Consider the following 144,179-nt stretch of genomic DNA (forward strand, 5'->3'; position numbering starts at 1 on the left):
GAGGGGAGGGGAGAGAGAAAAGGTTTCTGGAGGGATGGTCCCACCCATGCTGAAATTCAACAACCCACTTTGGCTGGAGACACTACATTACAGAACAAGGCCATGGCCAATATAGTCACACAGAGGCAGCGGAGCCAAGGCCATAAACACCTTTTGTTTTTAAAATGATCGTACCAAAAATCCTAGGAAAAAAGTCTCCTGCTTTTTCTTCAAACCACCCTGAATTTTATGGCGTGCGCAACACAGCCCTCCTCCTCCTCCTCCTGACTCTGGAGCCATAATGGGATATTATGTCATCTGTAGACACTGTGACCAAAGCTGAACCCACTCAATCATCTGGATGCATTTATTCTACACGATTAGGCTTGCTCTGAAATAAATCAGGAATCTGAAATCACAATGCGCTTCCATAATGACTCAGGCCATTAAAGAACCATTTATCATGCCGATTTCAAAATGTGAGGGAATGCATCCGTCCTGAGGAATGAGAACGTTATCTGCTCTGTGTTCAAACGAGACCACCACCCTGGGATTTGTGTGTGTTTTATGCGCAGAACATTTGTCAAATGCACTTCAGCCCATCTCAGATCATAGATAGGAAACTGTTGAGTGCAGTCAGGGGTTATTTGTCTTCACTGAGGATCAAGGCTGCATGTTTGACAATATATTACACTTCTTTTTTAGATTTGCTCCTTACAACTTCTGCCCTTTTTCAATCGCAAAGTAATAGTTTCACAACAAACAAAGAAAAGTTAATGAGTTGACTGTTAATTAATGCCTGCAATAGGAAATGAGTTATTAGGGGGCATTTCTTTAGTAATGACCTGCCTTTGCTAAATAAAAGGACACACAGGATTAGTAATGACAAACAGGAAGGTTCTAATAAAAGACACAGTAGCCCTCCATAGTGTTTTGCCCTCCACACTACACAGGGTGGTATTGCAATTGCATTTAAACAGGGGAGAAATTAACCAGCAATAAGGTCCTAGGGGTGGAAAGAGAGAGAAGAAAGACAACACAGAATTTTATGAAGATTTGGATGGAGACTTCAAAAGGTGAGAGAACGATGAATGGTGATTTCCAAAGTAATAGCCACTGTGGAAGCAACTTTAGAATTCTTTGTTGCCATGTTCTTAAGAAGCAAACAACACTAAAATGTGAATAAGTCAGTTCTCCAATTTTTAATTTTTTTTTTAAACCCCTCAGGAGCAAACTTGCTGTAGGAGAAAGGAATGGAGAAGTGGGGAGGGAATGAGATTCTCAACTATTTTTGCCTACTGCTATGCCCCCTCCTAGTAATTAAAAAAAGGAGGAGGAAGAAGACATGCATAAGCCCTTAATCATCCATGTTTGTCCTAACATGGATCTATAGCGAGCATTAGCTAATCACAGACTACAACTTTCAAACAGCGTCATCTTGTCACACACAAAATTGGGTTTACTTAAGAGGACATCTCAACTCCTTTGTCATGCACCTTTATGCACCATTAAAATCTTGCACTTTTCCATATTCAGTTTGGGTGTTTACCCTCTTTGTCTAAACTGACACTGTTCAGGTATTAGCTGTAAGGTCTAGCGCCCTCCTCCGCACTCCAAGAACAATTACAGTACAGAAGCTGTACCTCAGGAGCAGGAAATATCCCATTTCTGGACTCTTAACCCCTAGGAAGGCTTATTTACCAAATAAGTGCCCGTGGCACTTAAGAATTCAGTGGGGAGTGTGTAAAGAACAGCAATTCTTAGGGAAGGGCAGAGAAAGTACACCAATTGATAGTCTAAACTAGGATAGTCTAAACTAAACACAAGTTAACATGCATCCAAGTGAACAAATTCCATGCCAAGAACAAGACAATTGAGGAAGGGCTGCCGTCTTATACAGTAGTATATTTTCATACAGCACCAGCACCCCCTAGTGGATAGGAAATGGTATTAGTAAACACATGCTAAAGATTACTGGTTGACAGTTATGTAGGAGTAAGGTGACCAGACTGCTCATGCTCATTATCCAAGGATTTTGGTAACAAGCATTTCCACCATTATCAAATGCAATCCTATGTCTTGTGCTGTTTGAATGATTAGCGTTCTGCAATTCCTATCAATCCCATTGTTCAAAAATGTACTTAATACAGTGGTACCTTGGGTTAAGTACTTAATTCGTTCCAGAGGTCCGTTCTTAACCTGAAACTGTTCTTAACCTGAAGCACCACTTTAGCTAATGGGGCCTCCTGCTGCTGCTGCACCGCCGGAGCACGATTTCTGTTCCCATCCTGAAGCAAAGTTCTTAACCTGAAGCACTATTTCTGGGTTAGCGAAGTCTGTAACCTGAAGCGTATGTAACCCAAGGTACCGCTGTATATGAACTACACACACACACACACACACACACACACACACACACACGAGTTCTGTTTGTGAAATGAAAACTAATCAGCATAAGCAATGTTGACACTCGCTATTCTACAGTACAGATCCCTGTTCTTCTCTTAGCACCCTAAACATATTTAAGGCCACTTCAATAGAATGTTACACAAAGACAAGACACCTTTTTTTTAAGCAAATCTTTTTATTACTGAAATACCCACCCATTACTTGTTTAAATCTGTACATGCATTTCTTCCATTTGGAAGAGGTTTCTAAAAACAAAAGGAGAAATCCAGAAGGGGCTCAGCTTTCCTTCCGCTCGGCGCTGAATCCGAGAGAAAAACCATAGCATAAACAGCTTATCAATTGAAGCGGCTTATCAATCGAAGCACAAGAGGTGAATATAAAACCTAGCTTTACAATCAATTCCAAAAAAAAAAAGGGGGAAAGGGAAAAGGAAAAGGAAAGACCAGGCTGGAGGTGAGAAGAGCAAAAACAATCACTCCCAGGGAAATCCCTTTTGCAAGCTTTGTTTGCTTTTAAATGAGGAAGGGACTCAACATGGGGCAGGCAGATTCCTTGATGGTGCTCTTCCTGCACTTAACTCTACCCTCAAAACAAAACAAATTATTAATAGCTTTTTCTTGGATTTGTCACCACCAGTCATTATTTAAGAACTAGGAGCAAATGTTTTCTGGGGTGCATGGAGATATGAGAGGCTCTTCTCAGCTTTGGGACTTGTACTTTAGACCACCTCAAGCCTGTTAAAAAATCTCCACGCAGGGCAATCGTTCATGCCTTCTTGTAGACTCTCCCCTCCACAAGTCTTCCTGTGTTGTGCTAGGACGCGCCCTGCTGGCCTGTGCATTCAAGGAGATTAAGGACTCTCAGCATATGGGGGGGAAAAAGAGAGGAAATCCTTTGTCCAAATTTGAAAGTTTACATTAAGTGCCATCTTAGTGCTAAAATGGAAGCCTTCCATGCAACAGTCAGTGGGTGTCGTGTGGCTCAGGAGCAATCACTTAACCTGGATGAGACTACCACCTGCCCCTCTTTTTTCCACAGGCCTTACCGGAGTTTTGCTGTCCCCAAAGCAAGGGATTCCCCTCATGCATTGCCCTCCCTGCTCTCAGTCCTGGAGCAGAATCTAGCATGGCTGTTGGGTACAAAACGTATTTCCCAGTGAAACACCGAGACAGAGGCTTCCGGCTGCAATGAGTCTCTGAATTAAAGAGGGCACCCAAACAGAGATTTAGTTTAACAGGAAGGAGTCGCTACACAAGCTAAGGGTCAGAGCAAATGCTCCACCGCCACCACTGGTATGAAAAAGCCATCGATCCTAGATATTCTTTTACCACAACACATTATTACGCATCACCTCTAAAAAAAGTTGGCAACCAAAGAACGTATTCCAGTGAGCCTGCGCAGACTCACGTATGCTATAGGGTGTGGTCTCTAAAGTGCCTCCAAGCTAACCAGATTCAGAAAGGAAGAAGAGTGTGGCAGAGAAGATAAGGTTTGTTTTGTTTTGTACAAAAATCAAATCTCCCAGGTCAACACCCCTGTAACTACTAGCTGGTGACATCATAAGCCTGGGCCACTCCTCCATCAGATTGAAGTCACTGAAGATGGTGCAGTAAGTGAAAAGGGAACATGTCTTGAGGTGGGGGGGACTATAGCAGAACTATGCAAAACTATTCAAGAGACACAATTCAACAGATCTGAGGAAGTGAGTGTAAGGAAGGCCAGGGTGTCAGTTAGAGAAAGGATTGTCCTTTCTACTGCATGTATTTATTTAGGAGAGACCCCCAAACCACCAACAACAGCTAAAGCCCCCAAAAGTTCTTCCTAGTGGAAATTAATACACAAAGCAATGGTAGCAGACAGCTGCAAAAGAAAAAGGAGCATTTGACGCTTAGTCACAAGGGGTCAGAAGTGGATAAAAACAAAGAAGAGGCTGTCTAGCGTGCTGCTGGCAGTAAAGGTGCAGGGCATCACACGAGCGGAGGAAGACTTTGAATTGGCCAGCTTCGTAGAAAAACAGTCAAGAGATAGGAGGGGCTGCCCAAGCCCCCAACCCCTCAGAGAATTCATAGCCGCGGTGCAGCCTAATTGATCCATAGCAATGCTGGATGCCACAGGAGGAATGGTAAGTGATGAAGACAGTCTGGGTACGAGGAAGGAAATGCCCCGTTAGCTCCAGGACAGCTCTTGAGGCCAGCAGTCTCAGTACTTGGGCACTTTGGTGTAGTCTTCAGTGTGTATGTTCTTGCAGAGGCAGATCGAGAGAATCATCCCCAGGAGCTACAAAGAGTAAGCAAAAAATGAAGCTGGTCAAAGAGATGGTTGGTTCCAAGCACCCTAGGCCTGGAGGATCCCTGTGCTAATTCCCATTTCCCCGCCCTGTGAGGTAGGTTTGGCTGAGAGAGGCAGCTGCTGGCCAGAGGAGCTTCAGGGCTGAGTGGGGATTTCAACCCTGGTCATCCACAGACCAGTCCAATACTGCACTCACTGTACCACACCGGACATTGTTTTATCTTTTGTTTGTTGCCTCGGCCCACTTTCAGGAGGAAAGACAAGCTATACATTTAACGAATAAGATAAAAATAATCGGTAGTCCCATCCCCCCCTTCTTTATTCATTAAAAAAACTCCACTTTTATTGTTAAGCTGAGCACTGCAATAAAGTGAAACTGGGCAAGAAAGCCTCTTAGCGTTGTGGGTTCAGTTCATAAGTAGCGGATGTCAGGCTTCAGGGAATCAGTTTCCTCCCCCATGGCAGTAGATAAGCAGAACAAAGGAAAAGGAGTCTTCTTACAGGTTACAAACTTTAATAATCACAGCAAGAGAACAAAGGACACATCTACTAACAATGGCGGTGCTCCCAACTAAGGAGCCCACCCCCTTCTGTCCCTATTAATCTACGTCACTTCTATGTCTCGTAATCTGAGCTTGCACCCTCTGTGCTTTCTGTTCTGCCACTTTCTGGGCTCTTCTCAACTTTGGGGAGGGTGGTGGAGGAATGCTGTCCAGAGACTGTGAATCTGTTAACCCTCTCTCTTCCCATGTTTCCTCTCCTAGCTGTTCCCCAACCAGTATTTCCCAACTTCTGCCTTCTGAACTATGTCCCTCTGCAAACCACTGTTCCAAATCTACACTGTCCTCCCGCTCCTGGGAAGATTCAGGAGCAGGAGCAGGGGGAGCAGGAGGCTCCCACCATTCCTCCTCAGTGCAGCCCTACTCAGCACGGTCCCTGACAGCATACTCCATTAATTAGGCAAGGCTAATTTTTTTTTACATCTAATTGCAGTACTGGCTGTTTTGGCAAGACCCCTGCATGAGAGAAAACAAAGGCAGAGTAAGCAACGCAGTCTTAAAAGTGTTAACTTCCAGCAAGTGTTTTGGGTAAGAAATGGCAAAGGAGTTGTCAGCACGAGACAACAGTCTCATGCCACATTACAGTCCAGACTCTGCACACGCTTACGCTGCTCTGAGATGGTGAAGCATCTACAACTCAGAAGCCACCACAACTGCATAGCACTGTAATGATGGGGCCAGATGAGCAAAGATGGTGTGTGGAGCTCACACACCTTGTGTCCCTTGCTTCTAAGTACAAGATCCATCCGTCCAGGATGCATTCTATAAAACAGAGTGTGTGTGTGTGTGTGTGTGTGTGTGTGTGTGTGTGTGTCAGGGGGGGGATCTTACCTCAATGACAGCAACCCCTGCACAGACTCCGAGAATGATGCCAAGATTCTCCTGTAACCAATTCTGCACACCTTCCCGACAGCCCTGGGAGTAAACAAAAGGGTGAGAAAAATGACTTGCCAAGCATTCAATACCATGCAAAAGGATCTTCACTCCCCTTCCCCACTTATTAGCAAGGTGAGGTTAGGTCAATACAGAAAACAGCAATATCTTAGTATTGTGAAACAGCACAGCCTGCACCTTGTTGGCATCTTCTAGCTTGCTATCTTTCTTTATGGTCAGGAAAACTCTCATACAGGGGTAGATACACTTTCTTGGCCAAGGGCCACATTTGTTACTATACTCCATTCCACCTTAACAGATATGTGGCGTTGTTGTATGTCACATGTCTGTTTACATTCCAGCAAAGCTTGCTGGGAACTTCCGTTGTGTGTACAGCTTTTGCTTATGCTGCTTGCTTGGACACGAAGGGGAGAAGACATGTTTTTCCCTTTGTCCTGATGCTGAATAAAATGCCTGTAAATACACTTTATACAGCCTCTATCTGCCCTTCTGTTGCGAAGAGTTTACTCTGCTGGCTTGTGTGCTCAGCTTCTGAAGGTTTCTGAAGCTTGAGTCACAGTTACATGCTGATCCAAGGACCGGAGATCGCCCGGCTGCTGGCCGGTGGGCTGGAGCTAGCTGGGGGCCTGCGAATTGCCCCCATTTCCTTGGACAAATCCCAACAACATTCAACTTTGATAAATCCGCTGGGAGCCTCATGCCAGAGGTTGGACTGGCCAAACCTGGGTGTGACCACCCCGGACACCCGCATGAAAACATACAGAGGCACACACACACCCCTCCCTTCCTCAGCTGATCTGCATGGATCAGTTGGGGGAGAGGGACTACTGCACGCTCTCCACTCAAATGATCAACCTGGCAACAGGGGAGGCAGCAATTTGCAACTGCCCCTTCATCCAGGCACCTACTTAAAAAACTATTTCTTTTTTTTTTCTTTTCCTTTCTGGTGCTGCCGCCCAATTGGTCGGGTGTTGGGTGGCCAGGAAAAATTGCTTGAGGTGGCAGATCAGGCCCCTAAACTGAGGCTTAGCTATACCTGCTCTAATACAACCTCCTGCAATGGGATTCCATTAAGTTAGACACACTCACCTGCTTTCTAACAGGCCAGTCCTCAACCGTTGTGGTGTTGGAAACAGTACCCAAAGAGCAGAAGCCTGTTTCTGAGAGGGAGTTAGTCGAGTCATTGCCGCAAGAGCAAGGGTAGGATGTCTGGTTTCCGTCCTGGAGGAAAGTGTTGTTTTTCCAATTTTCTGGTGCAGCCCAGCCACAGCAAGACAGCTGCCATTGAAGAAAGAAATCACTGTATCTTAAAAGTAGGGGAGGAATTCGATTCCGTCCACACGGAAGCCAAATCTATCAAATTGAAACTCTAAAACAATCTGAGAACCAAAACACAGCCACCTTCAAAATTCACACTGCATTTTGTTATGCGGTTCTCCAACCGAACAATGTTTACAGGAATGCATATAGGGGACAGTGCACATAATAAGGAATCTATTGGTAAAAATAACATATACGTAAATGTAGTATATTAGGAGAAACTGCTTGCAAAAATGTGTGCATTGGTCCGGAATGAAAGGAGAAAAGCACACTAAAATACTGAAGAATTTTCATGAGGATTTTTTAAAAAATATTGCAAATTGCTGCAGAAATTTAATTTAATGAATTTAAGATTGTAAAAATGAGAAACAGACACAAGCTGAATAAACCCATGTTGTCTTCTGCAGCCTCTCGCACATCAGTTCATAGAACACTGCAATCCCAGAATTAATTCTGCTCTCACGCCTCTGGATCCAACCCAGAGTTCTGAATTTTCAGAGTGCTAGTAATTTCAATATAAGGCAATAGCTCAGCTCCATTCGTACATGCCGCCTCAAACCAGAATGCCAAGTGTTAAGACAGCAAGTCACCAGAAGATGGCGCTTGTCACCTACTCTCTCCTCACCACCAACAAATTAAACAAGCCCAGCTGAGAAGGGGGAGGAAGATATTAAAAGCAAACTACTATCAGACAGACAAATCTTAGTTCAGCTTTCCCCAACCCTCCAAATGTGTTGGACTGCAACTCCTCTCAGCCATGGCCAGCATGCTTGGGGAAGGCTGTCTTAGCCCACAGCCTATTGGCAGGGTGGGGAACCTTTGGCCTTTAAAGGTCAGATTAGTCTCAAGATAAAGTCCATCTGTCCCAAATATTTGATTGGAGGTCTTGATTCAGCCAGATTTATTGTGGGGCAGCAGCAGCAGCAAGAGAAAGACATTTCTGGTGCAACCAATGGTTTGCCCGAACAAGGAAACAAATCCTAGTATCCTAGGGGAAAAGAAAGCCCAGGGAGCAAATCCTATTCACAATGGCCAAGCCATGATTTGTTGCCTATGTCTATGTCTGAGCTGGGACTTAAATCTGCAGAGCCAAATGGGGTTCTGAATGTTTAGTTGCAGTAGAGGGTGTGGGGTGTGTGTGTGTGTATGTGTGTGTGTGTGCGCGCGCGCGTGTGCAAAATGGAAAACAGTTGCGCTGTTTGTTATTATGACTATGTGCATGTCATTTCAGAGCCAGTATATTACTGAGCACCTAGATTTAACAAAAGAGAGCCACAAGTTCAAAAACTTTTGCTCAGTTTTTCATATTCTTGCTCCGTTCTTTGTATAAGACACCGAAGGCTCAATCGTAGCTCAATGAGCATGGAAGCACTTACCCAGAACACACACACGAGAGTGAAGGCTGTAGGGTGAGCAGAAAAGAGGCAACCTCTATGTGAACCTAGCCGTTTGTTCCAATGCAATGCTTATATAAAGCCTTAAGAACTTTAGCCTACTGACCTGTCTGCCACAATGCTCCAAGCCAGGCTGGCACAACTTGTGACCTACCAGGTCTGCCAACTGCAGCTCACTAACAAAGTATGATAACCCAAACGCATCCTGTTTTTCTTTTTTGCTGTTTCCCACCAGCCACGCATTGCGTTCTGCCTGCCAGGGCCTGAAAGCACACAGAGAGGTACCAAACATCTGGCAGATCTTACAATGCATGGCTGGCGAGCCAATTTCAGCCTGGCAAGTCCCGAGTCGTGCAAGCCTGATGTATGCAAAGCGTTTGCCAAGAAAAAAACACACACACACACACACACACACCCCAGATGGAAGTCAGAAGGGCTTTGGCCTTCTTGTCCCCAAAGCAAGAGGTTTAGCTATTTATATAATATTTGAAAAAAGAAAAGAGTTTCAAGATTCCTGAAAGGATTTGCTTTAAAATAACACACACACACACACACACACACACACACACACACACACACACACACTTGTACCTCCACTGCATCTAGAAATATTCCTTGGAATTAAATCACATACCAGGAAAGTTCTGTCTTCAGCAACACACACACACACACACACACACACACACACACGCTTCACATGTGTGTCACTTAATATTGATCTGGGGACAACACACGTCAGTCAGCTGGAGGCGTAGGACCACCACTGAGCTGAGAGGGGGCGCAGATTGCTGCCATCGTTTGCAAACCCAAGGTGGCTCAAAGTGAGTCATTATGAGTATGCAAACCATGACAGTCTCACGTTCAATAGTCATAGCTTCATGCAATCACAGGTTTCTGGGGCTGGAAGCTCAGTGGCATGTGGTCCAAAGCAAAGCCAAAGCTTGCTTGTTCATTGTGTGAGGCAACACTTGATTTGTTGAACAAACCACGGTTAAAATCAGGGCTTTTTTTTCCAGCTAAAACTCACTGGAACTCAGTTCCGGCACCTCTCGGGTGGGTGCCATTGCCATTATAAGAGAACAGGAGAGGCATTCATGGTGAGTGCCTGCACCTCTTTTTCTAGAAAAATAGCACTGGTTAAAATAAACCATGGTTTCGTGTTCCATGCAAACACCTCTCTCTCTCTCACCCCCCCCAAGCCCATGTAAAATAACTCCTGAGTGAAGTGGCTCTTGCTTGTGCCTTTCCATAAGCTCATAGCAGTAAAGAAAGGTGAGCAAATAAGAGTGTAATGAGGCTACTGCCTCCTGTACTTTGATCAAGCTATAATAATGTTGCATCTGCCCGTTCTCAGGTGGCCACCCTTCTGCACATCCCCCAGAGGGGCCACACAGAGAATATGGTAGGGAGTGTGCCCCTATGGTAGGGAATGAACCCCAAAGAGCTCCCTCCTCCAACTTATATCTGTTTGCTGCCTTCAAACAGCACTGTTTATGAATTAATTTGTGTCCAAATCCCTAGTGGCCGGACAACAGTATCTCTGCAGAGACTGCCAATAACAGCTCCCTCACAGCACTGAATATTAGCCAGCCTTTCCCCCTTGTCTGATCAACTCTTGCATGGCCACTCACCTGCAACTGGACATAGTCCCACGCATTCTCAAGGGTCCTATTCTTGTCGTCATAGGGATTGTAATTCTGAATGAGGTTGCCAGCAATCATATCCAGTTCTTTCCTGAGCTGATGAATAAAAAAAAAAAGAGGGGGGGTTAAGTATTGATCACTCACTCTTTGTCCAACAGATTTCAAAAAGTCATTTAGCCCATGTTGAACACATGCAGGTTACCATACAGTATTAAAGGTAAAGGTAAAGGATCCCTGGACAGTTACGTCCAGTCAAAGGCAACTATGGGGTTGTGGCGCTCATCTTGCTTCAGGCTGAGAGAGCCGGCGTTTGTCCACAGACAGCTTTCTGGGTCACATGGCCAGCATGACTAAACAGCTTATGGTGCAACGGGACACTGTGACGGAAGCCAGAGTGCACAGAAATGCTGTTTACCTTCCTGCCACAGAGGTACCACAGTGGTACCTCGAAAGCACTGGTGTGCTTTCGAACTTCTAGGTTGGCAGGAGCCGGGGCAGAGCAACGGGAGCTCACCCAGTCGGAAAGATTTGAACCGCCAACCTTCCGATCGGCAAGCCCAAGAGGCTCAATGGTTTAGACCACAGCGCCACCCATGTCCCTCATACAGTATTAGGTTCAGCTAAAAGGCACAACCAATTTATAAAGCTGCAACCTTTCTAAACATGTAGTGAATACACACACACACACACACACACACACACACACACACACACACAGTCCAGAGCTTCATAAGAAGCAAGGATGTATGGTTTATGGATGGCCTGGCTAAGTCCCTAGATCATCTCCTCTTCAGACAAATCATCATTTTCTGAAGGGTGGGCACCATACTGGGTCAAGCAACTACAAACATCCTCCCCCTCCCCACTCCTGCTTCCTTTCCTGAGGGAAGGCTCTGTAGAGAGAGGCTTCCTTTCCTGAGGGAAGGCTCTGTAGAGAGAGTGGTCAGTTGGCTGCCTCAGCTTGAAAACATCTTGAACACCTTCCGCTCAACTCTCATTTTTTGCACTCCACCTCTCACCCCCTCCCCACTCCCGGGGCTCCCCACCCATGGTTCATGCCATAAGAATCATAGCTACAGGAGACCAGTTCAAGTCAGGATCCTCCCAGAGGATGTTAACTCAAAATTACTGTATTAGTGGTGGGAATGTGAGGAGATTCAGCCATTCTGAAGCTGGGTTTTTTCAACGAGAGCAGCTATTTAACAGTATTTGCCTCCATATTTGCCCTTCTTTCTTTAGAGAACAATGTCAATTTTCCTGCAACTTAAGAAAACCTAATGCTTATGTTACTATTTCTGTTTACGTTTCCGAGCACAATTCAAAGTGTTGGTGCTGACCTTTAAAGCCCTAAATGGCCTCGGTCAAGTATACCTGAAGGAGCGTCTCCACCCCCATCGTTCAGCCCGGACACTGAGATCCAGCGCCGAGGGCCTTCTGGCGGTTCCCTCATTGCGAGAAGTAAGGTTACAGGGAACCAGGCAGAGGGCCTTCTCGGTAGTGGCACCCACCCTGTGGAACGCCCTCCCAGCAGATGTCAAAGCAATAAACAACTATTTTACTTTTAAAAGTCATCTGAAGGCAGCCCTCTTTAGGGAAGTTTTTAATGTTTGAAGCTGTACTGTTTTTAATATTCAGTTGGAAGCCGCCCAGAGTAGCTGGGGAAACCCAGCCAGATGGGCGGGGTATAAATAATAAATTATTATTATAATTATTATTATTATTATTGTCAGCCAAACTGGCAATAGCCCAATACAAGAAATCATCAAAACTTCCTATGTGGGAGGCATGATTTACTAATATATGGAACATTGCTTTATCTGAACGCCTGGTCTGGAGCAAAGCCAAATGAGACAGTTTTGACGCACACTGGTACCCATATTTTTATTATATAAATAGGGAGAGTCATAGAAGTACCGCTCCCATGACTCACTCCTCATTGCGGTTGGGCTATATAAATTCATCTTTAAAATGTGGTCATATGTAACTGTATCTCTTTATTTTGTTTTTACATTGAATATGCTCTGTGTATGGTTTTGTTGTTGTTTGTATGGTTATGTGCAAGTTTGTACATATTTCTGTAAGTCAATAAAAATAGATGGATGATGATGGTAGATGAATGACAGATAGATAGATAGACAGATGGATAGATGGATATAGATGATCAATAGATGTGTATTAGTGAACCTCCAGATTTGCAAATGAAGCAAATTTCCTCTGATGGCAATGCAACTGGGTCACAGGTTTCTTCCCCCCCCCAGATCTGATTACTGTGCCTGTCTAGGCCAGTAAAGCGGGAGATCTCTCTGACTGCAGCTTACACCAGTTCATGAGCTCACTTAAGCGGGATGGCCCAGTTACTGCGCTAAACCACACTGCCAGCCTGTCCCTGTCAAGCTATTTTAAATAAAGCTCCTCTTCCGAATTCTGCAAGCACAAAGTACCCAGCACTCGACTGTACAAGCTCGAGAGTGTCACGCTGGGGACAAAGCTGGCACTTGAAGCATTTGTAATGGGCTTTCAGAACTAGGTCAAATTTCCACAGGGCAGCCAGTCAAATAGATCTCCATATGGCAGCCCTGCTCAGCCCCAATGAAGCTCGCACTCTCCTCAGACATACAACCGAGCAAGGCTGTTCTCGGTGGTGGCTGCATACAGACTGCCTCCGAGCAAAGCCGCTCTGAAGGAGGCTGCATCTGTTCATATATTCCTCTTGGCCATGCAGTCAGATGGAAGAGAATCATACAATCACTCCCAGCTGACGTCTGGCCCTCTGTTACTCAGTTTACATGGCCAAGCTCTCTGCCTCTCGCTCCAGCTCCTCCCAGGGAGGAAAGGAGGGATGAGCAGCAAAGCAACTTGACCTGGTTCCTGCCGCTAATGCAATTGGTCCTGGTTGCCTTTGTCCTAAGTCATAGATGGCACGAAGGCAAGGAGCCTGTCCCTCCCCTCTGCTGTGTTAAAAAGAGAAGACCACTTTTACATGCTACAGACTCAAAATGTGGAAAACCGAAAAGGTCCGAGTTTCAAGATTGTCAGTGGCAAGCGATGCTTTCCCACCCAAATGATGTGGGCATGATGCACTGTACCCTTTGCCTAGGTGTGGGCTCACCAGACCTTAGCCCCAGAATCAGTTTTTAGTGTCATATGCGAATGAGATTAGAAATGCATGGATTAGTCCAATGTCCATGTATGTGTACTGTGCCTTTTCCTTGTCATGCAACTACAGTCTGTAGCTCCCAATCCCCTCTCCATTCCTGGTTAAGTAGATGACATGACTTCCAAATGCATTCAGCCTTTTCCTCTCCAAATAGGAATTCAATGTCTTCCCTGCAATTCCCCCAAATAACACAGTAACACACACACACACACACACACACACACACCAAGCATATCTTTTGAACTAGTTGCTTGTGTGTGTGATACAGTATAAAACATTTATTTTTAAAAAAAGAAAATAACATTCACCTCATGTTAAAAATAGCCTGAATATTAAATCAGATTATTAGCATGTTGAGCCCACACTTAATCAGTTAAAAAAATGAATCCACAGCCACCTAACAAAACACAAGGATGTTCCACCTGAACAGTGGCTTGGTGTGTTGCATCACTGAGCTTCATGTCCACAGGTTCCCCTCTTCCCTCCATTTGCATATTTGCAATTTCCCCTGCGACAAGATGTCACAGCAAGAAATGTGCATGACATCTCAGGGTTTTGTGTGTGTCACCCTCAGCAGGATACTATTCAGAGGATAGCTTTGAAAGAGTGAAGGGCCACAAGTGTGGATCTGTGTGGGATGTGGAGCAAAAAGGGGAGGAAAGCACAAACCTAATTCCGAGAGCAGAGCGGGAACACCGGACTGGTCCAATGGCACAAAGAACACAGTCATGCTAATGGTGTATATTCTAACCCTAAAAAAGGGTACCTGCTTGTCACAGGAGGGTGATCTTGGTCAAGAATATACAGGAAGGGACAGCAACCGAGAGCAAGCCCTTCCTTCTAGTACAGAGTTTCTACAGGGTACTGCCAACAGCTGGAGGTTTTGGAAGAAGAAGTTAGCCAGCTTTTCTTTGGCCCGTTTGTGTCACTGAATCATTGGGGAGGACTCCTGAGGCACGAGCCCAGCAAGTGTCAAGTAGGTGAAGCACAAGCTCACATCCCGAGCTATGTATGGTACAGGCGTCTGGGTTACTGTCTGGCAGCCCCAGTTATGAGATCAGACAGGAACAATGAAATGTTTCACAATTTCCCCTTGATGAGAGTTTGCATACATACCATGGAAAAGCAAGAGAGGTCAAAAGTTTCCATTTAATACTACCTCACTGACTACAAGTCAGATTCCAGAAACAGAGGCTCTTCCACCCCAGTTTCTGCCTGAGCGGGCTCCCAATAATTTCCATATAGTGCACATTAAATGCAGACATGCATTTTAATATCATGCCTTGCTTGGCCCAAAGTAAATGAGAACTGAGGGGAAAGTATCTTTGAGAAGAGGCAAGGCAAAGGAAGGGCTGATCTAAGACATTTTGCTACCTGAGGCAAAGATGGCACCCTGTCCCCATTCATTGACAGAAGCCAGTTGTATGGACAGAGAGTCACACTTCAACATAGGCGGTGAGACAGCATCCTCCAATGCACCTGAGGACAGTGGGCCAACATAAGATGTGCAGACCATGTGGTACACCCAGTTCTGTCCTTCTTGCCCCTATAATCTGCCTCAGTCAGTCTAATGGGGTAGCCAACATGGCGTCCTCAGACACTGCTGTACCCCAACTCCCATCTTCCCTGGCCATGGCTCATGTTTGCTGGAGCTAATAGGAACTGAAGTCCAACATCATCTGGACTGAAAGTGAGATCATGAGAGCATCCTTGCTGGATGAGACAAAAGGCCCATGTTGTTCAACCTTCTCACATCATGCTGTGACTAACCAGATGCCTATGAGAAGCCTGGAAGAAGGACCCAAGTGCAACAGGAATTCCTGACAGGAGCAGCGTGTACTGGGTAGGCCTGGTTTACTTCCAGATAACCTGCTTATTGAGCCCATAAGACCTTGCTTCAAGCAATTATCCTCCCCAACACTTGCCAGGGCATTTTCTTGCCACTTTCCTTCCGGGAAAAAGTCTGAGGAGAGAAAGAGCGCTTGTTGCACAAGAGCTCCAAATCCACTTTCAACTGCAAAACCTGAATTTGCTGTTATTCAACTGAATCCCACCTGCAAAATTGCACTGGTAGTTTCACGGCCCCAGGACACATATGAAAGCTAAAATTTAACCAAAAGAAAGTTCTCCTTTGCACAAAATGAAACACTCAGCTATGCAACATTGTGACTCAGACCACTGGATGAGAGAGGGGGAAGACGGAGGCCTGCCGGCTTTGCCTCCTGGCAGCCAGATTCTAGCTGGAAGTAGGCCCACCTTTATCAAACAACATGAGGGGAGAGGAGACTGGTGTGCCAGACTCTTCCTGCCAAGAAGAGTTCTGTGATGTTTCCAAAGATGCCTCCCCACCATTATGAAGCAGAAGAAAAATGAGGCTTCAGGACCAACCGCTGTTGCTAGAGCAACCCTGCAGCAACTTCTCCACATAGAGGCCTCCATCTTTATAATGTGGAGGAAAATATGACAAGCCAAACCCAAAACATCTACAGCATCAAAGGGAGAAAAATATCTCAGAAAACCAGACTTTGAGGGAACAAAAAAACCCTCAGTCAAAGACTGGTAGCAGCAGAAGAGTTCTGGAGAAAAATTTGCTGGAGCTTCATGGAATAACATGCCTTAAGAAGGAAGGAGGTGGCTATTGCAATCTTTATACATTATACCTAGCCAGGGGTCTTTTTCTTTGGCATCAGGGAAAATGTCTCTTGCAGACTTTTTCTCTTAGCGCAACAGCAACCTCAGCTAAAGTGAAAGAGGTTGCAGGAGACGAGATCCTGAATATTGTTGTTGAACTAGTTTTGCAGTTTTGACTGGCTATTTTACAATGTAAAACAGCCAGTTAAAAGCACAGAACAGGTTCAACCACTGCAGGAGATCATAAAAAGGTCACAGAAGAGACATTTTAAAAAATTCCATACAAACAGAAAAGGCTTTACTCCATCCGGTTTGACACTAACTGTAGGAAGGGGCTCAAGCATGTCAATCTGGCAATTATGTAAAGCCAAATTTTACATAATTTTTACCACCCTGCTTCAGACCCACACTATACAAAGGAAATGTCCCAGTTCTCATACCAAGGATGGCAAAGAGCCCACTTTCTCTTTCACACACACACCACAACCCAGAAAAGTTCTAGTCCACATGCTGCATTCATATAATCAGTATTGGCCTATTCTGCATTGGTTCCAAAGCTAAAACAGTGCTAGTCCTTTTTGCAAACTATATACTAGAATTACATCTTTGTCTCAAAATACAGCTCAGAAATAAACACAGCTGCAGGTGTGAAGTGGCAGCCTACCCACATGCCAGAATGAAATCAATAATGCCATGTCTGGGCAACCCTACCCTTTCAGAATTTTATTACAGTTATTTATTAATTTTTTTTACCATTCCTATAATCAGAAGATCACAGGGCAGTTCACAGTATTAAAAACACAAAATAGATAAGAATTTAGTTTTTGAAGGGCACCAGTGGTAGCTCTAGGACACTAAAATAGCAATGAAACAAGGAGTGGGGTGTGCCGTGCATGACAGCTGGCAAATAAGGACTGTTCCAGGTTTATAGACACAGTTGGAACACATGCACCTAAGAGGAAGCACTCAAGCGGGGAAGTGGTTAGAGGAACTTTCTCCCAGCTGCTATTTCGTTTTTAACTAGGCTATGGACCAGAAACTTGTGGCCCTCCAGATGTTGCTGGATTAGAACTATCATAAACTCTGACCATTGGCCACGCTGTCTGGAGCGGATGGGAGTTTGCATTCAATCACCAGCACAGGATCAGAGCTCCTCTACCCCCAAATTAAATCATGACAGTTTTATTTACATTGGTTCTCACCCAGATTCTAAAAAATGTGCTACCACTTCTGAGGCAGGAGGCTACTACTGAGCACCAAGTCTGCATGGCATAATGTGTCAGCAGGGAATAAGGGCTTAGAATTTCCCAGCCTTCTAAAAAAAATCCCCCAAAGCAGACTGCACCCCAGTTTTAGGAGTTGCCCTTTGAGCAATTAATTTATTATCTAGACACTTCACTAACCAATTTCTGTTAACAGCAAAAAGCAAATTCAACACAAACCATCCTATACCCCTGAAATATGCAGTAAATGCTATGGGTTGTATCCAGTGCTGACTTGCACATTCTCCTCCAGTTCCCCAGATCTGCCCCTGGGGAAGAAGAAAGGTGAAGTCCATGGCGCTAGCAGAAGTCCACTAGTGAAGCATTTTATTCAGCCTTCTGTGTTCATTCGGCATAAACCATCTGCTTTTGTACATAGAATCATAGAATTGCAGAGAACCATCCAGTCCAACCCAATGCAGGAATATTAAGCTGTCCCATACGGGGATGAAACCTGCAATTTTGGCGTTATCAGCACCATGCTCTAACCAACTGAGCTATCCAGGCATATGTTTTGTTTAGCTCGACCTCATGATATTGTATGTGTGGGAACACAGCAATCAAGAGAAATATTTTGAAAGGAAACGTGACCTCAGGGGCATTTGCCCAAGGACTAGCTCTTAAATCTACAAGAGCTAGATTTAAGAATTTTCCCAGAGAGGGATGGCAAATCTAAGTTCTGCATCAGAAACCAGGAGCATATGGTGAAAGCACAGGGTACAAAAGCACAGTTTCCATGGAAAGCAGGTGGGAGAGGAAAGGAGTCACTTACTCTATCCCGCTGGAGGTAGATGAGCACGCCAGCAGCTATCTGGGCTATGAGGATCAGCAACAGGCAGGTGAAGTACTGAAAAAAAGAAATAGCACAACATCACTTGGTGTTTGGCATGGTCATTCCTATAGGCAGCAACCTCAGGAAAAGCTCTTCAGGGGACAGCCTATGGAACAGAGTCAGGCGTAAGAAGAATGAGTTTTTGAGATAGCCTGTTTTCTTTTTCTTTTTAGGAGTGCGTACAGTTATTTCCCATGCAACACAGCCAATAAAAACATTTTCCCCCATTTTTGCCTACTCTTCAAGTGCAATAAGCTCATAAATTGGCTCCTTCCAGGTGTTCCAACAAGAACTTGGCCCAGATATACACAGGGTAGTTGCCCAAACTGGAAGCAGTTCAAGAGTCTCCCCCAACCGGCCTGGTACTCATTGTTGCATAGCTCAAAAGCTTCGCCCAATATATGGGAGTATCACTTTTCACGATACAAAAAAGAAAGACAGTTCAGCTGCCAGGCTGAGTACTGCATACAAAGGACAACAGATGTCAAGACAACTTTGGGGGCTCACAGCATCCCAGAAGATTCAGAAAGGTCTCATGTAACACTTGGATTTCATGATACATATGAGAATCAAAAATAAATGTTAGAATTCAACAATACACTATTACAGAAACTTCATTTGTCTAAGCCCTGTTCTGGGGGCTCTCCCGTCCCCCACTTCCAGAGCCAACTGAGAAGCATGGGAGGGGGGCAGAATCACAGTAGGGGGAAAGCCCCACTGCACAGCGAAAGTCCTTGCACAGAGCTTCCACTGACAAGGCTTCTTGGGTTAATCCCACCCATAATTTTCCTCACCTACAGGGGAGAAAAGCTCCCATAATGGCAAGTGCAAACTGAAACCTGGGGTGATGCATAATATTTATACACACATATGTATACACACAAATTATTTCACATCCATGCATATCTCTCTCTCTCTCTCTCTCTCTCTCTCTCTCACACACACACACACACACACACCAATATTCAAAAACTTGGTCACACCTATTTTTTACCTATTAGCAACCCAATATCATTCCATCTTCATATGTCCTTATTTAGATTAATTATAGGTTACTGATTTATTTTTAAAAGAAACCACCACCTTATCCAACAAAATAGCAACATGATAATCAAATGAAGGAGCTAGCAATCACTATTCCTTGTCTGAAAAGGACTTTGCATGGACATCAAAGAAACATAACAGGCATCAGGTGTGTTTTCCCTGGGAAAGGGACAGGACAGGACAGCCAAAGAGACTAAAGTTGCCGCCGGCTTAACTTTGGAGGCCCTTCTCTAGATGCCTCAGTTTTCTGTGAAGCCAGGAATGTCTCGCTTAGAATTCCGAAGTACTGTACTTCTCCATCAACTGTAGTCGATATTCCTGCATGCCTTGGTCTCTAGTTCAACTGCAGCCCTCAGGCAGTACCAGCAAGTCACTTAAAGTAGCATTTATCTCTTTTCACTCACCAGACCCAAGAGACAGCGGATCTCATTGACTGCTCCAATGCAGCCCAGGAACCCCATCAACATGGTCACGGCACCGACTCCAATGAGAATGTATGCCCCAATCTTCAGCGACGACGATGAGGTCTCTGTGGAAACCAGAAGAGAAAAGGACACAAAGTGAAGGAGGATTCTTTTAACATTGGTTAGCTCCAGAAAAACAAGACTGCTCAGAGCCACATGCGCTTCAGAGAGCTAAGAACTTCAGGCCTAGATAATCAAAGGCCATGTGAAGGTTGCTTGTGATGGAGGGATCCACAAATAGGCAGTCAGAGAAGTGAAGTGGGGCGATGAAGGAGAGAAGGCTGCATAATAGGAATTGATGACTAGGCAAGGAAGAGGAGCACAAAAGAAGACTTTATCCTGTCTCTGTTCACTCTACTCCCAGAGTCTAGTTAGCTGCTCCCAAAAGATTCCTCTGAGACAACTGCTAAGTTGCAAGGTAGAATTGGCCTTTGAAGGATGCACATCTTCTAATATGCAGCCACCAAACCCCAGTTATCCCCCTCTAACCCAGTTCAGCAAACACCCTTAAAAAGGTAAGGAAAGCGAACTGTTTCCTTGCCAAACAGTAGTGCTGGTGGCGTTAATATTAGCTTACTGGGTGGGGTGTGAGAGAGTTTGCATGTTGCATCTTACTGTGGGATCACAAGACACTTCCACTGATGGTTATGCAAAACTTCTCACATGGGGCAGTGGCAACTAACTCATATGATGGACCCAACCTGGCTGCCTTTCCAAATGTACAGGGCAGGGGTTGTCAATGGTGTGCCCTTCAGATGTTTCCGGACTCCAATTCCAATCAGCCTCAGTCACCATGGTCACTGGCTAGGGATGCTGGAAGCCGTAGTCCAAAAAACATCTAGAGGGCTCCACCTTGGTGAACGCTGGTATAGATAGGCACTGAGACAAAGCCTTGGAAAAAGAGACTGTAGCAGAAAGGCACAGCCTGGGCTCAGTCCACAGCCTGCAGCACGTCTTGGATTTTGGAGGAAAGCTCCTCAAACCTTGTTGGCAAAAGGCTCACAGTTTATATTCCCTCTTGCGCCATCTTTTTCCTCGTTTCTGGGAAAAAAGCCAGATAAGCACAAGGGGGGGGGGGAGGCCTCTCTGGCAATGGATTGGAATGCCCTGCTGTGTAAAGTTCCTTCCCAGACTTTGTTAAGGTTACCAAAGCAAAAATAAAAAATAAAAAGGGGGGGAGAGAAATGAGAAAAGGGAGGGGAAAGGGCTTCATCTGGGATCTCAAGGAAGGAAGCAGAAAAAATACTGCCTACATGCAGTGAGATTACAAGCAAGAAAGGAACAGGGCTGGGGCAGGAAAGGAGCCCATATACAGAATACTTCAAGTCCTTGGCAAGCAAAACCAGTCCATAGGCTCAGTGTGGGCAAAACTCCTTTTGAGCTGCTCAGTTCATACAGCTATTAGTTTTGGTTCTAGACCACAAGGAGAAAACTAGGTCACAAGGCAAAGCCTTGACTGCTTCTGCAGTCTAAAAATGGCTGCAAGCATTTGTTTTAAAAAGGGGGGGACTTGGTTTAAAACACACTTTTCAGCATAGCCCTTTCTTGTTATTTCTCCCTTGTGAGTAATACTGTAGCACTGACCCAGATAAAGAACATGGAAAGTGGAAATAGCATACACAACTGCACAGGGAGGGTTTTTTTTTTAAGGAAATGCATTAGCTTGGCAGTTCCCCTTTACCAAATCTGTCCCTCAGACTTTTGCTGAGGTGAACCAAAGTTACCAAGCCTTGGAGAACTTTAAGGCTAATGCTTTCTGTCTGACCTGACATAGCCTTCCAAGAAAGAAAAGGATGGTTAGCAATAGAAAGCTCTTCTAAATCTAGCAGGAAGCCACCTTTGCTTTGGACTATGATCTGAAGGGGGGCTGCTGTTCAGATGGGCTTCCCTTTACAATTTAGTAAGCACAACATGGTGTTCTCTCTTGACAGATAAACACCCAAGGAACAAATGCAAAGATAAGAAAAGCAGTCTTACGCAAAACTGAAATGAAGCTATTCTTGTCAACCAAAATCCATATTCCGAAGCCCAGGATCACAGCACCCAAGATCTGGAAAACAAGTTTTGGTTACTGAAAACAGATTGTACAAAAAGTGTTTTTCTTATGCTACTTTTACACTAGAAGAGTCTCCAAAAGCACCTTATGCAATAGCACAAGTTCCCTCTAGTACAAACCTATTTTTCTGAAAGGGTCACACTGATGCTTCTAGGAGCAAAGTACAAAGATAAAATCCATCCCAGCTGGCCCTAGTATTTAAGCTAACAAGTTTTACCCACTTCCGTTTTTCTGGGTATTTCCGCCTATCCATTACTGAAATATTATCTACCTCCAACTTACAGTAGTTTCCAGCTAGATATAAGTAATTCAGGAGCCTTCAGCTATGTGAAGCTGTCAATCAAACTAAAGCAGTGGTGGGGAATCTGTGGCTCTCCAGATGTTGATGGGCTCATCATCTGTCACCACTGGTCATGCTGGCTGGGGCTGGTAGGAATTGGAGTCCAACATCTGGGTAGCCAGGTCCCCCACCATCAAACAGCAGTTCTTTTAAGTCCCCCATTTCTAAACAGCGTTAAGAGTCCTGCCAGCACACAGCAGATTCGCTCATAGCGTATATGTTAGGCATGAGTTGTCTAGAACAAAGAATGGTCTACTTAAAACAAAGCACCAAGCATCTTTGCTACAGTTAATTTAGAACAAAAAGCAAGTTATCGGTATTATATAGCCTGGTTTGTTTGTTTTTATTTTGCTTTGTGATAACAAGTCAAGCAAAGTGGAAAGACAAAAGAGCTAAACTAAGCAGTCTTCAAAACACCGCTTCAATGGTTTTTATTTATTTCATAAAATTCATAAAAGCTATCTAAAAAAGGATGGCTCGAAAGCTAGCAACCTGGACATCATTCCCACTGAAGTGGTTAACCTGCCTAAGGTTTATTGCTTCAAACTGACTGTGGGGTCTGACAAGATTGAATGTTTTTCCATACCAAAAAGTAAACTACAATCACTCCACAAAGAGAGCTAAATGTCAGGGAGAAGGCTAGGCTAAAACACAGTTGGAGAGGAGCACTCAATCATGCAGGCCTCCACATGAAGTATGAAGCAGTAGGTCGACTTGCCAGAGACAGCTGCTTTTAAAAAGGCAGAATAATTGGAAGGTAGCTTGCCATACCACTCAGGTTAAGGTGTATTATAACATCTATTTCTGCTGCTAACATGCCACAAGACCCCTGTTAGCATGCCTGTAGCGAAGAGCACAATAGGACCAGTGTGTCTTGGCATAAGCAGAAAGAATACAAGGAAACAGCTGAATAAGGGCTTGTATCAGACCTTTTTCTTTTTTTTACATCTGATCACACTTTAATAAAGAAACAGGAAGCCTGTTCTGCTGTGCATCCTCCTGTGATAAACACGCAGGCTAAAAATTTGCCTACAAACCAGAATTAAGTGAAGCCATGAGTCGTGCAACAGTCATATGGCAGCAAAACCTAAGGCACAGAGCCATCAGTTGGCAAGCGAGCTGCAAACACGTCGCAGTCCAACAGTGTTCCGTCAGTGGGAGCCAACTGGCAGCCCTCATCCTCGGATGAGAATGGGACAATAATCCCAGGGGCATAATGCAGATTTGATCTAGCAAATCACAAAGTCAACCCAGGGCAAGGAGGATAGGTCTAGAAAATCTCTGCAGACCCCTCTGCCAAGGCTGAATTCAAATGGTCAGGGCAGGGACTTGCCTTTCCCCAAGTTCTACAACAAGGAGTAGGAAACCTCAGGCCCAGGGGGCAAATGCACCCCTTCAAGACCCTCTAGTTGGCCCTCGAGACTCTTATTTATTGTCTTTATAGCCTACCTTTATAGCCCACCTCTTCAAGGCTAGACTGAGAGACAGTGACTGGCCCAAGGTCACTCAGTTGCATGGCCAAGTAAGGATTTGAAAGCTGGTCTCCCAGATCCTAGTCCCAAACTCTAGCCACTACACCACACTGGCTGGCTTGCCAGGCTATATTCCCACTCTGCTATCTCCAGACCACATCTTTTACCAGCCCTGCTTTTGCCCTGGCTGGAAGTACTTTTGCCTAGCTGGAATACATCTTGCTTGCCTGGGTAGAGGACAGAGAGGGGTGGCTGGAGAAATCAGTCAGCAGTACAGAGAAAAAATTTACGTTGGTTGCTCTGCTCAGGTTGGACTCTGGCCCTGTGCAACATTGGCATGTGGGTCCCAGAAGGTTACCCAGAAGGAAATACGGAGCGGAAAAGGTCCCCCGCCCCCCTGCTCTGCAACTAGAACGTCCAGATATTTTTATTACACAATGAAACTTTCACAGACAGGACTTCTGTGTGTTACAGGTTGCTTTCCACCTGGTCAGCAGTAAAGGAAAACAAGCGCATGCCAAACACTTTATACTTAACAATTAAGTGAGACTTCCATGGCACACATGAATATAAATAGCTCCTATAGTAAACATTGAAGAACAAAATAATCTAACAGTACACAGCATGCAGACCTATTTGCTGGCTAGAGGCCAGTAATTCAAAACCTCCTCCAGAACTTTAGAGTGTTTTGAGAATAATCTGTACACAGGATGTTTATTATACCCGCTTATGTGAAACAGACTGTATTCTGTCAGGGCCTCGCATCAGTCATGAAAGGATCATTAACACTGTCAGCAGAAATGCGGAATTTTCTCCCACTGCCTCCATGTTGTTGCTACAAAATACAGAAAGCCAGACAAACTGGAAAAGTGATGGTTCCATTCAAAGAACTGCCAATATAGTTCACCTGCCTCCAAGGGAGCTGTGGAAAAGATGAGATCTCTGTGAAGTTAGCTCACAGTGACAAGGTGGCATTGGCAAAATGGGCTCCCCTTGCTATAGTAAACACAGGGAGAAGCCTAGGGATAAAACCAACCTGCTCATACTTAACATTTAGTTCTCTTTGCCAATAAGACATTGCAGCAGCAGTCTTGCTTTCCCTCCTGTATTATCTTAGCTCTGGCAAGTGAATTATGACCACCAGGTAGCAGCTGTTTACATAGTGAATAGTTTTCTGTAGAGCAGATCTCCATGCAGTGCAAGCTCCTCCTAGGAAAAAACTTATTCCAAAGGGAGAGCTTGTGCCAGCACTGGTAAAAACAGTAAGCTTATTAGGGAACCATGTGGGCATCCTATTACAAAAGCCACCAAGTTTTATACATGTGAGAATAGCCTAACCTTGTTTGGCCTGCCATTTATGCACAGGTTGAACTTTAGTTTCCCAAAGGTTCAGATGCCATGGAACTGCAGAAAAAGCAGCTCTTTCCCCTGAGGCAAAAGGTAGTGGAAACAAAGGAGGGTTAGAGGAGTCTTGAAGAACAGATGCTTCCTGTCACCTGTGGCCTTGCCAGAGGAAGCCCAGAAAAGTCTACTGGGAGAGAATTCCAACCATCTACCCCTCTGAGCACCATTTGCTTCAGCCAGCCGTCTCCCTCGAGAGACTTTCCACTTCATTCTGTGCAAAATGTGGGAAAATACTTTGCCGCTCAGATCTGGATTTATTCAAGCCAAGCAGCTTGGATCCACCTCCTGTCAGCTCAGAGCCATCTCATCAGGGCTCCAAGAACATAACTTGGCTTTACAGGCTGCAGAGCGGGAAGAGGAGGGGGATGTGGAAAGCCTGGAATCGGAGGAAGAGTGAAAATATCCACTTTGCTGAAGTGCTGTGGCAACAGGGAGGCGAGCAGGGTTACTGCAGGGCAAAGCTTTTCCGCAGCCCATTGTAGATGCATAGATTCGCCGCCGTCACCACTCAGATTAAGTTCCCTTTAGTGCCTCTCGCCCTTTGTCTTCTTCCCTGAAAAAGTTGCTATAGAGACAGTTAACCTGCACTCTTGACAGGGCCAGATCGAGTCACCTGAAGTCTCAAATCAAGGCTAATTCACAAGTATGTTTGCTGCACACCGACACACGTCAAAAACACTGCAAAACATGGCACAAATCTATTTATCTGCATAGTTCTATTATCATGAGATGCGTGTATCGCCTGCTCTCTCCAAAGGAGCACAGTTTAATGGGGACAATTATTGCATAGTGCAATCATTCTTCCCATTCACCCTCTTCAACTACGGTACATTCAGGGAAGAAGCTGCAATTCAGGTGAGGTCTGGCCACTGCCAACCTTCATGTCCTGCCTGGATGGTATTCCACCAAGGAACGCCATGCATGGGACTCCCCCTCCCCCTCTCCCATGCACACCCCACACCCAAATCTACTTCAGAGGGTTGTGGGAACCCCCAAAAGAAACATAAAAGTCATGCGGGGTGAGGAGGGGAAGCCTTGCTTTGCAAGGGGAATGCATTCTGCTTGCACAAGGAACTGCTTTGAATGCAACCGCTTGTTTCCCCAGGAAGACACTTGGAATGAAACATGGTATACATCGTTTTCCCCACCCCGCTCCCTTTGCTAGTGGATGCCAATGAAGCACAGAAGGAAGGGGGAAATGAGAAACTCTATTTAGTACCACCAAAATAGTTTAATGGATTGCACACAGACCAGGCAGTGGCCCAGAAACCCCAGAAACTTGCGGCAACATAGCTTCAAATACCTTAGTATTCGTACTGGAATGTCTTCCATCCCAGTAATGCTAGAAGAATTCAAGTGCCCAAGCATGCAGATAAAGCCACTTCCTTTCCCCTGCTTGTATCCCATTTCAGAAAGGGCAGGAACAGTCTTTAACATCAAGGGGTCAATAATTACAAATACTCTCTGAGCCAACCGAAATAGAACTGTAAAGCTGGAAGGGACCACGAAGGTTATCCACTTCAATTCCATGCAGTGCAGGAATCTTTTTGCCCAAGGTGGGGCTTGAACCCATGACCCTGAGATTAAGAGTCTCATACTCTACCAACTGAGCCATCATTTCCGACAGTCAAAAATGGATAGAACACTGTCTCTCGTAGACCCAATATGAAGTGATGCTGCTATGGAATAACAGACAGCATATTGCACCCTGTAGTTATAGCTCTGCTATCCAATTCACCCCCACTCAGTCCCCCAACAAATTCTGAAGATGAAGCCGGACTAGTATTCAATGAGTTCTGCATCTTTAACTGTGTGTTTAAAGACTTAGCCCCACCTCACTGTAGAACTAGATCTTAAAAGAGTCTTCCTCTGCATGCTAAAACCATCCACGACCTTTGGTCCCTGGCAGCCTTAACTGGAAAGCCGATTGCTCGGAGATGGAAATGAAGCATACAGCTGGGGGGTGGGAGCTAGCAGAGAGAGCAAATTGAAAACCAGTTCCAGATGTGCCATCTGGGCAAGCCTTCCTGCTTGCAGTTTCTACATGGCACATGGTGAAAGAGTGGCAGAGGGAGGGGAACTCTGATTCACAACTGTTTGAGAAAGCAAGAACCTTAGTGATGATTTAAACACAACCTGGGCATGGGGGACATCCCAGAACGTCTAACAAGGGCATTGCAGTTTGTATCACTGACGTTGCTTTAGATGCCAGGGGAAACACGTGCATCTTTCTTGTGCACAGGTTTCATATGGATTCGGCACTCGCATCTTGAGGCACCCTTTACACATGTCAGAATGAGAGTCTCTCTGCTGCTGCTTTCTTTTTTAGGATCTGAAGTCACCCTAAAGTTCACCCTAAAGTGAAGCACCAAGCTAACACACAGCTTAATCTTCAGGTGAAACAAAGAGTGATGGGTTCTTACATTTGGCTGGGAGGGGTGGCTGCCCAAGAATACACCGTAACTGTCAAGGAAAGATATTTTGTCTGGTGTAATCTACTTCTCTTTTTAACCCTAGAGGAAAGAAAATACGGAACGAAGAGGGTCTCATGAATGAAAGAAAAAAGGTATGTTCTACAACACTCCAAGTCTAAGGGTGGAGCATGCAAGTGTGAAGAAGAAGAAGAGAAGAAAAGTTTGGATTTGATATCCCGTTTTATCACTACCCTAAGGAGTCTCAAAGCGGCTAACATTCTCCTTTCCCTTCCTCCCCCACAACAAACACTCTGTGAGGTGAGTGAGGCTGAGAGACTTCACAGAAGTGTGACTAGCCCAAGGTCACTGAGCAGCTGCATGTGGAGGAGCGGAGACGCGAACCCGGTTCACCAGATTACAAGACTACCACTCTTAACCACTACACCACACTGGCTCTCTTAATTGTGTGAAGGCTTCTCCTAATTTTGGTTCAAGAAATAAAGACTGTATCTCATCGATAGTGGTGCTCCTAAACAAAACTTCAGAAGTAAGGCCAAACAAGTTAAGCCAGGAGGAACTCCTATGCTCTAACCCAGATAAGGCAGCAGTGAACATGAGGCCTTTAAGAGAAGCTCATGTAGAAATGTATACCCTACACCCCATTGTCTTCTCGCTAGACCAGGTGCCTTTAACTATGGTTCTTTGGAGCTGATCCATTCAGAGGAAGGTGGAGGATTCTAGTTAGCATCTACATTTATACCTCCACCAGAGTAAAAGACTCAGCAGATGCTCCAGATGCAAAAGAGGACTAGAGCAGCAGTTCTCCAAAAGAAGCGGTTGGATTTTGTTGACAAGGAGTAACACTAGGTGTTAAACGTTGCAGATAAAAGCTGGAGAATAAGAACACCATCTGTACAAAGGGAAGAGTCTTTTTGAGTTCAAAACCCCAGTTCCTTTCAACACAGCATTTCCTCAAAGTTGAAACGTTTCCAAATAGAGCTCAACAAGTCACCAGTCAGTTTACAAATAGGAAGTGCCCAAGAAGAAACTTGTGACAGTTCACTGTCAGTCTGGAATTAACTCTAGATTGGGAGATTGTGTCCTTTGAATATATTGCACAACATTAAATGCATTCTCCCACTGAAGCAGAACACTTTTGGGGTTCTTTGAATGTCAAATTGTTAAAATATGCAGTATGCACAGGAGAAAAGAGAAACTATAAGGGACTTGGTATTTTGAGCACCGCAGACTTTAAAAACACAAGGATTTGGCATATTACAGCTGCCAATTAAATTGCTACAATTGGCAATCATGTCTTAACAGAACTGCCAGGTATGGATGTTTCTGCATTAATTTGCAATTTTAAAAAAGGATATGGATTATGGCTTAGAAATATTTCTCCCAAAATATGCATTTCAAAAAAACATCATTTGATACATTTTGAGTCAAAAACTGCCAGAATATTCAGGATGTGCAAACTCTGATGATTAACCAAGTTCCAATCGGCACATCAGTCTGGAAGATGTGAATCATATCAGTTTATTATCGAAATTTACAAATAATTTGAGTTCTTCAAGCCTCTTGGCTTCCAGGTAGTAAGCTTCTGAAAGCGACAAGTCTGATGAATTATCAGGGGCCAGTATCTGCTATTATTAATTCTTGAGATGTTACAAAGATCAGATGCTTCATGTATATAAAAAAGATAAATAATAAACAAGACACCAGAAAAAAAGAATGGAAGGAGGAAATGGGAGGTGTCCATATTAATTGGAATTTGTGTTGCAAAGTAAGTTTGATACACTAAAAATAGATATGGTTTAGCTCAATGAGAAGAATCAGTTATTAAGATGAGGCCCTTGTCAAAGTTGATTTCCTTGACCTTGGCTATGCATATTCTTCAAATGTTATTGAACACAATACAGACTTCTTTCCCAACCAATTCATTTACCCAAAGAATTGTATAAACCATCCAATAACCAAGATCAAAAGGTGGAGTGGCCTCAGATACAAAACTGTCATGAAGCAGTATTGAATATTGACAAAAGACAGGGAATGAAGCCGGGAGAAAGGTCAGCTGAACATTTCAACACTAACACCCTGCTGAGAGAATGGCTGTTCTGGGGGGGGGGAGGGGGGGAGAGAATAAAAGGATAAAAAATGTGAAGGAAAAAAAGAGGTAAAAATCAAGAATCATGCTGTAGTGTGGGAGCGGGGGGGGGGGGCAAACATTAGTCGCAAAGATAATCTATCATTTCATCTGTGATATATGAGGGAAAGGTTTTACAGTAGATAGAACCATTAGTGATTTGTTTAATGCATAAGACTTATCTTTGAATACTGCAAGAATTAGGTTACCAAGGACAAATCCTACTCCCATCCCCCACTAATCTACGTGGTCGGGAATTTGGTTTATAAGAGCAGAAGGGATGGAAACCAGTAAGTTTTGAAAAATATATTGATCTAGCGGCAATTGAGTAAAGATACATTTTCTAAAAACATATGTAGAGTCCTCTGTAGAAAGAGAAGAAGTTGAGAGTGCCCAATGACTCATTTTGTGGTTGTTGTTTTTTGCACTAGCAACAACAAAAAAGCTGGACTATCTATGTACCCAACATCCCTCTATTTCTTTGAACATGGTCACTAAACAGAATTTCTATAAAATTATGTACTGAAAGGATTACACACCTAGGTGGGTTAACGGAAAATGGCTTAAAATACTGTTTCAGTGGTGTAAATTGAAGCCCAGGTATTTGATGCATGCTTAGTGGTCATGTAGTGAGATTAAGGAGTTTTGAGCCTTAGTGAAAAAAGTTATTCAAGATGCAGTAAGAGGGAAAATAGTCTTTCGGAGTCTACAATACATGAGTTCCATAGAAATCACAAACTAACATTTTTTATGTTTAGCAGCTGTGAGAATACTTGCAGCAAAAAACTTGGTACTCCTCACGAGTTACTAGCAATTAAAAAATACACACACACACACACACCCTGAATATTACACAAGTGATCTGTACTCATGAAGATCATGTGCATTTCAATCCTTCATGGAGGTTTGGGATATATTTTGCTTTGGGGGGAAATGTTATAAGGACAGTTCTTGTCTTGGTAGGGGCTACAGCTAGCTACTAATACTACTATTGGGAGCAGGTGGCACTGTGGTCTAAACCACTGAACCTCTTGGGTTTGCCGATCAGAAGGTTGGCAGGTCAAATCTGCACAATGGGGTGTGCTCCTGTTGCTCTGTCCCAGCTTCTGCCAACCTAGCAGTTCGAAAGCACAACAGTGCAAGTAGATAAATAGGTACCACTGTGGCGGGAAAGTAAACAGAGTTTCCGTGTGCTCTGGCTTCCGTCATGATGTTTTGTTGCGCCAGAAGTGGTTTAGTCATCCTGGCCACATGACCCAGGAAGCTGTCTGTGGACAAACGCTGGCTCCCTCAGCCTGAAAGCGAGATGAGCGCTGCAATCCCATAGTCGCCTTTTTCTTCACATTACAGAACTAAACAACTGATATGCCCCAAGGGTGGCATTACATGTCAAGCAAACACTGCTCTGGGAACCTAGGCTGCTCCTTCTGCACTGCAAGGAGTGTTTGCATGCACACCCTATGATAACCAATGGAGAAGACTCCCTCCTCCAATTGCTTTTTTCTCATCTGGGTTCCCAAGTATATGTGCCACATCAAGTCAAGAGACGTTACTTAACTGGCTGCAGGAAAAATTAGTGGGTGGGGCAAAAGCCCACTAACAACTGCTCCCCTCCTGCTAGCCAGGAGAGATGCAGCAGCCCACATTTCCAGGCTCACGTTAACTAACAGATGTCTAACTTAATAGTTTCCATTACCAAATTTTGGGTTTTAATAGAGACTCTGTGTGTGTGTGTGTGTGTGTGTGTGTGTGTGTGTGTGTGTGTGAGAGAGAGAGAGAGAGAGAGAGAGAGAGAGAGAGAGAGAGAGAGATTTAGAATTTTCCATCCATGTTCCCTTGGTATTCTGGAACCCCAAAGTACCCCTTACCATGTTATCTTGGCCCTTCAAATACAGTCGTACTTCGGAAGTCAAACGGAATCAAACGTTTGGAAACCAAAGCACAGCTTCAGAATCCGCTGAAGAACCTGTCAGACGTTCGGCTTCCAAAAATAGTTCACAAACCGGAACACTCAGTTGCAGCGTTCGGGACCCAAAATGTTTGAGAACTAATCCGAATGTATTTGGGTACTGCTTGTCAACAAATTATAGAATTGTAGAGTTGGAAGGAACCCTGAGGATCGTCTAGCCCAGGCATGGCCAAACTTGGCCCTCCAGATGTTTTGGGACTACAACTCCCATCATTCCTAGCTAACAGGACCAGTGGTCGGGGATGATGGGAATTGTAGTCCCAAAACATCTGGAGGGCCTAGTTTGGCCATGCCTGCTCTAGTCTAGTCCAACCCTCTGCAATGCGGGAATATGCAGCTGTCCCATATGGGGATCAAACCTGCAACCTTGGTGTTATCAGCAACATGTTCTACTATGGTGGTTAAGTATACCAAGGGTGTGTAGAAGGTAGACTGTTTCTTTTTTTCCCCCAGATAAATTTTTATTGGTTTTTCATTGATTATACATATATACAATCTAATTACATAAGTTGCATATAACATAGCCGTTACAAGAGTCATATATATATATTACACAATTATTTTGGGCTCTGCCGAGCCTCGGACTTCCCTTCACTTCGTTGGTAAGTATGAGATAGTTTCTAAAGTCACGTGTTTTATCTCCTTTACATATTTGCCAAACACTGTTAGAGTTATTCTAACCCTGCCAGAGTCATCAAAGTTCTACACTTGTCTCTTATATACGTCAGATATTTGTTCCAATTTTCATGAAACTTCTGGTCATCCTGGTCTCTTAATCTTCCTGTTATTCTAGCAGGTTCAGCATAATTTATCATCTTGATCTGCCAGTCATTTATAGTAGGTATTAACTCCATTTTCCAATTTTGGGCTAGCATAGTTCTAGTGGCTGTTGTGGCATATAGAAACAGATTTTTGTCCTCTTTTTTGATTTCCTTGCCGACTATTCCTAGCAGGAAAGCTTCAGGCTTTTTGGGAAAAGTATACTTAATTTCTTTTTAAAGTTCGTTGTAAATCAGTTCCCAAAAGCCTTTTACTTTACTGCATGTCCGCCACATGTGATAGAACTCACCATCCCCCTCTCCACATTTCCAGCATTTCTTAGTCTTCAGTTTATAAATCTTAGCCAATTTCACTGGCGTGAGGTACCACCTATAAATCATTTCCCAAAGGTTCTCCCTTAGTGCCGTACACGCCGTGAATTTCATATTTACATTCCACAACTCTTGCCACTTTACAAAGTCAATATTGTGACCGATATCTATAGCCCATTTTGTCATGGCCTCCTTTACCTCTTCATCTTTTGTATACCAATCCAGTAAGAGGTCATGCAAACTGTTTCTAGTAGACTTAGCGCTGGAATTATTGCAAGCAGTCCTGGGACTCTGTAACTTTTGGTCTGCTCCTTCAAGGAACTTAAAGATACGTATGATCACTTAATTATGGCATGGTTAGTATTTGTTAGGTTATCATGAACACACATTCCTCCTTTGTAAATTTAACCTGTTTGTAAAGGATTATAGTTTATGAAGCGTAGCCCAAGTGAGACTGATCAGCCAATCTCTTGTTGAATCAACTTAAGTGTTTTTACACTCTGTTTATCACGAAACAAGCAGGAAATGAAAAATTTGCCTGTTTGCCCAGGAGATTTTTATCCAGCTTTATCTAGCTCACTGCTAGATTTTTCCCATGATTGTGTACAGCTGTATTACAATTTAAGTTAGTGTACTGGGCAAACTTTATTTTAAACACAATCTGTTGGGCTTTAATCTAAAATCAGCTGTGTATACAGTCATTTATGCAGATAAGGACAAAAAACGAGCTCCCGTTCTCTGCTAAATATAAGATTATAAAGATGTTGTAAGTTTGTCTTAGATGTCCATCTGACACCAGATATACTCTTAGCAGAAAGGAAGGAAGGATGGAATAAATATGTTTAATGAGAGAACTGTACCAGGGCTTTGCTGAACCTGAAAACAGGTTAGCACAGGCTGACTGCAAAGCTTGTTCTTTAAGTCTGTAATTCTCTGCTAGAAGTAACTGGGCCTCAGTGTCATCAGCCCAGTATAGTGGAACACTCTGGCCATAGAGATTCAGCAGGCACCTTCTGCTTCAACTAATAAATGCCTACTGAAAACACTTCTATTCTATCAGGCTTATTAAGAATACATCTTTCCATAAAAGCCATCTGATTTTAACTTTTTTTATATGGTTTCCATTGCACAGTTTTATGTGCAGTTGTTGCGAACCACTTTGATATTTTCTTTATGAATTCGTGGTATATAAAGATTGTCTTAAATAAAATAAAATAAATAAAATGGCTGCTCCTCTTGGCACTAATCTGTTGCATCCTGCAAATAAAAACACATTGACTACAGGAAAAAATCCATTCAGCAGTGCACTGATTATAACCACACATGTTGTGGCTGGATGTCAAACTGCAATTATTGCAGAGAACAGCCAAGGACTTGATTAAAAATTGGCTAGCCGGTAATTTGGCTCAGCTTGTCTCAAATAGGGAGCACACAATACCCAAAAGCACTTAATGGAATCACACTATACAATTAGTTGCATTTCCCCAGCCTCTCGCTGTTTCTTCTTTTTTAGCATTTGCTAGTACTATACAGGCAAACAGGTCAAGACAGGCTTTAATTACATCCAAGGAGGGTTAAATAATTAAACGAGTAGTTTCTCCAAGTGCCCAAGACTCCGATTTTAATAAAGCCAAGAACCTTTGCAGGAGTGTCAGGAAAGTTTAGTCATCCAACAGGCATCTTGATCATAGGTACCACTTAGCTTGTCCAATCGGGGCATTTCTATAGTCTGCAAAGTCTTTTTGGTACGAAACTGTGCACACAGTTATTTGGGTTGAGCACTGCTGCAGATAGAAGCACCCCAGCCCACTGTACAGCGGGCTCTGAGTTTGTTCAGATTTCAGCTGAAAACCAATGTCTTCTTCTACACCTTTGGTAGAAATGGAGATACTGAGCTACCACCTGGTACTGTTGTGGGAAGCAGATTAAGTGATTCAGATTCAATATGGTTTAGATGCAATAAAGGGTTGTTATCTTAGAAATAGAATTAACTTATGACAATCGAGTTTGGGAGATCTTTGGAGAGAGGTAGAACAGTCTTTATAAGAAGGGTTCTTTCTCCAATATTAGATGCCAGTTCTGCTGTTAGGATACAGTTGCTCCCGCCCGCACTCAACTTAAAAAACAGATCCCCCAGATTCTGAATCCAAATACTTACAAAGAAAAGGAGGTTGAAGAGGAAAAGGAAGTACTTTGTGACTTTCAGGCAGCCAGACCCCATCTTCTCTTTTTTATAGAACCTGGGTGGAAAACAGACAGCCATATGAGCATATATCCTTTACAGCATCGCAACTTGACTGTGGTCTGGAAATTTTAAGAAATATTTTACCAGAATCTCCCCTCCCACACCACCCCCTCAGAAAGCAAAGCATTTCAACAGAATACTTCTCTGACGAGCTGTTTCCTTAGCAGGGGAGAATACAGGGTGGGGGGGGGGTTCAGGCAGAACTCAGTTCCAGCACATCTCAAGTGTGTGCCATTGTCATTATAAGAGAACAAGTGAGGCGTTCATTGTGAGTTCCGGCACCTCTTTTTCTAGAAAAACCACACTGGGGCAATATATATGTATAGCTTTGTCTTATTCACTGTTTTTGCCAGTTCCAGTCTGTAGTTCACCAAACTAGCCCCATCCATCAAAGGAACCACTTTCCATCTGGTTGGTTGGCTACTGAAAGAACAAAATGTTGGTCAAAAGGAGCCTTTGGCCTGGAGCACCAGGGCTCTTCTGATCTTTTCAGTGAAGCACCATCTGCACCTCAGGTACAGATATTTCAGAGCCAGTTTAGAAACCTCCTTATATTGGAGACACCGGAGATTAAGGATGCTTCCACATGAGGCATTTACTGTGGAATGTTGGGAACCCCATGCTCTGTTCACTACTTTTTTCAGGACACCATCGTGAAATCACCTTCCTCCCATATTTTCGCCCTTTACTTTCTGTTTCTTTTCAGAACTCAGAAAAAGAATACAACTTCACTCACACACAAACACACAGCTGTGCAATCTTCCCAAGCGTAGATCAGTCATAGCGAAGCAACCCCACAGATTTTCAGGTGGACAGCATTTTCTGTATTGGTACTTCTAGCCATTTCCTTTATCTATGGTCTGTCATTCTCATATAGGAGTGAACTCACAGTTTAACCTTTTCCCTTCTAGGTGGCATTGCCTTTCAGTCAGTTACTTTTCTGTCGCCTAAACTGCAGCCACCAGCAAGGTCCTTAATCTTGGGACTGCAGCAGCAGGGAGCCCTTAATCCCTTTCTCCCTCAGATAATGGCCTAAATGAAGCCATCTTTTCCCTCAACATTAGGTCCTAGAGAAAGGGGCAGTGCCCATTTAGGTACAAGACCCATTTTAGGTACAAGGCTTATCTGCTTGTGGCAGATAAGCACCAACTGTGTGCCTCTATGCTAGCCACATCTGGAAGCCACCAATATTGGGTCTCATATATGGTCCTTCATGTAGCGCGCACACACACACACTACTGTTTACATGATCCCATAGAAGAAATAGCAGTGTCAAACTATATTTGACAGCAATCACAAGCTAGTCAGCCTTTTGCTCACCATTAAACATGGGTGTATGAAACATAGACGTAGCCAGGGGGGCGGGAGGCAGCTGCCCCCCCCCCCATCAAGGAAAACAATAGAAATACTTAACTAACTGGCCAATCACGTCAGTCTTGTCGTCCCCCCCCCCCAAGTCCCATGCTATGAAACAGCAGATATTTCACCTGGTGTTACATCTGTGGTGGCTAAAAGCTTCTGAATGACAATATCACCCAGGATTCTTTACTAGAGTTACCCATATTTAGCAGAGGGGAATTGGAAATTCAGCAGAAATCCAATGTAGAAGCCAGTCTAGTTTAACACCTGGAGCTAATTCTAAATATGCAAACTATGTGCAAACTTTGTGTGCACATTTTAATAAGACAAGAGATATTTAAACACCAGGTGTGCAATCCAAAAGGGAGAATTAATAGTGCCGCAAAGACAGAAAAGGCTTGGAAATGTTCCACTTTGGACAGAAGTCCAAGAAAAGAATTCTGCTTTGCCCTGTTCTGGCCTGCTGTACTTTACCATCACCAAATATAAGCAGATATGCCTGGGCATGAGTATGCAGAAGGAGAAAGCTTTTTAGAAAATGGAAAAATTGATGGCACACAAACATATTGCAGTACAGTATCTTATGTCAATACTTTCAGGTAGGAACAAGAATTGGTGGGTAGGGGGAGCCAAAGAGATATTGTGCGCTTGCCTCACCTATCCTAGTGGAGACTTTCACTTTCCTCAATGAGTTGTTGCCTCCTCCAATACAGGAAGCAAGGTGACAATTCTCATAAAAACTAGTGTCGAATAAATAGCATTTGACAACATCCTTAATGATCTTATCTCACAATGCAACAGGAAATAGGTTGGACAGACCTAAGAGCTGCCTGCAGAAGATCTGCTCAGAGCTTCCTCACAGTGGGATTGCATTCAGAACAGAGCAAGTTATTCTGTTTCCAGTCTAAAGCCTGCATTTAATCTTATTAGGATATTTAGGTCAGTACTGAGATCAGGGTGGAAGTGGAGCATCATTCTAAATGGATAGCTCTCGCTAACCAGCAGCAGTTCTCAAAAAATTATCAGCTCTGTGGGGGAGAAGAGATGCTGCTTCCTTTGGAAAACTGAAAGTTAGAAAATGGATGTTTAGTCCTGAAACTGTGAGGAGTGTGTGCCCGTTCTTCCATCATGTCCCAAGCCCCAGGACCTCACAAGCCTGCTGAGAGTCACCCTTAACTCAGTAGGATATTAAGAAGCTGACTTCAGCACTTGGGAACAAAGAAAGCTACCTTAGGCCTCAGTCAAACTATTTGTCCATCTAGCCCAATATTATCTGCTCTTTATGGGCGGCAGATATCTTTCTGCAACCACCTCCTACCGAAGCCTTTTTAACCAAGGGTGCACCAGAGCAGTCTTTCTCAACCTGTGGGTCCCCAGATGTTGTTGGACCACAACTCCCATCATTCCTAGCTAGCAAGGCCAGAGCTCAGGGATGATGGGAGTTGTAGTCCAGCAACATCTGGGGACCCACAGGTTGAGAACTGCTGCACCAGGGGATCTGACCTGGACTGTACTACTGAGCTGCAGACTCTATCAAGAGATTCTCTTTAAAAGTAGAAGGGTCATCCATCAAAAGCAACATGGAAGTCAGTTCAAGACTGCCCCAGGTGCACTTGCTGGAAGCCATTATTTGGGAAATATCTCCACTGTGGAGTAGGGGTGGAAGGCAGGACTCTTGGCTTGCTGACAAGGGTAGTCCCATATCAGATCAATACGGTGTACTTCACAACATTGAAAGCACCCTTTCATTGTTCAAGCACACGCCTAAACAGCACTACTCTCAACTGCATGCCCATGACTGTGTTAACAAAAAAACTGCATTTATTTGTATGTTACATATATGGATGCCACCAAACATAAGCTATTCCAGCAGACTGCAGCAGAGGGAGAGATGGGAAGGAAGGCCATTCCATTGGTTCTGCTGAAACAACAGATAGATTTGGCTCCTCTTCCCTCTGAACTGTTGCCAATCTACCTGGCTATTGGTGCTCAAGTTTGCCTTTCCCCCTCTTCTCTCCTCACCCCTTTTTTCCTTGTGTGATTGTTTCATTTTCATTTATTGTTAAGCCCGCTCTGGTAGCCTTCTGGCTAAAGGATGGGGCAAAAAGGCTTAAAATAAATAAATAAAAGTTACGCGTGAGAAGCAGACAAATACAAAATTCAATTTACACTGAGGAGCTGCAGATATTCAGAGAACATGCTTTTCTTCCTATGAGAAATTGCCGGAGTAGGAAATTCATGAGTGCTATCCTCAGAATTGCCATTTCAGATCAGAGCAAACGTAGTTGATCAGTTTTTCCCTTCAGCAACTTTTTTTTACCAAACACAAGGATTAGAGCTAGATCTTTGGGACCAAGCTCACAGACAGTTACAAGTGGTAAGTCCAGACATCTTCTACACTTTGAGAATGGTCCTTTCTTCAAGTGTTTACCCTCACTCTATTCCTTTTCTAAACAGAAAAGGTTTTCCTACAGCTCCCCAATGCTATGATGTAGTTATCAAGCATTATTTTCTTGCCAAGGGGATATAGTCATCAAATTAAAATATACACTATCACATTTAAGAGAGAGGAGGAAGGTATAGGAGAGATATACATGCAGAACATTATCTTAGTTTATAAAGAAAACAGGCTTCCTCTTGTTTTTTAAAAAAATCTAAGAACAAAAAGAGCCTATTCACAAGGTTTCAAACACATTATTAGAGCTGGGTGAAATCATTGAACAAAGATCAGTCACAGCATAAGAATTCCATGTCCATATAGGCAGTGATGTGCAGAAAACTTTCCACAGAAAAATGTGCAAGGTCCATTTATGGGAGAAGATTTGAGAGAGCAGCATACATCCAAAATCCTAGGGAGCTACAGGAAGCTACTTTATGCTAAGTCAGACCATTGGTGAGGATTGCCTACAGCAACTTTTGCCAACCTGATGCCCTCCAGATGCTTTGAATGGCCACTCCCACATGCTTGATGGAGGTTGGAAGGGAGGTGTGGTCCAAAACATCTGAAGGGCACCAGGTCAGAGAAGGCTGGTCTACAGTGACTGGCAGTGGCTCTCCAGGGTTAGAGGCAGAGGGCATTCCTAGTACTACCTGGAAAGATCAGGGATTGAACCCAGTACCCTTTGCATGCAAAGCAGATGCTCAGCTCTTTTGTCCACTCTCAGAGTTGAAGCAATAAGCAAAAATGTAGTAAACCAAAAGTAAGTAGTACAGTTAGATTGGGAGGGGGAGGGAAGCACTAAGAAAATTTCATCGATCATTTTAAAGATTGGGAATATAAAGTGCTACCTGAAGGAGCGTCTCCACCCCCTTCATTCAGCTCGGACACTGAGGTCCAGCTCCAAGAGCCTTCTGGCGGTTTCCTCCCTATGAGAAGTGAGGTTCCTTCAGGCAGAGGGCCTTCTTGGTAGTGGTGTCCGTCCTGTGGAACGCCCTCCCATCAGATGACAAGGAAATAAACTGCTTTCTGACTTTTAGAAGACATCTGAAGGCAACCCTGTTTAGGGAAGTTTTTCATATTGATGTTTTATCGCTTTTTATTATTGTTGTTAATATTCGTTGGGAGCTGCCCAGAGTGGTTGGGGAAACCCAGCCAGATGGGCGGGGTATAAATAAATTATTTATCATCATCATCATCATCATCATCATCATCATCATCATCATCATCATTAATGTTACAGTAATTCCAGAGCTGTTTTGGCGAGAGAAACCAGTTTTGAGAGGCATATTTATTTCATTTCAGCTAACCAGCATTGCCTTTGTATGCCCACAATTCTTCTAACTGGAACCGGCACCAAAGATATTTCACCTGGAAAGGCAGAAGAGCATCAGCTAAGGATTTTCCCTCTCCTAATCAAACTTGGCAGAAGGAGGAAGGAGCCATTGTGTCTGTGCAGCCTACTGGCAATCAATTAAAAACAATTGACAGGTTTGAAGCAGATGAATAAAGCTTTGATCTCAGATCAGTTAAGAATTTTTTTTTTCAGCCTTGTGAATTCTGATAGGTACAGATAAGTTCTTGGAGTAGTCAGCCAGCCTGCCTTGCCAGTACAGGTATTTTCTAATTGCCGGCATTTCAAAAAGCACATCTTCTTTCATCCAAGAAGTTAAATAAGAGAGGAAAGAAGCGCAACTTGGGTAAGTTCTTTTTCCTAGCAAGGCTGGTACGTAGTGCAACCAAGGGAGTGCTATTTATAAAAGCAAGATTACTTGAGGTTCCTGACTTGAACCTGTTTTAACAGACTTGTCCATTGTACATTTTAATTATGGATTTCGTAGAATTGTAGAGTTGGGAGTATTTTTCAAATGATGTGATGAAATTGTTTTGCTGTGTGTTTTAACTATGTGCAGCTATGTTTTTATAATCGGTTTTATACTTGTAAACTGCTCAGAAGGAGTTTTGGCAAGTCAGTTGCAGAGATATAAATAAATAAGGAATCTTGATAAACTAAGCAGACTTTGCCGGCCCCAGATTCCAGAATCTACCATGCAGAAGCAGAAAGGAAGATGGCAACAGACTACTTTGCCTGGAACAGTGAAAAGGTCATTTAAAGGATTCCAACTTTAGGCTTCTCTTAAAGTCTCTGGAGAGAAGGATTATTGAAAGCAGTGAACCTAACCACTGGAAATTCATACAAGCAAGCAAGATCTTAGGTCAGTGGTTTACAATCAGCGTGCCATGGCATCCTGGGGTGCCTTGAATGATGGTCAAGGGTGCCGCAGGCAACACTGGCCTCTGTCCCTCTTTCCTTCCCTCCCACCTTTTCTGCCTTCTCCCATCTCTGCCTCCCAAAGGCTTGCACAGCTGTTTGTTGCAGCAGCCCTGGCTACAAGCTCCCCAGACAAATAGTGCCACTGGGGCTGGCCAAGGGGTGCTGGTTGCCAGGAGCTGAGGTGGCCTCAGAGTAAGCAAGCAAGTGAGCGAGGGAGCCCAACCAGCCAGTCCACCAGCCTCTGATGTTGGGAATGGACGAACAAGTGGGAGGCTGGGCAGGCAGGCCAGCAGGTGCTGTGCTGGCCTTTCTTGTGCTTCTTGTGTGCAAGGCCTGCCTGAGTGCTGAAGGCTTAACAGCACCTGCTGCTGCCACTGCTGCCTCCCAAGGTAAGGTGCTGGCCTCACATTCACCTTTGGCCAGTCTCCGTTGGGCCAGCTGCGGGCATCTTCTTCCCAGGCCCCTGTGGTGCAGTGTGAGGTGGCCCCTCTCTTTGGGGCAGCTCAGAGACCAGGGGCGGCAGCAGTGACTGCCCGGGGGACTCCCAATGAGAGGGGAGAGGAGAGGAGGCTGAGGGAATCCTCCACAAGGGAGGGAGTTTGAAATAGGTACTGCAGGCAAGGGGAGACATAACTGGGCTCCTGAGCCCCACGGGGTGCCGCAGAAAGAATGTAGTTGGTCAAGGGAGCCGTGGACTCAAAAAGGTTGAAAACCTCTGTCTTAGGTCTTCCTAAACAGTGGTCTTCTTGTTAAGGGCAGCAGGAGGAAAACTTGTGACTCATTTAGTATAGTTCTGTAATGTGACCCCAAGTAGTCATTCAGCAGAGCCATGTAACATGAGCTTAAGCAGCCTTCCCTTTGGCCGAAAGATACCTGAATAAAGGCCGGTACACCACATTCTACTATCCTACTTCTTTCCCCAGCCCAAAAAACCTATACAAGGGAAAGAGCTGTAAAAAGATACTATGGGAAAGAGAAAGAAAGCTGTGAGGAAATTCACTGCTTCTCTTCTCACTGGGAAAAGGATGATGTGTGATTGTCAAAAGCCTCTTCTGACTCTCCTCCTTACAAACCACCTCTGGGGAAACCTATTAAACAAAGCCACAACAAGCTCCAATCAGTATTTCCATCCTCTGTTTGCAGCGTTAATTGACAACCCCCAACTCCTTCAACACACACAAATAGAAAAGCTCAATTTTTGAGCTTCACATACACACCCTGTTTTGCAAGAACTGCTGCACATGGTGTATCACTAGGGTTCAGTTCACTTTCATGAGCATAAACCTCACGCTAATAGAGTTATATGCCTGAAGGAGTCAGCACTTCCATGACCAAGACACATGACCTCTAGTCTACAGCTGATAAGTGGTGCTATGCTAAGAATGAAGCTTCTGCTAGTAGAATGGTTGTTATATGAGTGGCTGGCACCAATGGGTATCACCCTAAATTTATAGAAATCATCCAAAAAAACTACCCTGTCCCATATAGAATTTTACCTGTTTTCAGTTATTATTAATTTTGGTATTTATTTGATTTGATTCAAATGAGGTACAGTCATACCTCGGGATAAATACGCTTCAGCTTAAATATTTTCGGGTTGCGCTCCACGGCGACCAAGAAGTAATGGAGCGCATTACTTCCGGGTTTCGCCGCTTGCACATGCACAGACTCTCAAAATGACATCACGGGCATGCGCAGAAGCGGCGAAACGTGGCCTGTGGAGTCGCGTCTTACATTCACTTCAGGATTCGAACGGGGCTCCAGAATGGATCCCATTCGCATCCAGAGGTACCACTGTACACGTGTAGGCCCGAGTCTCAACCTTCACAGCTTGTCACCCCTGATTAGATATTCTGGCCTAGTCAGACAATACACAACGTTATTTTAGGAAGCCGGCATAACACGACTACAATAACAGAGAATGCAGCATGTGATGCCATTCTGAGGTTCAGGTCTAACAGCATTTACTGCATTCCTGCTGGCATTCCTCAGACACTTGGGTGGTTCAAGGTATATTCACCCGAACGTAGCTATAATTTCAAAAGTGCTCCTAGTGACACAGAGCTTCTTCACCTTGCAGCACTGCTGTGCCCGCACTGGGTCTGACAGTGGCAAAATGAGTCAAGAGCAACGCACAGGTTTGTACGGGCTTATTGCCAAGATCTAGTAGCAGAAATAGTATCCTTTGAGAACAGACTTCCGGCCTCCTTCCTTAGCTGAAATGGAGAACAACTTCAAACTGGATCAGAGACATGGTTATAGAACTGCCCCTGCTGGAGCCACATTAGTTTACTGCGAGCATGTAGCATTGCTGGGCGGGGGGGGGGGGCAGGATGACCAACATGATAACCATCCATTGCCCATCTCTTCCCCATGTCTCCTGCTTCTTCCATGCACCACAGGCACCCAGTCTTACCCTATGCTTGTTTTTGCACAGAACTTCCACCTGATTCAACGGAGCGTCTCCCATGTGACAATACAGACAACAGCAGCCTTTCTTCTTCTTCATCGCTAATACCTCATGCTTTGTCATGCAGCAAGAGGAAGAAAACATGGGTTGTGCCTTCCCTGCTCCACTGCTCAGAATTTGTGGCTCTCTTTGCTTTCTTGCAGGTTTGTCATTTTCTAGGCTGGAGCTACTCTCAAAGAGTGACTAATGTCTGCACGCACAGTTACAGAAGGTTAGTCAGGTAAGAAGAAGGCAAAGGGAAATCTCCAACAGCTGCTTCCTGCTTTCTACACAGTACTAGAATATGTCACAAAGGCTGATGTATGGTCCCAGCATTATGCACCTGGGGATGGAGCCATGAGAATTTACCTGCCATGTAAACAAACTGAACAGTCTCTCAAGTGCTACTCATTCACTGCCCTCTTTCTCTCAGGCCAACACAGGCACAGTTTTGTGGGTACACTTCATCACAACAGGGGGTGGCCAATATGGTGACCAACCCACAGGCTTTGAGGGCAGAGACGTTAGAAGCTGATGAATAATCCCCACTGAGAACTCTGCCTCACATCCACCATGTAAAAGCCTAAGGAAAGCCATGCTAGATCAGCTAGACTCGCCTATCTAGCCCAGGATTCTGTTCTCACAGTAGCCAACTAGACACACTGTGTCCAACTAAATACCCCAAAGCATGATTTGAGTGCAATAGCATTCTCCTGCTCATGATCCCCAGCAACAACTGTTCAATAGATATATGTGAAATGACCATAGAATGCCTTTCTCATCCCAACAGAGCAAGTTCCATATGTTTTAAGAAATGGAACAAATCTTGTTCCTGGGTTAAACGGATAAAATGAGGTGAAAACCATTGGAAGTTCCCCCATTGAGGCAGGAAGACAATACAGATTTGTTCAGTCATGTGTGCTATTATAACCAGTGTTAGAAACTCAGATATATGATCTAATCTAATTGCCAAATGGCACCTCAAACCTGGGTCATGGTTGCCAAAATGGAATGTCTAGATGCCTTTTTTTGCAATGGAGGTGGTTGTTGTTGTTTGTTTCATTTCTATACCACTTTATATTTTAAAGAACAAATCTCAAAGTGGTTACGACACATTAAAAAATCAAATAAAACAACCCAGAATTAAACAAATTCAAGCTTCAAAGAAAATATTTCAGATCCTTCTCTAGATGACATTTTACTTTCCACAATCGCCTACCTGGCATCTAGAGATCTCCACATAGTCTCAATTGGACCCATGCCAGTTGCAAAACGTGTCTGGTGCCTGACTAATTTCTAACACTGTTCAGCCAACCAAATCAACAGTCAAATCAACAGGTTAGATAAGACAGCAATCTATGTTTGGGTTTGTTTGTAAAAGCTTATAAAAACTGCAGTACCATTTTAGATGAGGCATCCCAACCGCCTTCTCTCACCTACATAGGAGGGAGTGCCTCTAAGGCAGCGGTGCCCAACCTGCACCCCTTGGCCTAATTTCATGCAGGTAGCAAGGAACAGATTGTGGAATGTGAGTGCCAGAAAGAGAGGAGGGAGAAGAAGAAGAGTTTGGATTTGATATCCCGCCTTTCACTCCCTTTAAGGAGTCTCAAAGCGGCTAACATTCTCCTTTCCCTTCCTCCCCCACAACAAACACTCTGTGAGGTGAGTGGGGCTGAGAGACTTCAGAGAAGTGTGACTAGCCCAAGGTCACCCAGCAGCTGCATGTGGAGGAGCGGAGACGCGAACCCGGTTCCCCAGATTACGAGACTACCGCTCTTAACCACTACACCACACTGGCTCTCGATGGAGAGCCCCCTCCATCTTTTGCTCAGGCTCTAGCAAACTACCCCTGAGCAAATACAGCTCTTGATAACCTTGATCTAACTTGCCAGTGGCAACGTATGCATACTTCATCTAAGAACTGCAAGTTTAAGCTGATTGTCCAAGTCATGGGTAGGCAAACTAAGGCCCGGGGGCCAGATCCAGCCCAATCAGCTTTTAAATCCAGCCCACAGACTGCAATCTGCATGTTTTTACATGAGTAGAATGTGTCCTTTTATTTAAAATGCATCTCTGGGTTATTTGTGGGGCATAGGAATTTGTTCATATTCCCCCCCCCCAAAAAAAATAGTCCAGTCCCCCCATAAGGTCTGAGGGACGGTGGACCAACCCCCTGCTGAAAAAGTTTGCTGACCCCTGGGCCAAGTGATAATGGCATCAATAAAGGCTTGCAGTCCCATCCACACTTTGCTTGGGAGCAAGTGCTATTTGCATTCATGGAAGCTTACTCCCAGGAAACAGGCATTAGAGATTGCACTGTAAGTTGATCCTACACTAGGGAGCTATTTGATTTTGAGTAAGCTAGAGATAAAAAGCAAGCAGCATGGGTGAAGATAAAGGAGATCAATGAGAAGCAGCTAATGGCGCTGCAGCATATTAAGTGACTTAGCACTGCTATTTCACCTCCAAGTGCTGCAACAGGAAGCCATTTTTTTCAAAGAACTACTGGAGAGAGAGCACCAGAGGGAGAGAGGTATGCTGCTCTGTTTCATAAGCATGCTACACCTTCCTATTACCTGCAGGGAGCTAATGAGCAGTGGCAGAATTAATGACCCTTTTGTTTACTAACAGCAGTCAGCACATTCCCTAGAGGCCATCTTCCGTGAAGACTCCAGCTAGCGATCAGGTTAAGTTTGTAACCTATACTCAACTGGGTGTGCAGGGTCAACGTTAACATTATCTAAGGGCGATGGATTTATGCAGCTGCAGCACGTTGCTGTTTTGTAATTAAAAGTGTGCCCTGACACGGTTATTTCATCACCTACCAATCCAAGAGCGCAACAAGGCCTAGCTTGCGAAGTCAGCTGCAAAGCAAAACTCTAAAGCCACAAAGATTGAGGCAGCTCTTGACAATTATGAAGCTGGAGATTTTTCTTATAAGAATGTACATATTCTCTAGGAGAGCTTTTTTACTACACTACTGGGGCAATAGGTTTTAGTTTCTAAAATCAGAATTTCCTGCCAGCACTAATGATACATGGAAGAAAAGGTAAAAGACCAGCACAGGTAGTTAATCCTGGGATTATTTCAGATTGCTGCTGCTGCAGGGTGTTTCATTTGTTATTTATCCAATAGCCTTACACAAAAACTTATTTTGTCATCTCACTGCATAACTCAGGCCCTTTTCAGGGATTATTCACCCAGTTTACCGCTCTTGGTGAAACCAATTTGGGGATAGCTTTGACCCTCCCACCATGGCAATCACCTGCAAACCTCTTGTTTCACACATATTCTTCATGCAGCCCTAGGGCTGCATAAATCCAAAGTGATTTAACTGTGTGAACTGGCTGTCAGAATGCTGTTATTACAGACTAGCTTCACTACCTAGTAAAACATGTTTGTTAAATTTAACAAGTATTGTATTTACAAATTGCCACTCACCAGAGCCTAACAGACTCTACTTTGCAACCTTTTCAGGCACTAGTAAAGTCAGACTTGAGATATGATGAATCAGTTACACAACTGCTTTGGCATACAGCAATTTTGCAAGGTGCTTTTTAAATTATTATTTTTTTGCTTCTTTTTTTCTTTGAATTAAGAACAAAAGATGTGGAAGTGTCAAAATACAGCTAGCAGTTTAAGAGGAACATTCACCAACTAGTTCAGTGTGATTGGGGATTCAAGATTGGAAACTATGTTTTAACATCTCAAAAGACTGTCACTTCCAAATAGTCATTAATGAACATGTTTTTTAGTGCAGAGGAAGCACATTTCTGAAAAGGTGCAGCCTAACAGAAGTGTCATATAGATTCAAAGATTTGTTCCTATCACATCTAATTTGGCACAGCAGTTCAGGTCCCTCAAATGTTGCCTTTGTGGGTTATTACAAGTCTGTTCTCCTGTTCCGACTGGAGGGCCAAGTGCCACACGGTCTACTCATTTCAGCAGCAATTCTTTCAGAAAGTTTCATCATGAGAAGGGCCAGCATAAATTTATACGGATCTCAATTTACATTCATAAAAGCAATACTACTGAAGTCATCTTGGTGGAATTGGTTTCAATATAGAATGCGGGGGGGGGGAGCAATGATTTCATAGTATGCTATCTGCTGTCAATCACAGAACACCAGGGCAGCTCAGTCTCCAATGGGGAAAAGGAAGTCAGTGCCACGCAGAGACAAATGGCTTCTTGTTCAACCCAGCCTGCTCCTTACGAAGTTATGTACAAGCGCGCTTGAGATATCCTGCCGAAGACTGAAATCCACCCACACTCAAAAAACCTGTTATCCCCTAGCACTGCATGCTAGCAATTCACCTGGTTACACATATGCAGAGCAAATAAAAAGACACCCCAGAGCCATTAGTCTTGAACAACAGATGCCACAACCTTCTTTCCATTGAACCAGGGATAGCCAAATAGCACAGATCCCAAAGGAACTCTATCTGGTCCCCAGTGTCCCTACCAAATTTCAAATGAGGAATCTTAAAGCGTTGCTCTGTTTCACTTGGTATCAAAGCAGTGATTCTTCATGTGTACTTTAGCTACTGTACATTAGCACCACACATAAGCAGTCATGGTTTCCACCCACCCAAGAATTCTGGGAGCTGTAGTTTGCTAATGGTACTGGGAGTTGTTAGAGGATCTTTATTCTCATTCCTGAACTACAATTCCCAGAGTTCCCTAAGAAGAGGGGTTGATTGCTAAGTCACCCTGGGAATTGGAGCTGTGGGAGGATAAGTGTCCCCTAACAACTCTGAGCACCCTTTAAACTACATTTTCAAGAATTATTTGGGGGAAAGCCATGACTGAAGTAGTATCATAGTGCTTAAAATGTATAGTCTGAATGTGTGTTCTCATACTTCCTGCTCATTCTCATCATTATGGCAAAGAAAGACAACACACAGCCAATTTTTGGGAAGGCAATATCACTCTACAACTCATCTACCCCTATGGTATATTGGGTTATAACAAGGTGGTGCCAGCTTCACTATATTAAAATAGACCATGTGAAAGAGAGGCAGGCACAGCAGAATTCTCCAGAATAGTGTAGAGTGAATATATATAATTGAGGAGAAAAGAGGCAGGCTAGAATAAAAAGTGGGGGGAGATTTTGGTATATGGTAGTTTGACTGATGACAGTCACTTTTCCTAGAGGCAGATTTGCAAGCCCAGTGGAACAGAGTCAAATAAGCCATAAGAATCTAGAAATGCAAGCCCCTGCTTTCTTCTCTACAGAAAATGTCAGACTACAACACAAGCCACAAAGTTATCTATGCTATATTCTCTAGGAGATTTGATTCACCTATAATAAATATTGCAGGCATTTTTCATTGTTAAAATGCTTTGAGATGTCTTTATGAGAAGAGATTATAAAACAATGGACAACACGGTATAAAAGCCAAATCAGAGCAGCCTTTCCTAGATTTGCTCCTGGCTTCTCCAGTTATTCCTTCTTTAAAACTAAAAAAAGGGACATCTGGCATCCTTAACTGTACACAATGTGCTTCTGCCGCCAGTTCAGTGTTCAAGGCTCCAGAGCGTCTCCACATGACACAAATTGTACTGTAAAGTTTAAAGCTGCACATTAAATGCCAGCCCTGTTGGTTGCTCAATGTGGTTATAGTATTTGCACATACTCTGGCGTCCTGTCACTGAAATAGACAAACCGCAACACAAACCTCTAGAGGTGTTACTGCAGAAGACAGGGTTTTAAGTCCAACCAAGGACAGAGGTAAAGGAGACTTTCTATCCTGCACAGCCTAGGTAATTCAGTCTAGATAATTCAGCAAGTTAACCTCATGGCTTGAGAGGACATGAGACCAGTGCAGGACTGTTAGTTTAAAGTAAAAAAAAAGGTAAAGGACCCCTGGACGGTTAAGTCCAGTCAAAGGCGACCATGGGGTTGTGGAGCTCATCTTGCTTTCAGGCCGAGGGAGCCAGTGTTCGTCCACAGACAGCTTTCTGGATCATGTGGCCAGCATGACTAAACAGCTTCTGGTGCAACGGAACACCGTGACAGAAACCAGACAGCATGGAAATGCTGTTTACCTTCGCGCCGCAGCGGTACCTATTTATCTACTTGTACTGGCATGCTTTCAACCTGCTAGGTTGGCAGAAGCTGGGACAGAGCAACAGGAGTTCACCTCATCGTGGGGATTCGATCTGCTGACCTTCTGATTGGCAAGCCCAAGAGGCTCAGTGGTTTAGATCACAGGACCACCCGTGTCCCTTGTTAGTTTAAAACATCTGCTAAAGGCTTAGATGTGGCCAGAACATTTGACTTTTGGAAATAACTAATTTGTTCTATCCATTGCTTATTGCCTCTGTCCAACTACCCTCTGCAGCTCTCCATCCTAACCTCAACCCATTTTTCCAGTTTCTTATTGCCATACATGGAATAATCCAACTTCTGGCCTAAAGTCTTCATATTTGGAAAATCTGTGTAAATTATGCCTACCATAGTTATTTTGAAGACATAAAATGTTCTCTTGGCTGAAAGCTATACAAATTCTGACTATATAGCAAGTTTCAATTCTTTCAATCAAAATGAGGACATGGCAAGTAAAATTGTTTAGGAAGTTTTCTTCAGCAGAGACTGTTTCAAGATAAAAGACTTTGCAGGTTCGTACTATGCCTGGGATTAAGGGCAGAAACTGTGCACATTTCCCAGGTAGGTAGCTGATTCTACTGGAATTAAGTAGAGCAACATGAGGACATTAGTCATTTACAGACCTGCCAAGCCTCACACTGAGGCCTGCCACTTACTATTTGCATCACTCCACCCTCCCCATTCTCCACGCTGTGATCAAACAGCCATGAGAAAGCTAATTCATCACTTTGACCAGAAGAGTCCGTGCAAAAGGAGTTCTGGCAAGGCTGCTACAAGCCACGTTAGGGGCAGGGGGAGAACACACACATGGGATACGTTCCACAGGAATTTGGCATCTGAAGCACAGGGAAAGAGAACTGGATTCGTTTCAGGGGGGAGGGGGGAGAAAACACAAGGGGAGATTCCAAAGTCTCCAGACTTTCACATTTCACATTTGGCAGTCTGTTTCAGCAACCGATAAGTCTGGAAATAGGTTAACCAGAAACAAAGGCCAGCTGGGTGGCCTCTTTCAGTTGCTGAGTTGTCTTTACATTCCAAGCTCACATCGTGGAGAAGATGTATGCGAACTTAGAACATCATGGAGAACACACAAAATCCACGGGACTCCAGGTAGTAGCTGGCCTTTATGAGAAACTTGAAGATGCAAGCCACTATTCAAGGGCTCACTCAAAACCTTTACATCCTCTGCCCCGTTACCTTGAACTGGTCCCTGGTTTAGTCAACAAGAGAGCTCTGTGAGGATCTGGATTTCTCAGCTCCTTTTGCAGTTTGTCTCAAAATAAGCAAAAATGGGTAACAGGTCAAAGCCTCTGCTGGAGAGAGCAAGAGTCTAATTGCACTGAAGTTCAAGAGTCCAGAATCTGCTTTCTTCTGCTCCACCATTCATAGTCAAGTGGCATAGAGGTGCCTTCAGTATTATCCCTTATTTGGAGCTCCAAACTATGGAATAGGAGGAGCACTTGAGTCCTACAAGGAAAGAGCTGCCATCCAGTAGATGGCAAAGGGAAAGCATGGAATGCCTGGAGACTGCCTGGAGAAATAGAGTTTCCATCCTCTAGCTCAAACCTTTTCAACCTTGGGTCCCTATATGTTGTTAGACTACAACTCCCATCATTCCTAGTGATGATGGGAGTTGTAGTTCAAGAACATCTGGAGACCAAAGGTTGAGAAAGGCTGATCTAGCTCAAGCTGCAGAAGGAAAAGGTTTGTACTGTCTTAGGAAAAGGTTTGTGCTTAGGAAAACAAAAAGAATGCATTGATGATACCAACTTGAAAGTGTCTGGAGAAATGAGCACAAGGAAACACTGAACCTGTGCTCTGTGGCAGGGCAGTGGGAAGCAGAGAAGGGTCTTCAATGCAATCTTTGACTATGTAGTCAGCAGGAATGGATAAGGTTATGTTTTTAGTTTATTTATTTAAACAATTTATATAATGCTTAATTAAGATGCATCTCACAAGTGGTTTACAAGGATATGCACTCTCTAGGAAACAAAAACATGCAGGGTTTATTCCAAGTTTATTCCAAATCATATTAACCACCCTAACTCTGTAAAAAAAACAACGGGATCTTTACACAATAACATTTAATCTCTAGGAACATAAAAGGATGGCCAACATGCATTGTAAGGCAACAGAGTCAGATCTTAAGTGATCCTCAGCTACACAACAGGAATTTCAAGCATATGTGGCTTGCCTATTACCTGCTTGACAGGTCCTGCACCACCATTCCTTAAAGACATAGTAAGAACCTAACAGCCCTGCTGAATTAAGCCAAATGCCCATGGGTCCAGCATCCTGTTCTCACTATGGCCAGCCAGATTCCTATGAGAAGCCTGCAAGCAGAATTTCGGTGCAACAGCACTATTTCCACTTGTGATTGCCAGTAACCAGCAATCAAAAGCATAGTGGCTCTGACAATAGGGGCACAACACAGTCATCTTCACTAGCAGTCACTGACATCCTTATCCTCCATTAATCTATCTGGTCTTCTTTAAAGCCATCCAAGTTGGTGGCTTCCACTACCACTTGTGTAAACAAAATCCATCATTTAACTAAGTACTCTGTGAAATACTTCATTTTGTCTGTTCTGAACCTTCCAATATTCAGCTTTATTGGACAGACCCAAGCTCTGGTATTACAATTGGGGGGGGGGGACTTTCCCCTGACCGCATCTTATGGGCCTTTTCGCTAATCCAAAAAGCACCATATGTAGTAACCTTTCCTCATAGGGAACTTGCTCCTACCCCGTGATCATTCTGGTTCCGCCATGTTGACCACTTTCCAGCTCTACAATAACCTTTTGGTGGCAGTGCAACCAGTGCTGTACACAGCATTCCTAGTGTGGCCTCACTACAGATTCGAATAGTGATCCAAAGGGGATGGGCAAGGTTAATATTGCACCTGAATTAATCACTGGGATTTCTGCATCAAAGGGATTGCCTAAATCTATGCAGTTGTGTTAACTACACAACTTTAGAAACCGCTGTCTTTAGAAACTCTTGCAATCTACACTAAGATGTCCCCTTTTTGTTGAAGCATGAAACATATGTCCACAGGAAGCATGGGGCCCAAAATTGTCAGAAGCCCCTTTCCTCAAATTTATACATCATTTGCCAGAGACTTCAGAATTTGCTGTGCATAAATTACTATCAAGAGACTGCAATCAAGCATGGAATTAAAGTACATAAGATTGTTTGACACAGAGGGTGCAATCAAATTCTGCCCCTACATTGATAGAAGGGCTTTTTAACTAGCAGAAGCATCCACTAACAGGAGACAAGGGGATGCAATTTTTGCCAATTTCCCCTCATCACAGCAGACCCTGAATCAGCTCCAGAAAGTTGGGGGTTTCGTTTAACATGACAACCTTCCACTTCCACTAGTGGGGCACCTCTGCTGGATCAATGATCTGCCTGTGAATGCAAGGGCACTAATTGGATATCACCTGGAAGGTTTCTGCAAAAAGCTTCAGGAAGATGTAGCTACTGCAAGAAAATGTAACAAGCTATGAAGGAGCATGAAAGGCTATTTATTTGGAAATGCTTTCTACAGTCCACCCTCAGGATCAGCCCAAGATGTTTTGCCATTATGGTGGCAGTATAATAAAGTCATTCTGCAAAATGGCTGGGTACCAACAAGCAAACTGAAAATTAAACTATGTTTAATTTGACTATTCTCACACCATACTCATCTCCCCCCCAAACATAGCTCTCGTAGGCCCTACATCCTTGATTTGTCCCAGTGTAGCTCTGATATTAAGCTGCCTAGCTGTGAGATTCCCCAGGAGCCTTATATAAAGGGAAAGCATATTAAGTGTAGCAAGTAATCCAATTTACCTTGTGATAAGACAGACCTATAAGCAATTTTTCAGGCAGAAAGAAGCCGAAGTCAAACTCCTGAACACCACATTCGATGTTTGCACTGCCTTGTCACCTTTTGGCTTTCACCCAAAGTTAAAAATACAACTCCCGCTGTCCCTAGTGTCGGTAGAGACAGGGCCAAAGCTGTTGCTCCACAGGGCTTGAGTGATGCATTCACCTTTGCCAATGTTTGCTCTAGGACACAAACCTTAATGGCTTACCTAGAGGGTTTGCTCCTGCCATTTAACATACCATAAGGGGACGGCTTTCTTGTAAACACTACTGAAAACACACATTAAAAGGGCAGTTAACTACCCCCTGCACATGAACAGAATGTCACTGCAGAAAACTCAACAGGCTTGCCCTTGTTAATTTTCATGAACATTTGGTTTCCTAACATGTATTAAGACTTAAAACAAAGGAAACAAGATGGGGAGGTAAAAAAAACAAAAACAAATTGAAACAAGGAGTGTAGCTGGAAAGGAGGTTAAAATGAGTTTTCACGAGTCTTCTTTGCCTTTGAGCATTTTGTGAGCACTAAGACCTGATCTCATAAAGGACCACAAATGTGAACACTGTAGGTCCAATACTGGCAGGCGCAATCTGCACTAACACTGCTAAAATCTGCTGCAGCACAGTTTGCCTTCCCTTATGCCTGATTTCTCCATAGCATCATTTTAAAAGCTAAAGGGGATGGAAAGGAGACTGAAGCAAAGCTCACATATTTGAGATTTAAAGTTCTTCTATTTCTAGAGATAATTTTTGCCTTCAATCCTCTTTCACACTAGTTTCTCTGAGTACACAAACTTTCCCCCTCCAGGAATTACCGTTTTGCCGTGTGAATAGCTGGAGCCCTTTGACTCCCCCGCCCTCCCCGTCATGCACGAATTAACAGCCACCTCAACCCCAGGCTGCATCCTGCACTATTGTTATGAAGGCAGAAGCTGCTTTTGTGATCCCCAAAGGACAGAGGCTTGCTTTCAGAAGGCTGGATCTGCCTGGACAGGGTCTCGGCATATCCTAGCTGCTGCTCCTTTGTTCTTCACCCACTCTGCCTCACACCACAATTGTTCTCAGCAACTCCAATTCTTCTCTGCTTCTCAGATTCCCAGAGTTTCCATTCAAGGCCTGTTTCTCAGGGTCTTAATGGCAACAGCAGAACTAGGAAAGAAGAAGGGTGCGGAGCTGCAAAACACCGCAGCTTGCATCTTAAGTGGGGTGGGATGTGGGGGGGGTGCACTCATTCTGCAGCCTGCCGTCGAGTTCTGCGCCAGCACCGCTTCCAGGAACAGCGCTAGAAATGACAGGCGAAAAATGCAACCCAAGATCCCGGCCAAGAGGAACATTATTATTACTACAAAAAAAGACATTTCTTTTATTCAATGCCTGAAGAAAAAGGGAAGGCTTTCTAGCAGGATTTGAATGAGACCATTAACAGAAGGGAATTCTCAAAAGCAAGACTGTTGCCATTTGCAAAGATCCTCTTGCACATTCTAGGATATGAGCCAGAAGGATGGGCCGGGTTGTTTGAAGAGTGCAATGCTACTTCCTAAAAGCTCAAGCTGTAAACTTTAGGACAAATATAATCCCTTCCCCCTTTTAATGAAAGCTGTTATTGTCATTGTCTGAAAGGGGAAGAGAGGTTACTTGCCAAGGATTAAGTTGTCCTTCTAGACATCATGGAATCCTCTTTACTTATCCCTATCTAGGACGGTGCCTCAGTACAGTAAGGAAAAGGAAAAACCCCTTGGACTGAGCCAAGTGGAAAAGGCAGCCAGGGAGCGATTTACGAAGAAACACAGCCATTTGAAAGGCATTGAGACAGATTCCACAATTCCACTTCAAATGCTTTTGAGGCTCTCCCCCACTGTTGGTGCACATGCCAAAGAGAGAGAGATGCAGCTTTGAATGCAGGTTAAATTCCTGTGCATTGGATTTTTTTAATCCACCGGATGGCCATGCCAAAAGGGGGCTTTACAACCCCCTTTCAGTCTTTCTGGATTTGCAACACCTGCGGACAACACTGAAGAGCATTTTCAGTGCTCTACTCTGTTTACTCTCCTTCGCCCTGCATGTAAGTGTACTTTGGAGCCGGAGGGGTGGAATCGAGAGAAGAAACGTGGCCAGTTTCACCAATAATGGGGAAACTAGGGGTCGCTTTTGAAAAGAGTATGTCAGTGCATCAGGACTGGTGTGGGCATAGACACAGGGAGAGAGAAGTGGCCAACCTTTGCACTAACCTGATCCACTTCACTGCAGAGCCGAGTGGGAGAGATGAAGGAAACTGTGGCAGAGTGAGCTAGGAGTGTGGATAGGATAACTAGGTTGGTTATTTATTTATTTGTTATTAAATTTCTATACCACCCTTTAACTGAGGATCACAGGGCAGCAATATAAAAACATAAAAATACATCACCTAGTTTTTGTTTGTTTAATATTCCGCCCTATACCCAGAGGTCTCAGGGTGGCTCACAGAATTAATGGTTTAAAAATATATATGCATGTGCTATTTCAGCCCAGCTTCCATTTTCAATTTTGATCATCAGCACAACAGAGTGGGCAGTGCTTTGTGTAGGAAAACATGCGTGTTAAAAATTGGCTTGAAGCGTGTTGCTAGCTGTTAATCAGGGCTGATACAACATCCAAAAAAGGAGAGCTGGCTCCTTCAACCCAACTCAGAAGCTTCTGGCAAGGCATAGACTGTAAAGCTTTAGAGTTGAATGCCAATACGTCCTACAACCTCAGTGAGAGGCTCACAACAAACTTTAGATCCAGTTGAACAGGGGTCAGGGAAGAAATTACATTTTTGCCAGAGGGCAGAAACGTCAACAAGCTCTGAAGAAGATATTCAGTGCACAAGTACAAGGGAAAGTTAAGGGCTGGGCTCATCATTTTACCCACACCCAGAGAATTGCCTGCCAGATTTATAATTACTTAGGTCGAAGGGATCATTCACGGGCTCTAGAGATAGATGTAAGACTACAGGCGTTCAGGTGCATTTATGGTTAGATGAACAAGCAAGGAAGTCTTGGAGAATATGCTTCTTCCATGGATGCACAAAAGTCCATCTATCCATAACCCTTATAAGCGTCTTGAACATCCCAACAACCCATCTAGAAAGCAAGACACTCCAGAAGTCACACTTAGAATGGGGACCTCATCACAAAGCCCCCCAGTGCCAGTCTCAGAGCATTTGTTGCCAACAAATGACAGACACTGCTAACTTTGGTTCTGGGACGTTACAGACTAGAAAGTGGTAAGTTAGGTATCTTCATATTTATTCCTTTGTTAAATTTGCATCATGTTCTTCTGTCAAATGTTCCTCACTGGACAAGTTCCATTTTTAACCCATGTATTCTTGTTCCCTGAACTTCATTAAAGCCATTTAATATCCACAGTGGTTGACTTCTCCCTGCTTAAGTTCACACACACACAGACCCCACATACAGTGGTACCTCGGATGTCGAACGGAATCTGTTCTGGAAGTCCGTTCAACTTCCAAAACATTCGGAAGCTCCTGCAGCCAATCAGAAGTCATGTCAGATGTTCAGGTTCCAAAGAACATTTGCAAACTGGAACACTCACTTCCAGATTTGTGGCGTTCGGGAGCCAAAACATTTGAGTCGCAAGGCGTTCGTCAACCAAGGTACAACTGTACTTTGTAGTTTAGAGTTCCATCCAGCATAAAGTGTGGCAGAGGAGCAACAACGTAGCAGGAATAGCAGCACCCAGGGTGCTGTGGTCAGGTGGGAAGATTAATGAGAGCAATTGTTACAGGCAACACGTCTATAGCCCAATCCTATTTACTTACTAACGGCATTTACTGCCTTTCTGCCAGGGCATTCTGGGAAGTTTACTATTTAAGCTCAAGCCAAAACAAGTAAGCACAGAAGGCAAAACAGAACACACTCCAGGTGAGTGCTGGTCTCCTCAGAAGCAGGCAGCACAAGCTACCTGGCCCAGGAACGTGTCATACTTAACTGCAGCTATGAGCAAACTGAAGTTTCTAATTGTTCAAAGACAGAGGAAAGAAATAATTTGGCCGTAGAGTGACCTGCGCACACCTTTACTATCATTGTAACTGGCCAGTAGAAACAGTATCATGGTGGGCGCTTTGTCTCGCTGTGGGTGGCTAACCTGCAGCACTCCCAGATGTAAGAGGCCAACTCCCATCCACACTGGCCCCTGGCCATGCTGTCTGGGGCTGAAGGGAGCTTTGGAACACAACCCTGATCATACTACATGCAGCTGAACCCTTTTCAGCCAGCATCTTCGGCTCAGTCAAACGAAGTGGTCTGAGTGAAGACTGGGACAAGAACATGCGATTTGAGCAGGCTTGCATTAGGAGATGTAGGTATGAAATGGGCCCTATTAAAGACAGCAAGCTACTAGCTAGCCGGATATAGCAGTTTTATAACATTCCAAGTGTTGAATTTAACACAGGCAAAGGTTACCTTGAACAGCAGTAATATAAGAGCATTGTGCAACACATTTGGTGTTAAAGCAGCATGTTGTAATACCAATGAAACTATATTCACAGCTGCATCAATTTTCACCCATGATTTTTTTTTTCCAGAGTAAGAAGGGGACTTTGGGGAGCACAAAAAAATACCACCTCTGTGTAGTTGTCCGTGTTTTGTATTTTTAAACAGCTGAAGTTAATAAATGTCCCTTTTTAGCTTTCAGCTTTGGTAATGCTATACATCCAATCAGTTCTTCAGATTTTGCTATAGGATATCACCAGTGCAAATAAATTGCCTTTACTAGGAATTTGTGGGTGGGGAAAGAACACTTTGGTATTCGAGTCAATGCTCCTAGCCCTTGCCACTGAGCAATGGGGGACACACCAAAACAAAACAGGAGATATAAACTCAATTGCAGTAGTTCATTGCAAAGGCATACTCCCATCCAATAAACACTCTGCACCCCTCTGAAACATGGAGGAGGGGAGGTTTTTTGGAGCTCAAACCAGTTTATAAAGATCTCTCAGCCAAGCAAGCCTTCCTCCCCTCAGTTCTAGTATTAATTAGCTGCTGGCTGCCACTGTTCCAACCCCAGACTCAATGCCCAGAGCACCACCACTGTTCTGCCTCACAACTGATGGCACTATAAGGATGCCTGCTTGAGACTTTGCCAGAAATCCCCACTCTCAGAAACACTCATCGCCCCATGAAAGTGGAACAAGTGTCTTGAGGAGCTGCTATATTCAGAATTTGTTTCCTTAAGTTGAGATGGCTATGAAACGGGCAACTGAACTTGCACGTTAAGAGAGACGTTTTGAAAAGGATGGAGCAAATTTAGTCTATAGCCAACATTACAAGGTTGTGAAATACAGCCGTACCTTGGTTTTGAACAGCTTAGTTCTTGGACGTTTTGGCTCCCGAATGCCGCAAACCTGGAAGTGAAGGTTCTCTGCTTTGCGAACTATTTTTTGAACCCAAATGTCCACTGGAGCTTCTGCAGTTTCCAATTGGCTGCAGGAGTTTCCTGCAGCCAATCAGAAGCTGCACTTTGGTTTCCGAACGTTTTGGAAGTCGAACGGACTTCCAAAACGGATTCTATTCGACTTCTGAAGTACGGCTGTATATAGTGCAGACAAATGAGTATTGCATTCTCCATAAAGTAATGTTTGACACTAGACAATTTCCCTGATGACAGGTCAGGGAGCAGGGAGAAAAAAATGGCAGAACTATTCAGAGGCCTGATCCAGGCTTTCCCTTTCTTCATGCAGCCCTATATGTGTGGAAGGAAAGAAACAAGAAAGGGAAGAGAGGGAGAGAGGGAGAGACAGAGGAAAAGGAAAGCTATATTATGATGGTGCCAAAACAGCACAATATAGAATACTATACACGCACCCACATGCAACACTACAATAATGCTGTATATTGAATGTATGGTATATATACATATACAATACGTATAGCATTATAGCACACGTGTGTGTGTGTACCAAAATGGCTTCCCAGAAATTATCCATTCCATTTTTAGGGAGCAAAATTGGGGAGGGAGAGGAATATCTTCCAAATAGTCTCTGGGGTGTGTGGGGGGGTGGGGTGGAATTCTCCAACAGATTTGGGGTGGCAGGGGAAAAAAGACAAATTCTCAGAAATTCTTGCAAACCATTTAGCTTAATTTAAATATTGAATAAAAATACATTGTTAATTCATACCGGTGAATGCAGGAAGCAAACGGCTAAAGCAAAGAATGGAAGGCATAGGGGACATTGCATTCTTCAGCAGTTTGAAAGAAGCCCAAAAGAAAACCCACATGCTAAATAGTGCAGGAGGAAAATCTCTCCCTCCGTTTCTGCCCCACTGCTCACTCTCAGAGAGATCCCGTCTGCTAATGATCTACACAACTTAGTCTAGGCAGAACGAGGTTTCCTGTGCTGGCCAATTCTTTTCCCAGCATTTTCCCTTTTCCAGCCTCCTCCCACCCCCATCTTCTGCACCCAACTCCTCTGTTTTGGAGGGGAGGGGTGCAAAATCTGGAATTTAATAATTATAGTGGTGACCCTACCTTGAGACATCTGAGTTGTCTCACAATGTTGTCTGACTTAAGTGTCTCTGCTAAAATCAACATTAGCAACATAGCTCACTACAGTTCCTCACTGCTGCTGCTTTAACTCTCATTTGGAAAATATTTACAAGCTAGCCAAAGATCTGGGAGTTATTAGACAATTAGCGGAGGCTAAAATAGTTCCTTACTGTTCCCCTGCAGGGGAAGAGGGAAGTTTTGCACAGCCAACTGTCTTTCACACATGCATCTTTTAATTATTGCCATATGAAGCTCCCTTTCCTGCACGCGGCAAGTGCTGAAGCTTTCCATAACAGGACTTTAACACTATTTTGCCCACAGCCCCAACTATCATACTAGTAATTATGGACAAAGAAAACAACCCAAGATTCCTAAATGAGCACATGCAGATTATGCACAGGTGTTTCTCATCATCCATGGGCAAATCCTTCATCTGTTGATGCGTCTCTTGTGATCTATTGCATTCTTCTCTTTACAATTTATTCAGTAGGTGTTTTGGTCTTAAGTTAGCATTGCTGAATTCTGAAGTAATCCAACTTCTTAACACAGTTCTGAACACTTGTACAGTGGTACCTCGGGTTACATACGCTTCAGGTTACATATGCTTCAGGTTACATACGCTTCAGGTTACAGACTCCGCTAACCCAGAAATAGTACCTTGGGTTAAGAACTTTGCTTCAGGATGAGAACAGAAATCGCACAGCAGCAGCACGGCGGCAGCAGGAGGCCCTATTAGCTAAGTGGTGCTTCAGGTTAAGAACAGTTTCAGGTTAAGAACGGCCCTCCGGAACAAATTAAGTACTTAACCCAAGGTACCACTGTATTTCCATTTAAGTTCTATAGCCACAAAAACTCAAAAATTTTGCAGGTGGGAAGTGGACAGACTTCTGAATTCACTTCGCCTTCCCATGAGTGGTTAGGCTTAAGGCTAGAACAAGGAAGAGATGGGTATGGAAGGGCTTGGAGATGTTAAATTTCAGAATACAGGCCCAGATAGCACACTCCTGCGTAAACGTATTTCAGCCAGCATGGTAACCAAAACATCTGAAAGACACAACTCCCACCATCCCTGACCAGTAGTCATGCTGGATGGTACTGGTGAGAGTTAAGGGTCCAAAACATGTGGAGGGCACCAGGTTGACGGGCAGGTTTAGGACCAGCCAGTGCAAGTTCTTGTAAACAAATGGTGAGATCAGGACACTGTTCCTGCAGACTTCAACACCTTTCCACATTGCCTTGTAGACACATGTGAATGGGGCGTGCCATAGGAACCAACTCCATGGGGCCAAGGTCACTTCGGCCCCAATAAAATATTTGAGGGGTTCAGGCCCCCTCAAAGCTAGTGGGCATTGCCATTCAAATGGCGTGTGTGCGCTGTGGTCATACGATCAATTATGTATGATGGGGCTTACCTGGCCACCCAACAATATTTTATTCAAACTGGCACCCCCGGGTCATGCTATATCTCATCTCCTTCCTTGCTCCTTTGTATGTATGTATGCTAATCCTGGCTCTGCAAAAGCTGAATGATAACTCCACAACTTCAACCATTTGCAGTTTACATGGTGTTTCAAATAAGGGTTGAGTTTTCTTGAAGCATATTATAGGAATGGCTACAACCAACCACAAGACTGCTAAGCTGTTTTACAAAATGTTGATAGGAGACTACAAGCAGGCATTAAACAGTCATACATGCAAGTAGTCCTCAGTTTACTCCCCAGCAGCTCCTGTTGAAAACAGGCCAGGAAGCAAGTGATAGGAATGACACAAGCCTGAAGAACTACTGCAAGCTAAGGCTTTAAACTCAATGGGAAAGGGCTGTAGCTCAGTGGCAGAGTACACGCCATGTGCGCGGAAGGAGCTGGGATTAAGCCTTGACATTTCCAGGTAGGGTTGGAAACGCCCCCTTTCTGAAAACTTAGAGAGCCACTGCTAGTCCATGTAGGCAGTACTAGGGCTGATGGAAGTTGTAGTCCAACAACATCTGGAAGGTTGGGAAAGGCTGGCTCAAAGTATGATTTATTATTATTGAAATAAGACAGGTTCCAAATTAATTCTTTGTGTGTAAGCAAGAAGACTGGTCCCTGCTCCAAGCTGGTCACAATTTACCTTTAAACAGGTGGTATGCAACGAAAGGGACAAGTGCTTAGAAATCATTTTAGTATGGGATGGGTAAAGATATGGAGGGCCTTTGCATCTCTAGGGGTAAGGCCCAAGGGATTAAGCTAAAGCTTCTTCCAGATCTACACAACAACCACCTTGCTCAAAATAAAATGTCCCCACCCCAGTCCTCATTTAAGCCAGAGAACTGCATACACAGGAAATGTTTATAGATTTTATTAGGTACGGCCTTGGCTGGCCTTCAGAGAGCTCAGCACACAATAGTCAGGGGAACAGCCAAAGTCAGCTTGAGCTCTGACCCTAAAGGGGCCGAGATGATCTCTCGCTTCATTCCCAGGACAGTTTTTCCATGTAGTGGAAGTTAGACCTTTACCATCCTTGAAACACAGGAATGGGAGAGGCAAAGAACACACACAGTTTGAGGAAACATTTAACTATTCTTCTGTGGAACGCTGCTAATGCAATGCAGGCAAACCTTCCCCAGCCTGATGTCCTCTAGATGCTTTGAACTTCAATTAGTCCAAGCTAGCATGGACAATGGAAAAATTGGTGGAACTTTTAGTACAACATCAAGGGCGCCATGCTGGGGAAAGAGGCATGAGCAGTTTTTTCCCCCACTGACAAGGTCCAGTTGGGCATCATAATCTAATACTGCGCTGCACAACAGTCCTGTGGTTCTTCACTTGTCACCTCCTACAGTACAAATCTTTTCTTTTCTTTTTTTAACCAGCTTACCCCAGCTGGTAAAAGATGAGAGAATTCTTATTCTATTTAAAGCAACACCTACTGGAAGAGAATGAACATTAAACAGAACCTCTCCATCGCGATACTTCACCGTTTCTTTTCCAGGATCCCTTGACTGGAAGAAGGGACAGGGCACGCTAAAGAAGGTAAAGATGATATAATAAGGTCCATGAATCTTTCAACAATACATAGGGAGGAATTGAGGCCACAGGCAGCAGCCTTGCTCACTCTTGGAATCAGAATGCCAATCACTGTGCTGAATCGACCAAGAAGGATGCCAGGGGTTCAGCTGGGACTTTGAAGCTTTGTAAAGACCTAATACTTGGCAGCAGTTAGGACCTGTGCCAAATCTACCAAGGACTTGTTCACACAATTTCTCATGCAGGTAATTTAGCTCACCATTGTTCATAAGCAATGTTGTGAGATCTCAAACCCTTTTGAGGTATGCAGACCCCCTCTCCTCCCCCCTAGATTTCCTTACATACAATAGGCATAAAGGTAAAGTACACAGTAGACGAATATAAAAACTTTCCAGGATCTCTCAGCTACCTTCATGTTAATGTGAGCTCTTGAAGTTAGGCAGTTTATTATTCCCTCCCTTCTCTGGCCAAGTGTACATCGCAGACAAATCTGTGCCTGCATAGAGATCCAGGCTGCTGCAATGGGGGGAAGCAGAACTGGAGAGAACTCGCTTTCCATTTGATAGCATACAGCACTGCAGAAGTGCTAAGGATCTCTTTACTCAAAAACAGATGGGCTTAAACAAACTGCAGATTAAGTCACTTGGGATCTCTCTTGCATTTGGACACTGGACCAGTTTGAGGCTACATTTAATATCAGTAAAGACACTGCAGCGTTATTTTTCACTTTTGTGCTACTTCCAGTTTTTTTGTTTTTTTTTTAATAAATGCAGCAGCTTTGGAGTTCAAAATGCTGCAGAGTGCAACTCCAATTCCTCCATTTAGGAGTAATATATTCTGCTGTAAGAGAATGAAGGAATTTAAGCACTGTGCATGTGTATCCAGTTTAGGTACACTGTATTCAGTGCAGATGTCTGGAGCTCCTCCTCAGTAAGATTACAGCAAATACTATAACTTTTATTTGACACATGCATTGCAGGAAACACATTTCCATTTATTTCAGTGCAAACTGGAAATATTGACACTAGTATGCACAGGAGTGTGGGGTGTTTCCAAAATAACTGAGTATCTCAATAGGAATGCTTGAGTAAAGGAGGAGTGCTTATTCATGTAGTACCCCTCTTGCTAATGCAAAGTCCTGCATGCCATCAAAAACCAGGAGCCCCCATGCAGGCCACCTGAAACAGCAGGTTCACCAGGCAGCATCTAGTAACAGTTTCTGTGGTCTGGAAGCCTTGCATGTGCTTTTATAGTACAGTTCTGCCTTGCGTGATGTACATGCAGCAGTTACTTTCCTTGGAAGTATACAGCACTGGCCAGTGCCCAAGTCTGTCCATAAAACAGCGCAGCCAGCCATTAGTTCCTGAAGTTTCCACTTCAGCTTTATGCTTCCGTGGCACGCTGGACCTCTCAGCCAAGAAGCACCCAAGACGACAAGAGCAACCATATGAGAGGCAGAGAAGATTCATCATCATCCAGTTCAAGCCACCACTACATTCATAGGAGATAATTCACTCCCTGGCACCAGAGCATAGCAAGTAAAAAACATATGGAGATTTGAGTACAGCCACAAATGAAAGGCATGGGTTCACTGGAAGAGAAAGATAAAACCTGGTATGTACAAGGGCTGGGGAAATTTAAAAAGCCAAAAACACATGATCCCGCATATTAGGAGAATGTATGTAGCCGAGCAAGGAAGTAAGATGTTCAGCGGACTTCAAGGGACCTGAACTGAAGAGGAGGAGCCCTGCCGGATCAGGCCAAAGGCCCATCTAGTCCAGCATCCTTTGACCAGCCAGATGCCTTTAGGAAAATTAGTTTATATGGAGATGTTTCCTCTCATACAAGAGACAGACTTCCATGCCCAAGTATTCTCATCACATTCATGCCCCATCAAGACTGCTGTGTGCCTCAAGCAGAGACCAGGATGGGATGAGGCATACTGCACTTCAGAAATTTCCTTGTGCAAGCAACCACCTTATATTATTAACCAGCATTCAAAAACATCTGTCTTCTTGACGGAAAAATCATTTGCTATCCTAAATCCATGTGAAGCTCTTATAGAACAGGGGCAGGGTCCCAGGAACATTTTCTGCTGTCTCCCCACTGCTATGTAGGCCAAATGTGTCAGGTGGCCAGGTTGCACACCTGTCAATCACCTGACATCACTATGACATCAGGTGATGCTGCACTTTGAAGCCCCAATTGTTAGGACTTCCAAGGCTGTTTGAAAGCATTTTGTGGTTTGCAATGGGCTTTCAGACACCCACGCAGCCCCTGCTCCTGTTTCAGCCTCTGGGATTTTTTTTTTAAATTCCTTTTGGATGGACCAGCAGGAGGAGTCCCATGCACAGTCGGTCCTTCCAAAATGCAACCGCTTCCAAAATGAGCTGCTTTCTTTGGCTGTGTGTGCCAAGCTGGGTCCTATGCAAACTGCTCCTTTCGACTCCTGGTTTTGGAAGTTGAAAGGGGCCGCTTCAAAGAGCAGCACAGAGAGGGAGAAGCAGTCTCCATTCAAGGAAAACTGCTTCCTCCTCCTTCAGCAAGGCACACTCCTCCTGGCCATCAGTGGGTTCTCGTCTCTGCTCCTCCACGTGCAACTGCTGGGTGACTTTGGGCTAGTCACACTTCTGTGAAGTCTCTCAGCCCCACTCACCTCACAGAGTGTTTGTTGTGGGGGAGGAAGGGAAAGGAGAATGTTAGCCGCTTTGAGACTCCTTAAAGGGAGTGAAAGGCGGGATATCAAATCCAAACTCTTCTTCTTCTTCTTCTTCTGAAGGGGAAGCAAGAGCATTCCTTGCCCCAACAAAGGAACAATTGGGAGCCCATTTCAAGCTACCCATTGAAGCCCTGCCCTTACCAGACCCTGGCAGGGCAAGATTAGCCCATAGTCTTCCCCAGCCCTGCCCAAGAATTTGCTCAAGTATGCTAGTACCACTATGTCCCAGTTCCCACACACATGGTACAGCACACATGGTACCATCTCAGAAGGAACTGGAAGGGTGATGTTTGCAAATCATGCTTGAACATCCAACCGACAGGTCAATTACTTTGGCCAGATCCATCCAAAGCACAGTCACTTTGACATCCTCCGCTGTAGAACACAATACAGTGGTGCCTCGCAAGACGAAAATAATCCATTCCGCGAGTCTCTTCGTCTAGCGGTTTTTTCGTCTTGCGAAGCAACCCTATTAGCGGCTTAGCGGATTAGCGCTATTAGCGGTTTAGCGCTATTAGCAGTTTAGCAGATTAGCGGCTATTAAAGGCTTAGCGGCTTAGCGGCTTAGAAAAAGGGGGGGAAGCGGGGGGAAATTGGAACACTCGCAAGATGTTTTCGTCTTGCGAAGCAAGCCCATAGGGAAATTCGTCTTGCGAAGCAGCTCAAAAACGGAAAACCCTTTCGTCTAGCAGGTTTTCCGTCTTGTGAGGCATTCGTCTTGCGGGGCACCACTGTAAGTCAAGATCACATCCTGGCAGCAGAGGGGCTCAGAAGCTCTCTCCTTCTCCGATAAAATGGCAACACAGCAGAGCTGACATGCCCAGAATACAGCTCTGTGCTAAAGACTTGGCAGTGCATTGGAATGCAACAGCTGCAGTCGACACCAGAAAGGCTTCTCAACAGTTCACCTCTATTTACAATACACGTTTCTGATTACACTCCGAGAAACCCCAAGTTCCTTGGGTGAGTCATGCCTGCACACACATCCCTCCAAACACAAATGGCACACACACACACAAACCCAAGCTAAGCACAACTGCCACAGGAGCTTGCTCTCAAGGGAGCCTATAGATGACCAAGGTATTGTTTTACAGATAACACAATCCATCACTGTGTCCACCCAAAACCAGCAGCTCTGTCCATCTTAAGTGCCACATGCTGGCAGCCTTTGCAAAAGGGGTGCTCTGACTGCTTCCAAGACAGTCTGATTTGTCAACTTTTGCTCTCCAGCCTCTATCAATGAATCCCCAAAGTGACTATTTTTGAGATCACTTCCCTTGCAAAAAAAAAAAAAAAAAACCCAACTCAAAAGTTTCCATGAAGCCAGCTGTCACCCCAGTCATACTCCATGCCCACAGCTTGCTCTTCCACTCTGCGGTCCAAGGACACCACCTGCCTGACACACAGCTGCGTCACTGCTGCTCGCATCTCACATCAAGCTGGTGTCTTTTCACTCATCTCAGGAGTATGGCCATATATTGAACTTCTGCCTCCTAGCTAAAACACAACATTTTGGGGTATGCCATGCAGCAAGAGGTGCTTTCTAACAGCTGGACATGCCACCTTCTCAATCTTCCAGATTAACAGGGCAACTTCAGACAGAATGAGACTCCAGATCAAGAAAGGGACTGTAGGACTGAAAAGAAACTCAGCCTGGCTTCATGTGGGCGGAAGACTCTGAACCTTGATTCCAGATAGGTGCTGTCTGCTCTGAAACCAGCTGGCTTTAGACAAAAAAACACAGCCTTGAGGTGGAAAGTCCCTTTCACTCTCAAGGGAAACATTTCCCAGCACTGCCTCGGTGAAAGGAGGAAGTCTTCTCCTATTGAACTTCTACCTGCCGTTCAAAGGAGCAGGAACTCTGCCAGAAATCAGTAGTAAATCTACCCACAACCCAGAGCTTTCCCCTCCCACTGCTTTATGCCCCCAGCAAACCTACCACTGCCAACAGGAAATGGAACACAAAAGATTAATCATTAGCGTAGAATTAAGGGGAGGAAGGCAAAGGAGACTTGAGGGGGGGGGGAATGAAGCGATCGTATAGGCGGACGACTCCTGTTTTAATATCACTTCTCAAAACTGGCTCTCCGCTGTGACGACGTGGCCCCTCTTCCCCCCCGCCCGAAACAATAGCGCCAACCTTATTCTCAGGTGCCCACACAAAGTGGATCAACCCTTAATAACAACTCGACGCGGGAAGAAACCCCGTCACGTGGGAACCCCAGAGGGGCGATCAACCCAGTGGGATCGCCGTGTCCAAAAACTAATATTTCGAGAGGACGGTGGCGGGGGGAAGGAAGGGAATAACACTAAGGAGAAGTATCCCCAACAAGCAAAAGATCCGGAAGAGGGGGGAAAAGACGTTTCCTCGACCTAATAATGGAGGGAGCAACGACCCTCCCCCGCCTCGCTCCTCAATGTAGCGCGTTAGATACCCACCGCAGAGCACCCCCCCCCCCGCACGCGCGCACACCCCTCTCACATACTCCTGCAATCTGGTCGTAAAGAACCGGCAGGCAGGAACCGAATCCCTATTACCTGCAACAGGAGACGCACAACAAGCGACGCGCAGCGCCTGCCCAGCCTCGCGTGCCGCGGAAAATGCAAGGCGATGTGGCTTCGGCGAGACTTGGCTTCTCTTCTCCGCCCCAGCTGCTTCCAGTCCTCCTGATCAGGAGGAGTCAACGGCGGCGGCGGCGGCAACGGCCAACCCCCTGGGGCAGCCCAGAGACGCCTCGCACGCTTAACCCTCTGCTCGCCCGAGGGAAGCAGGCAAAAGCAGCAGCACCGCCCATCCTGCGAGGAAGGGAATTCTCCTTTCACCCTGGGCTTCCCGGGCTTTCTGCAACCTCCTGTGGCAGGAAGGCTGGGGAGTTGGGGGGTGGGCTGGCTGGATGCGGACTGAGAGCAGCATGCCAGCAGCACTGGCTCAGGCTGCCCAATTGCCTTTGCACAGGGAAGGCTGCCAAGTGCACCTCTCCGGGAATGTGCTTCTGCAGCCTCGGTGAGAGCGAGGCTGGAGGGGCCTGCGCGGAGCCTTGAGAGCAAGGGTGGCACCGTGCCATGCAGAGGAGGCCAGGCTCCCCGATTCCTGCCGCAGGGTTGCCAAGTGCACCTTTCTGGGAAAGTGCTGACTAGTCAGAGCTGAGCACAAGGAGGGTGAGAACAAAGGAGCGCATAATAAGCACGCGGAAGGAAAGCCAGGATCTAGTATCGGGGTGTTCCTCAAGACACAGGGCGATTACCTGCAAGCTTGCTCCTCGTCGCAGAAGGTGAAAAGCAAGCAGCACAAAGAAGCCTCGGGGCAAGCTCAGGCAGGGAGCACGAGATGCGGGAAGCGAGGAGAACTCCCCACACGCACATGCAGGAAAGAAAATGAGTGGGCGAGGGACAGTGGAGACCAGCAGAGGCAGCAGTGGAAAAAGCCAAAATCACCCACATCTCCGCGTCAACGGAAAGGAAAATAAGCGAGGAAAGCCAAGTGGCACCCAAGACACATCGGAAGGAACTCCCCCCCCCCCAAAAAAAACCCCAGTCCATCTGCAGCAGAATTTAGGGGTGGGGGGGTCAGCAAATCAGAAAGAGACACACACCCCAGCCCCAGCAGCATCCAACCCACAAAGAAACAGCATCTTGTGAGAATTGGAGCGCATCAAACATCAGTCCTGTACAAGGAGAAGTGCAAAGTCAGCGCCGGAGGCGGGGAACCAACAGCAAGCTTTTCGCAGAAACGAAAAGCAAAATTAAGGAAAGTAAAGAGAGAACGAATCCTCAAACAGCAGCAGTGGAACATGTTCAAACAAACAAACAAACCCATATTGGGGATGATCTGTGCATTTGGGATCAGCATGTGAACAACCCCTGAGTGGAATCTGGCCCTCAGTGGGCTGTGAGAAAAAAGAACCATCCTTTATCACCTCACACTCAGTGGCAAGGCCTCCACTCCCACAACGTTCTTAGAATGAACACCCCTCACACTCCAAAATGAATTCAATTTTTGGTGTGTCTCCCAGCCCCCACCCCAACAAGGTTTGTGAACGTTGCTGGGACACATACATACCCTCCAACATTTGCCTGATGAAAATAGGGACGTCCCATTCCATAATGATAATTTTACTATTTATACTCCACACATCTTACTGGGTTGCCCCAGCCACTCTGGGCAGCTTCCAAAATATATAATAACCGAATAAAACATTGAAAATACTTCCCTTTACAGGATTGCCTCCAGATGGCTCTGGGGTTGGATAACTCCATACCCTCCAACATTTCTCCAATGAATATAGGGACATCCTAAGGAAAGGTGGGGCATTCCGGGATCAAATCAGAAACTGGGACGGCTTCTGTAAATCAGGGGTGTCCATGGAAAATAGGGACACTTGGACGGTCTGCACATACTGTGGCCCAGCACTAGTTCATAGAAGTCAATGATCACGTGGTGCAAAAAGCCTAATGTGCTAGTTCCCAGATTATAGTCACTGCTCTTCTCCCCTGCTGTGCAACTAGAGGCTAAGCCAGGGTTTGGTTTAACATTGTGTTTAAATCCTGGCTCTTCGTTTTGCTCCCAACAAACCACAAGCTCTAACCAAGGTTTCTTCTTGGTTTAATCCTGGTTGCTAGTTAGTTTTCATACCCAATTCAATAGTGCTGGTGTTGACCTATAAAGCCTTACATGGCTCAGGACCTCAGTAACTTAAGGACCACCTCCCCACTAAGAACCAAACTGGACCCTGTGATCAGCATCTGAGGCCGCTCTTTGTGTCTTCACTCCTTGAGAGGCTTGGAGAGGGACAATACGAGAACGGGCCTTTTATGTGGCCCCCGCTTGTGTAATGCTGTCCCCAGAGAGGCTTGCCTGCCACCATCGTTACATATCTTTAGGTGCCAAAAACATTCCTCATTACCCAGGCCTTCAGCCATTAAATAATCTATGGCCTGTTAAATGTGATTATTTTATAATTATGCTGACTATTATTGTGCTCTGTATTGCATTTATTAATATTATGCTCCATAAACTATGTTCTTAATGTTGTACCCTGCCCTGGGATCATTGGATAAATAGCAGTACAGGCAACTCCCCACTTGCATGGGATCAGGACTGCTGACACGTGCACAGTTTTGGGTGCTGGAAGGGGGTGGTGGCAGAACAGAAGGAACATGAGCACTTCCTGCTGATGAGTGCAGTGGCTGGGAACAGAATCTCCCTTGAACACCCTCAAAATCTGCCCTAGAGGATTGAGGGGGGGGGACTTGGAGCATATTTGGGGGGCACCCAGGGAGAGGAAGGGAAAGCTCCCATTGTATGAACAGTACTCTGCTCATGCAGCACTGGATACAACCCATGTTCTCCCCAAGCTTCTTTCTCCCAAAGGATGGCTTTGCAGTAGCTGTGGGAGTATTCTTAGTTTCCTCTAGGCATAGGCAATTTGCGTGTTCCAGCTCTAAAGCTTGATGTGCAAAGCACATTCCTCAGATTGAGGGTAATTTGCTTGGAAGAAATATGTTGGAATTGAATGTTTGTTTGTTGAAGAGCAAAACCTGTGTGCCTAAATGTTTCTGCACACCTGGCCATGGTAACCTCTTTTAACCAGTGCTATTTTTCTAGAAAATGAGGTGCTGTAACTCACTATGAACATTATGAACTCTTTCTCTTTGAATGGCGAGTTCCAGCTGAAAAGATGCCCTGAATATAACTGTCATTAATTGAGTGTTTATTATAATGATTAAATGCTTGGGTTTGTAAGATTACTTAATTACTTTCTTCACTTCCTGTTGTGTTCCTGTTGTGCCTACTAATAAACAGAGGGAAACTGCTAAAATGGGCTAGTTTTTCTGCTTTATCTGCAGACTCTTTGCTACCCTTCTTCTAATAAGAGCTAGGGATCTAACTCATTTACTCCAGAATTGTTCCAGTATTTTTAAGGCTGCGATCCTACGCATACTTATCAGGGGGTGTGCTCCATTGAAATCAATAGAAATAAATTTGAATAAAAAATCATGCGGATCCGATTGCAAGATTACAATGCCTACCTGAGAGTTTAACTCCACTATAGAACTTGCCTCTAAGCAGATTTAATTAAGCCTTACCCTCTGCTGGAGTAAAAATGATTTGGCTATTGCAGCCAAACAGAAACTTGGTACAATTCAGCAATGCTTAAGTGTTTTTAAATCCAATGCAATATAAGAGAAGTTAATGCGTGCATAACTTTCTCCTTTGATATAACTGGGGTTATTATTAGGACGTCAATTGCTTATTAAAATTTATAACAGGAATGCTAATAATACGTGTCTGGGATGTCTCATAAAAAGATCGAGGAAACAGTTGAGTTAAACCAGTTGTTTGGAGAGGATATAAAGCCAAACTTAATGTTTTTGCCAAATTCAAACACAAATCTTTATTTTCCATCTTCCCTCCTTATTTGGCTGTAATACTTATATTCCATTTCCTGCTTTAAAGCCATTGTTAAGTGTTGCCTCTTGGTCTTCTCTCACTCCAAAACTGCTTAATGCTTGTGGTGTTAAGGCATTGGCCCTTGAATCTCTTATTCCAAAGTAGGTTTATTTTCCTGAAAGGAATTACTACAGAGTAAATCATAAGGATCCAGAGATCGTTTTCACAGAGAGGGACAATAAAGACAGAATCCTGTACACACTTACTGGGGAAGAAGAGGATCTGCTGAAGACTAATAGAACTTTACTTCCCAAGTAAACACAAACAGGATAGGGATACATACAATGTAACTTTCCAGACATCATTTTAAACTACAGTATTCCAAGGCCTACTGGTGGGTCCCAGCCCACTCAGAAAGTCTGGCTTAGAGAGATGCAAATTCCTATAAGGCTCTTCCCCTTTCTATTTGTATCCATGAGCACGGCTGGTCCAATACATTTTGGCACTTGAGGCGAACCACAAAATGGTGCCACATTCCCCATGACAGAAGAGGCGGGTGAGTGAAGATCTACATCACAAAAAAGATCTACATTGGGATCTACTGAGGATCCTGACACCTGAGGTGATCGCCTCACCTTATCTGATGGGTGGGCTTCATGGGAGTAGCCAGAGGGGTGGACGTGGGGCAGCTGCCCCCTCCCCAATCAAGTAAATAAATAAAAATAATTAAAAGTGGAAATCATAGAAAGATTTTGACAGGTTTTTCTGTCGAAAGAAAGTAATCTAAAACAACTGTTGAGACATTTCATATCTGCTAGACAAGAGCCAGACAGAGAATGATGACAGGTGGGTGTCCTGCCCACCCCCCCAACCCCACCTCCCCAGATCCTGGCTGCATCCTGGTGGGCTGGCCCTGTCCCTGAGGCAATCTGTATCCAGAATGTCTGGGCCCTCTCTGGACTATGAGTACTGGGGAAAAGCAGTGGCCTTTATACAGGTAGTTGGGAGAATCTGCCCTGAAGTGTGCAGACTGGCAGAGGAGGATCTGTCATAGACTGAAGACACTGATCATCTCTTTGGTAAAGTTATCCCCTACCTCCTTTAAATACCCTATCTAATCTCCTACCTGTGGCAGTTTGAAACGCTGCAATCATGAAAAAGGGTTTACGTCCTCACTTGAACTTGTGAGAATTCCCTTAAGGTGAACGTTCAGAACGTGTCAGGATTAATAACAACGTCGCTTTTTAACATGAAAGACAAAGATTTTGCAGACTGGAAACCTTCCCCTTGTAAACAAACGTGCTTGGCATTGGTGTGGTAGTAATAAAAAGTGCTTGGTGTTTAATGTATGTGGGATTTGTCCTTTGCTGAGGCTTGTAGCTAAATATTTGCATAAAATATTTTAAGCCTTCAAATGCATTTCATATTTGATTTCCACCACACATTTTGCATTAAATATACAGAGCCAACTGGATGTGTGGTAAACTTTTGGGTGTAAACTAGTGCATTAATACTTGCCGCAGAAATTTCAAAAGCCTTAGGACATGTACATTGAATATAATTTTGGCTCTCCCTCTCATTTGGGGGATGGGGTGGGATATCTTGATGTCCTAACTCCTGTTACCACTTGCAAACATCTATTTACTATCACAACCTTCATGTTTGTACAGAGCCATACAGAGCCCTGAGACCACATAATGAAGGCAGGCTATGAATGCATATAAATAGAATCTCCCCCTAAGGTCTGAATATAAAAAATATATGTGCATGAAGAACTCCTGCATTCTTTGTTTGATACTAGGGTTGTCAACTGATCAGAAAAAAAGGCCTGGCCTGCTGTTTTGCTTCTAATTGCAGTTTGATATGGCTCTGTGGTCTAAACCACAGAGCCTAGGGCTTGCCAATCAGAAGGTTGGTGGTTCGAATCCCTGCAACGGCGTGAGCTCCCGTTGCTTGGTCCCTGCTTCTGCTAACCTAGCAGTTCAAAAGCACGTCAAAGTGCAAGTAGATAAATAGGGACCACTCTGGCAGGACAGTAAACGGTGTTTCCATGCACTGCTCTGGTTCGCCAGAAGCAGTTTAGTCATGCTGGCCACATGACCCGGAAGCTGTCTGCGGACAAACGCAGGCTCCCTTGGCCAGTAAAGTGAGATGAGCGCCTCACCCTAGAGTTGTCTGCGACTGGACCTAATGGTCAGGGGTACCTTTACCTTATACAGAAATTAGCAGATTAAGCATCTAACAGCATTGAGATTACCATGACACCTGTTAATGTCTGCCCATCAGGCTACTCTTAGACACAGCTACAGAAGTTGTTTTTAAACCTTGGCCACCCTACTTTTAAATCTTGCAGGAATCAAGTGCATTGTATGAGAGCCTGATATAGGCTAAGAGCTCCCCCTTGAGAGTCTTGTGATTTTGCACCCTTGTGGTCAACCCAGAATACCAGATACTGTAACCAAATATCTCATCTTCATCTTCATTTGACATTCTGTTTTAATCCCCTTTCCCCCAATAACACCTCTGGTGAAAACTCAACATTTATTTTATAAGGCAAGTCTGAAAACATTAATGAGGTGGGAGCAGCCTCTTAATTGATTGATTATTTAGACATTTACATCTGAGATTGAGCTCTTCTTGTCATTGGCCCAAGCACTGATCTAGCTCTCTAAAGAGGCTGACTTTTAATTGTCTCAGTTTCCTAAATATGTGAGGCTCCCTGGAAACTATCCAACCAGGTGACCAAAGGTTTAATTTCTTTTTAGACTGATATACTGCCTTTCCACATTCCTGAACGTAACCCACAGAAATGACAAAGTGCACAACAAAATTGTATTGCTGCAAACAAATATAACTGTTTATCAATATGGAACATAATTAAAAACAAAGATGCTCTTTCTCTCCAAACCTTTCTTCTGTGTGAAACTCTGCATCTCTGCATGTACTCTGAAATTCGAGTGTCTGTTCAAGCAGGCAAAAAGAAATTTTGCTGAATGACATTATATATATATATATATATATATATATATGCAGGTTTTGGTGTTTTCGGGTATCTTCCCGTGTAAGAGTTGGGGTGTCTAGGCGACGTTTCGACGAGGTCTCACTCGTCATCTTCAGGCTGGTGCTTTCGGCTTCTTGTTACTAGAACAGAGCAGGATCTCAGTGTTTGAGTTCCTATAAATACTGTTGAGGGGGTGTGGTGTATAGCCTCCAACGTTCTGGGCAGAGAGGAAGTTCCCAGGTTATTGTGCCTTTTCTTCTTTTGTTCATTAATTACTTGAGGGATATCTTGAGTGATTTCTTGAGTGATATTCTGAGTACCACTTAGGAGGGTCATTAGGTGTGGATTAGTTGCTAAAGCTTTCGTGTCTTGACCTCTTGAGCTTGTGAAGAGTTTTTCTGAGTTTTTCTGAGAAGAGTTTTTCTGAGAAGATGGCTGTACTGCACTTAGTTGTGCTCTGGCTTGGCTTCGTGTATAGGGGCGAGCTGTGGTTTTGTGCCCTGTGCCAGCCAGATCTGTGTAGGGATTGCAGGGGGGTGCAGCATCCGGAGGTGCCACTATGGTTTGGCTACTGGATGGTATCTGTAATTTATCTGTGGAGAGGGTCTGGGTTTGGGTCTGGTGTGGTTGATTGGAGATGGCGTTCTGTGTGCCTCTGGTTCTGGTGTCGGTTTTTGTGGGGAGGGCTAATTTCCAGATGTCTGGCAGGCGGGACGTGTCGTCACGCTTGTTCATGTTGTGAGGGTGTTTCTCTATCTCGATGGCTTCCATGATTATTCTCTTGTGGTGATGTTCCATGTTAAAGAGCAATTTGGAATCTGCAAAATTAATTTCGTGTCCTGTTTCTTTCATGTGTTGGTAAAGAGAGGAAGTTTTTTCTTCTTTTTTGACGGCATTCTTGTGTTCTGCGATACGTGCATTTATTCGTCTGTTTGTTTGTCCAATGTACGTGGCTGGGCAGACTTTGCAGGGTATTTCATAGACCCCTTGGTTTTCTAACTGGATTTTATCTTTTGGGTTTCTGAGGATATTGGCTATTTTTTGGTTGGTGCAAAAGGCTGTTTTGATATTGTGTTTATGGAGGATTTTGCTAATTTTATCTGTGGTGCCCTTGATATAAGGAAGGAGGGCCATGCCATTGTTTTCTTCTGTGTCTTGGTTTTTGGGGGGTGTTTCTTTTTGGATTAGCTTCGTAACCCTGTTTTGCTGGTATCCGTTGGCGATTAACACATTTGAGAGATTCTGTAGCTCAGTTGTCAAGTGGTCTTCGTCAGCCAGGCGTTTGGTTCTGGAGATGAGAGTCTTGGCTACGGAGTTTATTTGTGCAGGGTGGTGGTGTGATTGTGCATGTAAGTAGCGGTTGGTGTGTGTTTTTTTCCGGTAGATAGTGTGTCCTAGGGAGCCATCAGGTTTTTTGTAGATTAGGACGTCAAGGAAGGGAAGTTGGTTGTTGGCTTCTATTTCCATAGTGAATTGTATTTTGGGGTGTAGGCTGTTGAGATGTGTGAGGAAGCTATCTAGTTTTTCCTTCCCGTGTGGCCAAATTACAAAGGTGTCGTCAACATATCTGAGCCAAAGTTTGGGTTTGTGTTCTGACTTGTCTAAAGCATTGGTTTCAAAGTGTTCCATGTACAGATTTGCGATGACCGGTGAGAGGGGTGATCCCATAGGTGCTCCTTCTATCTGTTTGTATCTTTGTCCATTGTGGATGAAGTACGTGTTGGTTAGGCAGTGGTTGGTCAGGTCCAGGATGTATTCGGGGGGATTGTATTTGTTTTGAATGGCTGTCAAGGCTTCATTAATGGGCACTTGTGTGAAGAGAGATACAACATCGAAGCTCACAAGTAGGTCATCGGGATGTAGGTTTTGCTTCTTTATTGTTTCTATGAACTGGAAGGAGTTTGTAACGTGTGAAGCGATAGATTCTGCATAGGGCTGAAGTTGCTTAGCGAGAAATTTAGCGAGATTTTGTAGAGGTGAGCCTATGGAGCTGACTATTGGTCTGAGTGGTGTTCCTTCTTTGTGTATCTTGGGGAGACCGTAGAGTTTGGGGCATCTGGATGATTTTTCTCTGGGGATGATTCTTAGCTGGATTTCTTCACTGATAGGAGAGGCTTTTATTTTGGATTTGGTGGTTTTTTCCAGATAGGTGGTGGGATCTGTTTTTATAGGTTGGTAGGTAGGGTCTTGGAGTAGATTTGATAGTTTTGCTTGGTAGTCCGATGTGTTCATCACAACAGTGGCATTACCTTTGTCTGCTGGGAGAATGATTATGTTGTTGTCTTTCTTCAGGTTGGTGAGTGCTTTCTGTTCTTCTTTGTGTAAATTGCTTCTGGGTGGTTTGCTGGAGCAGAGGATGTTGGTGACTTCGAGTCTGATTTTATTGGCTTCATCTGGGTTGATTTTGGTTAGGCTAGCTTCGACTCCGCATATGATGTTTTCCGTGGGGATGCGTCTCGGGGCGACTGCAAAGTTGAAGCCTTTGGAGAGTACTTTGGTTTCAGTTGAGGTGAGGATCCTGTCTGATATGTTATGTACTGTTTGTTTCATGGGTTGTTGTGGAGGGTGGCTGGGCTTCTGGCGTTTCTCTAGTTTGTGGAGTTTGTTGGTGTGTGTGTCTGTCTTATGTGAGGACTCTGTTTCAGCTCTCCAAACGGCTAGTTGTTTGCATTTGTCCCAGAGTGCAGGGTGGATTTTGTTACAGAGTTTGAGGTGAAGAGTGAGCAGATCTTTGTTGGTTTGGTTTAGTAGGTATCTTTTCTTATGTAGTTCGTTTCTGATTAGGGATAGTTCAGTTCGTTTCAGGATCCTTTCGGTAGCTGGGGTTTTAGAGTGGAATTTAAGTTGGAAGCATGTGGGAATTAAGTTGTTGTCTCGGCAGTTGCGTAGGAACAAGAGAACTATCCCTAATCAGAAACGAACTACATAAGAAAAGATACCTACTAAACCAAACCAACAAAGATCTGCTCACTCTTCACCTCAAACTCTGTAACAAAATCCACCCTGCACTCTGGGACAAATGCAAACAACTAGCCGTTTGGAGAGCTGAAACAGAGTCCTCACATAAGACAGACACACACACCAACAAACTCCACAAACTAGAGAAACGCCAGAAGCCCAGCCACCCTCCACAACAACCAATGAAACAAACAGTACATAACATATCAGACAGGATCCTCACCTCAACTGAAACCAAAGTACTCTCCAAAGGCTTCAACTTTGCAGTCGCCCCGAGACGCATCCCCACGGAAAACATCATATGCGGAGTCGAAGCTAGCCTAACCAAAATCAACCCAGATGAAGCCAATAAAATCAGACTCGAAGTCACCAACATCCTCTGCTCCAGCAAACCACCCAGAAGCAATTTACACAAAGAAGAACAGAAAGCACTCACCAACCTGAAGAAAGACAACAACATAATCATTCTCCCAGCAGACAAAGGTAATGCCACTGTTGTGATGAACACATCGGACTACCAAGCAAAACTATCAAATCTACTCCAAGACCCTACCTACCAACCTATAAAAACAGATCCCACCACCTATCTGGAAAAAACCACCAAATCCAAAATAAAAGCCTCTCCTATCAGTGAAGAAATCCAGCTAAGAATCATCCCCAGAGAAAAATCATCCAGATGCCCCAAACTCTACGGTCTCCCCAAGATACACAAAGAAGGAACACCACTCAGACCAATAGTCAGCTCCATAGGCTCACCTCTACAAAATCTCGCTAAATTTCTCGCTAAGCAACTTCAGCCCTATGCAGAATCTATCGCTTCACACGTTACAAACTCCTTCCAGTTCATAGAAACAATAAAGAAGCAAAACCTACATCCCGATGACCTACTTGTGAGCTTCGATGTTGTATCTCTCTTCACACAAGTGCCCATTAATGAAGCCTTGACAGCCATTCAAAACAAATACAATCCCCCCGAATACATCCTGGACCTGACCAACCACTGCCTAACCAACACGTACTTCATCCACAATGGACAAAGATACAAACAGATAGAAGGAGCACCTATGGGATCACCCCTCTCACCGGTCATCGCAAATCTGTACATGGAACACTTTGAAACCAATGCTTTAGACAAGTCAGAACACAAACCCAAACTTTGGCTCAGATATGTTGACGACACCTTTGTAATTTGGCCACACGGGAAGGAAAAACTAGATAGCTTCCTCACACATCTCAACAGCCTACACCCCAAAATACAATTCACTATGGAAATAGAAGCCAACAACCAACTTCCCTTCCTTGACGTCCTAATCTACAAAAAACCTGATGGCTCCCTAGGACACACTATCTACCGGAAAAAAACACACACCAACCGCTACTTACATGCACAATCACACCACCACCCTGCACAAATAAACTCCGTAGCCAAGACTCTCATCTCCAGAACCAAACGCCTGGCTGACGAAGACCACTTGACAACTGAGCTACAGAATCTCTCAAATGTGTTAATCGCCAACGGATACCAGCAAAACAGGGTTACGAAGCTAATCCAAAAAGAAACACCCCCCAAAAACCAAGACACAGAAGAAAACAATGGCATGGCCCTCCTTCCTTATATCAAGGGCACCACAGATAAAATTAGCAAAATCCTCCATAAACACAATATCAAAACAGCCTTTTGCACCAACCAAAAAATAGCCAATATCCTCAGAAACCCAAAAGATAAAATCCAGTTAGAAAACCAAGGGGTCTATGAAATACCCTGCAAAGTCTGCCCAGCCACGTACATTGGACAAACAAACAGACGAATAAATGCACGTATCGCAGAACACAAGAATGCCGTCAAAAAAGAAGAAAAAACTTCCTCTCTTTACCAACACATGAAAGAAACAGGACACGAAATTAATTTTGCAGATTCCAAATTGCTCTTTAACATGGAACATCACCACAAGAGAATAATCATGGAAGCCATCGAGATAGAGAAACACCCTCACAACATGAACAAGCGTGACGACACGTCCCGCCTGCCAGACATCTGGAAATTAGCCCTCCCCACAAAAACCGACACCAGAACCAGAGGCACACAGAACGCCATCTCCAATCAACCACACCAGACCCAAACCCAGACCCTCTCCACAGATAAATTACAGATACCATCCAGTAGCCAAACCATAGTGGCACCTCCGGATGCTGCACCCCCCTGCAATCCCTACACAGATCTGGCTGGCACAGGGCACAAAACCACAGCTCGCCCCTATACACGAAGCCAAGCCAGAGCACAACTAAGTGCAGTACAGCCATCTTCTCAGAAAAACTCTTCTCAGAAAAACTCAGAAAAACTCTTCACAAGCTCAAGAGGTCAAGACACGAAAGCTTTAGCAACTAATCCACACCTAATGACCCTCCTAAGTGGTACTCAGAATATCACTCAAGAAATCACTCAAGATATCCCTCAAGTAATTAATGAACAAAAGAAGAAAAGGCACAATAACCTGGGAACTTCCTCTCTGCCCAGAACGTTGGAGGCTATACACCACACCCCCTCAACAGTATTTATAGGAACTCAAACACTGAGATCCTGCTCTGTTCTAGTAACAAGAAGCCGAAAGCACCAGCCTGAAGATGACGAGTGAGACCTCGTCGAAACGTCGCCTAGACACCCCAACTCTTACACGGGAAGATACCCGAAAACACCAAAACCTGCATTCCTGTACCCGTGAAAATCTACGAAAGCATATATATATATATATATATATATATATGCAGGTTTTGGTGTCTTCGGGTGTCTTCCCGTGTAAGAGTTGGGGTGTCTAGGCGACGTTTCGACGAGGTCTCACTCGTCATCTTCAGGCTGGTGCTTTCGGCTTCTTGTTACTGGAACAGCAAGAAGCCGAAAGCACCAGCCTGAAGATGACGAGTGAGACCTCGTCGAAACGTCGCCTAGACACCCCAACTCTTACACGGGAAGACACCCGAAGACACCAAAACCTGCATTCCTGTACCCGTGAAAATCTACGAAAGCATATATATATATATATATATATATATGCAAGGCTGTTTATGTAATGAGTTGCCTTCCCTTTTCCCCCAACTAAAATTCTACATGCTTCAATATTTGGATTCACTGATTTTAAAAGGCTTTTCTCTTATTTTTTCTCTCTGAAATCTTCCCCACATGCCATGTGATTGTTAAGCTTGTTAAGCTTTCTGTTCTAAGTTCTGTAAGATCTGACATCCTCTAGCCATCAGTCAAGTAAATCTAAAGCACCCTCTTCCCACCCCCACCCCTTCATTATTCCTAGAGCTGGGCTTAAGGGAAGGGCCTTTTTCAGTTCAGCTTAGAACCTCCACCCATTACTCAGACAGCCTAGACACTCCAAGGGGACAGACATTATACACATTATTTACAAGAACAAAACTTGCTCACTTTAATTCTATGTGAGGTGAGATCATTGGAAATGGATAGTAATGAATGTTATGGTGGGGAGATGCAGCAATAACAAAAGCCTTAAATGGCTCAGGATTGCAATACCTCAAGGACCGCCTCTTCTCATATGAACTGGTCCCTGAGATTCACTTCTGAGGCCCTTCTTCGTGTGCCTCCTCCTCCTCGAGAGGTCTGGAGGGTGGCAACACGAGAACGGGCCTTCTCTGCAGCGGCTACCCGTCTGTGGAATGCTCTCCCCAAGTAAGTTTGCCAGGCGCCTTCATTATACACCTTTAGGGGCCAGGCAAAAACATTCCCTTTTAACCAGGCCTTTGGATGATTTGATTGACATCCTATGCCCGCTTAAAATGTGGCTCTTTTCTAAGGGGAGGGTTTACGGGTATTATTGGGTTGTTGTTTTTATTCTGATTATATATGTTGTGATCTTTTCCTGAGACCTCTGGGCATAGGGCAGTACAGTGGTACCTCGGGTTACAGACACTTCAGGTTACAGGCTCTGCTAACCCAGAAATAGTACCTCGGGTTAAGAACTTTGCTTCAGGATGAGAACAGAAATTGTGCTCTGGCGGCACGGCGGCAGCAGGAGACCCTATTAGCTGAAGTGGTACCTCAGGTTAAGAACAGTTTCAGGTTACGAATGGACCTCCAGAATGAATTAAGTTCTTCACCCGAGGTACCACTGTATATAAACCCAATTAACAGCAGCAGCAGCAAAAACAACGTGTAAAGTCTGGTGGGTGGTAACTGCACAAAGATTTCAGAAACTGGGTAGCAAGAAGGAGATGTAGCCACAGCTCTCAGTATACATCAACAGCTCAAAACTGGCTACTAGCCCTGAGGCTATTGTTCTGCCTCCACTGTCAAACGCAGTGTGCCTCTGAACACCAGTCGCTGGGAAATGCAGGTGGGCAGAGTGTTATTGCACTCATGTTCTTCTTGCAGGTTTTCCACAGGCACATGGTTGGCTACTTTAAGAACAGGATGCTGGACTAGATGGGGCATTGGGCTCAGTGGCGTAGCGTGGGTTGTCAGCACCCGGGGCAAGGCAAGTAATTTGCGCCCCCTAACCCATGGATTTGCGCCCCCTAACCCATGGATTTGCGCCCCCTAACCCATGGATTTGCGCCCCCTAACCCTAACCCCCAGATGTTTGCGCCCCCTAACCCATGGATTTGCGCCCCCTAACCCATGGATTTGCACCCCCTAACCCATGGATTTGCGCCCCCTAACCCATGGATTTGCGCCCCCTAACCCTAACCCCCAGATGTTTGCGCCCCCTAACCCATGGATTTGCGCCCCCTAACCCTAACCCCCAGATGTTTGCGCCCCCTAACCCATGGATTTGCGCCCCCTAACCCATGGATTTGCACCCCCTAACCCATGGATTTGCGCCCCCTAACCCATGGATTTGCGCCCCCTAACCCATGGATTTGCGCCCCCTAACCCATGGATTTGCGCCCCCTAACCCATGGATTTGCGCCCCCTAACCCTAACCCCCAGATGTTTGCGCCCCCTAACCCATGGATTTGCGCCCCCTAACCCATGGATTTGCGCCCCCTAACCCATGGATTTGCGCCCCCTAACCCATGGATTTGCGCCCCCTAACCCATGGATTTGCACCCCCTAACCCATGGATTTGCGCCCCCTAACCCTAACCCCCAGATGTTTGCGCCCCCTAACCCATGGATTTGCGCCCCCTAACCCATGGATTTGCGCCCCCTAACCCATGGATTTGCGCCCCCTAACCCATGGATTTGCGCCCCCTAACCCATGGATTTGCACCCCCTAACCCATGGATTTGCACCCCCTAACCCATGGATTTGCGCCCCCTAACCCTAACCCCCAGATGTTTGCGCCCCCTAACCCATGGATTTGCGCCCCCTAACCCTAACCCCCAGATGTTGCACTCGGTGCGGCCGGCCCCCCCCTGCACCCCCCACACTATGCCACTGATTCGGCTGATTCAGAAGGCTCATGTTACATTCTTATGTACGTGTGTGGCAAGCAAGAGCATGTTTGCAGCAAAGCAAAGCCCACCCGACACACAGCGTATACAAACATTGTTCCTAGTAAACTTACAATGTTCATAGTCCTGTGTGCATATGAGCTTGATTTGGGTTTATAAGATTTATAATATTTGAACATGGACCTCAACAAGGTGAAGATGCTGATTTTCAGAATGTGCATCACAGGACTGTTGCAATTTTTCTGGTAACTGGTTTTTAAATAGGCTTCTTAATGGCAAATATGTTGATCAAAACATATTCAAAAAAATTTCCAAGTCATTATTTTGCTTTCCTTGTAAATTTGCGACAAACATCTCTGAAGCATATACAAATATTCACAGTAAATCAAAGGGTTTCAATGAAATGGAAGAACTTGGAAAAGAAAAAGGGAAAGTGTTGGACTTATTTATGATTCCTTACAAAAGGCAATTCAGACAGAAAAGGAGAACTGGCTGCACTTTCTGAAGGTTATTTTGGACATTATTCTGCTCTTAGAGGCTATAGAGATTTTTAGCAGTCCTAATACAGGATTCTTCTAAATCTCATTGTACTGATTAGTCATTACGATAGTGAAGTTAAAAATTATTTGTTAAATCATAAAAAGTGCCACATAAAGTATGAAATGAATGTCTTGAATTATTGGGGGAAATGTTTGTGGTGAGCTGAATTCTAGGATTAAAAAAAGTAATTTTCCATTGCTATTTTATTATACTCCAGACATTTCTCACCACAAACAAATGCATCAGATTATGTTCCCTGTTGATACTAGAAACATTTTGACTGAGGAAAGTTTTGCAGAGTTCATTGAAACAATACAGAAAACAGGCAGCGGTTTAGCGGACAAAATCATGTATTAAAACAGGATGACATCAATATTAAAAATGCCAGAGGCCAAGGATATGAGAATGGGGCAGATATGTCTGCCGTGTACAAAGGCATTCAAGAACTTATATTAAAACAAAACAGCTTCACTCATGCTTATCATTTTATTACAATCGTTGTCCCTTTTCTGCATCATAAAATACAGGGTTAGTTGAGGGGGGGGATGTTTCACGTTCTTTGTCCCAGGTGCCAAGATGCCTAGATGAGCCCTGATGATCACAATTCTCTTTGGAAGAACCCTTGAAAACTGGTGGGGGGAGTTCCTCTTCTGATCTGTCACAGAGCCCCATGTTTGAAACATGTGAAGACATGCCCTTAAATTAGGGAACATTGAAGTTGGTGTCAGGACCTGCCAGGGCTAGAGCTGGGAGTCTTCAGTCTATTAGAACTTCATCATCTTCTGGGTAGTATCTTCAGGTTTTGGAGTGGCTCCACCTACCTAGGCTGTCCATTGGCTGTGATCTTGTTATAATAATTATAATTATAATTATAATATATTTATACCCTGCCCATCTGACTGGGTTTCCCCAGCCACTCTGGGAGGCTTCAAGCAGAATATTAAAATACAATGATTCATCCAGTATTAAAAGCTTGCCTAAACAGGTCTGCCTTCAGATGTCTTCTAAAAGTCTGATGGTTGTTTATTTCTTTGACATCTGGTGGGAGGGTGTTCCACAGGGTGGGCGCCACCACCGAGAAGGCCCTCTGCCTAGTTCCCTGTAACTTCACTTCTCGTAGTGAGGTAACCGCTAGAAGTCCCTCGGCGCTGGATCTCAGTGTTTGGGTCAAAGGATGGGGGTGGAGACGCTCCTTCAGGTATACTGGACCAAGGCCATTTAGGGCTTTAAAGGTCAACACCAACACTTAGAACTGTGCTCTGAAACATAGTGGGAGCCAATGTAGGTCTTTCAGGACCGGTGTTATGTGGTCTCGTTCCTAGCTCTTGTGTGTCTCTATGTCTCCTTTAAAAGCTGCCTATAATGAGCCTTGGTGGCAGGACTGACAGAGGCTGGTAAGAGGTGCAAATATTAATATTAATTCAGTGGCTGTCTTTGGCCTTCAAAAGTATTTTACAGTAATGTATTGTGATTTACAGCTAGGAATAGGAGAGATTTTGATTTCATACTTAATTCATACTTGAGCAATACAAAAACTAAAATACAGCTTTCCTTCAAATTCACACTTCTCTGAATTTTGTAATGCAGTTCTCCAACCAATGTGTACATTTTGAGGAGAGTGTGAATGAAAAAGCAGATTAGTGGAAATAAAATAGAAAAAAATGCCTTACACTAGGGAAGATTGCTTGCAAAAATATGCATAGTAGGCAGAATTTAAAACGTGCATATTAAGAGGGAAGCACTGGTGAATTTTTGTGCAGACTTTTTTAAAGGAAACTGGTGCAAAAATGTGTGGATTGGAAAAATAAGAGATAGCAAAATGGACAGATTTTCCTGTCTACAGTGCAACAGATTTACCGGTATTTGCATGCCAACAATTTCAGCTATTGGCTGGACTTCCACCCCTGACTCCGGTGATGCAAATTAAGAAGGAAGGCTCTATGCATCCCTGATTGTACACTGCTGGAGACAGTCAGTATGCAAGTGTGGAGAACATGATTCAATGTGGCACCAAGCTTGCTGAGGTGAAGTGGATATAATGTGAAGAGAGTGTGAACAAAGAGCTAAATATTCATCAGAGAATCTGCTAGACAGAGCTGCCAGGTTGTCTCTTCTTGTTACAAACTTTATGATATATTAAGTTATTCTGACATTCTTGCACGCGGGATGATGAATTTGTAGTTCCAAAAATGCAATGTAAGCTTTCCCATCGCACCACTGCAATAATGGGAGAAACTGCACACGAGCCTATCCATTTCTTAAAGATGTAGAAACCTTTTTAGGATATTGACTAGCAAATCAACAAACGCACAGCTATGCATTTTGTGTCTTGCATTGTTTGACATTATGGCCTTATCACTAGATATCAAAAACCACGCTGCAATGAGATAATGTTTCAAAACATCCCAAGATAGCCACAGTTCTGGGAATCAAGTTGTTTTCTTTGGCTTAGCTAACCATCACTAAGTATTTTGTGTATGGCTTGCATTACAAAAGCTGTCAAGGGTTCTGCGTTCAGACTGTATAAGTATGAAATCCGCATTTTATTTCATGAGTCTCCTTTAAAATTATACCGTATTTTTCACCCTATAGGACGCACTTTTTCCCCTCCAAAAATGAAGGGGAAATCTGTGTGCATCCTATGGGGTGAATGCAGGCTTTCGCTGAAGCTTGGAGAGCGAGAGGGGTTCAGGAAGCTATCAGCAAGCCTGGGGAGCCCACGGGAGTTCCCACAGGGCTCCCTAGGCTGCGGATAACAGCCTGCTGCCCGGAGCGCGGGGTGTGCTGAAGCCGCGGCTGGGGGGGGGGATAAATTTTTTTCTCTTTAATCCCCCCCCCCAAAAAAAACTAGGTGCATCCTCTGGGCCGGTGCGTCCTATAGGGCGAAAAATACGGTAAGTCTTGGTCCATGATTGTGTGTGTGTGTGTGTGTGTGTGTGTGTGTGTGCAGGCTGAACTCCTGACAAGGCTTGTGTCTGCCCACTGCCTCTCCCTCAGCTGCCCTACAGCTGATGGGGAGGCGGCGAAGAGGCTCCACGCAGCACCCCCCCCCCCAGGGGTGGCTTGACCCGCCCCCAGCTGCAGGACCTGGCACCCGAGTGGCTAGCTACTCCACTGCTGGGTATAGGGCAGTATATAAATTCAATTAATAAATAAAATAAACATAAGAAGTGCCCATTGGGTCAGGCAATAAGGGACTGCCTGAACCCGGAACAGACTCCCATGAGAGGTGGTGGACTCTCCTTCCTTGGAGGTTTTAAACAGAGGTTGGATGGGTGCTTTAGCTGAGATTCCTGCTTGGCAGGGGGTTGGACTACATGGCCCTTGGGTCCCTTCCAGCTCTAGGATTCTATTATTCTATCCCAGCTCAATCACTGCGATCAAGCTCAGGAGCGCCATTGGTTGCGTTCTGAGTTGGCGAGGATCATTTGACAGCAACAAGAAGCCAAGCCTTACATAAACTTTTATAAGTAAATAAATAAACACAAACAAACTACACAGCCCACCTCTAGTCCAGAATCCTGCTCTCACAATGGCCAGCTGGATGCCAATTCTATGATTCTATGACGGTGGAAGCAGAACAAGTGATGGCAATGAAGAAAACAAGGCAAGGGAGAGGAGAAGCAGCAGTAGAGAATGCTGGCTGCTGAAATTGTCTGGAAGGTATGGAAATGTGTGTATTTTATTAAGAGGATATATAGCCCACCCTTCATCTCAGTGGATCCCAGTAAGGGGCACAGGATGAGTTTGTGCTTGCGCCACAACATAAATGAAAAGCGTGTTTTTTGTGCTCTTTCAAGTTAGTAAACATATGCCACCTTCTGGTCATATCTAAACCTGCATGCATGTTAAGCTGAACATCAAAAAACCATAGAGTTGTGACTTCCGGTCGGTGCCAGCGCTTAATGGCGGTCCTACCTCCGAGCTCCGGAGAAGGACTGCTTCGCAAGTTCGGGTCTTACCCGCTACGGCGAGCGGGGGACCCCTAAAATCCCAGGCGCTGAAGCCTGAGAGCAAGGAGACTCGGTGGGCACCTTCGCGCCCCCCCGGTACCGTGAAAGAGCCTTTTTAAAGGCTACGGATCGACATCGGGAGAGAGCGCGGTGCTGAGAGTCGCTACCCAGCCTGCGAAGTGAAGCCGCGTCGCCATAAGCGGAGAGCGCCGATTCCTTCCTGAAAAGAAAATTTGGACTGAATTCCCGTGAGTAAGAGCTGGAAAATAATCGGGACCCTTTAAATTTTAGAAATTGGGCTAAAAACGGGGTGATTTAAGCAAAGGAAGTCTGCCTCCCCCCGACTGCATGAAAGTGAAAGCAACGGAACTCTAAACTTGCATCCGTTTAAACCTGCTCTTTGATCATACAAACCGGACATTCAGACCTTTGATCTCCCCTCTAGCAAGCAGGGCAGAGGGGAGGTGAATCTGACCAACAACTGCATGATTTAATTTGGAGGAAAAAAAATCTCTGCTATCTCACCCATTTGAAAGCATGAAACGGTCTGCCTTTTTAGTACACTGAACTGACTTTTTCCTGTGAAGTGATACTTTGATACAAAGTTTCCACAGTGCCTGAACACTGTATATTATAAGAAGAAACAGTATAAACTGGGCAACTGTGGCAATTTGAAGTTATAAGTCTTTAGCAACATTGACTTTGACTGTGTTAATCTCCTTCTTTTTTACATCTTGGACTGTCTCCTTTGTTTTTGTATTTGGAAATCCCGTTCTATGGCCATTTTGATTTGCTCCCTCTAGAGGATAAAGTAAAACTTGGCACGGCTTAAGACAGTGGAATTTTCCAAGGGAGAATAATCCCGTGGGAATTGACCTTGACATGAGTGGCCCACAAGAAGAGATAGTTACAAGAGCCAAGATCAAGCAACAACAACAACAACAACAGCTGCAGCTGCAACAGGCAAAGAAAAGAGGCTCAATTTCAGGCGCTACAGCCGGATCAGCAGGAACAACAGGACAAGACAAAGGAGCAGCCGTCTCTATGGAAGCTGTGACAGAGGCCCTGCTCAAGATAAACCAAACTCTGGAGTCTTTGACAAAACAGACTTCAGAGAACACACAAAAATTAACAGAAATATCAGCAAGATTAAACCAGAATACAGAATCTATAAACAAATTGGTGGAGGAGAACGCCACCACGCGCCAAATTGCCGAAGAGGCAAAAGCCACTGCCGGAGAGACACAGGAGAAATTAGAGCCACTTGCCAAGAAGGTCTATGAGCATGATGCAACTTTGGCCTTGTGGGAGTTACAGAGGAAAGAGAGAAATTTAAAATTAAGACTGATTCCGGAGAATGAAAGAGACAACCTTGCGGAATATTTGACACGGGAGTTTGTGGATTGCTGGGACCTTGAGGAAGACGAATTTAAAATTACGACGGCCTTTAGACTGGGTAAAAAGCAAGATAGAAAGACACCGAGAGACTGTTTGATTACACTCAGATCCAAGGAGGAAAGAGATAAAATATTAGGACTACACTTTGAAAAGGCCTTGCAAATTGGAAATTCAGCTGTACAGATCTTCAAAGACATCCCAAAATATATCTTGGATTTAAGAAACTTCTACAAGGACTTGGTTCTTTTGCTAAAGAAAAATTCTATCCGTTTTAGGTGGGAGTTCCCACAAGGACTGTCATTCGACTACAAGGCAAAGAAAGTGAAAATAAAGACAATTCAAGACAAAGACAAATTTTTGGCAAGATACCAGGAGGACCTACAGAAGGGGACTGTGGACGTACTTGCAGAACAGAGGAGAGCACTGGATATCCTGAATCTTTCGTTTGGACAAAAACCACCACCATCAGAAGAAGAGCAACAACTTGGAGCTGTTGGAGGAGCCTTAAGAAAATAGCAAGATGGCGCTGCAATTCCTTAGCTGGAATTGTAATGGGCTCAATGGGCCTTTGAAGAGAAGACAAGTATTTCATATATTGAATAGAGAACAACTGGACTTGATATGTTTACAAGAAACTCACATAACCAGAGCCCACAGGAGATTACTCACAAATAAAAGGCTAGGACAAGAATTTATTTCATCAGACAAAGTTAAGAAGAGAGGAGTGGTAATATATGTGAAGGAGAAATGGGCTCCAAAAATGATATTCAAAGATGAACAAGGGAGATATCTGGCTGTGGAGATACAAGTACAAGGAGAAAAATTTCTAGTTGTTGGAATTTATGTACCAAATGAAGGCAAATCTGACTTCTTTAAGAGACTTCATGAAGTTTTGACGGACTATCTGGATTACAATATGATAATCATGGGAGACATGAATGGCGTGGTCTCCACTAATATGGACAAGGCACAAAGACTAACAGTCACCAAAGAAGGGAGACTCCCTAAGACTTTTTTCGAAATGACAGAAAACATGGACTTGATAGACATTTGGAGAACAAGGAACCCTCTGGAGAGAGAGGGAACCTTTTTCTCCCAGGCAATGATGACCTGGACCAGAATTGACCAAATCTGGGTTACTAGTGGACTGGCTCCAAAGATTAAGAAAGTGGAAATCTGCCCAAAAACTTGCTCTGACCATAACGCCGTGAAGATGGAGATGAAACTCACAATAACTGGTCAATTTAGATGGAGAATGAATGACACCCTCTTTCGAGATAAGGAGATTCTCACGAAGGCCCAAAAGACCCTGAAAGACTATTTTGAAATAAATTTGAGGACCGACGTGGAGAAAAGAGTGATCTGGGATGCAAGTAAAGCGGTTATGAGAGGATTTCTGATTCAACAAAATTCAATAAAGAGGAAAAAACAAACTGAGAAAAAAGAGAAGATTTTGGAAATGATAAAGGAAGGAGAGAGGAAATTAAGAACAAAACCAAAGTCTCAGGACATTTTAAGAGAGATCAAGTTATATCAAACACAATATATGGAATTGATGAACCAAGAGATTGAATGGAAGATAAAGCAAATGAAGCAAAAGACTTTTGAATCAGCAAATAAATGTGGCAAACTTTTGGCATGGCAACTGAAGAAAAGGCAGAAATTAAATACAGTTACAAGCCTAGAGGTGGATGGAAAGAACATATCTAAACCCAATGAAATAAGAAATTGCTTTTTAAGTTATTTCAAAAAACTTTACACTCAAGGCCCGCAAAATGAAGAAGATATAGATAAATTCCTTGGAAGATATGGACTACGAAACATCTCTCATCAAAGTAAGATGGATTTGAACCAGAGAATCTCAGAACAAGAGATAGAGGCTGCCATTCAGAATATGCAATTGGGCAAATCTCCGGGACCAGATGGACTGACTTCCAGATACTACAAATCGCTGAAGGAATGGCTGACTCAACCACTAAGAGAAGTTTGTAATGAGATCCTTGAGGGAAAAAGGGCACCTGAATCGTGGAAAGAGGCATATATTTCACTCATACCAAAGTCAGAGACTGAAAAGACCCAACTTAAGAACTACCGCCCAATATCACTGCTTAATGTGGATTACAAAATTTTTGCAGACATTTTGGCAAAAAGATTTAAAAGAGTCTTGATGGAGAAGATTCATAGAGACCAAGCAGGCTTTCTCCCTAAGAGACACCTAGCAGATAATGTAAGGAATGTAATAGACATTTTGGAAAAGCTAGAGGTGAATATAAACACTAAAGCAGTATTGATCTTTGTGGATGCGGAGAAAGCCTTCGATAATATTTCTTGGAGTTTTATGAGGAAGAATCTTCATGGGATGGGGGTAGGTCAGGGTTTTGAGAATGGTATGGCTGCAATATATTCTGAACAAAAAGCTAAACTGATTGTAAATAATGTCGTGACTGAGGAACTTAAGATAGAAAAAGGAACACGACAGGGGTGTCCAATTTCCCCATTACTTTTTATTTCAGTTCTGGAGGTGTTGCTGAACATGATAAGAAATGACCAGCAGGTCAAAGGTGTGCAGGTCGGAGCTAAACAGTATAAGTTAAGAGCGTATGCAGATGACCTAGTATTGACTTTGCAAGAGCCAAACACTAGTACGAAAAAGGTCCTAGAAATAATACAACAATTTGGCCAGGTAGCTGGATTTAAGTTGAATAAGCAAAAAACTAAAGTTTTAGGGAAAAACCTAACAGATATGGAAAAGGAGAAATTTCAAGAGGAAACAGGTTTGACTGTGGTCAAGAAGGTGAAATACCTAGGGGTTTATTTAACATCTAGGAATGTGAATTTGTATAAGGACAACTATGAAAAATGTTGGTCAGAAATTAAAAAAGATCTAGAAATATGGTCAAATTTGAAACTGTCAATGTTAGGCCGAATTGCAGTAATTAAAATGAATGTATTGCCTAGAATGTTGTTTTTGTTTCAGACCTTGCAGATTCTTGACAAGATGGAATGTTTTAAGAGGTGGCACAAAGACATTTCGAAATTTGTCTGGCAGGGCAAAAAGCCCCGAATTAAATTTAAAATATTGACTGACGCTAAAGAAAGAGGGGGTTTTGCCCTGCCGGACCTAAAATTGTATTATGAGGCAGCAGCTTTTTGCTGGCTGAAAGAATGGATGCTCCTCGAGAACACGGACATCTTGGATCTGGAAGGTTTTAATAATGCTTTCGGTTGGCATGCATATCTTTGGTATGATAAAGTTAACAGTGCCTTTAAAAATCACATTGTTAGAAAAGCATTATTTAATGTTTGGATAAGATATAAAGATCTATTGGAAAATAAAACCCCTAGATGGGTGTCACCAGTGGAGGCTAAAGCAGTGAAGAAACTCAATATGGAGGTCGGATGGCCGAAGTATTGGGAAATCTTAGAACAGGATGGAGATAAATTCAAACTACAAAGTCAGGAGAAATTGAAGCATAAAGTAGAAAATTGGTTCCAATATCGCCAAATAATGGAATTTTTTAAACAGGATAGGAAAATTGGTTTCCAGGTGGAAAAATCAAAACTAGAGACCGAATTGTTAGAACCCGATACTAAGAATTTATCTAGAATGTATAACTTGTTGTTGAAATGGAACACACAGGATGAAACAGTTAAATCGGCTATGATTAAGTGGGCTCAGGATGTTGGACATAACATTATGTCAGCTGACTGGGAATGGTTATGGAACACCGGTATTAAATTTACGGCATGTAATGCCTTAAAGGAAAACATTATGAAAATGGTTTACAGGTGGTACATGACCCCAGTCAAACTGGCAAAAATCTATCATTTGCCCGACAATAAATGTTGGAAGTGTAAAGAGACTGAAGGTACTTTCTATCACCTTTGGTGGACATGCCCGAAGATAAAGGCCTTCTGGGAAATGATCTATAATGAAATGAAAAAGGTACTTAAATGTACCTTTTCTAAAAAACCAGAGGCCTTCCTCTTGGGCATTGTCGGCCAATTGGTGACAAAGAAAGATAGAACTTTCTTCATGTATGCTACAACAGCAGCAAGAATACTCATCGCAAAGTATTGGAAGACACAAGATTTACCCACTTTGGAAGAATGGCAGATGAAAGTGATGGACTATATGACACTGGCCGAGATGACAGGCAGAATCCGTGATCAACGAAAAGAGACGGTGGAAGAAGAATGGAGAAAATTTAAAAGCTATCTTAAGGACTACTATAAACTTAATGAATGCTAAAGTGTTGTGGTTTTCAGAAGCAAAAGGGTACAGGGATACAAGGCTAGACTATAAAAGAGGACTAAGATGACAGAGATTAGAAAGTAACAACTGGGAGTTGCTAGTTGAATTATGGACATTGGGATGCAGAGAGGGGGGGTATGGGGAAGTTTAAGAAAAGAGGTTTATGAAAATATGTTTGAAACTATTCATGTATGTCTGTCACTTTTTGTGTTTGTTTGTTTTTCTTAAAAATGTTGTAAAACCAATAAAAATTTTATAAAAAAAAAAAAAACCATAGAGTTGTAGAGTTGGAAGGGATCCTGAGGGTCATCCAGTCCAACCCCCTGCAATGAAGGAATATTTTTGCCCAGTGTGGGGCTTGAACCCCTGACCCTGAAATTAAGCGTCTGATGATGCTCTACCAACTGAGATATGGAGATTAGGTTAGGAGAACGTACTAATAATCATTTCCCTAAGTAGCCAAATAACTGCATATTGCAGTCCCATGCTGAAATTTTTATATTTCCTCTCATTTTCTCTCATTCATTTCCTCTCATATATCTAAATATAACAATATTTCAGTGTCTTATGGATCTCTAACACCGCAAGCCAAATTGTCCAGGGCACAAAGTCTGAGGCTTCCCTGTCAGTTTTGATCCCTGGCTGTGGTGTTGTTCATTACGTTAGCATCTTTAAATGAAATCTGTGCTGTGGTAGGGGGGGAAACCTGGCAGATAAAATAAAATCAATAGGTGTAATCTACCAAATGGCCAGCTGGTGTCATCCTTTAGTCTTGGATTTTATTTTAAATTGATGGCTTGCTAGTGAAGACAGCCATGGATGAAGGCTAAATAATTTTGTTACTGTATTAAGATAACCCTCTAAGTTTTATAATAATTCATCCTGCTCTGAGTCTAACTGTGGGATATTCTTACCAAGATGAGAATGAACTGCAAATTTATAACAACAACAACCACCACAACAACAAACTTCAGGCTAAGATCATCACAAAATGTATATTTTACTGCAGTGGTAGTAGACCATCAACATGGACAGCACTTTATGGAGTGAAGCTCTTGCCCCAAAGAATTTGCAATCTATAATTTGATAGAGAGGGACACAACTGAGGGAAAGTATGGGAGAATGGTAGAGTTTCAGTAGGAGCTGAGAACTGAGGATTTGAGGCTAAGGATTCACAGAAGAGGTGGACTTGGGAAAATATGAAGGAAGAAATTTGGAACAGCACAGGTGCTTTTGGAGGGCATTCTGTACATAAGTGGAAGCAATGGAGTTATCAGAGGCAGTTTTAGGATGAAGAGATCAGTGTGGCAGAACTGGGTTCTGCGCCACAGAGGGCGCCACCACAGTGCTGTAGAACAGAGTGTGAGAGGCAGGGGTTCGTGCCAAATTTTTGGGTCACAAAGGTCACTGCTGAAAGTTGAGACCCCCAAGTCAGCCACTGGGGTTTTAACAGACCTTCTGGCAGTTGTGTGGGTGGGAGAATTAGCAAAATGAAGGCCAGAGAAAGGAATATACAGTGGTGCCTCGCAAGATGAAATTAATCCGTTCCTTGAGTCTCTTCGTTTAGCTGTTTTTTCGTCTTGCGAAGCAACCCTATTAGCGGCTTAGCGGATTAGCGCTATTAGCGGTTTAGCGGCTATTAAAGGCTTAGCGGCTATTAAAGGCTTAGCGGATTAGCGGCTAAAAGGCTATTAGTGGCTTAGCGGCTTAGAAAAGGGGGGGGAGCGAAAAAAATCGGAACACTCGCAAGACGTTTTCGTCTTGCGAAGCAAGCCCATAGGGAAAATCGTCTTGCGAAGCAGCTCAAAAACGGAAAACCCTTTCATCTTGTGGGTTTTCCGTCTTGCGAGGCATTCGTCTTGCGGGGGCACCACTGTATTGGATAGGGACTCAGCTGTAGTGGCATGTGTCACAATAATACGTTTTGTATGCATTATGAACATGAAACACCAGATGGTGCCAGAGAGCAAAAAAAAAAAAAAAAGGAATTTTAATGGAATTTTACATAGGCTTTTTTTCTCTTTTGTTGTGTAACAATTTAATTTCTGACTTATTTATAGTGTTTTAAACCTGTGTCTACTTGTGTAAGGTAAAAGTAATAGGGGCCTGTGGTTCTGTGGTCTAAACCACTGAGCCTCTTGGGCTTGCTGATCAGAAAGTCGGCGGTTTGAATCCCTGTGATGGAGTGAGCTCCCATTGCTCTGTTCCAGCTCTTGCCAACCTAGCAGTTCAAAAGCACACCAGTGCAAGTAGTGTTGAGATTGAGAGCAGGACATAGCATGGTCTGAATTATAGGAAATGGGTGAATGATTTTTTGTGTGATAGAATTCTGGATAGATGTGGGAGCAAAGGGGTGTGATAATTGAAGGCCAGAGGACGGAGAAGATGAGGGAGGTGACAGGAGTATGAACTATAGTTTTTGCTGGGCTGATCAAAAGGAACTGCTGTATTTTTGTGGTGCCAAAATTATGAACTGAAGTTGGGGACTGCCTCAGCAAGGGGAGGGATGATTCAGATGCAACTATGTAGGCGGTGACTTTGCCAATGGAGAATATCTGAAGAAAGAAGGCCTTGTTAAGATGTTGAGATGAAATCTCTGTGGTTTAGTCTCTCCTTCATATTTCTATTGTGCCTTTTCAGCCAAGCCCTCAAAAGTCAACTTACAAGGGGGGGGATGTTAAAAACATTGGAACAAACAACATAATAAACACAAAGTGGTTAGGTTCAGGCCTAACTCTGTGAAGAACAGGAGCAAAATGAGTGCTATTGATTCCAATTTTTGAATCAGGTCCTGAAACATCACTGTCATAAGAAAACATCAACATAAGAAAAGCCCTGCTATATTGGCCCATCTAGTCCAGGATCCTGTTCTGACAGTAGCCAACCAGATGCCTGTGGGAAGCTGACTGGGTTTGGGCAAGATATTCTCTCACACATAACCTATCATGGTTTCTGTCAGAGGACAGAATGAATCACATATATGTAAAACACTGCACTGAGCTCCTTGAGGAACAAGCATTTAAACTATCTTGCCACTAAGTTGACTTTCCTTTATGAGATTCCACAGTCACTTGTTGAAATATGGCTTTCAGGAATGGGGTTTTTATTTTTTAATCTCAAGAATGGCCTCCTATATTTCATCTAGCTTTCTGAGTCATACTTCTGGGACCCTTTTTACACACTCTGTAAGAGAAATGTATGTAGGCCTCATGGTAGAAAGTACCGTATTTTGCGCCCCATAAGACGCTCTGGCCCATAAGACGCACCTAGTTTTTTGGGGGGGAAATAAAGAAAAAAAATTATTTCCCCCCCCCAGGTGCGGGGCTGGAAGAACCAGGTCGGGGAACAGTGGGAAGGCACGCTCTGCCTCCCCGCTGTCCCCCGAGCTTGTGGGGCTGGCGATGGGGAGAAGTGCACCAGTCCCGGGAGGGCAGGCAGCTCTGCGCCGCCATCCCGAGCGGGGCAGGACTTAGCGCCCCGCTCGGGATGGCGGCGCAGACCTGCCTGCAGTCCCGGGACGGCAGGCAGCTCTGTGCCGCCATCCCGAGCGGGGCGGGACTTAGCGCCCGCTCAGGATGGCGCCGCAGACCTGCCTGCAGTCCCGGGACGGCAGGCAGCTCTGCGCCGCCATCCCGAGCGGGGCAGGACTTAGCGCCCCGCTCAGGATGGCGCCGCAGACCTGCCTGCAGTCCCGGGACGGCAGGCAGCTCTGTGCCGCCATCCCGAGCGGGGCGGGACTTAGCGCCCGCTCAGGATGGCGCCGCAGACCTGCCTGCAGTCCCGGGACGGCAGGCAGCTCTGTGCCGCCATCCTGAGCGGGGCGGGACTTGGCGCCCCGCTCGGGATGGCGCCGCAGACCTGCCTGCAGTCCCGGGATGGCAAGCAGCTCTGTGCCGCCATCCCGAGCGGGGCGGGACTTAGCGCCCGCTCCGGATGGCGCCGCAGACCTGCCTGCAGTCCCGGGACGGCAGGCAGCTCTGTGCCGCCATCCCGAGCGGGGCGGGACTTAGTGCCCCGCTCGGGATGGCGCCGCAGACCAGCCTGCAGTCCCGGGATGGCAGGCAGCTCTGTGCCGCCATCCCGAGTGGGGCGGGACTTAGCGCCCCGCTCGGGATGGCGGCGCAGAGCTGCGCTGGTCCCAGGACCGCAGGCAGCTCTGCACGGCCACCGGGAGCGGGGCGGAGCTTCTCCCCCGGCTCCCGGTGGCCGGGCAGAGCTGCGCTGGTCCTAGGACCGCAGGCAGCTCTGCACGGCCACCGGGAGCGGGGCAGAGCTTCTCCCCCGGCTCCCGGTGGCCGCGCAGAGCTGCGCTGGTCCTGGGACTGCAGGCAGCTCTGCGCAACCCTCGGAGCCGGTCTCCCGAGGGTTGCGCAGAGCTTCCTGAAGCCTGGAGAGCGAGAGGGGTCGGTGCGCACCGACCCCCTCGCTCTCCAGGCTTCAGCGAAAGCCTGCATTCGCCCCATAAGACGCAGGCACATTTCCCCTTCATTTTTGGAGGGGAAAAAGTGCGTCTTATGGGGCGAAAAATACGGTACCCTCCTCAAGCTATGTATACCCTATAGAAAAACCAAAATGTTTCTATGTGTGCAATGTTTTGTAGGCATATAGAGACCTCAGTCAGGAATGTCACTCCATTTCCGTGCATGTTTATTTAATAAAAATAAATATAATTTTATTATTATTTATACCCCACCCATCTAACTGCTTTCCACACTGCCCACGTCCTTTCATCCAGCAATAATCATTTGTCTAACACAAGAGAGTCACAGATAGGGAGTCTCGGTGCTGATAGAGAAGTTGCTGAAAGGGGAAGCCTGTTGTTGGATAACACTCTGCAAAATATCAAGATTCAGCTGCTCAGCTTCAATCCAATACAGCTGTAAACCTATGAGAGAGGTTCCTGGTCAGGTCAAGTTCCACGAATAGGAAAATGGTAACAGACATGGCAATTTGAAATTCAGTCAGATGCTAAGCAGTTTTCTCATTCCCCATTTTCCTTGGAGCCAATTCATTCATCCAGGTGATGAAAACCACAAGGTTGATTGACAACTTTTGGAGTAAATATGGCATAAGAAGCTCCGAGGCAGAGATGTGGGCCAGTAAGTTAACGGCTCTGTTACCCAACATTCAATCAAAGCTATCCAATATTCAGTCAAAGCCATCAACAATCAATGATGACAATGTGATGCTTTGAAAATACTTTGTTTATCCAAGCCTCTGGTTATCCAAAGGGTAAGGATGCTTGCAAGATTGCAATACCAAACATATGAGCTGCTTTAAATTACAGGCAGCAATCATTTTAGATGCAACCGATATGTGCATGGCCACACATACACACATGGTGCTGAACCTCAAAGTGACCTAAAAATGTCACAAAAGGGGGCGGAATGGAGCAGGGGCGGAATGAGGGAGGGTAGCTCTATGTGGGTCCCGGCAACGTGCATGGGGGTCTGGAATGTAAACCCCATGCAAATCAGTCACTGCCTGTATATTCTATCCTCCCACGTACAGTGGTACCTCGGGTTACAGATGCTTCAGATTACAAACTCCGCTAACGCAGAAATAGTACCTCGGGTTAAGAACTTTGCTTCAGAATAAGAACAGAAATCATGCTCTAGCAGCGCGGTGGCAGCAGGAGGCCCCATTAGCTAAAATTGCTTCGGGTTAAGAACAGTTTCAGGTTAAGAACGGACGAATTAAGTACTTAACCCAAGGTACTGCTGTAATTTACAATGCAGATTTCTTTTCTAAAAAGAGAACTGCTGGGGCTCAAGCTGGAAGCTATCTCTGGCTTGGAAGACCAAGCTACTAATTCCACAAAATGTGAACTGTGCTTACTCAGTGATAATAGAAATGCTTTGCACATGCTCTGCGAGGCCTCTCAGTGTTATACAATCATGAGACAAACTAGGGTCTAATCCCACAGTTCAACTCAGCGCATTAGTCCTTTGAAATCAATTGTCTTAAGCACACTTAACTCTGAGTTGCACTGTGGTCTGGAACCGCTGAGACTATGCTTATAGACGATGTGATTACTTACAGTATCAAATTCTAATTTACGTTTTCCTGAGTGAGTGAACTCTTTCCTTAGGTCAGTGGGTGTTGCCTTTGAATGAGTTATTGGGATTTTCCATGGAGCACAACCCACTCAGGCTGTATCTAGTGGTTCTTTCATATTATTACACCATGGGATTTACAAGGTTAAAGGTATAGGTAAAGGACCCCTGGATGGTTATGTCCAGTCAAATTTGACTATGGAGTGTGGCACTCATCTCCGCTTTCAGGCCAAGGGAGCCGGTGTTTGTCTGCAGACAGCTTTTCTGGGTCATGTAGCCAGCATGACTAAATGCACAGAACACAATGACAGGTGCCAGAGTGCACGGTAACACCATTTACCTTCCCGCCACCATGGTACCTATTTATCCACTTGCATTGGTATGCTTTGGAACTGCTAGGTTGGCTGGAGCTGGGACAAAGCAACAGGAGCTCACTCAGTAACGTGGATTCGAACTACCGACCTTCCAGTTGGCAAGCCCGAGAGGCTTGGTGGTGACGCAGTCAACCTCTTTAGAGGCTAATTTTGTCCATGATGGTTATGTTGGAGGCAGGATGTCTGTTGCTGTGAATCACAAGTAGGTAGAGTGCTGTGGCATTCATGTCTTGCTTGTGAGCTTTCCATAGCAGAGCTGGTGCAGCCATTAGGTGGAGTGAGGCTGTTCCCTCAGGTGACAAAAGCCCCCAAGGCAGCACACAAGCGGGCACTTCCCCTGCCCCACTGGCAGAGAAGTGGTGCCAGTACCAACAAGATCTTGCAGATCATGTGCGATCTCGCACAATTTCAGCACATTCTCTCCTGAAATTGGTTCCAATGCTGGTGGTAGAGGCAGCAGGGTAGGTTGCATTGGCGGTGGCAGGGTGGTAAACCCCATTAAGCCTCAAGCAGCGAAAGGGAGACGTGCCACCCCTGTCCCATAGGCATGGGATTGGACTAGACGCAGGACTAGATGGGCCTATTGGCCTGATCCAGCAGGGCTCTTTTATAGTCTTCGCCAACCTGGTGTCCTCTAGATGTGCTAGACCAAAACTCCCAGAAACCCTTTCCAGCATGGCCATTGAAATATACTCTGAGTCGAGTGTGAATTTCATGCTCTTTATTCAACTCATAGTAGCAATGAATGAAACTTTCCCCAAAATGTCTAGCTATATATACATTATTTACACAATGGGCCCCGCGTGATTGGCTAATTCCGGGCTGCTCCTGTAGGCCAGTCAGGTCGCTAATTCACTTCCACGTGGAGCTGGATTGGGTGGCTCCTGTGGACCAATCAGACTGCTGCATTCTGGATCCTATTGTTCTAGGATTCAGCTCAGTATATAACAGCCATACTGGCTGGGACTGATGGGAGTTGTAGTCTGGAAAACCATGACAGCACCAGACTGGTGAAGGCTGGCATAGATGCTGCCAGGTATCCTGTTTGGTGGCTTCATCTGCACAAGCCTCCTTGCAAAAGGCCTAAAGTGGATGTGCCTGGGTGCTGTAGAAGTGATGAAGGATTGTCTGAAATGGCCAACCTCCCTTCGCAGAATCTGTCCACTTTATGCAGCCTGTGTTGTTTGTCTTCTCGGTTTCCCTTCCCTTTGCCCTAGTTCTGCTCACTTGGACCACCCTAAACAATCCTCTCTCCCCTCCTTGGTGTTTACACACTCCAAATATGCCAGCAATTATAAACTGCTGTTAACTTCTCCTCATCTCGCCCAGGCTGCTAAGAAAGGGGCTTTAGATGTGGTGAGGCAATTTGCAGCCTTCCCATCTCCCTTGCCACCAGCAGAGGCTCCTTGAGGAGGAGAACAGCATGAAAAGGCCTATTACATGCAACACTGGATCTGCAAACATTCTGCTCGGCTGGAGCTGAATGCTCAAGGGAGAGGGGGATGTGACCACAAAGAAGGCTTTCCCCTTCTTACAGGGTAATTAGGCGTACTTCATCTGAGTGACCTGGGAACTATGGGAGATGTGGTCTCCAGGGACAGAGCAATTATTCAGAGGGGAAGTACTTGGAGAGTATCCCAAAGTGTGGTGGGGCCCTAATAAGTTCTGTTATTGAGCAGCTTCAGCATGAGGAAGACACAGCCCCACTACTAAGCTCTGCTGGATCAGCACAAAAGCCTATCTGGTCCAGCATCCTGTTCTCATAGTGGCCAACCAGATGCCCGCAGGAGGCCTGCAAGCAGGACCTGAGTACAACAGCACTCTCTGCACATTCAGTTCCCAGCAACTGGTATTCAGAGGCATACTGCCTCCAACAGTGAAGGTGGTAGTAATGGATGTTTGGCTACTACACATGGATAAGACTTACCCTCTATGAATTTGTCTAATCTTCTAAAGCTATTTGAGTTGGGGGCCATCACAACCTCTCATGGGACCGAATCCCATAGTTGAGCTATGCACTGTATGAAGAAGTATGTTATTTTGTCTGTCCTGCATCTTCCAACATTGAGCTCCATTGGATGTCCAGGAATGCTATTATTATGAGAGAATTGGAGCTCACAGTCCACTCTCCCTGCCATTCCTTCTACTTCTCAACCTTGAGAAAGGTCGAGAGGACAACCGACAGCAGATTCCCTCAACACAGGACAGCTGCCACAGGGTTCCTCTTCTACAGAAATGGATTGGATGAACCTTCCAGGGTTTGTTTTATTTTTATTTAGCAAAAATTACATACCATTTGTTTGTACACAGTTATATATCTCTATCTCACATTTCTTGCATCTGGGTGGCATACGTGTGGTTCCAGGTGGTCACCCATCCAGGCTCCAACCACACTGGCACCTGCTTAGCTTTAAGCAAGATGTTGACTCGTGCCTTCAGCGCATATCCCTGGGATGAGCCCCATGATTTCCAACAGGAAATGATGTTCCGCATGTCAACTGCTACCTAAGAGAAGGCACCATGCAATCTCTCATTCGCTGGGAATAACACAGAGTATTGTTTCCTGTCAGAGATCATGGGACTTGTAATCAAGTCCCCTGATTCACTGTGGGAAGAGATGTTCTGCATGTCAGTTGCTCCTAAGGAGGAGGCTGTGTGGGTCCTCTGGTGTGTTAAGGGAGCCTTTAACCACCCACTATTTCCTTTCCCAAAGTCAAACATTTTGAGGTTGGGGAAGGGAGCAGAACATAATAGGGAAGGGGAAATAGTAGTAAAATCTGGGGTTTTCAAATGTGTATTGATCATGTAGAAAGCCCTCATTCAAAAGTGAACATTCAGAGTAGTTCGACTCACAGAGCCTGCTCTCCATCTGTGAGTCTTTAGGAGATTGTCACACTTTTCGGCTGCCTTCATCCATCTCCTTAATTCCTTGGTTACAGACAAAACAGGTTTTTTTTTTCTTTTTTTAAAGGCTCAGTTCCCACAGTGGGAAAGAAACTAGGATGACGCCTGTAAAGCGCCACTCTGGTTAAAGAACAGCTGACGCCTTGTGGAAAACTTTGACATGCAAAGCTCTCTCCCCTTCCTGAGTCAGTTGTGCTGATGTACTTCATGTGTTTTGGATTGCTCTTCCCCTCCCATTATTTCTATAGACATACTTGCACAGAAGACTCATATTTAACCCTTCTGAGAAGAGCTGCTTTGGTGTGATGGTTAAAGTGTCTGATTGGAACCTGAGAGACCAGGGTTCAAAGCTCTACTCCACCACAAAGCTAACTGGGTCACGTTGGAACAGTCACTGTCTCTCAGCCTAATTTACCTCACAGAAGTAAAATGCAGAGGGGGAGAACCAGGTACATCACATGCAAAAACAAAATATAAACATCCAGGGGGGCATGTGAGAAAGGTCCACACCTAGTTTTCATTCTTCAGTCTTACTAACACAGTTACTGTTTCCTTTCCTATCCTAAATTTGTCCTAAATTTGGACAGTATCAACTGTGGTGGGTGTCTAGAAGCAACTGAAAATGCATTTGTTTATATTATTATTTACAAAAACCATTTCCAGAAGACATAAACTATAAAAAGAGCCCATCAATCCTGATTTAAATGCATAAATTAATATAGATAGCAGCCCTAATGTCCAAATAGGTCTTGAAATGAAATTGATTATTCTAAGCCATGTGCACAAACCACTGGATGCTACACTGAATATTGTAGCCTTGCAATATAAGTCACTTAGCTGCCATAAGGCCTCAGAGAAACCACTTTTGTTATCCATCTATTAGTCCATACACCACAGGAATACAGTTGAAGAGTGAATGAATGAAATATACTCAGAGTCGCAAAGTGATTTCATGCTCTTTATTCAGCTCATAGTGGTGAGGAGGAATGAATGTCCCCTCAAAGTATTTGCTTTATATACATTATTTACACAATGGGCTGCACATGATTGGCTAATTCTGGGATTCTACTGTAAGCCAATCAGGTTGTGGATTCACTTATATCTGGAGCATGATTGGGTGGTTCCTGCCAACCAATCATACTGCTGCATTGCTCTTGGACCAATCAGACTGCTGCATTCTGAATCCTATTGTTCTAGGACCAATCAGACTGCTGCAATTTGGATCCTATTGTTCTAGGACCAACCAGACTGCTGCAGTTTGGATCCTATTCAACTCAGTACATAACACCCCTGCCCTCTAAGTTCCAGTCCTGCCCGGGAGGTCGCATTCATAGTCCTCGAGGTACGCCGGCGGCCTACGTGCACGTTGCGGCCTGTGGTGTTCCCTGGTCTGGGGTTCAGGTTCTGGCTCGTGTTCCAAGGATGCTGGCTGTGATGGGCCTGTTTGGTCTGGTGCAACCAGCTCGCTCAGTCGTGGTTCTGGTTCCGGTGTCCTTTCAGCTTCGCGGGTCCTCTCTGTATTTACTGATTCTGCCTCTCCTGCTGGCCCCTCCTGGTCTATGGGCCTCACTGCTCCTCTGTTCCCTTGGGACTCCTCTGACCTTTCCTCCTCCTGGTTTTCTCCTGGGAATCGTCGCCGTATCTGGTCGCAGTGGCGGCGCCAGCATTGCCCCCCATCCGTTAGCACCTCGTACGACACCGGGCCAGTGACCCTGGTGACTGTGGCAGGTACCCATGCTGGGCCTGCCCCAAAATTCTTTGCGTACACTGGGTCCTGGGCCTCGAAGGTCCGGGGGTTCCTGCCTTCCCCCACCACTACCTCATCCTGAGCTCTATCGGGGTGAAGGCGGTCCAATCTGATTGCAAGGCGCCGACCCATTAGTAGTTCAGCAGGGCTCCGGCCAGTCGTTGAGCTGGGGGTGCTGTGCTGTGCTAGGAGGAATGTGGCAAGGCGGTACTCCCAATCCCCTTGCGTCATGCGGCGAAGGGTGTCCTTGGTGGTCCGCACCATGCGTTCTGCTTGGCCATTGGTGGCAGGGTGGAATGGCGCCGAACGGATGTGGTGGATGGCGTTCTGCGCTGTGAAGGTTTGGAATTCTCCTGACGTAAATGCAGTCCCGTTGTCTGAGACGAGAGTGTCAGGGAGCCCGTGGGTTGCAAACAGCCTGCGTAGTACCCGGATGGCTGCGGACGTGGAAGTGGACGGTACCAGTGCAACTTCCAGCCATTTGGTGTAGGAGTCCACCACTATGAAGAATGTTTTCCCCTGAAAGGGGCCAGCGAAGTCCACATGCAGGCGTGACCATGGTGCTCGGGCGGACTCCCAGGACTGGACTGGGGCCCTTGGGGGATCTGGGCGGGATTCTTGGCAGGCCTGGCAGTGTTTGACCCAGGCCTCTATCTCTCCATCGATCCCTGGCCACCACACATAACTCCTGGCAAGGGCCTTCATTCTTACTACCCCTGGGTGTGTCTCGTGTAGGGCTGTGAGGACCCTTTTGCGGAGGGGCTGGGGAACAACGACCCTGCTTCCCCATAACAGGCACCCCTTGTGGGCCGACAGTTCATGATTGCGGGTTGTGTAGCCAGCGAATTCTGGCCCAGGGCTGCTGCTGGGCCATCCCCTCCACACCCAGTCCAGGACCCGGGAGATGACCCTATCTTTCTTGGAATGGTGTGCAACTTCTTGTGCCTGAATGGGGCGGTCGGGAAGCAGCTCCAGGCTCATAACCTCTTGTGCAGGTGCTGGGTCGGGGCCTGTTTCCGGTAGTGGTAGCCTGCTGAGGGCGTCCGCGTGGCCCATTGCCTTCCCCGGGCGGTGAATCAGTGCATACTGGTAGCTGGCAAGGAAAATTGACCACCTGAGGACGCGAGGAGACAGCACTTGGGGGGTCTGCTTTTCGGGGGCAAACAAGCCAAGCAACGGCTTGTGGTCAGTCACCACGGTGAAGGGCCGCCCGTACAAGAAATCATGGAATTTTTTTACTCCCTTCACGATTGCCAGACCCTCCTTGTCTATTTGCGAGTAGTTCCGCTCGGTTGCGTTGAGTGTCTGGGAAAAGTATGCCACTGGTACCTCTCTTCCATCCGGGAGTTGGTGTCCCAGGACAGCACCAATGCCATAGGGTGAGGCGTCGCATGCTAGCACCACCGGCAGCCTCTCGTCGAAGTGTGCCAAGACCGAGTTTGAGACAAGCAAGTCCTTGACTGCCTGGAATGCAGCCTCCTGGCGCTGGCCCCACACCCAAGGGGCTCGCTTGTCCAGGAGGCTGTGTAGGGGCTCTGCTACCGCTGCCTTGTGGGGAAGGAAGGAATGGTAAAAGTTCAATAGTCCCAAGAAGGCCTGAAGTTCAGTCTTGCTCTTGGGTGCTGGGGCATCACAGATGGCCCGTACCTTGTCCCCAGTCGGGTGGACCCCTTCTGCATCCACCATAAATCCCAGAAAGTCCACCTGAGGCACTCCTAGTAGACATTTTTCCCGCTTCACCTTGAGACCCGCCGTCTGGAAACGGTGCAGAACGGTGCGGAGGCAGTCCTCAAACTCCTCTGGTGTGGGCCCGGCAATCAACACATCATCGAAGAAGGGGGTGACGCCAGGAATCCCTTTAAGGAGCAAGTCCATTAGATTCTGGAATATGCCTGGTGCCACACTGACACCAATTGCAGCCGCTTTACCCTGAACGCTCCTCTGTGCGTCACAATTGTATGTGCCTCTGCTGTGGCCTCATCTACTGGCAGCTGCTGATATGCTTGGGCCAAGTCCAGCTTGCCAAAATTTTTCGACCCAGCCAGGGTGGCAAGGACATGACTGACCACTGGCACTGGGTATGCATGGGCCGTGAGGGCCTTGTTGATGGTACATTTGTAGTCTGCGCAGATGCGGACCAAACCATTAGGCTTGATGGGTGTGACGATTGGGGTTTCCCAGGGGGCATTAGGCACCGGCTCCAGCACTCCTTGCTCCACGAGCCAGTCCAATTCCTCGTCTATACGGGGTTTCAGGGCGAACGGGACCCGGCGGGCCTTGAGCCTGACCGGTCGTACTGCGGGGTCAAGCTGTAGAGCAATGGGGGGGGGCCGTATACTGTCCCAATTTCCCATCGAAAACCCCTGGAAATTCCTTGCAGATGGCGTCCACGTCCACTTGTAAGGTAGTGTGGTTCACCCCGTGATGGCTAGCCCCAGTGGTCCAAACCATGCCAATCCCAGTAAGCTAATGTAGGGGCCCTTGACCACGAGCAAGTCCAGTTGCCGCGTCCGCCCTCGGTATTGCACCCTGAAGGTCCCCACCCCCATTGTGGGGACCTTACGTTTCTGGAAGTCCCGGAGGGTGAATGGGGCCGGCCTGAGTTTGGGACCCCCAGTAGGACACAGTTTCCTTAAGGTCCTTGCCGAGATTATGGATAGAGTTGAACCCGTGTAAAGCTCCATGCGGCATGGGGCCCCCTCTATCTGTACCTCTACATAAATTTTCTCTACATTGGGGTGGGGCAACTGGTATACCTGGAAGTCCGTGAGCTCCGTAGAGTTGCCTTGGTGCGTTGGGCCCCGGGACCTGGGGCTCTTGGATTGGTCATCTGATGCCTGGCGTCGGGTGGGCCGAGCTCGACACACCCGGGCGATGTGTCCCAATTTTCTGCACTGCCTGCACTCTGCGTTGCGGAAACGGCAGGTCCTCCTCTCGTGACTTTCCCCGCAGCTTGCGCAGTTCCCTCCTTCTCGTCGAGGCAGCTGTGGTATGTGGGCTGCTTGAGTGCGCTGCTGTACTCGGTGCACCTCCTCCCTGTCAGATCCTGAGTCGTCGGTGAGGTCTTCATGGTGGACCCTCGGTTGGGGTGGCAGGCTCGGCCGTGCCTCTTGCGTCGACCTCTTGGCAGCTTCCGTTGCCAGGGCCTCCTCCAGAGCGACCTGGAATGTTAGGTCCTTCTTGTTAGGTCCTTCCTTTAGGCCACCAACGAGGCGGTCACGAAGCATGTTCTCCAGCTCTGAGAAGTTGCAGAACCGGGCAGCTTGGCGGAGAGAGGTCACAAACCCAGTTATGGTTTCCCCAGGGGCTTGCCGCTTTGCGTAGAAGGCATTTCGACGAGCCACCACTGAGGGCTGCGGCGAAAAGTGCCCCTTCAGCTGTTCCATTATTGTTTTGTATGGAACAGTAGCGACGTCTTCAGGTGCAAGGAGAGCCCGGGCGATTTCAAATGTCTCCTCTCCGCAGATGCTGAAGAATATCGCCCTCTTCTTGGCGTCTTCTTCATCGGTGACCCCTTTGGCTTCTAGAAGGAAGGTGAAACGGGAGGCGTACGCTTCCCAGTCTCCAGATGCTGGGTTGAACGGCGAGAAGCTGCTGTCGGTTGCCATTCTGAGTTCCTTGTGTCCCGGAGCTGAAGCCTGGATACACGGTGCGAGGCAGCGGTGCGGCAGGTGGCGGTGCTGCGGTGCTGTGTGTGGCAGTCAGCTCAGCGGGATCCCACCTTCGTCGCCAGTGAAATATACTCAGAGTCGCAAAGTGATTTCATGCTCTTTATCCAGCTCATAGTGGTGAGGAGGAATGAATGTCCCCTCAAAGTATTTGCTTTATATACATTATTTACACAATGGGCTGCACATGATTGGCTAATTCTGGGATTCTACTGTAAGCCAATCAGGTTGTGGATTCACTTATATCTGGAGCATGATTGGGTGGTTCCTGCCAACCAATCATACTGCTGCATTGCTCTTGGACCAATCAGACTGCTGCATTCTGAATCCTATTGTTCTAGGACCAATCAGACTGCTGCAATTTGGATCCTATTGTTCTAGGACCAACCAGACTGCTGCAGTTTGGATCCTATTCAACTCAGTACATAACAATGAACATCCACAAATGTCAAGGATTTTGCCAAAAACACAGTTATGTATAGTAATTTCTCACCAGAAATAAAATAGGACATGTCCACATCATAGCCCTCAAATAGGTGTTTTCAGCATTACATTGCCAGCCTTATTATCTGTTCAATTTGTACGCCACCCTATAGCCATAGGTCTTATGGCAGTTCACAAATAATAATAATAATAATAATAATAATAATAATAATAATAATAATAATAATAATAATAATAATAATAATAAATTATTATTATTATTATTATTATTATTATTATTATTATTATTATTATTATTATTATTATTATTATTTCTACCCCGCCCCTCTGGCTGGGTTTCCCCAGCCACTCTGGGTGGCATCCAGCAAAAGATTAATAGTATATTAAAACATCTGTCATTAAAAACTTCCCTAAACAGGGCTGCCTTCAGATGTCTTCTAAATGTCATATAGTTGTTCATTTCTTTGACATTTGATGGGAGGGTGTTCCACAGGGCGGGCGCCACTACTGAGAAGGCCCTAGAAGAAAAGTTATAATATATGAAGCACAATATACAATAAAAATAATATAATATAAAACAAAGCAATTTTCCATTGACTGAGCTGAATGGAACACTGCATTCCATCTCCATTCCATTCATCTCTAAGACCTTGAAAATCTTGAAGGACTGCAGATCTCAACAAAGCTCTGTCAGTGATAGACACCAGTAGAAGGTACATACAAAATGGCAGCAAAGCCAATTTTGTGATTAGACAGTGAATGACCAGAGGTTCTTTTGGTGCAGTAGGATTGAATACTTTGAGCTGTTTCCATCCATCTCGCTTTTCAGGGTCTTTCCAATTCTATGACTTCAAGGCAAAACATAATAATGCACATTTATTCTCTGCAATGTTTAGGAATCCACCTCACAAATAAAAATGAGTAGGGCTACCATATATCTGGGTTTTCCCCGACATGTCCGGGAATCAGACTGTCAAAATGGCGTCCCGGCAGATTTTCACCGAATCGGCTAAATGTCCGGGGAAACCCATACAAATGTCAACTAAGGTGATTTTAAAAGAAAAAAATGTTTTTAGAATCCCACTAAAGACCAAAGACTTGTTTTGGGTGGAGAGATCCCCCCCCCCCCAAAGCTGAACAACTTTGTCTGGATTTTCACTTTTGGGAATATGGCAAGCCTAAGGATGAGGGATAGCTTGGTTTAGTGTGCACTTGCTAAATCTGCTCTTTTCAGAAGGATATGCAAACACTGTGAGGGCAGAATCCTATCCTTTGAAATTTGCACTTTTCCAATTTTACTGCTGCCATTTCCCAACAAAACAACGTGCACAAAAATGTCTGTGCATCCATTAGTGAAAATAGCATGCAAAATGCATATATTAGGGGAAGTGCATACAAAAATGTATATACTGTATTAGGCAAAATTACATATACTGTATAAATGTGTGTCATAAAAGAAATGCACACTAGACTGCTGGCACATTTTCATGAGGACTTTTTTTTTCCAAGTGAGAATGTGAATAAGTTTTCTTAGGACTGGGAAAAAATGAGAAACTGAGGAAAACCAAAATGTACAAATTCATCCATCCATCCATCCATCATCACACACTTTGATGGACTAGGTAGGGCTAGAAAATATGAGAGTTGGTGTTGCAAACTATGTGGTTTTGCAAGATGGATTCTGCAGTCCTACTTGCTATTCAGAAGGCCCTGGATTTTATCACCATAGTCCTTATGACCCTCACAGTGATGATGTTCTGTTATTCTGGTATATTCCACTGAATCTGCTTTATCAGTTTCTCTTGGGTTTTTATTTTCTTTAAGCAGTTCATCAGCCCCCAGTCCTATTTGGTTTGACTTGTGCTAAGCAGTTTCATGTGCATTCGCTTAGCAAGCACCCAGTTCAGCAGCAGTGCTCCGTATATGCTTACTGCTGTTTTCTCTTAAATGTCAGGAAATGTTCTGCACACATACAACGGGATTGTGTGCAAGATGCATTCCTTGACATTGTCGAGAATGAGGCAGGCCACTGTGTGTGAATTATTGTGTTTTGTATTGTGGCTGCAATGTTGGAAAGGCCCAACAAGGGGAATGGGATGAAAGCACACACAAAAATCCGTTCTTTGTCTTTAGAATATCCTATATCAAAAGATTCTCGAGAGTGTTATATTTTTCCAAAGAGTATAAAGAAGGAGATTAACAACTGACAAACCTAACAGAGGCAATTCAGAGTGAATGGGGAAACCCAGTCAGATGGGCAGGGTATAAATAAAATTGTTGTTGCTAAAAAATAATAATATAAATTTTATTAAAAAGAAACAGAAGAAACAAGACAAACAACAAATCATGGGTATTGGTATGGGTATTAGTTACAAAGCAAAATAACATGTATAAGGCAGAAAAATCATAGCAGCATGTTTAGTTAAATAACCATGCCCCAAAGATGTATGAGTTACAGGAGGTCTAGTTTCCTCTGGGTGAGAGTTAATAAAAGAAAAAAATATAAAGCAATCAGCATCAAACGTTTCTTCTTCTTCTTCTTCTTCTTCTTCTTCTTCTTCTTCTTCTTCTTCTTCTTCTTCTTCTCTTCTGTGCATATTAATGTTATTGTACTTCTGAACATCCACACAATTTAACACTACAACGTATATTCAATCTGCCATTTTGCATCAGCATCCCTTGTGGATATTTCACATCTATTTATTTATTTAGCAAATGCACTGTTGCTATTATTGCAAATTCATCTGCAGCCTTCCATATATCCTTTTATATTGCTCTGCTCTAACTATAAATATGCCACTGTACATATTGGATCATTGCACATTACAGGATTGGTGGGCAGTTGTTCAGAGAAGTATTACCACACCGAGGTTTAGAATCATAGAATAAAAAAGTTAGGAAGGAGTCTGACTCCCTGCAGAGAGCAAGGTCTCCAATACAGGGTGCAACTGAAATCTTCTATCTCAAGTATCTTCTCGAAGATAAGTCAAATGTTAATTACCCTGGCCGTGGCAAAATTTCTCTCAGAGGTAATAAGAAATAGAAATCAACATGCTCTGGATAAAACATAGTGACTGCCTTGGAATCTTTTCCCATGTATCTCCGCTGCATTTTGCTTCCAAACATGTTTTTTGTGGGTCTTTGGACCGTAATAAAGAATGTGTGCGTGTAACTACAGTAGACTGCTTAAATGCCTCCAGCAAAGGAGATTCCACACTGACCTCCCATCCCAAGGCAGTCTGTTCCATTATTGTTTACTATTTATTAGAATAATAAAACTGTAGAATATTGAAGGAATCTCAACATGTGATTCCCCCATCTAATTTGAAACCATGTAGGAACCTGCTTAGCTATGCAAATGTGCTAGCAATTTTATTGGTGCATCACTAGGAGGACTTCTTGTTTTGATGTTTCTGCTCATATTTAGCCCAAATATGCTTCCCTGCCTTTCCCACTTCTTGGTTCAAGCTCTGCAACATAGACCAAAAGTCTTCTTCATGACACCCATTCAGATGCTTGTAGAATGCTATCATATCCCCCGTTAACATTTTCTTCTCCAAGCTAAACATGCCCAACTCCCAACTCTTTCCACTATTCCTCATAAAGATTGGTTTCCACAACTTTCACCATCCTGGTGACCCAGCTGAAAGCAGAGAGAAATTACTTCCAAGTAACATAACTATGATTGAGTTACAGGGGATTTAAAACTTGACAGCTGAACACCCTCAATTCATTTTGTTGGGATGTATGCAATTTTTAGTTACCAAAAGTCCTTTAAGTTATTAAAGAAAATATGTTCCCATTGTTAGCATTTTTTGGAGTCTCCCCTTTTGCCTCAGCAACCTAGGCCTTTATTTTAAATTCAGAGGCCACAATTTAGATATTGCTGCCAAGGCTTCTGAAAGGCCACCCAGATCGAAATTTTATTTTTAAACTTTTTGAAAACATCTGACAATTAACAATAGTTTTCATTAGCGTTGACGTAAGAGAACAAAGGAGTTATTTTCCTAAACTGGAGCAAAGATACATGTGCTCAGCATCCCTTCTAGCCCTCAGCAATAAATCACTGATATTGTTCATATGAGGACGCCTTCATTCATCAATTTCCCTCTTTTCGGTCAATTTAAAATTTTGTTTCAATTAACTGGATTCTTTTGCCAACCCAAAAGAATTGTTGAAAATATGGGGCTGGCTTTCCCCCACTCCCGTGAAATGTTATTTGTTGACAAATTCTGCATTTTCTGCCAGAGAAAAAAATGGTTTGGTTGGGATTTTTCCCTGCAAGTCATCACTGCAATATTCAATTTGAAGCAGTGACTCTAACAGAAAGAAAGAAAGAAAGAAAGAAAGAAAGAAAGAAAGAAAGAAAGAAAGAAAGAAAGAAGCATATGGAGAACCTATGTGATAAAAGAACACAAATATTTACAAATGTGGAACTCCCTACCAGTAGAGGAACATCACTTTACAGACATCTTTCTGAAAACTGTATTGCTTAGGTGGGCCTTCATAATATGATTTTTTCTTTTCACCATTTAGTACGTACTGGTGTTCATATTAATAATAATAATAATAATAATAATAATAATAATAATAATAATAATAATAATTTTATTTATATCCCGCCCTCCCCAGCCGAAGCCAGGCTCAGAGCGGCTAACAACAGTAAAATAATACAGCATTCTAAAATCAATTCATTATAAAATCAGTTTAAATCAAATTAATGTACCTTGTAGATGTTTACCGGTATATTATGATTTTGTCACATTTTATATGTTGCGAGCTGCAGTGTATGTTATGATAGAGCGGGTTATAAATTTTCAAATAAAGTATAATAAATACCTATATGCTGGGTCAAGGATCACCTTCAAGCTACTATCTGGTATTTTAGGAGAAGAGTAAAACCACTCATGATGGTCTGCACACACGTATCAGACAGCCTCACCACCAACACCACCTCTCTCTTCTCTCTTCAGAGTCTTCCAAGTTTCAGCCTCTCTGCCCCATCTAGTTCTTCATGGCTGACAAACATTGGATCAGATTTCCACACAAATGCACACTCAGAAGGAAATTAAATACAGTGGTACTTCGGGTTAAGAACTTAATTCGTTCTCAAACTTCCGGAGGCGGCGCGCTCAGCAATGGCGGTCCTCTTCAGCTGCTGAAGAGGGGCTCCGCGGAAAAGGGTCGTGCGCTGCGGCACAGCGACGACCCATGAAGAAAAACCACTGGTAGAGTGAGCCAGTGGCCGTGGGATTCGGCGGGCACCAGGAGCGACCTCCGAAACGCAGAAGGGACCCCGTAAGGGGTTTCGGAACGTGGAGGGGGTAGCGGTGCTGTGGATCCATCGCTCTTTCCGCGGAAGTGAAGCCGCGCGGCTGCTGCTGACCAGCGCTGACCTTTCTTCCTTCAACAATCGAACTGAAACAACTTACTCGTGAGTAGGAAATTTGAAGCTTTGTACGAACTAAATTTGGAGAAATTCGGCTGAAAGCGGGAGACACTAAAAAGGAAGTCAGTCTCCCGGCTCTGTTTAAAGTATTGAGCAAAGCCCCTTTAAAGCTGAAGCGCTGAAAGGAACCTTAAAAGAGTTGGAATTTATTGGCAAATTCGACCTTGATTGATTAAAAGTTAAAGAAAGGACATAACAGTCTTATGAGAGACAAATTTATGTTCCTCTTTCTTTTACCTTGTGGATTACAAATTTTTGAAACCCTGCTCTCGGTCTGACTGGATACAAGTAACATCGCTCTGCAGTAACTATAGACAAAGTTAGAAGTAACATTGGGCTACTTTGTAAGCGGGAAAAGGAACTGTTGCAAACACCTTGGTAAAGAACTTTTATTCTCTGCAGTTTAAACTTAAGGAGAGGGGTTCCCCTTTTGTCTTGGATAATATTTTTCTTTTGTGTGCAAGGGAACTTTTGGTGGAAATTTCCTATCCTTCTCCCTAATTTTCAGGGAGCTCCCCCTGCTGGATTGTGGATTTAATAGTCTCTGAGAACTGCCACTTGTTTTGGAATTTTCCTGCTTGGATGTTTATTTTTTCTGGAATTAATTTTCCCATGGGATTTACAATTTGACCTTGATACTGGGACAGCTGTGGAATGAGTGGCACAGCAAAAACAAGGGCTGCAGAAAGAAAAAAAGCAAAACAAACTGAACTTTTGCAATTAACTCTGCCTGTGCAGCCACGCAGATCATCTGTCCCAATCGTGACAGGTCTGCAGGAAGGACAAGCTATACAGCCTACTCTTGGAGAGATGGCTGCTGGAGGGATAGACTCTGTCTCTAAAGAAATATTGGAGCAGCTGGCAGCACTGAACAAGAAAGCGGATGAACAAGCACTTAGGTTTGATGAACAAGCTGCTAAACTTGACCAGGTAACAGCCTCAATTAACAAATTGACAGACCAAGTTTCTAAAAATTCTCAGGCCATAGATAATATTGAAAAGACTGCAACAGAAAATCGGAAACTAGCACAGGAAGCAAACACAAAAGCAGACGAAAATAAAAAGAGGATAGAGGAATTAAGAGGCGAAGTCAGACCACTGAGTAGACAGGTGAATGAACAACAAGTGTACCTGTCTCTTGCAGAGCTGAAAAATAGGGAAAATAACCTCAGAATTAGAAACATCCCAGAATTAGAAAAGGAGGATTTGATTGGATTTTTGACAATAGAACTATCCAAATTCTGGGGTCTGGCAGAGGAAAAAGACTTTAAAATTGCCACCGCTTTTAGACTAGGAAGAGTGGCTAAGAAGGATAAACCAAGAGATTGCCTGGTCATTTTGAGATCTAGGCAAGAAAAAGAAACCATACTCGGCTTGCATTTTAAAAACCCACTGGTGATCCAGGGAAAAAAGGCAGAAATCTTTAGAGATATACCAAAACAACTTTTGGACTTAAGAGCCACATATAAAGACCTAACAAGCTTACTGAGAAACAACACAATCCCATACAGGTGGGAATTCCCTCAAGGATTATCTTTTACTTTGAAAGGGGTGAGGGTAAGAATCAGAACAGCAGAGGAGCAAGAAAAGTTCCTAAACGACCACGGGGAAGACCTTCGGAAAGGAATAGCAGGTGCCGGGCCACCTCCTCTGTTTGGATTGAATCCGGTTCCACCTCCTGACAAAAACGATAAAGGAGACACCCCAGCAGGTAAATAATTAGTCCAAGATGTCTCTACAGCTTCTTAGCTGGAACATTAATGGCGCAAATTCTCCCGAAAGAAGGAAAAAGATTTTTCATATCTTGAGAAAAGAACAATTAGACATTATTTGCCTTCAAGAAACACATGTGACTAGGCTCCATAGGAGAATATTAATTAACAAGAGACTAGGCCAAGAATTCATCTCATCAGATAAGGTAAAAAAAAGAGGAGTAGTGATTTATGCAAAGGAGGCCCTAGCACCAAAATTGATCTTTAAAGATGAACAAGGAAGAATTGTGGCGATTGAAATTCAAGCACAAGGAGAGAAATTTTTGATTGTAGGAATTTATGCACCAAACGACGGGAAATCGGAATTCTATAAGAAGCTACATGAGACAATGTTGGACTATATTGATTATACTAACATCATCCTGATGGGTGATATGAATGGAGTTGTCTCCACATATATGGATAAGTCTCAAAATCAGAACTTGACCAAAGATGGCAGACTCCCAAAGACCTTTTTTGAACTTACAGACAATATGGACTTGATTGACATTTGGAGAATAAAGAACCCTCTAGGTAAAGAGGGAACTTTTTTCTCTGAGGCCCATCTTTCGTGGACAAGAATCGACCAGATTTGGACATCTAGAGGACTGGCACCTAAGACAAAGAAGATCGAGATCTGCCCTAAAACTTGCTCCGACCACAACGCCTTGAAAATAGATTTAAGACTTACACCAGCTGGATCCTTCAGATGGAGAATGAATGACTATTTGTTTAGAGATCAGGAGATTGTGAAGAAGGCCCAAAAAACGTTGAAAGATTATTTCGAAATAAATTTGAATACTTTGGTGGAAAAGAAAACAATCTGGGACGCAAGTAAAGCTGTGATGAGAGGATTTCTGATACAGCAGAACTCTATCAAGAAAAAACTCTGGAATGGTAAAAAGGATAAGATCTTGGAGAAGATAAGAGATGGCGAGAAAAAGTTGAGACTAAACCCAAAATCAAAAGAAGTTTTAAGAGAAATAAAATTCCATCAAGCACAATATGCAAAATTGATAAATCAAGAAGTTGAATGGAAAATTAAACAAATGAAACAAAGATCATTCGAATCGGCAAATAAATGTGGGAAGCTGCTGGCATGGCAGCTGAAAAAGAGACAAAAGTTGAACTTTGTTACCAATCTAGAGGTTGAAGGAGAATGTATTCAGAAACCAGAAGATATTAGAAAGTGCTTCCAGAGATATTTTAGAAAATTGTTTACTCAAGGACCCCAAGTGGAGACTGAGATAGATAATTTTCTAGGAAGTTATGGCCTTCAAAAATTAACACAAGACAAGCAAACAGCACTGAATTACAAAATAACACAACAGGAGATTGAAAGTGCCATTCAGAACATGCAATTAGGCAAATCTCCAGGCCCAGATGGGCTTACCTCCAAATACTACAAGACATTGAAGGAATATTTGGTTCAGCCATTAATGGAGGTATGTAACCAAATTATGGAAGGAAAGGGGGCACCCGAATCGTGGAAAGAGGCATTCATCACCTTGATTCCAAAATTGGAATCTGAAAAGACTCAACTCAGGAATTATCGCCCTATCTCACTCCTAAATGTGGATTACAAAATTTTTGCAAACATTTTGGCAAACAGATTGAAAAAAGTCTTAAATGAAGTAATTCATAAAGACCAAGCAGGCTTTCTCCCTGGCAGGCATATGTCTGACAACACTAGGAATATCATTGATGTTTTGGAGTTATTACAGACAAATCTGAACACGAAGGCAGCTTTGATATTTATAGATGCCGAGAAAGCCTTTGATAATGTATCTTGGAAATTTATGAAGAAAAATCTGGAAGGGATGGGAGTGGGAAGGGCGTTTCAAAATGGTATTGAAGCAATCTATTCAGAGCAAAAAGCTAAATTGATAGTAAATAACGTGGTGACTGAGGAGTTTAAAATTGAAAAAGGGACACGACAGGGGTGCCCCTTATCACCCTTGTTATTTATTTCTGTCCTGGAGGTGTTGCTGAATATGATTAGGAAGGACCAGCGGGTGGAAGGAATACAGGTCGGAGAAAAACAATACAAATTGAAGGCTTTTGCAGATGACTTGGTTTTGACATTACAGGAGCCAGAAGCTAGTACAAAAAGAGCCTTAGAACTAATTTCTGAATTTGGTCGGGTGGCGGGATTTAAGCTGAACAAACAAAAAACCAAGGTTTTGGCTAAAAATCTGACACCTTTAGAAATAGATGGGTTTCAGAAGGAAACAGAATTAAATGTTGTTCCAAAAGTGAAATACCTGGGGGTTAATCTGACTGGGAGAAACTTGAATTTGTTTAAAGACAATTATGAAAAATGCTGGTCGGAAATTAAAAAGGATTTAGAAATATGGTCAAGATTGAGACTTACCTTGTCGGGCAGAATAGCTGCAGTCAAGATGAATGTATTGCCAAGAATGTTGTTTCTGTTTCAAACCCTTCAGATCGTGGACAGAGTGGAATGTTTTGGAAAGTGGCAGAGGGACATTGCGAAGTTTGTCTGGCAGGGCAAAAAGCCCCGAATAAAATTTAAAATATTAACAGATGCAAAGGAAAGAGGGGGGTTTGCCCTGCCGGACTTAAGACTGTACTATGAAGCTGCATCCCTCTGCTGGCTGAGAGATTGGTTCTTGTTAGAAAACACTGATGTCCTAGATCTGGAAGGGCATAGCAATGCTTTTGGATGGCATGCGTATCTCTGGTACGACAAGGCAAAGTCTCATAAACTGTTTAAAAACCATATTGTCAGGAAAGCCCTACTCATTGTCTGGACTAAATACAAAGACTTATTTGAAAGTAAGACTCCGAGGTGGCTATCACCGGTGGAGGCTAAGGCCGTAAAATTTCGTAATATGGAGACTGGCTGGTTGAAATATTGTGAGATAATTGAAAGAGATGGTGACACTTGGAGGTTGCAGAGTTTTGAAAAACTGAAAGGAAAGGTGCGAGATTGGTTTCATTATGCCCAAATTTTAGAGACTTTTAAAAAAGACAAAAAAATTGGTTTCCAGGTGGAAAAATCAAAATTAGAGACAGAATTACTTGAACCTAAGACGAAAGTGCTTTCAAGAATGTATAATTTGCTGCTTAAGTGGAACACCCAAGATGAGATAGTTAAATCAGCTATGATTAAATGGGCACAAGACATTGGGCACAACATTATGTCTGAAGACTGGGAAAGGTTATGGACCACCGGTATGAAATTTACGGCATGTACTGCCTTAAAGGAAAACATTATGAAAATGGTATACAGGTGGTACATGACCCCAGTCAAACTTGCAAAGATATATCATTTGTCTGATAATAAATGTTGGAAATGTAAGGAAGCTGAGGGAACCTTTTTTCACCTCTGGTGGGCATGCCCGAGGGTGAAGGCCTTCTGGGAAATGATCTATAACGAGTTGAAAAAGGTGTTTAAATACACCTTTCATAAGAAACCAGAGGCCTTCCTCCTGGGCATTGTGGGCCAGAGAGTGTTAAAAAAAGATAGAACTTTCTTTCTATATGCAACTACAGCAGCAAGAATTCTTATTGCTAAACACTGGAAGGCACAGGAGTTACCCACGCTGGAAGAATGGCATTCGCAGCTGATGGACTATATGGAATTAGCTGAAATGACAGGCAGAATCCGAGACCTGGGAGAAGACGCCGTGGAAGAGGACTGGAAAAAATTTAAGGACTATTTACAAAAATATTATAAGCTATATGAATGTTGAGAATTTGCTAAATGTTCTGGAAAAACATGCTTCAGTATTGAATTTGGTAAACGTTGAAAATTAAGTTAAGATCTTGAAATGTACAAAATACGGACCATATAACTAAATGAAAACACAAAAACATATGAAATAAGGTATTAATTTGCTGTTTATTTTTTTTTTTTTTGTAAAGAAAACAGGGGATGGGGGACGTGGGGAAGTCTGATCGATCATGAAAATGGATGTGAAAAAGTGAATCTTTTCCTTTTCTTCTTTTATAACTTCTTTTCTTTTCTGTAAAACTGCTTTTGATGTGCTATGGATGACATACCTTTCTTTTACCCTGGAAAAAAGCAATAAAAAATTTTTATTAAAAAAAAAAAGAACTTAATTCGTTCTGGAGGTCCGTTCTTAACCTGAAACTGTTCTTAACCTGAGGTACCACTTTAGCTAATGGGGCCTCCTGCTGCTGCCACCGCATGATTTCTGTTCTCATCCTGAAGCAAAGTTCTTAACCCGAGGTACTATTTCTGGGTTAGCCGAGTCTGTAACCTGAAGTGTCTGTAACCTGAGGTACCACTGTACAGAAAAAACAGGACTGCGACGACTACAGTCCTGTATTGCCTGGAGGTAAGTAAGGCATAGTCCTGGGACTACAAATCTCAAGGGAAATATGCTCTGGCCTCTGCCACCAGCCAGGGGAAACAAGACATTGAGGGGCTGGCATCGTGGCGGGGAAGGGACAGCTTGTCACCGTCCACCAGGCAGTGGAAGAACAGCTACTCCTATATTTCCTTTCTCTTCCCTCCCTATTCTTTATTTCTATTTATTTTTCAGTGTGTCTGTTAAGATTGTGAGCCTGTGGGACATCACTATCTTATCTTTTTTTCTACCTACACAGGGCTTAATTTTTTGTGTGGTTAAATCAGTTGTAAAAGATTGAAGATGATAAGGGGTCTGGCATTCTCTGCTAGTCTCTGGAATGGGCGCAGTTAGAGCTCCCCGCCCATCTACCTCCATCGTTTGAGCGCTGCATTTGTTGTTGATACCCAGATTCTTCCTCTGTGCCATCAGATTGTTGATATCTTGGGAGGCAGGCAGGTCAAATACCAACAATGTGATGGCACAGAGAAAGAATCTGGGTATCAACAACAAATGACCCACAGTGAGGGAAACCGGCAGTTTTGATATCCTTTGGTTGGTCCTCTAGTTTCACATGATTTCCCAGACCAGGTGGATTTGGGCATCTGTCTGAATGTCCCTGCTGGAACTGCTTGTAGTTCTTTTCTCTGACTAGCAGCTCCAGTGGCACAGGAAGCCTGTGTTTAATTCACAGTACCCCCAGGTTCACCTCACAACACGCGGTTGTCCAGTCTTTTGCTCAGTTATTGGCTATATTAGCTCCCAAGCTCCCATCAGACCCAGCCAACATGGCCAACAGTCAGGAATTATGGAAACAGTCCAGCAACATCTGGAGGACCAAAGGTTTGTCACGCTTGCTACCAGCAATTGAATGGGCAAGTAAGCTGCCCAAAATAATGTCTGAAGCAGGGGAAGGGTGGTAGCTCAGTGGCAGAGCATCTGCTTTGCATGCAAAAGGTCCCGGATTCAATCCCCAGCATCCGCAGGGTAGGGCTGGGAGGGATTCCTGCCTGAAACTCTGGAGAGCTGTCTGCCAGTATAGACAATACTGAGCTGCACAGACCAAATCTGGCTCAGTATAAGGCAGTTTCATCTTTTCCTATGACAATTGGGTCATTGATAAGAAAACTAGGCATAGACGGTTCAGACAAGACTCTCAGAAATTTCTCTTGACATCTGGAAAATTTGAGTATTTGGGGGGCACCTCAAGAGCAAAGGTTTGTCAAATCTTCCCTGAAAGGAAAACTTTCTTTCTTTCTTTCTTTCTTTCTTTCTTTCTTTCTTTCTTTCTTTCTTTCTTTCTTCTCTCAAGGGCTATACTGTAGCCATATAAATGGGTGAGGAGGAAAGCTAAAGTCCAGTAGGGAATGAGCAGGGTTGCGTCATGGAAGGCAGAGCTAGACATTGAGTGGGTTTGTGGCACAGCAAAGGAGTTTTCTACTGGGGCTGTTGAGCTGGTTTTCGTATTCCGTTCCTCCTTCCTTTTACTGGCGCTGATGGGAACTTGGAGCCAAAGAGAAGCTGGGATGAGCAAAGTGGAAGATGAAGCAATTCCTGTTAGCCATCTGCTGAAACTACCCCATAAAAAGTACTTTCCAACCCTTGGCCCTCTAACCAAAAGACAGACCATGAAGCACAGGCAGCTAAAAGGCACTGATACAGAACCCACATATTAGATGGCAAACCTTGTACTATTCTGGCAACTGGGAAACTAAGTCTTGGTCCAAGGAAGACTGATGATGTTGGGAGTGCTTGCTGTTTAAAAAAGATGTGTTGTGAAGAGTTCCAGAGTCTGACGTGGTCAGCGCCTGAAGGCACACAAAAAAGGAACAAAAACAAAGCGGCGGCCATGCTGTGTGGTCGATGGCGTTGGCCCAGATAGGATAGGTCTGCAGTAATTGCTGAAGAAGTGACAGCAAAACAGTAGGGACAGGGAGTGTCGCCTGTCTGCTTCCTTCATGTGCAACTACGTGACTGGGAAATGGGAAGGAGGAGCAGTTCCCAACTGCCCGGGGCAGCAGAAGTGCTTCAAGCTGTCTGTGCAGCATGCCAAATGAACCTAGTGCCGCTCCCAGCAAGGGATTTATGGCTTGGCTATGCTCTGTAGTGAACTGTTAAATATGCAGATTATGGTGCAAACCGAGTAGAGATGCGGCTTGGAGCCAGCACTCCGAGGGCAGCGCACTGGAGGTCTCCCTGACTTATGATGTGTGTGGTAAATTGACGGCTGGAGATTCGGCTGCCATCAATGTGGGTGTCATGTGTGCTGCTGCTCTTGCTGCAGTGTATGCAGCATCAGGTAAACATTAACTCCAGGGCCCTTAACACGGAGGCATTCTGAAGCACAGGGATGCGTCTTCTCTGTGGCAAAAAGGCACTGCCATTCTGATTTGCCTTGTCACTGCCAAATAACAGCATTAACTGCAGCCACGAAAAAATAAGGATGGTCCATTGCCCTTTGGGTCTCACTCTTCTGTCTACAAAGGTCTCAGGTTGGCAAGCCCAAAGCAAATGAGCAGAGTCTAGCTTGTTCTGTTTTATTATGGTTGTTATGTGTGTTTTTATTGGTGTTTTAAAGTGGATTTAAAGGTTTTTTGTTATTTTGTATCATTAAAATTACAGATTTGTTAGCTGGCCTGGATTCCCTTTGCGAGGAAATATGAAGTATAAATCAACTGAAATAAAATAACTGCAGTTTTCTAAACCCTGACTCTGATTATTTGATTTAGGACTCGGGGGGGGGGGGCGCTATTGAATATTCTTTAACCCTATATTTTCTAAGATTTAACATTATAACTCTGGTTACCCATCTGTGGCTCACGTGAACCCCAAAATACACATATTGAAACATGTGAATATCCCAATACCCATATTATACAATTATTGGTTTTATAAAACTGTCATGGCTTTTCCTAAGGAATTCAGATTATAATCTGGGTAAATGCTTCAAATTCTCTGTTTAAAGTCCCTCAGCCTCCACCAGAGAGGTAATGGATGCTCTCGCAGAATGCTTCTTGAATCTGCTCATTCAACACCTGACTGGCATGGACTTCTTGCTCCCTCTTTTTGTTGCATTGCTTTCTGGTGCTCTATGCTATTAACTGGACAGCCTGCCCACAAGAGCAGAAGATCACCCTGTGCACAATTAAAGGGTTAATTCACTAGGGTTATGTCAACTCGCCAAGGTTGGAGTAGCAACAAGGGAGAGTAAGGCGATCTTTGCTGAAGTGGCACATGCCCTAATTGGCTGTGCAGTTCTGTGGGATATCTCGCCACCCGTGTATGTTTGGTTGAACGTCTCCCTGCTAAATGCAAAGCTTGAACTAAGAAAGACAACACCTCTCTGTTCCTTTCCAAATTATATACTATTTTTGTTCAGCTTTTCTGAAATACAGTATAGTTTTATCAGGATTTCTTTTCTCCTTTGTTATTTGAGCGACTCTGCTAACACAGAATAATTGGTGAGACCAATTACTAAGTCCTGTTCCATTATTTATAATCCTTACGTGCAGATCAGAAATCTCATAAATAACGGTAATAGAGGAATTGTGATTATTTGGCAGGAAAGACATTGTTTGATCTACTCTAGAATAAGAAATTGAGACTTTGACCTGGATGAAATGTTATAGCCAAAGTTCTAATTTATACATACTAGCTTCAGAGCATGAATATTTCTGAGAATTAATTTTTGGCGCTTGAGTTGACTTTGTTGCTATTTGTGTCCTTATTTGTGTATGAGAGAAATTCAGTGCTCTGCATTGCTACTCCAAGCTCCCTGGGGGGGGGGGACAGGTAATTTTGTCTGTATCCTCACCCTTCACACTATTCTAGGGGTTCTTCTGACCCCACAGAGACAATTGGGGGAGGGGCATTGGAGGGGAGGCCCCATTCTGCTTGTTGAACTGGCTTCCGCCAGCATAAAAGTTGAATCCAGCCCTAATTTTTCTTGGCTTCTAGACAAAAATATACTTATGTCCTGTCAGACCTGAGAGTGCCATTTTTTGCAGTTGACTAAGTCAAATGCTCTTCAATAACCTTGTCCTAATCTTATTCTTCACCTCAATGTTGAAAATCATAGAATGTTCTCCTAAAGCCAGCTTTCCATTCCCCACCCCCCTCAAAATCTTTGGATTTGTTTCAAAGCAATCATGAGTGTTCCCAGATATAGTTCTGAGGATGGGATCTGGCAGTCTGAGTCTTGGCTTTTAGGACTGATCTGAAGGAATAAGAATTTGCTATGCTCAGAATGCTTATAAGTTTATAAAGAAGTTCAACTTCAGGAGGGATATATTGATACAGAGATAACAGGATCAAGCAGGCTCTGGGAAATGGATCAGGAACTGAAAGAATTGTGGTGCAGAAGCAGTTAATTCCCAGGACATGAGGGAAACCTGAACTAAAATGTTTACCTGGGATGTTCAAGTCAGTCTGGAGGCAAATCAGAACTTTTCAGACCAAGCCAGCCTGAGGAACGTCAACATTCATATGATGTATTCGCAACAGACAGAAAAATCCTATAATTGGATATATAATAGCTTCTGGTTTGATCTAGAGAGGAAGAACTTCTTACTAGTAGCAGCTTCCACCACAATCAACGTAACAGTGTAGCACTAAACCAAACTCAACAGAAAAGACGCCAAAGGAAAGAGGTGCCAGTTAAGATGTGTCCTGCCTGAACTGATCTTATGGGTTCCTACAGTGGAGATCATTATGGAATTCTGCACACTTCTTGTAATAGCAGCTTGCAAACATGTCTCCATTATTAGAGGATTCATATGCATCTGGTGGAGGAGGGAGCTGTTCTGCTGTTTTGTCAGGATGGTTAACGCTTTGATGAGTTTGAATTCTTGATGTCATAAAGTTTATGGGTTTGTGTTGCTTTTTGCATGTGTGTTCATCTGGAGTGGGAATATGCTTCTTTGTAATGTTGTCTGAATTTCCTGTCTGCAACCATGCAGCATGTGAAGGAAGAATTTGGAATGAAGATGTACATTAAATGTGAAAATTGCCTGTTAATGATTTCAGGGGTTGGTTGTGTTTCATAGTTATGAAGCCATTAGCTAAAGATTTGAAGTTTGACAGAAAGGGAGAAATGGAAGTAAAAAGGGGGGAAAGTTGCAGTCCATACATCTGTCTCACTTATAGGAATGGACCAGATCTGTGAAGTTGCATTTCTCATTTTTCCCAACTTGAATTCAATTCTCCAAGTATCTGCAACAATTTGCAAGTTTTTTAAATATATATATATAATCCTTATGAAAATGTGAGTGTTTTAGAGTGAATGTCTCCTAATAAAAACATTTTTGTATAGTTTTGATTAGCAGGCATTTTTGCAAATAATTTCTCACAATATAATGCATTTTAGAATGCTATTTTCACGTATATATGAATTTTTATGCACCATGTTCACTAATTTTGTGCACATTTTCATACACATCATTTAGTTGCAGAACTGCATTGCAACATTTAGAGAAGAGCAAAGTTTGAAGGACAGCTGTGTTTCAGTTTTTTCTGTTGTGTTGTGTCAAGAAGTGCAAATTATGTATTCTTATTATTATTACAGAAACAAAATCAAATTTCTCTCCCATCCCTGCCTACTTATCTGAGGGCCCCAGTTCTCCATCCTACTCATCACCACTGGAGAAGTGGATGAGTTCCTGTCACTTGTCCTATCTGCACTGCACTGCACTAGATTGGGTGCAAGAATGACTGTGAAACTGAGGGGATGTATTTGGCATTTCCCTCTTTTGAACTGCTTCTCCTCTTAACAGCTGCCTGGTGCACAAAAATCGAAGCTTTCCTCATCATTTTATCTCCAGCCATGGAGGTACTTTGCTTCCCACAATAACTATGTAAAGACACAACAGAACTTCCAAACTCATGCAGTTCTTGTGTATATATGTACATCTTCATTGATTACATCTTGAGATTCATTCAAAATTCAAATAGAATGTTTGGTACCAATTAATGGAACCAACTGTGCGCATTTCCTCCTGATAAAGGAGGAATCCTGCCAAGGATCCTGCCCAGAGAAGCTAATGTGGGTGGCCTCCTCTCTCATGCCCTATTTCCCCTCTCCCACCCGCTTGTTTGAATTGTTCCCAGAGCAGGGTGAAGAAAAGGGGTGGGTAAAAATAGAGTGGAAAACCACAAGAGGAACTTAAATGTGTGCTGAAACAAAGGTGAATAGTTGAAAATAGGGCTGAGCCAAATTTACACATTGTATTTCAGGAACATTTTTGGCAATGCCGAAAAGCCCTTTCCTCTTTCAAGAATATTCCAGCTATTCCTAACTACATTTGCATTGCTCTTTGCAGCCTTTTCTCTCAATAGGCTTTGGTGATGTCATCGAGCGTTACCAACTCTTTATTAGCTAAGTAGCTTTATGACATTAGCTCATTAGCGGTGACTAAACGAGAAAGAAGCAATCACCAGAAGGGTTGCATGAGGGGCCCCAAACAAGAAGAAGCAGATAGGGGAACCAACAACAGTGAACAGAACTGGTTCGTGGTTTTCTAACAAAATTCAGAAAAAGGGGTTTGTACCACTCATAAGGTTTGTAAACCTCTGAAATTTTTCTGCAGATAAATTTTATGAAATACAGGAAGGAAGGAAGGAAGGAAGGAAGGAAGGAAGGAAGGAAGGAAGGAAGGAAGGAAGGAAGGTTCCCTCCACAGCATTCCAGGGACTACACTTCTGGGAATGCCTTGGGACCGATCACATTTCCTGAAGCATAGCCAGTAGAAAGCGGTACAAGGCTCTCTCCACATTTTCCTGCTGGCTATATTTCCAGGATAGGCCCTGTAAGATAAACAGCAACCTTATTTGGAAACTTCAGATTATTTAATTTCATTTAATTTATTGCGTTTATATCCCACCTGTTTCTCCAAAGGGCTCAAGGTGGCACCCATGGCTTTCCCCTTCCTCATTTAATCCCCACAAAAACACGATGAGGTCGATTAGGCTGAGAGGCAGTGAGTGGCCCAAGTGAGCCTCATGGCTAAGTCCTAGTCTGACGCTGTAACCACTATACCACACTGGCTTTCCAGATTCCTTTCCCTCACCAAGAAAATCAGCAGAGGGATAATGCTTTCGGAACAGGGTGGTTCAGTCCAGTCCTGGAAGCAGCAGGTGTTTGTGTTTGGTTGCCTTGTTATTTTCATTACTGCAGTTTCATGAGCAAATTATTGATGCGAACTGTTTACTCTCTTGTCTAGAGTGCTGCCACAGGACAGTTGGGAGACCCACTGCAATGCGATGGCACCAGTTCTCTTCCTGCAGCTTGCTCCTAAGAGGGAACTTTTGGACTTGAAGCCCTTGCTGCTGCTCCCTGTACCAAAGATGGTCGCCAGCAAGTATGCTGCAGAATCTCAAAGTGACAGAGTATTCAAAAAGTAGAAATCAAAAACAAACAAATAATTATGTAAGCCAACTTCCCCACCCTCCCCAAAGCATCCTGGAAAATCAAGTTACTGGGAACTGACCCAGGCCAGGGCTCCTGGGAAGAACTACAGAAAAGGGAGATTCTCAAAAGCTATAATTTTTAAGATTGTATCATTCAGAGGATAATTGTAACCAGCAAAACAATGTTTGCATCTCCCATTAATATAAAGTAATGACTGCATGCCTGTAGCCAGCTAACCACAGAACTGGGAAGAGATTGTCAGGCCAGCTGTTCCGCTATAAAAAGGAGTAGATTGGAAATGCTGGCAACAGCTTTTCTTCACTATTCCCAGAGCTTTGAAAGAGTAAGCTATTGAACCTTCCTATACTGTCTTTTTAAAGAATGTTTTTGTTGAAGGCATATTAAAAACTGAGTGTTGACACTGGGGGGCACATGGTAGGTGTTGTTCTGCCCTAGAAATTAAAACCTGATTGTATATTATCTAATTGCTGTATTGCTTCTGAAACCAGGCTAAATGGGAAAAACCTATTGTATTTTCTTGCATTTATATTCCACTTTTATTCTACCATGGAACTCAAAGCAGCATACATACCAGGCATCCAAACATTGACCTCCCTATGAATTGAACAAGGTAGCATCCTCCTGACCTTCAGATCATGTCTCAGGTAGATATGTAGCAGAAAGTCCAAAACATGGGGCCCAGGGAGTTGTTTCGTTCCTTACTCAAGATCTGACGAATGAGGTTCATTCCACGCATGGTACACACATTTTGTTCTGTCTATTCTTTGTCTTTTCTGTGGTGCTTTCACAAATTATTTCAATGCCCCGTGGCTCTCTTTGAGTCACTTTGAATTCTCTGGGTCCCATATAGGGCAAAAAAGTATCAAAGATATAGCCTCAAACTCTTGCACTGACTGGGTGCCAAGTTCAAATTTAGAGCTGTTCTTTAAAACATGTCCTAGCAAAAACAAAACAAAACAAAACAAAAACCTGCAGGGAATCTTGAAGATAAATTTCAACTCGAAGTCTGGAAGCTTATTGTGTACACAAATTTTTGCAGAGATTACATAGTCTTTGTGTAGGTCACAATGAAATGACACAACAATGGTGCTCGCCTCATGGCCTACAGCCACTTCTTTAGGATAATTACACTTTATATGGTAGAAAACCTTGTAAATACCTAATGGGAAAATATTTTGTTTGTTTATTATGTAAAGAATTTTCCATCTGCTCCTTAGACAAAAAAGACTCAAAAATCACAAAAAGACCATCCCTGCTCTCAGGCTTGCAGTCTAAAAAGGCACGACCTAAAGGAAAATGGATGGGAGCAGGGAGGAGATAAGCAACTCAGAATCAAGTTATTGGGTACAAGTTGCTCTAATGATGGAAAAGTTTGAGGAGAGGAGGCATTGAAAGCTGCTGGTCTCATAGCTATGATTTACATTTGAGAGAAGAACAAAATGAAAAGAAAAAAGCTATAATAGATGCTATACTGCAGTCACAAATAACAATGAAAAAGCTTCAGGATGAAAAGAAAATCTCAAACCCTAGTCATGGAATCAAAGCATGCATGAAAAATCAGGTGAGTTTTTGAAGTTGTCCCTTCAATATAAGTGATAGAAGCTTTTCCAAATATTCTAAAGCAAATACATGTACTGTTGTCATTCCTGACATATACGATAGCCTGTATCCAATGAAGTCTCTCCATGGGTGGAAGCCTCTTTGATCGGGTGGAAGTTCCCATCAGTGAAAGGGAGAGGGAAGTTAGTTCAGCAAATTTGCCCTCCGCTTGCAGCCCCCTGACCACCACCCATGCTTTTCTGAAAGACCTCTCAACCTTCAGAATTATTGGGGTTTATTTTGTGTGTGTGTAGGGGGATCAATGGTTGAGAATGAATATTCAAAATTTGCCTTCCTTCTCTGACAGAAAGCCTAGACAGAAAGCCACACACAACAATGACAATGTAAGTTTTGCCTAAAGAGTCAGACCAGAGGTTCACCCAGGCAAGTGTGGTTATCATGGCATTTTGTCTGATCCTCTCAATGGCAAGCTGAAGATACCATGACATTTAGAGAGATAAAGGATGGTTTTCCTGATTTTGTTGTGCACACCTGCATAGAAACTCATTGTCTTCTGGCTGACCTGAAATTAATTTGGTCAGTCACCGATAGGGCTATAAGAAGTCCTGCTTTGGGAAGCCTGTATACGTGCTTACTAGCAATGTGATAGCAAAGCTACTGGGAAAGAGGGATGCGGATCAGAACATGCTGTCTCTTCAGGCCAACACCGCACCTTCCCGGTATTCTTGGGCTCAAACTCCCTGAGAAGAAGGATTGATTGTTAAACCTTTCTGGGAACTGTAGCTCCTGTGGGAAGAATAGGACTCTTCTAACAATTCTCAGCACCCTTAACCAACTACAGCTCCCATAATTCTTTAAACAGACTGTTTAAAGTGGTATCAAATCAATATGAATGTACAGTGTGAATGGAGTCCACTTCATGGGATCCTCCTAGATCGAGGGTCCTGGTTGCACTCAGGACCCTTAAGCCACCCCCACAGGGTGTGTTGTTGCTTTGTCTGTTGGGCCCCGGGATCACGCTTGGCTGTTTGGGTCAACTGGGGCGTGTGGCGTGATCCCGGGGACCTATAAATGCAGCAGCACGACGGGGGTGGGGCACTTGCTTCACGCTGCCGAACACCTGCCCTCCCTCCCTATTTTAGGTGCTGCTGCTTTGGCCTTGCTTTGGATTGGGTCGCCTGCTTTGGAGCAGGGGATGGCTAGGAATTTTTCCATTTAGCAGATTGGCTTTAGCCACTTGGTTTTCGCCTACCCCCTTAGCAATTGTCACAACTTTGTAAGGTTTGGGGGTTAGGCATTGGTTTATAGAAATGTGCGGGAGGGGAGGTGTGGCCATCACCTGCCCCTGCAGAAATAGGGTATTCCGGTAAAGGAATCTGGGGGTCCTGGATTTTGTCTGAAGTCCGCTAGAGGGGCTAGGGCTATGCCAGGACCACAGGAACCCCGGGGTGATTTTCACCGATGTTGCTCCCTCGTTTGGTGTTTACCCTTTCAGCCAGAGAGGCAGGAGTCAGTTATAGTCCCTGACCAATGCCTAGTCTAATACCGCTCAATTTGTTTTGTAATCAATAAAGTTGTAGCCTAAATTTTGCCCAAAAACTTAAACTAAAATTATGTGTCCGTTTGTAGTTATTTACTGGGGAAGGACTTGGGGGCCCCAGGGAGCAATCAATTTCCACCTCGCTGCCCACTGCTACTGGCCACAGCCTATGTCAGTTTTATGGCTAATAGGGAGCTGCTTTAAGATTCCTTCAGGCTGTTTTGACCCTTTTATGGTGTAAAATATGGGATGGAGATTAGGATCCTGGATCACATAATTAACACAGCAAACAGAAAACAAGAGCACGGGTGTTTATATCTACATGGGCAATTTTTAAGCTTTTGGGTTTGCAGTAAGGGAGGGCTCCAGTTCCTCTCCACACAGTGCAGCAGGGGGTGAGGTCCATTTATCTTCTGAGTGTCTCTGAAAACCTGGCAGTGGTCCCAACCTTCATCCAAAGCTCCTACTGCGAAAGAAGGAATTCTTCCACAACCCCTTCTGGAACCTGTAATACCCATCCAAAGTTAGCTATTCCCTGGGGAAGAAGGGGGAGCTGGCCTGAGTGAGCCTTGCGTTGATTAATATTAGAGGAGTGATAGATTATGACTTGATGGCTCTAGAATCTTCTCTCTTTTTTGTCGTTTCCTTCTTTGATGGCAGGAGGGGGAAAGCAACAGACAAAAGACCGAGAGAAGGGGAAAGGGTGGCGGGGGTTGGAGAGAGAGAGAGAGAGAGAGAGAGAGAGAGAGAGAGAGAGAGAGAGAGAGAGAGAGAGAGAGGTGTGTTTTGAAATCTGCTTCCTTTTGGCCACGCTTGAACTTCCAAGCATCTGCATTTGACTGACATCCTTAGGAAACAGGGGAGAAACTCCATGCTGAGCCGACTCTTTGCCCTGCTCAGAAAGGAGGAGGCATCTGGCTTTAAGAAGCCGAAAGAGATGCCTTTAATGTGCCTGTCACTCTGCACTACAGAGGTGCACTTGGGCTCAGAGAGGGGGGTTGTTTTTTAATGGAACGTTCCATTCTGGAGGGCTTCCAGAGGAAGGGGGGTTTCGGCCTTTTCAGGGATTAGGTTACCCGGGTATTTAATTTTTTTTAAAAAAAACTGCTTTGTGTGACCTTCTCAAAAGGAACAATAGAGGGCTCTGGTTGCTAACCTGGAAAACCAGATAGATTCTTTGAAGTTGGCCTTTCCAGTTCCAGTCACCAGCTGCTGACTGGGAGAGAAAGCGGGTGGGTGTTGGGTCCACGTCAGAGATGTTCACCATCTTCCGTTTATTGAGTACAAACTGGCATATGCACTCTTTTGCATAATGGTGACTAAGAATATCTTTGCATGCCACACAGCTGCCTCTCAGTTCTGCAACCCCAGGGAACAGGCACATGTGTAGGGCATATGACATTGCTAAGTACAGCAGAGAATCTTGCCGAAAGGGGGGAATGATTGCTCTGATCAATGAAGCCCCCGGCTAATACTGAATTAATCAGGAGAGACGAAAGCCTCAGATCCAGGATTGAAAGAGGATGCAAGTTGCAGACAATTTACCCCCACAGAAGCTCTTGCCTGATAGATTCACTGGAAGTGGTTCTTAAAATGATAGAACATATCCCTGCCTCAATCCAGAGAAGATTTGCAGCACAAACCTATACATGTTTCCTCAAAAGAAAGTCCCACTGTGACCAATGGGACTTATTATCTAAGTGTGTTTCAGATGGCAGCCTTAATTTTCAGTTTAGATGAAGGCTCCCCCACCTGGTGCCCCCCCCCATATTTCTGGACTACAACTCCCCTCTTACTGACCGTAGGCCCTGCTGGTTAGTGCCATTGGGAGTCACAGGGTGAAGTAGCTGAAGGGCACCTGGTTGGACAATGCTGGCTTAGGTTATCAACTCTTTGGGGCAGGACCCCCTTGCTTACATTGCTTTATAAAGTGCCATAGAAGCTGATTGTACAATATATGTTATGATCATTAGGCTCTATGACAGTGATGATGCTCCTGGTTTTCCTCAATAAACGGTGGCTATTACAGTGGTAGCTTGGTACTCAAACGGCTTGGCTCCTGAACAATTTGGCTCCTGAATGCTGCAAACCTGGAAGTAAGCGTTCCAGTTTGCAAAAGTTTTTCTGAAGCCGAACGTCCGATGCAGTTTCCGCGGCTTCCGATTGAGTGCAGGAAGCTCCTGTAGCCAATTGGAAGCCACGCCTTGGTTTCTGAACCATTTCGGGAGTCAAATGGTGAGTTTACTTTCAGCACTTCATCCCAAAACATCCGGTCAATGACACTTTTGTCTATGGAGAAGGTTGCAATCAAGTCAAAATAATTGGTTCCTGCTTCCGCTAACCTTTTCCAATCTAACAAAGTTCAAAATCTGTTAATTTTATGAATGTGTTGCAAGACCATTAAAAAAAAAACCCCAAAGCATATGACAATTTGACGATGGTTCAGCAGGCATAAAATATGTGTGCCAACATCTGATGCCAAATCATAGAACCAACTTGGCATGTTCTGAAAACAAGTTGAGTGGACTCATGCAGCACCATACATACACTGTATGTATGGGATGCACTGAAGAAACCATATTGCTTTAGCATTTGCCCTGACTCATTTCACATGTGATCCCTTAATCCAGTAGCTTTGCAGTGACTTAATAAATACAGGTTGAGTTGTGTGTTGGACACAAACCAAAGCAATCTCATGGCCACATGCATTTGGCCATGTGAAATATTTGTGGTTATCAAACACACAGAGAGACTCCCAGTAGCACTTTTATATTTCAGAGTACAGTGGTACCTCAGATTAAGTACTTAATTCGTTCCGGAGGTCTGTTCTTAACCTGAAACAGTACTTAACCTGAAGCACCACTTTAGCTAATGGGGCCTCCTGCTGCTGCCGCACCGCTGAAGCACAATTTCTGTTCTGATCCTGAAGCAAAGTTCTTAACCCAAGGTACTATTTCTGGGTTAGCAGAGTCTGTAACCTGAAGCGTATGTAACCCGAGGTACCACTGTATTATATGAACATCACATTATTTGTACAAGTATATGAAAGAGGACCACACTTTTGACACTTTTGACGCAGATGGCGCTGTGGTCTAAACCACAGAGCCTAGAACTTGCCGATCAGAAGGTCGGTGGTTGGAATCCCCACAATGGGGTGAGCACCCATTGTTCAGTCCCTGCTCCTGCCAACCTAGCAGTTCGAAAGCACGTGAAAGTACAAGTAGATAAATAGGTACTGCGCTGGCAGGAAGGTAAACAGTATTTCCGTGTGCTGCTCTGGTTTGCCAGAAGCAGCTTAGTCATGCTGGCCACATGACCCGGAAGCTGCCTGCGGAAAAACACCAGCTCCCTCAGCCAGTAAAGTAAGATGAGCGCCACAACCCCAGAGTCATCTACGACTGGACTTAATGGTCAGGGGTCCCTTTATGAGGGATGGTATCAATCCTAACCCTAACTCTTCTGCATTTCTCACAGAATTGTGGAAAATAGAAACCTGCCTTATGATCCATCTAGACCAATACTGTATACACTGTTTGGCAGTAGCCATCCAGGATTTCAGACGGGGTCTCTCCCAGTCCTACCTGAATGTGCTGGGAATGGTACCTGGGACCTTCTGCATATAAGTAGATGCTCTCCCACCGAACAACAGCTCTTCCCTGTGAAGTCAACGACATATTTTAGAGCACATGCTCATTGTGATTCAAGGACCCGCCACCCACTTGGGGATAAGAAAGACACATGGACACAGTATATTAGGTTAATGGGCTAAAAAAAGGCCACAACTTTATTGATTACAGCATGTGAGAGGTATTGGCTTAGGCATTGGATAAAACAACAGAGCGTGACTCCACCCCCTCAGGGAGGGGTGAGTCTAACAAGGGTTAACCACCAGTGGGAGGAGCCTGTTGATGCAAATACAACTGAAAGCTCCCCCTGATGTCACCGGGGGTCGTGCCATGGCCCTAGCCACCAGCAAGGGCATTGGACAGGATCCACGACTGCCAGATTCCTTTACTGGAATAACCAAAAAGTGGAGGGGTAGGCGATGGCCACATCCTGCCCTCCAATACACAAACATACTCCAATGCCTTACCGCCAATACCTAAAAGTTGTGACGATTTGCTATGAGGTAGGCGAAAAACCAAGAGGCCGGTGCCAATTTGCCAGTTGGATAAAAATTCCTACTAGGCCCCTTGGACGACCAAGGCGACCAACCACAGGTCCATAGCAATGTCAAGAACCAAGCAATGAACTAAAGGGAGGGTGGGTGGGTGATCCGACGAAAACCAGAAGCGGAATGAAAGGGAAGTGCTGCCGCAGCTGTATTTGAGCAGCTAAACCCTGCCCCCAAGCCACCACCTGATTGGTTGGCTACCTGGGGGCGTGGCGCAACAGCCAGGCCAGCTGGGCAGGGGCTGGAATGCCCCCTGCCAATGCCGGAAACGGCTCCTGCTCACAACTGCCCCCCTCTGTAAGAAGGAGAGGCTTTATCCAAGCTTCTTTGGTCTCACCATGACCTTATATGAACACATGGTGCTGTGTTGGTAACACATCTAGCACTCCCCTGCAGATCTTAACTACAGAAGATAATTGGCTGTAGTTGCTAAGCTAGCTATTCAGGGCAGGTTATATAACACTATTGATATTCTAATGGAAGAAAGCCAGGATTTCAGAACGCAATTTGAAAATTATTAAACTAGGCCCATTTTATAAAAGGAATGGTAACTTTGAAAACTGCCCAAGGCCATGTAACTATTGATAGGGAATATGGGGTATTATGGGAGGGGTAGCACCTCTGGTGGGGGACAGTCATGCTCCTTCGGGGGTAGTTTGTCCACCCTTGGTCTCCATCCTGTACTCAGCTCTCACCTGTGGCTCCTAGAAGCTGTCAACATGCGACAGCAGCCACACCCTGGGAAACGGCTCCAATTGTCTGGCTAACCCAGGTGAGGGTAGTCCATGGGTCTCAAACCCTCGGTGAGTAAGGGACTTCACCTGCATGCGAAGGCAGGCTCTGTCAGATTGAGCAGACAATACCAATGGCAGGATCAACAGTCAAGAAGGTGGCTACTGCCTGTGCTGTTGAGGGAAATGAGGGTCAGATGGGGCTCATTGCCTTGCAGAGGTAGCCCATGTAGAAGAAGGTAAACTCTGATCCTAAACCTCTGCTGCCTTGTGGCTATACTCATTCGTGAGAAAGGCTTCAGGAGTAAACGCCAAGGAAAAACCCCTGTTGCCTTTTCTGTGGGAGAAGAAAAAACTAAGGAGCCCTTAAGATGGTTGGACTGCACCCTGTTTGCCTCCTTTGAGCAATTGCTGCAGCCAAACCGGTGCCAAATTTATTGCTCTGCTTTCCATTAACAAGGCCAAGAACCCTCTTGTTGTCTAGATAGTCTAGGATCTCCATACACACTTGTGCCCTGAGGAGTTCACTTCAGTGCTGCTAACAGCAAAAACAACACAGAAAGCAGCAGTTATCAGTTACCGGTCTCTGCAGCTACAGCAGGTGCTGTGATTCTCCATCAGTTGACTTCACCCCCCGGAGGTGGATTCCACCATCTCCCGGACAGATAGATGCAAACAACAGTGGAGCTCTAATCTCTCATGTTCAAAGCCATCACATTTTTATATTATAAGCCACCCTGTGATCTTCGGATGAAGGGCAGTATATAATTTATAAGCTTATAAATATTCATAATCATACGGTACTTCATTGGATCACACTGGCCCTTGACAGAAACTGATATTCTGGCAAGAACTTGCCCCCCTGCTCAAACAACCAAAGTGAAGTTTGCTATCACACTGGCAAGAGCCGTAGTCTAGGAATTTGTCTTCTTGAATGATCTGCCTTATCGTTGTAAGAGTAGCCCAGGCCAGGTTTTGTTTATTCATTGCATACAATCGGCCTCCAATTCCACATTCTCTGGCCCAGGCGCAAATGCAAGGGAGGCCCACAGGGCCACTGCTCTCCATGTTTCAATCCTATCAACCTAGTGAAATCCTGCTCTGAATGTTGAGAGATGGTAAGCTTATGCATGTCCAGATGAAGAACCTACAATGATAGATAATACCCATAAAACCCAGCCTTGCTCTGAGGAATGGAGGATGATTTATCCCTCTCTGGACAGCTCAGCTGCACGGAGCAAAGAGCGGAAATCCTACGGGAGCTGCGGGGCACACATCAAAACTCTGTGTCACAGTGTGTACCACACCCGGGGCTCCAGTTCAAAGGCATCACATGCAGCGACCGAAGACTTATGGTGATGCCAAGCTAATAAGCAAACGAAACAATAAATTACTCAAAAGCCATCATTACATGCTCTCTTCCCCCTGGAGCTGGTGCGCACAAGCCCTCATTCTGAGCAAGCACTTCTAACACCCAATTACTCATACTTAACCCCCTAGAACGGAATCCAAGGCAGCTCCAGCAAACCATTCATCTTTGCGGAGGAGAAACCTTTTAAAGTCCCTGCTCCGCAGCCATTCTGTTTATTGTTAAGATGAGCACATGGGTTACACGAACTGTTCTTATTTATCTTCAGTGCTTGCCTTTTAGGTCATATGGGGGGGAGGGGGGCTTGCCCGGCATTTCCCAATGCTGTCTTTACCAAATTACTCTTATTTATACCCCCAAGATCCCAGCGTTATAGCTTCCAGATAGAAGATGGTGGAAGAGAAGCCCAAGAAAGGCTTCCGAAGCTTCGAGAGGCCCTCCAAAGTTTGAGCCTCTTATTGCTGCAGAAGGGTAAGAATATCACAATGGCAAAAGAAGGGTCAGGATTCTGAGGACCTGGGTGGCAAATGTGTCCAAACGTGAGCAAGTACCATGCCTGTGTTTGGAGAGGGCAAATGGGAGTATTATGTGATCATACCTCTGGCTAATCTTATTTATTGCAAAAGGCTGCTTCCCATCCTCAGAGGCATTCCAAATATGCTCTATGGCACTGTGTCCTCAGGTCCAGTTGTTAAAAAACCAGACACTGTTACCTTTAGCAAAGAGAAGAAACATTTTGTGCATGTTCATGGGCACTTTGATATTAACTTCTTTAAAACAAAGTAATATTGGAGAAGGCACTGCTTAGAGGCACTATATATGTCAACATTTGAAGAATCATAGAATCATAGAATCATAGAGTTGGAAGAGACCACAAGGGCCATCGAGTCCAACCCCCTGCCAAGCAGGAAACACCATCAGAGCACTCCTGACATATGGTTGTCAAGCCTCTGCTTAAAATCCTCCAAAGAAGGAGACTCCACCACACTCCTTGGCAGCAAATTCCACTGTCGAACAGCGCTTACTGTCAGGAAGTTCTTCCTAATGTTTAGGTGGAATCTTCTTTCTTGTAGTTTGGATCCATTGCTCCGTGTCCGCTTCTCTGGAGCAGCAGAAAACAACCTTTCTCCCTCCTCTATGTGACATCCTTTTATATATTTGAACATGGCTATCATATCACCCCTTAACCTCCTCTTCTCCAGGCTAAACATGCCCAGCTCCCTTAGCCGTTCCTCATAAGGCATTGTTTCCAGGCCTTTGACCATTTTGGTTGCCCTCCTCTGGACACGTTCCAGTTTGTCAGTGTCCTTCTTGAACTGTGGTGCCCAGAACTGGACACAGTACTCCAGGTGAGGTCTGACCAGAGCAGAATACAGTAGCACTATTACTTCCCTTGATCTAGATGCTATACTCCTATTGATGCAGCCCAGAAGAAGAAGAAGAAGAAGAAGAAGAAGAAGAAGAAGAAGAAGAAGAAGAAGAAGAAAGCAGCCATTCTTTAATATTTTGGGGTGCTATATGCAGTGGTGGGTAGCCTATGCAGCTCTTGTCCTTTTCTGAGTAAACCTGGAAGTAGAAGGCTTGGCAACATCAACAAAGTGATCATGAGTCTCCAAAGTGCTAGCTGTGTCCATACTGTCTACACCAAGGATGGTGAAGCTTTCTTTGGCCCAGTGCCATATCTAAGCAACCTTCTGAGGACCACAAGCCAGTAGTGAGTGGGACCATGGGCAAAAACAGTAGACCAACAAATATAGTTTACATTTAGCCAGTGAGGCCCTTCTCTGTCCTCCATCCAGGGCAAGGAAGAGGCACAATCAGAGTTTGAAGACACTTTTCAGCTGGGTAAAATATAATCAAGGAAGGTATGAAACAGGTCTGATTAGGCGTGTGGCCCAGGAGAGGGCCAGATAGGCCAAGAGGTCCACATTTGATCTCCCTGGGTCTAAGGATGTACTGTGCATCCCTGGTCCACACTACCTGGCAATGGCTTTCCCAGCCCAACCTGCAAATGCTATGAATTGGACCTGGTACCTTTTGCATGCAAGGCAGCTGCTATACCACCAAGCTCCATTGTATGGGAATAAATAACACAGTAAGAGGAGGAACTGATTCAGACGGATGTTGTGAGAGGATGCAGGTGGGTAAGACTCACACCTGGGACTTAATGCTTTGTTAAAGTTAAATAAAACAGAAATCCTGTTGAAGGAAAGGAAGAAACATCAGTGTTTATCATCAGATAAAGGGAAAGAGCTTCAATAGTGCCCCTTAGGGGGGTGGGAACCATATGGCATGATAATAAAAATACCCAACCTTCATACAGTATGTGTGAAGTAATTCAAGTGTTTCTCTTACCTGAGCTCAGTAACTAATAATAATAATAATAATAATAATAATAATAATAATAATAATAATAATAATAATTTATACCCAGCCCATCTGACTGGGTTTTCCCAGCCATTCTGGGCAGCTTCCAACCAAATATTAAAAGCAGTACCGCATCAAACATTAAAAACTTCCCTAAACAGGGCCGCCTTCAGTTGTCTTTTAAAAGTAAAATAGTTGCTTATTGCCTTGACATCTGCTGGGAGGGCGTTCCACAGGGTGGGTGCCACTACCAAGAAGGCTCTCTGCCTGGTTCCCTGTAACCTCACTTCTCGCAGTGAGGGAACCACCAGAAGGCCCTCAGTGCTGGACCTCAGTGTCCGGGCTGGATGATGGGGGTAGAGACATTCCTTCAGGTATACAGGACAGAGGCCGTTTAGGGCTTTACAGGTGAGCACCAACACTTTGAATTGTGCTTCGAAGCATACTGGGAGAGTATTATTTGTTAGATAAGATGCCCAAGGACACTTTTCCGATGTTACACGGGGATATGGGGAATACAAAAACACATGGTTTACCCTTGATGCTGCTGTTTGTGTATGCACATTTAAGTTTGATTGTGTTGGATTCTACATATTTATTAATTTTTCTTAGCCACTTTGAAGGTTTTTTTTGTTTTGCAAAACAGAAAGCCAAAGTTTAGTGACTTAAATAAATTCCAGAGAGATTCTAAAATACGGTACATTAATCGTTGCACAATCCATGATGTGGAATGAGACAATTGCCTCAGGTGGTGGGTGTGAGGGGCAGCAAATTGCCACCCCATGAAGAATTTTTAACATTCTGGTGGTCCCAAAAGCTTGCTCTCTACTTTGTGATGTTTTGGTTGGTGATAAGAAAGGATTTTTTCAAAAGGACATTGCCACTCTAGCCCTTAGCCCTATATGGAACCTCTGTTGGCAACCCCTTTCTCTGTTTCGCTTATTTGGTGCCATGCAAAGGACTGGCAAATAGCACCTCAGGAGATGATGCCCTCAATCCCTCTGTGAAATAAGTGGTGGTTCATGATCGCTTTCCATCCCTTCTACACTGGGTAGACTTACACTGTAGCGTGTTGCATGTAAGATGGAGATCTCTGCACATGTGCGCTGCGTTGATCGCCACAAATTAACACACTGCAGTAAAAGCTCATAAAGATGAAACACCATGTAATATACTGCCACCACACAATCTTATCTGTAACAAAGATCTAGTGGCGACCAGATCTTTGTTACAGAAATGACAGCTCAGCTGAGAGAAGGCAGACAGGGAGAGAACTTTTAAAAGTAAAAAGAAGAAGTTGTGCTTTTCATAGGGTTTCCTATAGTGGGGATTTCACGTAACTTTCCTCCTTGTCTTTGGGACTGGTATGAACATGATTGCTATAGTATAAGCCTGCATCAGTACTATTGAATTGACACCCATCTACATCTATCACATATATATCATGGTTTGGGGAGTTATACTTGTCACTAGCTATAACTCAAGCTTTTATTATAATCATGACCATATGGTTAATGGGACTTAATAAACCACGGCTGACCTGGGCTCTGCATCACAAATCTCCCCCTTCTGCCTTCCCCTGCCCAGCTTATCGCTACATGATCTGCAGAGCAACTGCAATTTAATGATGTCAAATGGCTGGCATGTCACATTTTCACTGGCCATTTACTAAATAATGGAGAAGGAATAAAGTGCCTCCAATCCAAAAGTGCCAGAGGTGACTGATAGCTGGCTTGTGTATTGTATAAAAACACGTCCAAGTAAATCTGACCAGGAAACAAAAAGAAGACCACTTTCCAAACGATTCCAGGCAACTTGTTGGTGAACATTCATAATACACTTCTTATGAGTGGAGGGAACCATGTCAAACGCAGTATGTGCTTCTACACCAGTTGCTACGAATTGCAAGTTGGGTGAGTGCTGTTGCTCTCAGATCCTGTTTGAGGGCTTGCCATAGTGGCTGAACTAGACGGGTCTTTGGTCTGATTCAGCATGACTCTTCTTATGTTCATACTCTGCCAAGAATTTTCTGTTCAGAATATTAACAAATAAGGGATTTAAAGACATTGACTTGTATTGCTGATTAACAGATAGAAAGGATAAATGTTGGCACCATACAGTGAACACACATAAAATCATAGTATTTAAGCAAGTGCTAACATGTTTTCCCCCCCGAATAAAAAAGGTGTATGGAAACCTCTCCCCCAGACCCTGTGATTGGTTAATTTATTTGCATGCATGAGTCTCCCACAACCTAGTGCTTTCCAGATGTTTTGCACTACTACTTCCATTTCATTTCTGACAATTGGCCAAGCTGGCTGGGGTTGATAGGAATTGTAGTCCGAAACACCTGGGAAGCAGGTTGGGGCAGAGTGATATGCATTCTATTCAAAGTCTTAGTAAGCAGTTACCCCTTATTTATATCTACTGGACAGGATCATTCCTAGTTACACAAACACACACAACCATCAGCACCACCATTTCCTTTGTTTTTGTTTTTTGTGTCACCATTTCCAATACACAGTTCCATGTTAATGGAAAAACTAAATTGATGTTGTGATATTCTTGCATTGGTGGTAACATATTCCCAGCAATGCCCATGTCACAATATCCATCAGTAAGCCCAGAGGACATGTAGAAGGACATGAGGAAAATTATATGATATATTTGAGAAACTCCTGTTTCCGAAATTCCAGAATCCTTTTGCACTTCCACTAATCTAAAATAAAGTTTCTCTAAAGTTTCCACAGCATTAGCTAGATCTTTCAGAAGATTTCTTATACACTTTCTTTATGCTAATCAAGTGTAAAATTAAAGGCATCCTTTTTTAAAAAAAATGATACATACATTTAATATTTTGAGCCACCCATGTAAGTATTTCTTATGGTCATAGGAGCAAAATTCATTTCTAAGACTCTACAGATGTGAAAGCCAGGTAGTATCCTGACTTCCGGTCGGTGCCAGCGCTTAATGGCGGTCCTGCCTCCGAGCTCCGGAGAAGGACTGCTTCGCAAGTTCGGGTCTTACCCGCTACGGCGAGCGGGGGACCCCTAAAATCCCAGGCGCTGAAGCCTGAGAACAAGGAGACTCGGTGGGCACCATTTGCGCCCCCCGGTACCGTGAAAGAGCCTTTTTAAAGGCTACGGATCGACATCGGGAGTGAGCGCGGTGCTGAGAGTCGCTACCCAGCCTGCGAAGTGAAGCCGCGTCGCCATTAGCGGAGAGCGCCGATTTCTTCCTGAAAAGAAATTTGGACTGAATTCCCGTGAGTAGGAACTGAAAAACAATTGGGAAACTTTAGAAATTGAGCTGAAAGCGGGGGGTTAAATCAAGGAAGTCTGCCTTCCCCCGACTGCATGAAATTTAAAGCAGCGGAACTTTAAACTTGCATCCGATGAAACTTGCTTTCTAAGTAACTGAACCGGGCACGGGGATTTTGGATCTCCCCTCTAGCTAGCAGGGCAGAGGGGAGACGAATGAGACTGTAAATCTGCAAGATCTATTTCAAGCAAAATCCTCTGCTGTCTCGCTCTAAAAGCACGAAACGGTCTGCCTTCTCAGAGCAATAGCTCATTGAACCGACTTTGCCCACAAAGTAATACTATGATACTGTGATACAAAGTTTATACAGTGATTGGCCACAGTGTAATACAAGGGGAAACAACATAGACTGTGAAACTGTGAAACTGTGAAACTGTGGCAATTTGCAGCTACAAGTTTATAGCAATATTGACTCTGACTGTAAAATCCTTCTTTTTTACACCTTTGGACATTCTCCTTTGTTCTTGTATTTGAACTTTTTACTTTATGGCCATTTTGATTTGCTCCCCCTAGAGGGTAATGAATGTTTGACACGGCCCAGGACAGTGGAATTTCCCAGCAGAACAGCTCCCGTGGGAAGTGACCTTGACATGAGTGGTACACAGGAAGAGATTGTCACAAGAGCTAAAATAAGACAACAACAACAACAGCTGCAACAGCAGTCGTCAAAGAAAAGAGGCTCAATTTCAGCTGCAGCTCCAGGACCAGCAGGAATAACAGAACAGGAAAAAGCAGCAGCTGCCTCTATGGAAGCGGTGACAGATGCCTTGCTTAAGATAAATCAAACTCTGGAGTCTTTGACAAAACAAACTTCAGAAAATACGCAAAAATTAACAGAGATATCAGCAAGATTAAATCAGAATACAGAATCCATCAACAAACTGGTAGAGGAAAACGCAACCACACGCCAAATTGCCGAGGATGCGAAAGCTGCTGCTGGAGAGACGCAGGAGAGACTAGAACCGATTGCCAAGAAGGTCTATGAGCACGACGCAACTTTGGCCTTATGGGACTTACAGAGAAAAGAGAGAAACTTAAAACTAAGGTTGGTTCCAGAGAATGAGAGAGACAATCTCGCGGAATACCTGACACGGGAGTTTGTGGGCTGTTGGGATTTGGAGGAAGACGAATTTAAAATCACAACAGCTTTTAGACTGGGCAAAAAACAGGACAGAAAGACCCCGAGAGACTGCTTGATCACACTCAGATCCAAGGAAGAAAGAGACAAAATCCTAGGATTACACTTTCAAAAGGCCCTTCAAATTGGTAACTCAACTGTACAG

General features: G+C 44.3%; 1 protein-coding gene across 2 annotated transcripts; it reads right to left on the minus strand.

The window, feature by feature from the left end:
- Window positions 1-2,543: 2,543 nt before the first annotated feature.
- On the minus strand, window positions 2,544-68,461 carry CD82 (CD82 molecule). 2 transcript variants are annotated; one of them, XM_081166514.1, is made up of 9 exons: window positions 68,304-68,461; window positions 34,929-35,010; window positions 21,856-21,928; window positions 19,819-19,943; window positions 18,311-18,385; window positions 10,477-10,584; window positions 7,221-7,409; window positions 6,069-6,152; window positions 2,544-4,665 (listed from the first exon to the last, which is right to left on the minus strand). In XM_081166514.1, the coding sequence occupies exons 2-9, from the start codon at window positions 34,989-34,991 to the stop codon at window positions 4,588-4,590; spliced, it is 795 nt and encodes a 264-aa protein (XP_081022640.1). In that variant the 5' UTR covers window positions 34,992-35,010; window positions 68,304-68,461; the 3' UTR covers window positions 2,544-4,587. The 2 variants fall into 2 exon arrangements, with proteins under 2 accessions (XP_081022640.1, XP_081022641.1); XM_081166515.1 differs by lacking the exon at window positions 68,304-68,461 and adding an exon at window positions 55,745-55,857.
- Between the last annotated feature and the right edge of the window lie 75,718 nt (window positions 68,462-144,179).

This window comes from Podarcis bocagei (genome assembly GCF_964188305.1).
Source record: "Podarcis bocagei genome assembly, chromosome: 1".
Classification (NCBI taxonomy): domain Eukaryota; kingdom Metazoa; phylum Chordata; class Lepidosauria; order Squamata; family Lacertidae; genus Podarcis; species Podarcis bocagei.

Excerpts from the sequence above, each read along its gene's own strand:
- CD82 (XM_081166514.1), bottom strand. The coding sequence starts at position 34,991 with ATGGGGTCTGGCTGCCTGAAAGTCACAAAGTACTTCCTTTTCCTCTTC. Across the intron at positions 19,944-21,855 it reads TAGCTTCATTTCAGTTTTGC|AGACCTCATCGTCGTCGCTG; the intron begins GTAAGACTGCTT and ends TGGTTTCCACAG. Across the intron at positions 4,666-6,068 it reads CAGGGGTTGCTGTCATTGAG|CTCCTGGGGATGATTCTCTC; the intron begins GTAAGATCCCCC and ends TACTCTTTGTAG.